Here is a 122,727-nt window from a genome sequence, read left to right on the forward strand (position 1 = left end):
GGGGAAGCCCAGCCAGATGGGCAGGGTATAAATAAATGATGATGATGATGATGATGATGATGATGTGTGGTGCAAACCCACTGGCAGGAACACAAGAAGGGCCTGCTGGATCAGGTCAACCTGGTCCATTGTTCTGGTCATCCAGATGCCTGTGAGGTGCTCTTCTGGCACACAGTTTCCCCCTGCTATACTCATGGTGGAAACAGAAGCAAAGCTGTCCAATGTTGACGTTCATTGCTGGGTTACAGCACGCCCACTGCCACGAATGACATTTATCGTGGTGTGCCCGTATATCAGACAAAAAGCCACAGGTCCATAACACAGCAAAAATAACATGGTAAAAATGCACTATGTGAGGGAAATTGCATGCAGAAATGTCGGGGGAAATTATACAGACAAATGTGTGCCTCAGAAGAAATTCACACCAAAATGCTGGTGAATTTTCATGAAGACTTTTTTTAAAAAAAATTAAATCACAAACTTGATGCAGAAATGTGGAGATCAGAAAAATGAGGATATTCTTGTTATTATTCTTGTTATTGTTATTACAGTGGTACCTCGGGTTACATACGCTTCAGGTAACATACGCTTCAGGTTACGGACTCCGCTAACCCAGAAATAGTACCTCGGGTTAAGAACTTTGCTTCAGGATGAGAACAGAAATCGTGCTCCGGCGGCACAGCAGCAGCAGGAGGCCCCATTAGCTAAAGTGGTGCTTCAGGTTAAGAACAGTTTCAAGTTAAGAACGAATTAAGTACTTAACCCAAGGTACCACTGTATTATATTTGTAAGCCATCCATCTGACTGGGTTGCCCCAGCCACTCTGGGCAGCTCCCAACAGAATATTAAAAACACGTTAAAACATCAAACATTAAAAACTTCCCTAAACAGGGAAGAAGAAACCAAAACTGACAGATTCTGCTGTCTCTATTTCAACCTTAGATTGTTTCGGGTGCAGATATTTCAAGGCTTCCTGTCTTTCCCATGGTATGTACCTATGGTACAGGGGAATAGCTTTGATGAGGATTGACTATGACTGCAGGGGAATAGCTCTGATGAGGATTTAGTCAGCAACCTTTTGGAAAGAACCAAGTAGTTTATGTGTCAATGAACCACATGGCAGAAGAGGTGGCAAATGAGACAGTGACTCAGCAGCTAACAGGTGTGGCAATGGCATGAACCAAACACATGCTTGCCGTGTTTATATATAGCAGGGTTAGGGTTACCTTCTGAATGAAAATTGGTCTGCCTCTCCTGTGTTGTCACAATCCACTACTTCGTGAATCAGAGAATGGGAGAGGATGAGTGGGTTGCAGAAATCAGGCCTGTCATGTGCTTCCTTAACACAGCCCAACTCTCTACATATGTGTGTGTTTAAATGGCAGGTAGTTCATCGTTCTTGGGAGAAAAGCAATGACTAACCTAGACAGCATCTTAAAAAGCAGAGACAACAAAGGTCCATATAGTTAAAGCTATGGTTTTCCCAGTAGTGATGTATGGAAGTGAGAGCTGGACCATAAAGAAGGCTGATCGCCGAAGAATTGATGCTTTCGAATTATGGTGCTGGAGGAGACTCTTGAGAGTCCCACGGACTGCAAGAAGATCAAACCTATCCATTCTTAAGGAAATCAGCCCTGAGTGCTCACTGGAAGGACAGATCATGAAGCTGAGGCTCCAATACTTTGGCCACCTCATGAGAAGAGAAGATTCCCTGGAAAAGACCCTGAAGTTGGGAAAGATGGAGGGCACAAGGAGAAGGGGATGACACAGGACGAGATGGTTGGATAGTGTTCTCAAAGCTACCAACATGAGTTTGACCAAACTGCAGGAGGCAGTGGAAGACAGGAGTGCCTGGCGTGCTCTGGTCCATGGGGTCACGAAGAGTTGGACACGACTAAACAACAACAAAGTTCGTCAAATGACAGCTGTGGTATCTATAATGACATCTCATGATGATGATGATTCCAGAGGACTAGGAAATTTTCAAGTATGCTATAGGCCAGTTCAGAGCTTCTCCCTTGCATAGACTGTCTTTCCTTGAAGGTTTTTAAGCACTGGTTGGATGGCCATCTGTCATGGATGCTTTAGCTGAGATTCCTGCATTGCAGGGGGTTGGAATAGATGACCCTCAGGGTCCCTTCCAACTTTATGGTTTTATGATTCTATGTTTGCTGGAAGCATGAATCCACTTCTAACCTTGCCCCCTGATGCTGACACACCTGTTGGTCCTGTTCCCATTCCAGATGAGCTGCATATTTTTAAAACACCAGCCATTCAGAATTTCCTGATACAGGGCTGCCTTCAGATGCCTGAACACAACACAACAAAAGCAACGATCCCTCTTTCAAACCATCTTCAACTCTCTAAAAAGTCACAATTCTGTTCCCAGTCTATTCCAAAAGGCCTGAAGGACTTAAACAGTCCGTTCTAGTCAACCATTCTCAATCACTTGGCGCTGGTGCCCACGAGGCCATTCCCTTCCCCCACCCCGAGGGAGAGATAAAACTCGAGAGATTTTTGTTTACAACCTTGAGCACTTGGCTTTCCAGACGTTGTTTTGAAAGAGCACATATCACCTTGTACATCAAATGCCAGCTGTTGTTGTAACTCTGCAAGTCAGCAGATCTATCAACCCCCAGGAGAAGAGGTGACAGCGTGACTGGGATTAGGGCAGCGAGACTTCTGTGGGGGTGTTTATCTCTCAAGCACTCTTATATAAGCAAACTCAGGCCACCTTCCCTCCTCTTCCTCCATTAGTAGCAAAGGGAGGGCTTATCTATTTAGACCAGTTGTGTAAAACCAGCATCCTCAGGAGAAACACGGAAGGCAAAGACGACAACGAGAATTGCAGATACCTCACAGCAGGTCCTCTAGAACTGTGGTGTGGGCCCAGCATTGCAACTAAAAATGACGGACATAAATAACAGCAAATCGATGCCTGGGAATCAGCCTTGTTCCGTTCATTTTATACCTTGCTTTTCTTCAGTTAAGCACCCAAGGCAGCTGACAACATGAACATTGTGTGATTCCAAAACACACCCACCCCAGAATATGAGAAAATGAAAGTCCTACGCTTCATGTACGCTGTCTGCTCTTCATTTTTTAATTTTAAAAAGACACATACCTGTTTCTTTGCTGCCTTGCTGTTTTTAAAAGGGTAACCATGCGACTTTTTTTTTTAAAAAAAAGAAGAGCAAAATTGTTCTCGCAATTGAAAGAGGGAGGTTTCATGAAGGATAAAGAGTATCAATGGCCAGTGGTGTAGCATGGGTTGCAAGCAGCCGGGGCTGCACAGAATAAAGGAAACCGACAAGAGTACGTATGCGCATTCAACTGCCTAATGGCATCTGCGTCACCCAGGAGATTGCAACCACAGAAATAAGAAAAGAAGAGTCATTCCATTGTCTGGAGAGGTCACTTCCTGTTTCACATGGAGAAGTCATTTCTCACAGAGCCCAGAAACAGAAGCATGCAGTTATATTGAGGCAGCACCAGGTTTTGAAATTTTACTCCGCTAAGAATTTTGCACCCGGGGCAACCACCCTGTGCCGCTCTCCACACTATGCCACTGTCAATGGCTAGTAGCCACAATGGCTATGTCTTGCCTCTGCTGTTGAAGGCAGAATGCCTCTGTTGCTGGTAATGGCCAGTAGGGCTTCCTATAGGCAGCTGATTGGCCACCATGAGAATAGATAGCTGGGCATGAGGTGTCTGTGGTCTGCTGCAGAAGAGCCTTACATTCCTCTAAGGCCAACCAACACCATGCACAGCCAACTTCAGGCTTACCAGAGAGCCAGTGTGGTGTAGTGGTTAAGAGTGGTAGACTCGTAATCTGGTGAACCAGGTTCGCTTCCCCGCTCCTCCACATGCAGCTGCTGGGAGACCTTGGGCAAGTCACACTTCTCTGAAGTCTCTCAGCCCCACTCACCTCACAGAGTGTTTGTTGTGGGGGAGGAAGGGAAAGGAGATTGTTAGCTGCTTTAAGACTCCTTCGGGTAGTGATAAAACAGGATATCAAATCCAATCTCCTCCTTACCAAACTGCGTTTTGCCTTTTGTTCTTGGGATTCTTTAATTGCATGATTAGGATTTTAATTGCATGATTGGGTTATAAAGGAACTGTTTAATAATAGGTCTCCCCCTCCTCCTCCCATCATCAGGACCTCTGCCTGTGGGAAGCTGTAACCCCTTCCCTCCTCACCTTGGATCCTGTCCCTCACATTGCAGTTTAGCTTAAGGGGGAAAGCTCCCATTGGTTTCTCTTTACTAATAAGCAGGAGGCACATTTCTGCTGGGATCATGGCTGGAGAAGGAAGGGTTAACCATCCTGCCCACCCACCTCCATTTACTATGTCTCTAGTGTTGACTTCTTTTAAAAAGCAGGTGTAGCTGCTAATCACACAATCAAAATTACATTTGCTTAGATTCTGATGCAGGCAATCTTCCCAAACCCACCCACAGGGCTTGTGAATGATGCTAAAGAGCTAACTATACATGCATATTCAGGTTGCAATAACCCAGCACCTGCTTTTTCTAGGGGAAAGGCAGGTTTGGGAGGAGACAAAAGGCAGCTGAAAGCCATGTGGGTGTGTTGTTGTTAAAGGTAAAGGTAAAGTTACCCCTGACCGTTAGGTCCAGTCGTGGACTCTGGGATTGCACGCTCATCTCGCTCTATAGGCCAAGGGAGCCGGCGTTTGTCTGCAGACAGCTTCCAGGTCATGTGGCCAGCATGACTAAGCCGCTTCTGGTGAAACCAGAGTGGTGCATGGAAACGCCATTTACCTTCCCACCAGAGCGGTACCTGTTTATCTACTTGCACTTTGATGTGCTTTTGAACTGCTACGTGGGCAGGAGCAGGGACCGAACAACGAGAGCTCACCTCGTCACGGGGATTCGAACTGCCGACCTTCTGATCGGCAAGCCCTAGGCTCTGTGGTTTAGATCACAGTGCCACCCATGTCCATCGTGTTGTTGTTAGGGGTTGCTTAACCCTTTCCACTAACCAATATTTCTCTGCTCACTTACTCAAGGGAATAGAGCCTTGGTTATCAACCAGGATAATGTGGCACCTTGGGAAGACTTGAGGAACGTTCATGGGAGCCCCAGGGAGCCATGACTTGCGGCCGTGACTTGTGGCCCTACATTATCTGTCTCTCTTTCGCTGCTCATTAAGGAGAGCCTGCGGCTTTAACCTGCAGTCCAATATCTTCCTGCATCTCTCTCTCTCTCTCTCTCTCCCTCCCTCTCCCTCCCTCCCTCTCTCTTTCTCTTTCTCTCTTCCTGGCAGCCTTCCTTCCTTGAGCCCACCCCAAAAAAGGGGCAGGGTGGAATGGGACAGGGGCAGAACAGGGGGGCCACAGAAAGAATGTGCTTGGTCAAGGGAGCAATGGACTCAAAAAGGTTGAAGGTTAAAAACCGCTGGAATAGAGCAACTTCCCTATGAGGCTTTTTGGGGCTTTTTCATTTAGAGTAGGCATAGGCAAATTCGGCCCTCCAGATGCTTTGGGACTACAGCTCCCATCATCCCTGACCACTGGTCCTGGTAGCTAGGGATGATGGGAGTTGTAGTCCCTAACATCTGGAGGGCCGAGTTTGCCTATGCCTGATTTAGAGGATGGGCGAGCAAGAGAAGACACGATAGAATAAAACTATGCATGGGTTGGAGAAAGTGGAAAGAGGGAAGTTTTTCTCCCTCTCTCATAATACTGGGACTTGAGGACATCTGATGAACCTGAATGTTGGAAGATTCAGGACAGCCAGGATAACTAAATTATGGAACAGGCTCCCACAGGAGGCTGTGATGGCCACCAACTTGGATGGCTTGAGAAGACGATTAGACAAATTCATGGAAGGCTACCCATGACTACTAACCCTGTCATGGGCAGCGTGCCTCTGAATCACTGACCAATCACTGAGAATCACAGCTGGAGAAAGTGGTGTCGTGCCCAGTTCCTGCTTGCAAGCTTCCCATGGGCATATTGATTGGTCACAATGAGAGTAGATGGACCTTTCAGAGGAGTGGGTGGCGCTGTGGTCTAAACCACTGAGCCTCTTGGGCTTGCTGAGCGGAAGGTCGGCGGTTCGAATCCATGCGACGGGGTGAGCTCCCTTTGCTCTCTCCCAGCTTCTGCCAACCTAGCAGTTCGAAAGCACACCAGTGCAAGTAGATAAATAGGTACCGCTCTGGTGGAAAGATAAACGGTGTTTCCGTGCGCTGTTGCACTCGTCACAGTGTCCCGTTGCGCCAGAAGCGGTTTAGTCATGCTGGCCACATGACCCAGAAAGCTGTATTTGGACAAACGCCGGCTCCCTCAGCCTGAAAGCGAGATGAGCACTGCAACCCCATAGTTGTTTTTGACTGGACTTAATTGTCCAGGGGTTCTTTACCTTAGATGGACCTTTGGATTGATCTAGCAGGCCTCTTCCTATGTTCTTATGCCCAACCACTTTTCAACCAAGGGATTCGAAATGCCTGATGGGATTTTGTTGCACACATATGCCTATAACGCACAGTTCAACTCTGTGGCAAGTAAAGGTTTGCTCCAGGAATGCTCTGAGCAGACCCTTGAGGACTTTGTAGCTGATTTATGCTTTGCTGCACAGCGTGTACAAAACCAAGCTCTCATTTTGACAGCTAGCTCAAACAAAAACAAGACGCTTGATTGACAGAAATAAATATAAGCGGTTGGTGACTGCTTAGGGGAGAGAACCCAAAAGTGTATGATCTTTGAAAGCTTTTCAGAAATACAGACCGGGTTCCTTCTTGCATACCTAAAGTGTTAAGAAACAGAAAGGACAAAGGGAAATTATAAACATTAGAAGCACTTACATTGTTAGGTATTTCAAAAGTTATGGTGGTGTTATTGTTAGATGTTTTTCAGGGTGCAATGTGACTGATTAACCTTACCTCAGCTAACCTTCTCAGCAGCCCTGTGAAGCGAGTTGGGAGAGGATAAGAAGGTCTGTTGTTACACGATCACTCGCCCTAAGACAGTGATTTGCAGACTTTCTACCTTCAGGAAATTCTTTCCACGTTGGTTGCCTGCCAAAGAATTTGAGCGCCTGCTGCATATTGCCTATGCATAGCAGGGGATCCTGAGGGATGTTCTAGACTCTAGAACGACTGTGTGCTGGAGCGCTGCCTTGCCCCTGCAACAGAGGGTGCCCAGGGCATGCCAACATCACTCATGCATGTCAAGGGGGTGTCCTGTTGTGACATGCAGACACCACATGGCCTGAATGTAGAACTGTTTTTATGTTTGCTTTTTATTTGTAAGTTCCTTTGACCAAGCCCTTTGTGGAAGAGAAGAACATGGGTATACATTTTAATAATTGGGGGGGGGGGTGGGTGTGTGAAGGGTGGCATTCAACTAAGTTTTACTCAGAACAGACCCAGTGAAATGAATGAACGTGACTAAACTAGGCTCAGCAGGTCTACTCTAACTTAGTTTCATACTGTCCTTGGTAAATAATCAATGGAAAGCAAATTAAAGGAGCAGGGGCTAATTTGCCCTTTTAGTTTACGTGGGTAATGTGCAGGTGCTTAAGCGCAAAATTCATGCTCAGAGCATGAAACTCAGGGTTGTGGGTTCTAGACCCATGTTGGGCAAAAGACCCCTGGACAAGATGATCCTCATGGTCCCAAATCTATGAGTCTATGATTGGAACACCTGTATTTCCTAGGCTGGATTTTCTCTCAATAAAGCGAGATGAGCGCCGCAACCCCAGAGTCAGTCATGACGGGACCTAATGGTCAGGGGTACTTTTACCTTTTTACCTATGTTTAGGACAGGCATAGGCAAACTTGGCCCTCTAGAAGTTTTGGGACTACAGCTCCCATCATCCCTAGCTAATAGGACCAGTGGTCAGAGGTGGTGGAAATTGTAGTCCCAAAACATCTGGAGGGCCGAGTTTGCCTATGCCTTACTTAGGAGTAGTTTTCAGGTCCCTCCATCTGTGTCCACTGTGGGGAAATCTCAGTAGCTATTTTCACAGATGTGTGGCTGATAGTTCAGTTGGTAGAGCAGGCATAGGGAAACTCGGCCCTCCAGGTGTTTTGGGACTACAACTCCCATCATCCCTAGTTAACAAGACCAGTGGTCAGGGATCATGGGAGTTGTAGTCCCAAAACATCTGGAGGGCCGAGTTTGCCTATGCGTGCGGTAGAGCATGATACTCTTAATCTCAGGGTTAAGGGTTCGTGCCCCATACTGGGCAGAAGATTCCTGAATTGCAGAGGGTTGGACTAGATGGCCCTCGCGGTCCCTTACAATTCTATGATTCTATGTTCTTGAGTACAGGAAGCTACTGTTGGTGGAGGGAGTCCACAGTTCCATGGAGCATCAGGGATGGGGAACCTCAGGTATTGGAAGCAAAAGGTGTCCCCCCCCCCCCCCGGTCTTTCAATGTTTCCTCAGAAGCCTCAACAGGCTTTTGCCTGTCTGGAGTGTGTTCCTGGCTACTGCTTGCTACAATGGAGGGTAGAGAGGAGTTTATGAGCACATGTAGAAATTATCCTACAAAAGCAAATTTTAAATTTGCTTCTCTGCATGCACTCCCTCCCACACACCCAAATCTCCTTCCAGGGAAGCAAGAGTTGAAGGGCACACTCCAGACAGTCAAAAACACTCCAGACAGGAGAAAAGCAAGGTCAGTAGCAGGTGCGGCCTGGGAAGACTTACAAGGGCCAGACAGAAAGGCTTTGAGGGCCGCATTTGGCTCCCAGGCCTCAGGTTACCCACCCCTTAGTTACAGTTGAGTAACAGCTACACCAACAACTCAGCCTGTGCCAGAGTGTCATACTGGATACCTGGGAGCAGTGGCGTAGCGTGGGTTGTCATCACCCGGGCCAAGGCAAGTAATTTGCGCCCCCTAACCCCCAGATGTTGCGCCCGGTGCGGCCGCCCCCCCCCTGCACCCCCCACGCTACGCCACTGCCTGGGAGCCCTGGGCTCAAATCCCCCCTGAGCCATGAAGCTCACTAGGTGGCCTTGGGCCAGCCTCTCGGCCTACCCTACCTCACAGGGTTGTTGTGGAGGACCAAAAACGAGGTGGAACAGAGCCCCCGCCTTGCCTTCCTTGCAGGAAAAAAGCCGAACACAACAAGCACAATTAATGCATATTCCTACCCTTTACTTCTGCTGGGGGCTTTTGCTGTTGTTCTGTGGGGTGTTTTTCTTACTTGGCTCGGGGACCCTATAAATAAACCGAAGCCGGGCAGCTGAGAGAGGGGACCCCGACGCCAGGGCACAAGTTTCCATTTCCAGGGATTGCGCAACAGGCAAGGAGCAGCCCGAGCAAGAACCGCCGCTCCTCCCGAGGAAAGAGCGCAGCAATAAACAAAGCCACGTGTCTCTCCTCCCTCCCCGGGCGAGAGGCGGAGCTTGCAGGCGCTCTTCCGGCAACAAAGAGCCCCTGCAGCCCGCAGATAAATACGGAGGCGGCCGGAGCGAGGGCAGAGACAAGGATTGGAGTGGCGGAGGAGATCATAGTAGAGGAGGGAGAGAGAGCAAAGAATAACAGCAATAATTTCTGTGTAGCCCTTTGGCTAGGGACATTTCGCTCCTACTATTTTCGCTTGGGAGAAGAAGGCGCAAGGGAGCGCAAGGACAACTTTGGTTCCTGGATTTCTTTAGCTAGCGAGGATGCCTTTTCTGGGCCAGGACTGGCGCTCCCCGGGGCAGAACTGGGTGAAGACGGCGGATGGTTGGACGAGGTTTCTGGCCGAGAGGGAGAACAGCAGCAGCAGCTTCGCCAGCGAGCGGAACAGGTGAGACCGGCGCGGAGAGAGCCGGGTGCCTTGCGCGCTGCGTGCGCCTTTGGAGAGGGTTGCCCCACTTGCAGGTGGGGTGTCGTCCCCCCAACCCCGGACATAGTTGCTAGCAAATGTTGTTGTTGTAGCTGTTGGTGGGGCTGCCGGGTGGTAGCAGGCAGAGAGATACGTGGCTGATCACACACACACACACACACACACACACACACACCGGTTTGCATCTTTGCAAAAAAAATAATAATTGGCAAGGCTTGCTTTTTGCAAAGAACGCGCAGACATGGCGGTTGTTTTCTTAACGAGGCCGTTGTTTCCCCGAGTGCATCTCTGCCCGTGCGAGGCTGCAACGCCTCGGTTTGTGTTGTTCTTGGGGTTGTGGCGTCATTGCGGGAAGGAGGATCATCTGGCGAGCTAAACCCTCTCCAGGAACCCGGAGGCGGAGGCAGGAGCGAGAGCGCAGCGCCCACCTCCTGTGGCGCTACCAGGAACGTGCCGCTTCCAGCTCTCCAGATGTGACTCTCGGCCCGTTAAATGCGTTCGCGCATTTGCTCCAGATTTCTTAAAAGCGAAATGTCCGTCTTGCCCACCCGTCTATTGTATTTGGGGTTGGTTGGATTGGAGAACCACCATTTTATTATCGCGATATGGAGGGAGTGGAGGGCTGTGTCTTAAGGTTGGTCCTACTCGGAGCAGGCCTATTAAAAATAATGAGCATTACTAACTTGGGTCCATTAACTTCATTGGGCTTCTCTGAGTATAGTTGGATGGAACTCTCTCTCTCTCTCTCTCTCTCTCTCTCTCTCTCTGTGTGTGTGTGTGTGTGTGTGTGTGTGTGTGTAATGTCCCCAAGAACAATTTGACATTAAGTGATAAGCCGTAGGACCGGGTGTTTCCAGAAATCCTGAGCCCTAAAAAAAAAGTCTCCAGAAATCTTCAGTTGTCCTAGAAACATATTCTGGCAAAAGCAACAACGGCTCTTTAAAAAGCAGGCATAAACCTTCATCAGTTCTGTTTGGGCGCTCTTCTCTCATCTTCTCCCATTCTTTCCATGAGGTTGCCATCCACCCAGAATTTTTATTGGGCCAGTTTGAATTTGATCATTGGAAATGTGAGACTCAAAGCTGGACAATAAGCCCTTGCCGGACAGTTATTGTTGTTAGCGATCTTAGGTGTCACCTGTTCTGGTCGTATCTTTGGCACCATGTTGCAACCTTTGTGCCTTCCAAAGCAGGTGTGTTGTGGACGTAAGTGCATGCATATGTTTCCTCCTCCTCAGCCTCAGGTTGTCCTTGCAGAACTCAGCAGGGAGGAGGATGGGGACAGAAGAACTAGACTGAACTACATCTGCCGCTCATTGGCTCTGGCGTCACCTAATGTTCGTCTCCCTGCCCTCCACCCTATCAGTCGCAGTGGGTATCAGACACCACCTGCTTGCCCTTGTGCGCTAGGTCAGGCATCCCCAAACTCAGCCCTCCAGATGTTTTGGGACTACAATTCCATCATCCCTGACCACTGGTCCTATTAGCTAGCGATGATGGGAGTTGTAGTCCAAAACATCTGGAGGGCCGAGTTTGAGGTGACCTAGAACAGGCATCCCCAATTTTCTGGTCTCTGGATGTTGCTGGACTACAACTCACTTCATGCCTGACCATTGGCAAGGCTGGCTGGGACTGATGGGAGTTGGTGTCCAAAAATACCTGGAGGTTTCCAGGCTGCTTTGCAACAGGGATCTCATGGGACCACTACCAGCAGGTGGTGCGACACCAGATTCCAAAGCACAGCAGGACAGACTGTTTCTGAACAGGCAAGGAAGCATTACCTTTGGGAAAATAATTCTGTGCATGTTCAGAGACACTCAGCCATAAAGTACCTTCTTAAAATAAGTACCAGTTCTGTCCCACCTTCACCCATTTCCCCACCTCTCATACTCTATCCAACCTTTGTCTTCTCCCCCAGGTTTTGTCCAAGATGCTGCTAAGTATCTCCATGTCCCTGGAGACTGTTTGGTCTGATGCAACACACACACACACACAGTTTGTGCTGCTCTGCCTCAATCCCTACCCAGGTTCCCTCAGTCACAGCGTACAGCTGGGCAAAAGTGCTTGAAAGTCTAATATTCTCAATGTTGTTGCTTTGGTTCAGGGAAGCAAACAATCCTGCAAATTGTTTTCCTCGAAAAGCATCTCCTCCTGGAACTTAATGAGAAACTGAAATAATAAATTGGCACACCAAAGAACAGAGGAGTTGGAACAGCAGCAGATAGTATGTCAGTTACTGAGGAAGCAGGTTATCTGCTAAGCATGAATGCTGGATAGGTCAGCTGGTAAAGCATTAGACTCTCGGGGATCTCAGGTTCCTGGGTTCGAGCCCCACATTGGGCACAAGATTCCTGCAATGTAGGGGGTTGGACTAAATGACCCTCGTGGTCCCTTCCCACTCTAAAATTCTACGATTTGTATGAAGTTTATTCATGAATTAAAAACACCCACCAGCCCCCATAGTGAGGATTCTTTTGATGGAATCATGTGCATGTTTCATTATGCAGTTCATGGTAAGAATTTTGCTTGGCGCACAGGTATTTCCCCCCTGCTTCTGCCTAAAATGTGCAGCAAACCCGGATTTTAGATGGATGGTTTCTGTATGAGAGCCAGAATTTTTGTTATTAGGGTTTTGGAGCTTCTTGGATGGGTTCGCTGAGCAAGCAAGAAAATGAAGAGAAAACATATACAACCCAGTCTGCAGCCTAGTTAGGCCACAATGTTTGAATTTAAACTGACACAAATCCCCTTCTATTTAATGGGGCTGCAATCCTTTGCACGCCAACCTGCCTGTAGATCCCACTGAACACAGTGGAGTTTACTTCTGAGTAAGGTATAGAATTGGACTGCCAAAGCTGATCACTTGGGTAGCTAGGCTTCCTGAATTTATTTTGGAATATCTGCTTTTTGGAAACGGAGTTGCAAAACTAAATGCAAGCACTGAATTTAGTGGGACACTTTAAATTAGCATTACGTTATCTGGGAAGTAAGTATGTCACATCTAACTAGGCAATATAGATTGAGACTCCTGCCTGATAATTTTGGAAGGCTTGTTTCCTGTAACTTCTGTTTATGCTTTCCAGTAAAACATCAGTTTGAGTAATGTATGGGTTAGTTTTGCGAAATCCACGGTGGGTGGTTCTTTAGTTGAAACATAAATTTGTGGCAATGGGAACACTGCGTCCCCATTAGCGGAGTTGTGCTTCAAAACTTCCGCTCAGGCGGGTATCTGTTTAATTACAAGAAATCAATACTGACAGTTCAAGTGGCTTCAGTGCATGCGGTAGTTGAGATGTGGAACTTAACAAAATGGGTTGAGTCTATTTTTAAACTCGGAGCTCTCTTGGTTTACTGTGTTTAGTTAACAAAAGCCTTGGCTATGGCAGGGCATTCTGGTTTATTTTGTTTGGCATCTAACAGAATGTTGGCCACTTAAGCAGAGGCCTGTATTCGTTGCATATTAAAGGCTTCTGCCCGAAAAAATGAAATGTTGTTAAGCAATGAGCCATCGAGTTCCGGTATCCTGTCTTCAGCAGGGACTGATACTGAAATGCCACAGAGCAGGCTGTCTACATCCCTGTCTGTCCCACGAAACTAGTGGCAACTGTGAACAAGTTACATGATAGATTTGGTTGAGCCAGCTATTGGTTTCAGGATCTTTCAGTTTGCTTGTGCAGCATGCAGGAGATTTCACAACCAAATTAAAAACAATTCTACTGTTAGTAAGCTGTAGCCCAAGCTTTTTTGTCTAGGCTGCTCATTTTGCTAAAAGTTCGCATTGCTAAATATTACTGCCTCTACTGAGAAAGTGAACCCAGGTTTTGTTTTTAATTCCTGGCTTTTGAAACTGCAAGGGCAAAACTAAATGCAACCACTTTTGGATTAGACGTGAGTGGCAACAGTATGACATAGCACATGGGAACGGTGCCCTGATCATTTCTTTGTCATTCGCTTGGCATCTCTCACTGCTTAAACATGCCATCTGTCAAAGCATGCCTTGACACACCAGCCTTGGAGCCCTTGTGTGATGCTCCACCGACTCCTTGTGCAACAGTAGCTCATCCATATGAAATAGACTGGAAGGAAAAGCCTTGCCTTGGGGCTGTGCTGATTTTCACAGTTTGAAAAAGAAAACTGGCTAGATGTGGGCTCTTGCACAACAAGAGAAGTTAGGTGCACAGCTGCCAAAGTATTAAATCTCTATATCAAAGTTAGAGTACATTGTGGGGGCATTGCTAGGGATGAGGAAGGAACTATGGCTGGCTGTTTGGAGAGACCACTGCTTGCAGGACAGAAGGTTGCCCTTGGTTTTAACCCTCCTGTAGGAAGAGGCAGCAGAACTGTAGCTAGGTGATCTTGCGCCCCTGGCAGAACCATCCAGATTGCACCCCCTACGGAATGTGGCACAGAAAAAAAATAGGGAAAAACAGGGCCCTTGCATAACATATACTGTAAGGTAAAGGGACCCCTGACCATTAGGTCCAGTCATGGCCGACTCTGGGGTTGTGGCGCTCATTTCGCTTTATTGGCCGAGGGAGCCGGCGTACAGCTTCTGGGTCATGTGGCCAGCATGACTAAGCCGCTTCTGCTGAACCAGAGCAGCGCACGGAAACGCCGTTTGCCTTCCCGCCAGAGAGGTACCTATTTATCTACTTGCACTTTGAGGTGCTTTCGAACTGCTAGGTTGGCAAGAGCAGGGACCGAGCAATGGGAGCTCACCCCATCATGGGGATTTGAACCGCTGACCTTCTGATTGGCAAGTCCTAGTCTCAGTGGTTTAACCCACAGAGCCACCCGCGTCCCAACATACACTGGGAATACCCTCTATTTAAAACCTTTTTCATATGAGGAAATAATTGATATTTTTATTTATAGACATATTGGAAATATTTTCAGCAGATATTGCGCCCCCTCCTTGCCTGTGCCCCTGGAGGGGGGTCTTCCTCGCCCACCCGGCCCTGAGAGGCAGGATTTCCTCTTTGGAAATATAGGGGAAGGAACTGCAGCTTGTGGGGTGGGTAGAGCACATACTGCATGCAGAAAACCAGTTTCAATGCCTGGCAGCTGCAGCTGAAGGAATCGGGTGACATTTATTGGGAAAGAGCTCTCCAGAGTTCCTGCAAACCCAAGTAAGCAACCCTGGGGTAATTGATAGACGCTGCTCAGTCTGCTTCTCGTGATTCACGTTGCTTCCCTGCGCATTAAAATCTCGGTAGAAACCTTCTCAGTAACCTCTGCGGCATAAATTTGCCCCAGGCACCTCAAGATGGGACTGTTAACAAGTTCCAGGTCACATCACATGACATTGGGCAATAAAGCACTGTTGAATCATCTGATCCAGTGACATTTCTATGTCCTAGTAACGCAGCCCAGTAAACAGAGATACAGTTTCTACTGAAGATAAGGAGTGGGTGACGTTTGCTTTGGGGAAAACACAAAGAGATGAGAAGGGGATGGGGGAAGGGTGAGGGTTCCTTGGACAGCGCAGCAGAACTGTAGCTCCTTCAGGTTTCAAATAGCACCTGTTCTCTTCAATTGTTCTCTGTTGCTGCACCATCAAGAGCATGCAGTTTATAAGCCAAGCCGCTGTGGGTTAAACCACAGAGCCTAGGACTTGCTAAGCAGAAGGTCGGCGGTTCGAATCCCCACAACGGGGGGAGCTCCCGTTGCTCGGTCCCTGCTCCTGCCAACCTAGCAGTTTGAAAGCACCTCAAAGTGCAAGCAGATAAATAGGTACCACTCTGGCGGGAAGGTAAACAGCATTTCTGTGCGCTGTTCTGGTTCTCCAGAAGTGGCTTTGTCATGCTGGCCACATGACCCGGAAGCTATACGCCAGCTCCCTCGGCCAATAAAGCAAGATGAGCGCCGCAACCCCAGAGTTGGTCACGACTGGACCTAATGGTCAGGGGCCCCTTTACCTTTACCTTTAAACAGTATATCACTGGACACTTCCAGAAATACCTCTGCTTTCTGGGCATTTTCTGAGGAGCTGTCTGAAAACAGTGCCTTTCTGGATTAGCCAGAATCTATTCCTCACACCTGTGGTGTTAGGAATTTCCCTGTGCATACGTATAGGCCTGGTCAGTTCCCCACACCTGTAGTGTTAGGTATTTTCTGTTCTGTATTTGATCAGATAATTTTATTCCTCCTGTGATTGCCTAAACGAAGGGCTGGAAATAACCCTAAACACTTTATACAGTGGTACCTTGGTTTATGAACTTAATCCGTTCCGGAAGTCCGTTCTTAAACCAAGGCTTTCTTTCCCATAGCAGCAGGGGACTCAATTTACAAATGGAACATACTCAACAGGAAGTGAAACATGTTCTGCTTCCAAGGCAAATTTCACAAACCAAAACACCTACTTCCGGATTTGCAGCATTTTTAATCCAAGTTAATTCATAAACTAAGCTGTTCTTAAACCAAGGTACCACTGTACTGTGATTTGCAGATCAGGCTCTTTCTAGTAAGGAAGCCATCTTAAGTCTGTTACTACAAGAATAACAGAGTCTTGATTTGAAAGACCAATGGGTTTATTGGGACATAAACCTTTGTGGAATTGGAGCCCATGTAAATATATTGGACTCTGGCTCCTAAGAACAGAGGTGCACATCTAGTTGTGTCCAAGGGTCAGGGATCACTGCTATAAATCCACAATTCCACCTTCCAGCAGAACAGTTGAGCTACAACCAAATTATATAAAGTTGTACCTTGGAAGTCGAACGGAATTTGTTCCGGAATTCCGCTCAAATTCCAAAATGTCTGGAAACCAAAGTGTGGCTTCTGATTGGCTGCAGGAAGCTCCTGCAGCCAATTGGAAGCCCCATTGGACATTCAGCTTCCAAAAATAGTTCACAAACCAGAACAGTCACTTCCGGGTTTGCAGCGTTCGGGAGCCAAAACGTTTGAGCCAAAACGTTTTTCCTGACCGCTAGAAATCCAGCTCAGCCCTCCTTCCCAACCGGGAATGTCATCTGAGATTTACATTTCATTCCTTTTTTCTTCTTCAGCCTTAAGGACTAGAAGAAACTGGGCAGGGTGGGGGTGAGGAGCTGGATTTTACAGAGTATACCTGCCTCTGAATTTACACCTTACAGTTACGGAGCTTCAAGGCACCCTGCTGACCACATTGTGTTCCACAGTGTCATTTTAATATGCACATGGCTGCATCAACACAAGTTTGAATCCCATGCTTCACTGGAAGCCAGTACTAAAAGTGCTGATCCCATGCAGTTCAGAGCTTCACTAGCTTAATGCAGAAGTGGACAACCTGTGGCCTTCTCGATATTGTTGGACCCCAACTCCGGTCAGTCCAGGCCAGAATGGCCAGTACTCTGGAATGGTGGGAGTTGAAGTCCACAAAATCTGCACAGCCACAGGTTGCGCACCTCTGCCTTAAAGAGCGTGGGTGAAAATCTAGTTGCGCCATAGATTTGTATTTGTAGCTTTATTTACAGTTCCTTTTTTAAAAAAAAGATATTTATTAAGATTTTATAGACAGAAAAAAGTTACAGAATAAAAAAAGAAAAAAGAAAAAGAAACAGATACAAAAATACAAATGAAAAATACAAAATACATAAAAAATAGATGAAAAATAGAAAACAATTAAAAACAAATCCATCTTTTCATGTCTTATATTTCATTTCCTTATTTTCCTGACCTCCTCACGCCTCCCTTTTTTGTATTCCAGTTCACATGGTTAATTCAGCAAATCCTTACCCTCTTTGTTTTTATCTTAATTTTATATCTTAACATATTGAGCTTCATATTTTCATCTAATTATCAATCCATTTTTACATATTCTTTTAACTTTGTTGCTAAAGCCGTCTCATTTCAATCCTACATCATTTTAACATTCATTAATTTTACAATGTTTCTGCAAATAGTCTTTAAATTTCTTCCAATCTTCTTCCACCAACTCTTCCCCCTGGTCCTTTATTTACAGTTCCCTTCCTATTGATCCCTAGCAGAGCATTCGCCTTTTTCACAGCTGCCACACACTGGGTCAATATATTCACTACTACGACCCCGAGGTCTTGTTCCTGGTGAGTCGCTGTACACTTCAGACCCCATGAGCGCATATGTGAAATTAAGATTATTCAGTTGTTGCACAAACAAGCAAGATCTTCAGTATTAGGTGACTGATCTCTGCTATGCTGTACGTTAGTAAAGGACCAAGTTGTTTTCTTTGGGTATTTGTTTCTATTACTTTGAGGCAGTCAAGAATGAAATTTAATATCAAACTCCAGCTCTGGCCAGGAGATTCTGCAATAGAGGCAGCTGTCTAAAGATGACTCTGAACAGGATCTTGTTACAAATACAAGAAGGAATGTGATATCTTTCTGCAGCAGAGCATTATTTTGTTGTACTGCCCGCCCACCCCCCCTCTCCGTTTAGACAAGTTTTTAAAATAGTTTACGACCCAAGCATTAAGCATGGGGTAATGAAACAGATCGCTATGTAAATAAGTACAACTTGTGCATGAAGCTGTAAAATTGTAGATAGAACTGCAACGTGGTTACCCTGACACAATTTTTCTGTGTGTGTGTGTACATGGGCACACATTTTGCAGGTGGTTAACTGAAATCCTTGGGAACAACACTGCAGTCAAGGCTGTGTTGAAACCTTCAGTTCTGTCACTTTATTGGCTGAACCCAACTTCCATTTCAGAGCAATTCTTCACTGCCTTTGTAGTATAAAGTAATAAAGTGTAATGGAAAAGCAATGCAAACTATGGATGATGGGAGTTGTAGTCCCAAAACATCTGGAGGTCTGAGTTTGCCTATGCCTACCTCCTTGTAATGTTAATCTACGGCAGGCATAGTCAAACACGGCCCTCCAGATGTTTTGGGACTACAACTCCCATCATCCCTAGCTAACAGGACCAGTGGTCAGGGATGATGGGAGTTGTAGTCCCCAAACATCTGGAGGGCTGAGTTTGCCTATGCCTGATCCGAAGGGTGTGGTGGTCTAAGAAAAGGACATTAGATTGAGATCTACTGATCAATAATTCCCCCCCCCCGACAGATGATCAACCACAGATTGGGAAAGATTTCTGACTCCCAATTGTTCAACGTTTAGCAGCAACAAACAAAATCTTCCTGCCCCACAACCGTCTGGGAAACAATTGCTGGAAATCCTTATCTGTAGTCTCCCAGATGTAGATTTGTACTGTGAACCTCCATTTTGCATTTGGCTCACCTGTCTACAACCTTGCTTTTGCTCCTTACTCGAGTTGGCCCGCAGGGTGTGAGCTTGGCAGGATGTTTAAGACAACCATGCTAGGCTAGATTCAGAGAGGCAATTCAACCCCACAACAGACTTGTGAATGGTGAGGACCATTCTTAAATTGCCTTGTGGCCAAGTGAGACAGACCTCTATAGAAAAATGGTTTGGAAACTGCAGCCTTAAAGCCGTTCTACAGGTGCAGTTCAGCTTGTAGTACAGAGATCTCTGTCAGAATCACTTTAGGCTGAAAATGGAAATAGTATGTTTTTAGTGTTTCCCATAGGGAATAAACTCCCTGCGATTAGGAAAAAGTAGCACAGAGGGTAGAAGACTACACCAGAACATTTCTTCCTTGCATCCAAGTTCCGTTTGGGCATTGATCATTTATTATCTTAATATCCTTTGCATTGTATGGAACTCTTCACATTCCCACATTGCTCTCCTTAGCCATCCTTGTCCTGCTGAAGCTCCTCTCCCGACACAGTATTATTTGCAGGCCTTGCAAAATATGTCTGACAATAGACAGATGCCTGTAACCTGAGTGTGTCCCTGCCTGAGGACATCTCATGACACAAGCAGGAAGCGATGACATCAGGTGAGCAGGAGAAGGCTAAAGAAAGGGCACTGATGTTGCACCCAGGTCACGAGGTTTGTTATGCAACTGCCACTTAATTATGGATGTAATTGCCTCCACGTTCCATTTTTCATCAAGACAGCCTATAAAAGTGTCACTGAAGCTTCTCCTGAAAGTGACCGTTCCTGGTACATTTTCTGAACGTGCAAGGGTGTGTACAGGAAAGGAAGTTTGCTCTACGGTTCATCTTGTTTATATAAAAGAGCATTTAAATAAAATTCTTTCAGATGTGTAGGACAAGGTTGATGCCAATATCTAGCAGACTGAAACAGATTTGGAGCAGACTTAATTTCCTATAGAGATCTGTTTGGTCCCTTAGGGTCCAATGTACCAACTTAAAAACTGTGTACATCTTACGTCCGCTTCAGGTTATGTGTTTTCGTGTTGTGTCCCGTGGCAACCCAGAAGCACCTGAATGGGTTACTTCTGGGTTTCGCTGCTCACGCATGCGAGAAGCGATAAATCGTGTTGCATGTGTGCGCAGATGCAGCGCTTCGGCTTGCGTCAGTTCCTTGTTATGGACGGGCCTCCGGAACAGATCCCGTCCGTAACATGAGGTTCTACTGTATATATCGCAGTATCTGCCCAGAAGCCATTTCTCTTCTTCCCATTCTACCCCAATAACGTTTACTTACCAACTAAGCGTCAGGAGCTCGTCCAACACTCGAGTAGGACCCTGGCAGAGCCACATGCCTAACTGGCATGTTCTCTCCCTCCTGGTCATTCGTTCGGGAGCTTCACAAGCTTTCTTCTGCCTGGACATCACAGCGACCAATGCCAACAGACATTGGCACACTTAGGGATCAGCAGAATCTTCGCAGCTTGCATAACAGCAACTCAGCATTTTGGCTAATCTACTTTATTTACATATAAACCCACACAGAGCACTGCAACATGGCTCCCTCTCTCTCTAGCATCAGATAGCAAAGAGCGACAACAAAGGACAATAGTCCCACTTCACGGAACACAGTAACACAAACATCCTGTCTCCGTCACTTCCCACTCTGTGGAGTCAAAACATACACCATCATGTGATAGACAACAATCCCATGACTGCAATCACGGAGCAGGAATTCTAACACTAAGTTTCTGAGACAATATATAGGAGCATCTTTGGGTGTCTTCCTGGATTGGTGAGACTTGCCTAATGGTAGTACAAAATTGAGACTTCTGCCTTGTGGCCCAGTCTTGTGGAAAGCTCTTCCAACAGATTCAGCCAGTATCTTCAGCACTTTACCCAGTACTTTACCCAGACCCTCTTCCCCCCCCCTTTTTTGACCCTCAGTGTGTATATATTAGGACCCACCTTATTTCTATGATTCTAAGTTGTTTTGAACTGCTTTTAGTACTGTATTTTAAAGCATAGGGTGAGGGATGGATAAATGTCAGCAGCAGCAACAACAACTTCTAAACATTTGGTGGGAAGCTTCCTTGAATTGGAGGGTGATCTTCTGAAGTGGGGAGCCTCTTGCACTCAGTGGAGGCCCCATTGGAGTGAACCCTGGAAAGACCTAGTCCTAAATCACATAGAGAGACTGAACCTTTTGTGGGGGAGGTAGCGGAGAGCAGTGCAGAGTGTCCTTCTTGCCCTTCTCCCTATTTGCATGTTGCTTTTACACAGGAGTAGAACTCCTTAAGAGGTTAGTGACCTAAGTTATGGTTAATTCAACCTACTGATTTCAGAAGGACAGAAGTTCAGTTAACTTGGGCAGGGTCCAATCCATTATCTCAGAATAATGGCTCAGGACTGCAATACCTCAAGGACCGCCTCTTTCCATATGAACCTCCCTGGACCCTGAGATCCTCCTCTGAGGCCCTCCTTCGTGTGCCTCCTCCTCGAGAGGTGCGAAGGGTGACAACACGAGAGCGGGCCTTCTGTGCAGTGGCTCCCCGCCTGTGGAATGCTCTCCCTACGGAAGTTCACCTGGCGCCTTCATTACACACCTTTAGGCGCCCTGCAAAAACATTCCTTTTTAACTAGGCCTTTGGTTGATCTAGGGACGCGGGTGGCGCTGTGGGTAAAAGCCTCAGTGCCTAGGGCTTGCCGATCGAAAGGTCAGCGGTTCGAATCCCTGCGGCGGGGTGCGCTCCCGTTGCTCGGTCCCAGCGCCTGCCAACCTAGCAGTTCGAAAGCACCCCCGGGTGCAAGTAGATAAATAGGGACCGCTTACTGGCGGGAAGGTAAACGGCGTTTCCGTATGCTGCGCTGGCTTGCCAGATGCAGCTTTGTCACGCTGGCCACGTGACCCGGAAGTGTCTTCGGACAGCGCTGGCCCCCGGCCTCTTAAGTGAGATGGGCGCACAACCCTAGAGTCTGTCAAGACTGGCCCGTACGGGCAGGGGTACCTTTACCTTTTACCTTGGTTGATCTGTTTGGCATCCTATACCCTTTTAAAATGTGGCTCTTTTCTGGGAGTGGGGTGTTATTGGGTTGTTGTTGTTGTTATTCTGATTATATATGTTGTGATCTTTTCTGAGACCTCCGGGTATAGGGCGCTATATAAACTCAATAATTGTTATTATTATTAATAATAATATCAAACTGGCAGAAGGAAGCATAGGGGAAGGTAGCCTCTCTGGGTGCTCTAGGTGGGGAATTCCCAGAGAGCAGTTGACGTCGGTCATTACAAGGCTGCTGCTGCTGCTCACTGCCTTTGATGATCTCACCCACATAAGTGACTGGACCACAAACCAGAACCTCACATGATATTCTTAAGGTGTGAGAGAAGGAGGAGATGTTTCCTCAAGTATTCAAAACCCAAATTTTAGGGAAGGGATTTGTTCTTCCTGGTGTTGCTGGACTGCAACTCCCACCAGCAATATAGGAGCAGCGGTCCAGAAATTTCTGGACGGCTGCCTGGAGAGATGGTCGAATTTGTCCATTTTGGTTTCTCTGGGTTTCCTCCTTTTTCCCGGTCTTAAATTCAGTTCTTCACATTTCCACATCAACTTGCTTTTTTTTAAAAAAAAACACTGTTTGAAAATTCAGCATTTTAGAGTGACTCTCTCCTTCACATAGGCAGGTTTGTGTGCAATTTTGCCTACTAGACACATTTTGGCAAAAGCCATTTCCCCGAACGTAATACATTTTTGTATGTTAAATTTCACTTATGTGTGCATTTTGACGCACACTTTCCCCCCAGCATATGCATTTTTGCACACGTTTTGTTGTTGTTTAGTCGTGTCCGACTCTTCCCCATGGACCAGAGCACGCCAGGCACTCCTGTCTTCCACAGCCTCCTGCAGTTTGGTCAAACTCATGTTGGTAGCTTCGAGAATACTGTCCAACCATGTCATCCTCTGTCGTCTCCTTCTCCTTGTGCCCTCCATCTTTCCCAACATCAGGGTCTTTTCCAGGGAGTCTTCTCTTCTCATGAGGTGGCCAAAGTATTGGAGCCTCAGCTTCAGGATCTGTCCTTCCAGTGAGCACTCAGGGCTGATTTCCTTAAGAATGGAGAGGTTTGATCTTCTTGCTGTCCATGGGAGTCTCAAGAGTCTCCTCCAGCTCCATAATTGAAAAGCATCAATTCTTCGGTGATCAGCCTTCTATATGGTCCAGCTCTCACTTTCATACATCAGTACTGGGAAAACCATAGCTTTAACTATTCGGACCTTTGTTGGCAAGGTGATGTCTCTGCTTTTTAAGATGCTGTCTAGGTTTGTCATTGCTTTATACACGCTGCAAAATTCAGAGAACTGTGAATCTTAGAAACTGGTTCTGCAGTGCTTCTCGTATTGTTTCGGAAAATGTGAATTAGGTAGTGCCAGCTTTCAATGTGAACTGGATCAAATTTCTCTTCCATCCCTAGCGCAAGTTCCCCAACCCTGCTTTTAGAAACTAGATCTCTTTGAACCGGACCCACAAGTTAATAGGCTGCTGAGGCAATCTTGTATCATATATTGACTTAACTGTTGGTGTTTGTACTCCAGACTCCTCTTAATGGAGCTGGGTAAGAGATTAGTCAGATTGCAGAAGAGATTAAACCTTTTCCCTTCATTTTCTGGTCTCATCCCCAGTTACTGCCGCAAAGAGGACTACAATAAGGAGAATCTTTTGAATAGCATGAACTGTGATGTTGCTGTGAAGAAGAGAAAGAAGGACCAGCTGAACAACAAGACAAAGATTCAGTGTAAGCCTGGGGAGATTTTTTTTATTTTAATAACAATAAACAGCTGTGTTTGGAGAGGGGGTGGGAGAAAACCCAAATTTCTCGCTCAGTGAATTGACCTCTGACCCTGGATTAGGCTTTGCACTTTTGCTTTGACCCTTGGCCGGAGAACTTGGATCCATTGCAATGTAGAATCTTATGCCTGGGATCTTTCCTCTGTGTTTATCACTTGTATTTGGTGTGGCGGGGAGCAATCTGTTTCCAACGTCTTCTCCCCCCAGCCCACTTGGCAGGTACATAACCCCACAGCTTGAACCAGTCCCCTTCCCCACTGTTCTTTAAACATGCACCCCCAACCACAAGATGGTGTCTAAAACCAGATGGGGGAGAGGGAATAAAACCATTCACTTGAACCCTTTCAAAGTGGGGGACTCCCTTTCTAATCAGACTGCCCAGAGCAGCCTTTCTCAACCTGTGGGTCCCCAGATGTTGTTGAACTACAACTCCCATCACCCCTAGCTAGCAAGGCCAGAGCTCAGGGATGATGGGAGTTGTAGTCCAACAACATCTGGGGACCCGCAGGTTGAGAACCGCTGGCCTGGAGTCTTATTTAATGGCTCTTATCCAGTTGCAGTGCTGTGCAAGGATTCCCACTTGCGCAATGGGACTTTGCCCCCACTCTCCTTGCCCCCACATCCTCCCCAAATCTCCCAGGGGTTGGGGGAATTCCAGAAAATACACTGGGGATGTATTTGAGGAGAAGAGAGGAGATGGCCCCTTGTGGAAGCGGGAATCCTTGTGCTGGCGGTATGATTATTTAGTGCTGTGTTGGATATGTGCCAGTGTTTCTGCAATTCCTGAGAGAGCTAAATATCTTCCAGCTTTGAGCTTGGCTTAGGGAGGGTTGACTCACCATAGAGGTCAAAGCTTTTGTGCCTACAGCCCAGAGTGGGTTCCCAATACACCATGCCGAAAGAAAAAGTGCTTCCAAAGACTCATGGTCTGCCTTTGAGGAATCCCAAAGCCCCGCCACCTCTCCTGTTCATTATTATTATTATTTTGTTCTTGTTAAAATGTAAGCACCAATGGGAATTCTGCAGCTAAGGTGTTGCCACAGGTAATGCCCTCTTCTAGGCCACTCCTCCTCTCCAAATTTTGAGGGCAGGGGAACTATCAAGAAGGCCCTCTCTGCCAATCTAAACACCCCAGAGGGTCTGTGTGGAAGGATGTGGTGGTCTTTCAGATACGCTTCCGATTTGATCCATTTATTAAACTCATTCGTCCATGAGACCTGATGTAACCCAGGGTGGTGGTGATCGTTGGCAACCAATGACAGACTGAAGCAAATTGAGGCGAGGGTCATAATTTGCATGGCTTTAAATCAAGAAAATGTGGTTTCATTTCCACAGATTTTCACCAAGAAAAGTGGATTTATGTGCACAAAGGAAGCACAAAAGAGGTGAGTATCCCTTATTACGTGAAACATAGTAGCTTTGCTCAAAATTGTTATTTAAAACTGCCTGAAATAGCCCATTTACCATAACCAAAATGGCTTAGGGCTGAGTCAACAATCATTCTTGGCATGTTCTGGGTCATTTCTCAACCAACCTAAGTATGAGTAAAGGTAGAAGCGAATGTGGCCTGTTGCATCGTATTTCGACTTTTGACTTGGCATATCTAGAGAACTGTCCACTGCAAGGAGATTACAACTTTACCAGTTCAGCCCAGAAACGCATTATTCTCTTGGTGCCTCTGGATTGCCTTTTTATATCCTATTTGCTAAAATTATAGATAATCCTTCATCTGCACTCCTGCTTGACCCGTGCAAGGGGTTTCCTCCTTGTCCTGCTCCTTTCCCAGCGAAAACCCGCTATTGAACTCTATATCGGAGCAATCGTCAGTCCAGAGAAACCGCAAATTGCTGTTTGCTCCAATTGAGCACTAAAGAGTGGTTTTCCCCAGGAAGGGAGCAGAGGAACAAGAGGAAGTGTGGATATGCCTTAAGTTAATGGACACTAGAGGCTGATGCGATGGCACCATAGCTCAGTTGAAGAGCCGCGTGATCTGCTTGCAGAAGGCCATGGGATCAAATCCTGCAGTCTCCAATTACATGAATATGTAGAAGGTTATGCAAAAGATCATTCAGTATCTGAGATCCTGGAGGGCCATTTCCAGTCGGAATGAAAGATACTGGGCTAAGAGGACAAATAATGTCACCCGCTATAAGGTAGCTTCTATTTCTGGTTTGACTCAGAGAGAAGATAAGTTTATATCCAATTCTCCAGATGTGGAGCTTGAAAGAATATCTCTGCCCTAGGAATTCTCGGACCATATTAAGGTGTTGGGAGGCGGGCGCAAGCGCTTGGTCAATCTCTGGTGAGGCCAAGCAAGGAATCCAATTCCTTTAGAATCCAAACTCGGCCTGTAGTGTTAGTTTTAAGAGCATGCCGCTACTGCCTCTGTTCCAGATCCTGAGTACAAATGAATCACTTGTGGTATTCCTCTCTTTCCCCACCCCCCCTCCTCTCAGCGACATGGCTATTGCACTCTTGGAGAAGCGTTCAATAGGCTGGATTTCTCAAGTGCCATCTTGGACTCGAGGAGATTCAACTACGTTGTCCGGGTGAGTGTTCACCAACGCCTTGCACCGCTGAATTGTTAAATCTAATTGTGGCTTTCAGGTAATCCAGGGGCGAAACAGAAAAAAACCTGTGTCTGCATAGCATAGCCTTTTAAATTGTGTTTTTCTTTTTAAGAGTAGTCTCTTTGATTTTTGTGGACACCATCCTCGCTTTAAGATCACCAGTGTGCGCTTCAGACAAACTTCACATGTGTTGAGTCTTAACTGAATTGCCACAGGCTACAATTAAAAAAGGGACGCGGGTAGCGCTGTGGGTTAAACCACAGAGCCTAGGACTTGCCAATCAAAAGGTTGGTGGTTCGAATTCCCGCGACGGGGTGAGCTCCCGTTGCTCGGTCCCTGCTCCTGCCAACCTAGCAGTTCAAAAGCACATCAAAGTGCAAGTAGATAAATAGGTACCGCTCTAGTGGAAAGGTAAACAGCATTTCCATGCGCTGCTCTGGTTCGCCAGAAGTGGCTTAGTCATGCTGGCCACATGACCCGGAAGCTGTACGTCGGCTCCCTCGGCCAATAAAGTGAGATGAGCACCGCAACCCCAGAGTTGTCTGTGACTGGACCTAATGGTCAGGGGTCCCTTTACCTTTACCTTACAATTAAAAAAAAATCCATTGCCACTTAACTCCATCCTTTATAACCCCTCCACTGCTTTTTTACCCATTTGTAGTATGTACCCAGAGTCGTCCGCGACAGGACCTAATGGTCAGGGGTCCCTTTACCTTTACCTTTAGTATGTACCTAGTAGCTGAGGGTCAAACTCCATGCATCTCATGAAGTGGGTTCTAGTTAACAAAAGCTTTTGCCCGTAAGAAACTGTGTTAGTCCTTAAGGTCCACAAGACTCTCTCTTGCCTTTTGCTGCAACAAACTTAACATGGCTACCCCCTGGAATTTTAAAAAAATATCCCTTTCTTTTTGTGTGTTGCGTGAACACAAGAAAGTTGCTTACAGTGGAGAACTGCACAATATATACCAAGCAGGCAATTTGCTCCCCCCCTTGTCTGACTGGAAACTTGCCATGATACATCTTAGTGTCACTCTGACTCCTAACTCTTCAGTTCAACTACTGCCCTTTTTCACTGACATGTGATCTTTTTAAAAATTGAGTTGGCAGAACAACAGGAAGGGCATGGCGTTTTAGGAAACAGCTTGCCCGCCACCTGCTTTTCAGATCAGAATTGAGCAGAGAAGATTGGCTTTGGTGTAATAAGGGAATACACCAGCCTTTCCCAATCTAGTGTCCTCTGGATGTGTTGGACTGCAACTCCTATCAGCCAGCAAAGCAATAATCCTGCCTTACATCTGTCTCTGCTATTATTATTATTATTATTATTATTATTATTATTAATTTATTTTATTTATACCCTGCCCATCTGGCTGAGTTTCCTCAGCCACTCTGGGCGGCTTCCAACCGAATATTAAAAACAATACAGCGTCAGACATTAAAAACTCCTAAACAGGGCTGCCTTCAGTTGTCTTTTAAAAGTAAAATAGTTGTTTATCTCCTTGACATCTATCTGGTGGGGGAGCATTCCACAGGGCAGGCGCCACTACCGAGAAGGCCCTCTGCCTGCTTCCCTGTAACCTCACTTCTCACAGCAAGGGAACCGCTAGAAGGCCCTTGGCGCTGGACTTCAGTGTCCGGGCAGAACGGTGGGGGTGGAGACGCTCCTTCAGGTATACAGGACCGAGGCCGTTTAAAGGTCAGCACCAACTCTCTCTCTCTCTCTCTCTCTCTCTCTCTCTCTCTCTCTCACACACACACACACACACACACACTACTTCCACTGTGGTTTGAAAAGGTACCGTCCAGAAATCCAGTTTCTTAATTCTCCAGAAGATTAATTTCTCTGTACAGTGGCACCTTGGTTCTTGAACTTAATCTGTTCCAGGAGTCCATTCAACTCCCGAAACCATTCGAAAACCAAGGTGCGGCTTCTGATTAGCTGCAGGAGCTTCCTGCACACAAGTGGAAGCCACGTCCGAAGTTTGGCTTCCGAAAAACGTTCGCAAGCTGGAACACTTACTTTCGGGTTTGCGGTGTTCGGGAGCCAAGCCGTTCGAATACCAAGGTGCCACTGTTTTCAAATGTATAGGCTGCCCCAAAGAGCCCTCAAAATGGCTTAGAAGAGCCAGTGTGGTGTAGTGGTTAAGAGCGGTAGTCTCGTAATCCTGGGGAACCAGGTTCGCGTCTCCGCTCCTCCACATGCAGCTGCTGGGTGACCTTGGGCCAGTCACACTTCCTTGAAGTCTCTCAGCCCCACTCACCTCACAAAGTGTCTGTTGTGGGCAGTGGCGTAGCGTGGGTTATCAGCACCCGGGGCAAGGCAAGTAATTTGCGCCCCCTAACCCATGGATTTGCGCCCCCTAACCCGTGGATTTGCGCCCCCTAACCCGTGGATTTCCCTAACCCCCAGATGTTGCGCCCGGTGCGGCCGGCCCCCCCTGCACCCCCCACGCTACGCCACTGGTTGTGGGGGAGGAAGGGAAAAGAGAATGTTAGTCGCTTTGAGACTCCTTAAAGGGAGTGAAAGGCGGGATATCAAATCCAAACTCTTCTTCTTCTTCTTAGAAAACAATTTTTTAAAAAATATTAAAACAGCAGCAGTCATAAGAAACAGAATAATATAGCAACAGATAAAAATTAAACTGCAGGGGAAAGTTCAAACAACATTAAAAAATAAAATTGAGGACAAGATTAGCGGCATGTAACGTGTGGAATGGATCTTCATTTAGGCCATTTCCGAAGTCCTTTATTTTTCTCCGCACTAAGATTAATACATGTAGAAATTGCACCATTTAAGAATTCATAAAAGCGTGTGTTTCTCCAGCCAATCCTCTAACTTCCTGGAGCCTCGGATACTGAGTGGTACCTAGAAGCTGAAAACTCTTTTAATTCAAACTGGCTGTCGGTTTGGCAGGGAGAAAACGAAACCTTCCATCTAAGCACCGCAACTCAAACAAGAACACTGTGTTAAAAATGAATTGATCCTATCAGCCAAGTCCCTGGTGAATAATAGCTCACATCATAAATACCACATTAATGGCTGAGCAGGGTGTGTGTGTGTGTCTGGAAAACCTCTGCTGTGCCTGGAGTCATTCACTTGCAAGGCAGAAGAAGAAGCAAATGACTGCTATTTTGTGACTAGTGACCCTCCTTTGGCTCAAGCCGTGTCTATGGGACTACCGGGCTGTCTTTAGCTGTTGGGCCAGAGGGGGCGGGGTTTGGGGGGGGAGGCATAGTTTTAAAAGGAGCAAAGTTCTGGCACTTTTCCGGTGCTTCTGGTGCAATTTGAATAAGGAGTATGATTTGGAGGAATGCAAATGGTTGCAAATAGTTGATGGTTTTATCTTTTTGCAAAGCACTTTGAAGTTTCTCTCTCTCTTTTTAAACAATCAAGTAATGTATAAATTTTATGAAATAAATACATTCCCCACCCACCCCACAACTAAAAGCTGCTTCTATATATCTGTATCTGTATCTATTTCTATATCTGCATACTTAGAGTTCATGTTTGTTGAGCAGGGCAATAGAGAACCGTCCATGCAAGATTTTACCACTTCAAACATGTGTCCGTCAAGTTGCATGCTTAAAAGCATTCTTACAGAATTTCCCTGTGCATTAATAGCAAACGTATATCTTAAAAGGCCATATTGCAGGTGTTAATATTGTGCAGCTTGAAGCAGCTGGATGCATGAAAACTGACTCCTTTTGGAATAAAACTTTGTCCAGACCCATTAGGTGTTACTCAAAACTTTACTTGCAGAACTTTCTTCAAAAGAGAACAAAAGCAATCAAAGATATTTGCAAATAATTCCATCGGACACATGCCTTCCAAGGCATAGGTTTAGCATCTTCCTAGGAATAAAATAACGTATAATCAGAGCTGAGAAACATAGCTCTCTTTCACACAGGTGTCATTAGCCTGCATTCCAGCCCCAAGGCTGTTGAGCTCCTGGAGTGATTCATTTGCACCTCCTTCTTTCCCCCTCGGAGCCCGGGAACAAAAGACAAAGACCATCTCCCCAAGATGGTGATTTGCAATTCAATACCTCTCATGTGATCTAAGGTTAAACACTCACGTGTTAGCTAGCAGAGAACAACAGTAGTTAATTATCAAACCATCTAGGAGCTCGGATAGCTTAATGGAAAATCCACATGTTGAAGCCTTCAGTAATACACACAGTCATGCTCCATTTCAGTGTGAATTGAACAATCATACTTAATAGGCCCGACTAAAAGATGGAAGCCTGTTTGGCGAGTTAATCACACTTCCATAGGTGCCTCTCCTGTTTTGAGTCCTAGAAATAAAGCCAGTTAGTTAGAATGGAGACCACTTTATTTGAACCTGAGCCCGAGTGTATCCTTTTCTTTCCTTCCTCCCCCTGCCCTGCAAAACTGTCCCGTTTCAGACAGCTTTGCTTGCTGTCTGGGGTGTTATGTACAGGCAGATGACAGTGACAGATTCCTTACTCCAGAAGAATTTGCCGTGTGATGCGCTCTTAAGCAATGTTCTGCAAGCACTCAGTCGCCCGCACTGCAAAAGCAGGAGAAAGAATGTGTGTCTTAATTTACAAGGGGAAATCCAACGGAACTTATTCCAGAGGTGTTGTGTTACGGGGAGAAGGTCCTGGCTCACTTTTTGTTTACACGCAGGCTAACACCATTCGCTGGAGGCTCCAGCCACATACCCCGGGATCCTGTGGGCCAAATTGGCTTCTACAGTTTTAGGACAACAGGGGCAGAGAGCCTTTTCCATAACAAGGCTCACATTCCCATTTGGACAACTTTCTGGGCACCGTGTACCAGTGATGGGTGGGGCCAGAGGCAAAAGAAGACAATGTATGGAGTCTTTATCTAGCAGAACACAATATTTGCTGCAATGATCATACAGGATATAAAAAGGTAAAGGGACCCCTGACCATTAGGTCCAGTCGTAGCCGACTCTGGGGTTGTGGCACTCATCTCGCTTTATTGGCTGAGGGAGCCGGCATACAGCTTCTGGGTCATGTGGCCAGCATGACTAAGCTGCTTCTGGCAAACCAGAGCAGTGCACGGAAACGCTGTTTTCCTTCCCACCGGAGCGGTACCTATTTATCTACTTGCACTTTGACGTGCTTTCGAACTACTAGGTTGGCAGGAGCAGGGACCGAGCAACGGGAGCTCACCCCATCGCGGGGATTCGAACCACCGACCTTCTGATCGGCAAGTCCTAGGCTCTGTGGTTTAACCCACAGCGCCACCCATGTCCCCATACAGGATATAAGATGGGGAAAAAATGTTGTTCTCATAGAATCAAAGAATTATAGTTGGAAGGGACCACGAAGGTCATCTAGTACAACCCCCCCCTGCATTGCAGGAATCATTTGCCCATTGTGGAGCTCGAATTCACAACCCTGTGATTAAGAGACTCATGCTCTACTGGATTTTGTTTAAGGTTACCCCTTTATACTCTCTTGGGATTTGGTGAACTTGGAAGTCTTAGTGTCTTAAGAAAGTATACTTTTTAAAAAAAAAAAACCTATAAAATTTACTAATAAAATATCAGCGAGTAGCAGCAGAAAGTACATGAAAAGGTTTGAGCAAATTTAGAGATCTTTGTGTGATATGCAAAAGTAATTGGGGAGGCTCCCCTTCAAAGGCAGGCTGCCATGGTTAAAAAAGCTCTTTCTTGTTTTCATGCTCACCTAACTTCTGATAGCTGTGTACCTGGAAAAGGACCTCAGGTGGTGATCTTGGGGCTTATCTACACCTAACCTTTTGCACTATTCTTTCTAGGCACAGGTCTGGGCTTTAAATATCCTTGTCTGAGCACCACCGCTTTGCCCCCCCCCTTTTTGCTCCGGAGCTTTCCCCACAAAAACCTGCTCTTTAAAGCTGAATCGGAGCAAACAGCAATTAGGTTTTTCCACGACTTGACATTTCCTCCCGATTCAGCTGTAAAGAGGGGATTTTCACAGGGGAAGCTCTGGAGCAAAAACAAAAAAAAGAGTGGGCACTTGGGACGAGGAGCGTGGACTAGGCCTGGAAAGAGCGGAGAAAATGTAAGTGTGAATAAGCTCTTAAAAACCCAGGCATGTTTGTGTGGGGTCAGGATTTCCTGGTACCAAGCCATATAGGACATTTCCCCACCCCACAATCTTAAGGTCTAAAAGCTTATTTAAAAAACACCACCACAACACCACCATTCTTGGAGCAGCTTCAAATCCCAAGCAGGCCATGTACCACAGTTCCCCAGGACTTTTTGTTGATTTCATAAAACGTATACACTGCCGGATTGTCAAAAATCCTCAGTTTCCAAAAAAAAGGCCAAGCAATAAAATTAACGACTAAGCAAAATTAACAACAGTTTAAAACGTTTGAAAAGTAAAATGGCAATAGACCTAAGAAACAGATCAAGACTCTCATCAGCTTTCTAAACATCCAGGTAGTCTTGTGTATACAGTGGTACCTCGGGTTAAGTACGTAATTCGTTCTGGAGGTCTGTTCTTAACCTGAAACTGTTCTTAACCTGAGGTACCACTTTAACTAATGGGGCTTCCTGCTGCTGCTGTGCCGCCGGATTTCTCTTCTCATCCTGAGGCAAAGTTCTTAACCCGAGGTACTATTTCTGGGTTAGCGGAGTCTGTAACCTGAATTGTCTGTAACCTGAAGCGTCTGTAACCCGAGGTACCACTGTACAAAAATGTTTTTAAGCAGTGCATACAAATGAAGGCACCTGATATCAGTAGGCAGGGAGTTCCAAAGTGTAGCTGGCGCATCAGGTCATTATAGATGCAGAACAGGTGTTGTGTGGCACCTGTAATAGTGCTGATTCCTCTGATCAAGGAATTTGATTGGGCATGCATGGAGTGAGGCAGTCTGGCAGGTAAACAGGCCCGAAGTTGTGAAGGGCTGTACCACATGAAAGTGTGATTTCATGTTTGAAAGCATCTCAATGTCATGTGCTTGTGTATCACTCCGCTTGTCGTGTCTGTGTGTGCGATTAGTTAGCACATCAGGAGCTATTTGAAAAATGCACACCTGTGTGCATATTCATCTTTTGGTTTTTTTTAAACTTCCCCTGAAATGGTGAGTCATAGAAATGAAGGCGATTAGCCGGGGTTAGACGACTTAGCAAATTAGCCAGGGCTCCTTCCCCACCCTGGTCTCCCTTGGTTTTTCTACCAGTCATGTGGCCACACGCAAGGTATTAATAGAACATTCACGTAGGAGAGCCATCTGTTGGCGTTCGAAGTTGGCCGGGGAGATAAACAGACGGGTGGATCAGTCACCCTCGGCCACTTCCCCGCCTTGAGCTGATAGTCACACGGTGGTGACAGCGCTGTGTAAGAAGAGAAAGCAGCTGAAGCGATCTCCTTCTCCTGTTCTTCGCCTCCACGCCCCCCCTTTTCCTCCTTGTCCCATGTGTTCTGGCTTTATAGAAAGGCGTTGATAAGTGCAAACAAATTCTTATCATTCTTCCCACTGGGCAAAGCACTTTTCAACCCATGACTTGATGTGTTTTATCATTATAACATGGTCAGAATTTCCTGGCCGGGTTCATGACAAGTCCAAACCGCCTGGCGTTGTTGTTGTTGTTCCAACGACGGAGAGCAAGGTGACAATTCATGAACAGGACATGGGGTTTTGGGGGGGCGTGAAGGTATATTGCATCTGTACATGCAGGTTCCTTTTAGCTCTTGCAGCAGAGATCTTGCATGTCTGACACTGGCTCAAATCCTGAGATACGTTAACATGGGGGAAGGTTCAAGGAAGGAAACTTACCTGTTCTCTGTTTTCCACTGCAACTACCTGTGCCTGCAATAGCATCTCTAGAGGGTTAGAAGAGAGGGGAAATCCCTTCTCACTAGGGATAAGTGACTCAGTCAAATACATTTTCTCATTTTTCTAATCGTAGGTTCATATCTCCACACTTCCAAACCAGTTTGCAAGTGTGACATTAACATATGAGAGTGCTGGAGGTGAAATAGTTAAACAGGTTACCCAATCAGAACCCAGGGGGGTGGAGTTAGAGGGATTATAAAACAAGCTCTGGGAGGGGTGAAAGAGGAGTTCGTTGGGAGTTTGGTTGCAGTGGGAGTGAATTGGGATAGAGTCTGGGGGTAGGTTGAGTTAGTGTAGTGAAATAAGCTGAGACAGGAACAGTTAGGAGCTAGGAAGACAAGTAAATATCTGAGAGGTGGTTTAGTGAGTGAGAGCAGGTAGCGGATGTTATAGGTCTGGATAGGCACCCCATGATTGTAATTGACCGATACAGTTTATGAAATCACACGCTTGTTAAAATGCAATAAATAAACAGAAGTTTATGTTCCAATTTAACCCTGACTGGACTCAGTATTGTACCAGGTAGGGCCTGGGTGGTGGCAGCGAGAAATAAAGTGGTGGCACAGGGATCAATAGGCGGTGAAACACCCTGGGACCCTGTGTGATTGCCACAGCGAGTTTTGGTTTTTTTCCTTTAAAAGGTCCTTGTGGAAATTCAACAGCATTTTTAGTGTCTCACACAGCTCAGGATCTCAATACCTTAAGGACTGCCTCTCTCTATAGAAACTGACCCAGACCCTGCTCTTCTCATCCGAGGCCCCTACCTGAGGGGTTCAGAGGGTGGCAACATGAGAATGGGCCTTTTCTATGGTGGCTCCACATCAGTGGAATGCTCTCCCCAGAGAGGCCCGCCTGGTGCCATCGTTACATGTATTTAGGTGCCAGGCAAAAACATTTCTCTCTACCTAGGCCTTTAGCCATTGAATAACCTATGGCCAGGTTGAAGGTGTTGGGAGGGGCTGTTATTTTCAAAGTGTTGGTGCTGACCTTTAAAGCCCTAAACAGCCTCGGTCCTGTATATACTTGAAGGAGCATCTCCACCTCCATCGTTCTGCCTGGACACTGAGGTCCAGCTCCGAGGGCCTTCTGGCAGTTCCCTCACTACGAGAAGCCAAGTTACAGGGAACCAGGCAGAGGGCCTTCTCGGTAGTGGCACCCACCCTGTGGAACACTCTCCCATCAGATGTCAAAGAGAAAAATAACTACCAAACTTTTAGAAGACATCTGAAGGCAGGCCTGTTTAGGGAAGCTTTTAATGTTTAACAGACTACTGTATTTTAATACTTTGTTGGAAGCCGCCCAGAGTGGCTGGGGAAACCCAGCCAGATGGGTGGGGTATAAATATATTATTATTATTATTATTATTATTATTATTATTATTATTATTATTATATTTTACTTTATCATATTGCTGTCCATTACTATGCTTTGTTTTATGTTTTTGTTACATTCCATAAAATGTTTTTAATGTTGTACACCACCCTGAGATATTTTATTAAAAGGTGGTGTATAAATGTTGTTGTTGTTAACGTTGTGGATTTCTCCCAATGGGCACACTTTTTAATGCAGTTTGGGCCAATACACACATTATTGCACACTCCCTGTGTCACAAGACAAATGAGAGGACCTATCACCATCTATGTTGTGCAGACCTGAATGGGGACGGCAGACACCAGGAACGTATCTGCATCTGATCCGTGCTGGCAATGTGTGCATGCCCTACTGAATCAGGACCAATATCTTCCATTGCCTTGGAAGCCTGACCCTTGGTCCTCCAACTGAGTTTACATATTATCTCACCGCATTTGCTCATAACAATCCATTGCTACACTTGTCACTCCCTACACATCCTGTTGCATTTCCTACTGTGAAATTCAGATTGCAAGCTCCCAGGGAACAGGGACCCTGGTCTGCATGATGTTATGCTTAGTGCTATAGCAAATATGAAAGGATGTTTCGGAAACGAGTGTGTCCCCCAAGTTTTTTTTTAATGTAGCTGGCCTTGGAGGCTGCAGCTGAACCTCAAAATATAGTTGCTTGCTGTAGCAAAAGCAATTGCCCACATCGCTCTTTGTGGTTAAGATGCTCCCATGTTCAGCAAAGCAGCTTAGATGACCACAATCTATTTTTCTCCTCTGCTGTCAGTTTTAATGACTTGGCTTAGTAATTAAGCCAACGAGAAGAGGCAGAAAGATTGCTATCGCTTAAGCTGCTGCATCTGTCTTTCCTTTCTGGCTCTCTTGTCTATCTATCCATTCCCTCCCTCCCTCCTCCAAAAAGAGAAAGAGAAAGAGAGTGAGTGTGTGTCAAGCAACAAACAAGCATCTGAACTGTTTTACTGTGCATCACATGACCAGGAAGCTAAGATTAGAAAAGTGCCTTTGTGCTCTTTAAGGCTGAATGTCTTTATTTTTATCCACAGCTGTTGGAGCTAATAGCGAAGTCTCAGCTAACGTCACTGAGCGGAATTGCCCAGAAAAACTTTATGAACATCTTGGAAAAAGTAGTGCAGAAAGGTAAAGGCAACAGGCGGGGAGGTGAAAATCTAAGGTTACCAACTTCGCAAGTAGTAGGCTGTGGGTTCCTCCAGATGAGCTGTTTGTTGAACATTTGATTTGTTCAAATAGAGGTCATTCAATGATGAACATTCGTCCTGGTTTGTTCGTGTGATGGCTATGCCTTCCCTTATTCATCCCACACTTCTCAGTGCATTTCCGCAGAGCCAGAGTGTTGGGTGATGACCTGAGAGACCACGGTTCAAATCCCCATTGGCAGTGTTAGAAATTAGCCAGGAGCCAGGCGTGTTTTGCAACTGGCGCGGGTCCAGTTTGCGACCATGTGGAGATCTCGGGATGTCTGGTTGGCAACTGGGGAAAGCAAAATATCAGAAAGGGATCTGAAATATTTTCCTTGAAGCTTGAGTTTGTTTTGTCTGGTTTTGTTTGATGTTTTAATGTGGGTTAAAACCACAGAGCCTAGGACTTGCCGATCTGAAGGTCAGCGGTTCGAATCCCCGTGACAGGGTGAGCTCCCGCTGCTCCATCCCAGCTCCTGCCCACCTAGCACTTCGAAAGCATGTCAAAGTGCAAGTAGATAAATAGGTACCGCTCCGGTGGGAAGGTAAATGGCTGCTGTGGTTCGCCAGAAGTGCCTTTGTCATGCTGGCCATATGACCCGGAAGCTCCCTTGGCCAATATAGTGAGATGAGCGCCGCAACACCAGAGTCATCCGCGACTGGACCTAACAGTCAGGGGTCGCTTTACCTTTTAACAGCTCTCAGTACCATTAAACCACAGTTCCCAGGATTCTCTGGGGGAAGCCATGACGGTTTAAAGTGCTATGCTAGTGCTTTAAATGTATAGTGCAGATTGGGCCCTTACTTAGTGCTGGTACCTGCACTACATTCTCACTTAGGATGTTCAGGGCCAGAAGTGTGGGATGCACAACTTGTGTTTTTCATGGACAAGAGAGTTTAGGAGGAATGGCTTTGGAATAGCTATCCCCTGCTGTCCGAGGTGGAGCCACATCTTGCTGGAGTCAAAAGACAATAAGCCCCAGGGGTCAGCAAGGCTTGCTGGGTATGGGCCGGATCACTCCCGCAGAGATCCTCTGTGGGCCGGACCAGTGCAGCGCGGCGCCAGAAATCACGTCTGTGCATGTCTGGCGCCGAAAATTGCTTTTGCACATGCCCAGACGCCGAAAATCATGCCTGCACAGAAGCGATTTCCAGCACCGCAGATATGTGCAGACGTCATTTCCAGCATCTGGGCATGCACAGAAGCAGTTTCCAGAACCGTGGAAGAGAGTCCCCGTGCCGTGCCGTGCTGTGCTGGTTTAGCGCAGTGCGCGGGGACTCGCCAAGCAAGCGTCTCGGCTCGTGGGCTGGTTAAACGGCCTTCATGGGCCGCTTCCGGCGCTTGGGCCTTAGGTTGCCTACCCCTGCAATAAGCAAACATGGTCTCACTGCTAAGAATAGAATGTGTGCTTCTTTAGCATTTTTCATCGTCTTTGTGTCTCATTTCATTCCTTTTCTTTTCCTATTCAAAAAGTCTTGGAGGACCAGCAGAATATCCGGCTAATCAGGGAATTGCTGCAGACTCTGTATCTGTCTCTGTGCACATTGGTCCAAAGCGTTGGCAAGTCTGTCCTGGTTGGCAACATCAACATGTGGGTCCATAGGATGGAGACGATTCTTCACTGGCAGCAGCAGCTGAACAATATCCAAATCACCAGGGTGAGTGGAGTATCCTGCCTTGTTTGTTTTCTTGTTGAAAACGTTGCTTCTTTGCTCTTCCACGAAGCTCTTTTCACACCTTATTTTTTTGCACTCTGTCTTTTCCCTCCCAGCCTGCCTTTAAGGGCTTGACTTTTACAGACCTGCCCTTGTGTTTGCAACTGAACATCATGCAACGCCTGACAGATGGGAGAGACCTGGTGAGCCTTGGGCAAGTAGCTCCAAGTCTTCAGGTGCTAAGTGAGGACCGGCTGCTGTGGAAAAAGCTTTGTCACTACCATTTCACAGACAGACAGGTAATAATAATAGGCTGCTGTAATCTTGAAACTATGGGGAGAGTGATGATCACAGAAGCAGCAGAAATACTGAAAATAAGACCAGGGTTTTGTTTAGTTTTACTGCCCGGTTGTGAAGCAGGAGAAATTAGGCATTTAAAGGCGAACCTGTGTAACTCAGTTTCTGAAACCATCTTGCAAAAATCACACTGTTCTGAAGTTTGCTGTTCAGCTCTTCAACCAAACAAATGTTCGCAGAAATGAATGTGTTAGTGATGGTAAAACATGCAGAGTTGCATTGCATTAGTAAAAAACTGCTTTGCAAAAAAGTGTCAATGAGTCAAAATTGCAGATAAAAGTGTGTGTGTTAGGCGAAATTAGCACTTACATGCTGATGGATTTTCAGGAGGACTTTAAAACACCCACACACACACACACACACACGAGTAAACTTTAATGTGAATAACTAAATTTAAGACTGGAAATATGAGCAACCTAACTTGACAGATTAGTCCATCCATACTGCCCAGACCAGTCTTGGGTCTTGAAGGTACTTGCCAGCTTTCTGCAAAATTCCTGAGAGCATGCCTGTACCATTCTTAAGTCCTACGGTGGGGATCCAAAGAAACAAGATATTTGCATTTTCTGCCACCAAAGAGACAAGACCCCACTCATTTGAAAAAGCGGCTTGCTGCAGAACTCACCACGAAAAGCTCCTGAATTTTCCCCCTCCTGCGTAGGATCTGCTTCAGATCCTAGTTCATACCCTATGCTGAACAATTCTCACTATTGAGCAGGCAGCAGTCCTAGTTTTATCAATATGAATTTATGTAAATGTTACTACTATTACTGTCTCCTACTTATGCCACACTTGGGTGTTTAATTTGCTTGGATGTGGCATATATTCTCTCGGGGGGGGGGGGTTCTTGGATTTGCCTGATCCTCATTTCACTGTTGTGTGGCTCATAGGAGAAGAGGAAGCTGCCATATACAGAGTCAGGTCATTGGGATCCACCCAGCTGAGTATTGCCTGTGAGGATTGCCAACAGCTCTTCGGGGCTTCATTCAGGGTCTCCCCCTAACCAAATCTGGAGATGCCAAGGATTTGAACCTGGGACTTTCCGCATGCAGAGCAGGGGCTCTGTCACTCTAGCTGCGGCAGCTGCCCTAAACTAGCCAGTCCTTGGACAAATTTCCCAGGCCTGTGATTCCATTGTGGGACTTTCTTACGTTTCAGATTCGTAAACGGCTAATCATGTCGGAGAAGGGGCATTTGGATTGGAAGAAGATGTATTTCAAGCTTGTGAGGTGCTACCCAAGGAAGGAGCAGTACGGCGATTCTTTGCAGCTCTGTAGACACTGCCATATCTTGTCTTGGAAGGTAGGTGGCCAGTCCCAAATCCTCTTGATGGCTGGAGGTTTAAGCTTGGGGCAGAGGATATGTTGCATGGACTGCAATTGCAGCATCTCGCTCGAAGGGTCTTAAAGCTTGATCTCTTGGACTCTGGGTGGAATTCAGTGCTGCACTCTCCCAGCTGTTCTGCTTGCTAGATGACACAATCTCTCCTCTTCTCCTCCTCCACGCATTGTTCTGAAGGTTCTCCTGACTTTCCACCAGAGCCAGTTTCATGGAGGTGCAAGAGCCCCATTGCATGAGCATAAGTCCTTGTACAGGGGCTGGTTAGGTGACTCCTGTCCTCTGGTTTCTTTGCCTAGTCAGTCACTTTCATGAACCACTCCTTGGTGTTACAACGGTGGAAGTGTTTCTGTTGAGTGGAGATCTCAGCCATGCAATAAACTGAAAGCTAGACAGATCAGTGGCAATCCCTGCCATGAAATTCTACTCAATATTGTAGATTCCAATGTATACTTAGCAGAGTAAAAACTTAAAAACATTGCAGGATTCCCAAAAAATAGACAATTATCATCCAGCAGAGCTTTACTGCTACTGAAGGCAAATGAACATCATGGTCACAAATCCAATACATTCAGGATTGCCACTGCCCATAAGAAATCCACTTGCAGCAGACTTAAGTTAAACTTACAATAACTTATAGTAAGTCTAAACCTTAACGCTAAGCATACTATGTACAGAACACCATACCAGAAGGAAAAGAGATAGAGAAAGTGAAACCCAGGCTCCTTCTGGCCTTAGATAGTCAGCATGACCTTGACAGAAAGAGATAAGAGAACTACAGTGGTACCTCATGTTACGGACAGGATCCGTTCCAGAGGCTCGCCCGTAATGTGAAAAGCCCGCAACTCAAAGTGCCACATCTGAGCAGGTGCGCGGCGCAATTTGGCGCTTCTGCGCATGTGGCAAACCCCGAAGTAACCCATTCTGGTACTTCCGGGTTGCCGCAGGATGCAAGACGAAAATACACAACCTGAAGCGGACGTAACTTGAGGAATGACTGTAGATTAAGGCAGCTGTACTGAGCTTCTCTGAAGGAATAACCCAAACATCATGAACCTTCTGCTTGTTTCTCTCACACAGAGAAGCTTCCAGAGCCCTCTTGAATTAAGTAGAATAGGAAAGATCGCTACACATCAAATCAATACTTTCTGCACTAAGAAATGCAAACTGACAGTCCCCACCATACATTTAAGCAGTCTTATACCACTTTAACAGTCATGGCATTCTCCAAAGAATCCTGAGAACTGTAGTTTATTAGGGGTGCTGGGAATTGTAGCTCTGCGAGGGGTTTCCTGACTCCTCTCAGCATCCTTAAACCCATGTTTGTTGCTGTGATGTGAGTGGAATAGTCCACAATGACAGGTTTTGGTGCACTTCCTAAAACTTAGACCATGGTGGGGAAAAGGGAAGCTGTGGTTGGGCTCCATGTCCCATCAGCCCTGGCCAATATGGCCAATGGTCTGGGATGATGATGATGATATAAATAAATTAAAAATTTATTTATATCCCCCCCCCCCCGCCCTGGCCAGGGCAGCTAACACCAAATATAAATTACAATAAAACATAATAGAAAAGAAAAACAAACAAACAGTTAATTAAAATACGGCTTAAAATGCAGCCTCATTTTAGTAGTAGCCCATAAATCGGGAAAATACTGTAAAGGGAAGAAACATCAGATATTCACCCGAGCCAGCTATCCATGCTGGTCCTACATGGGCCAGCAGAAAAGCCAAGGGAAAATTTGTATATCAAATCCCATATAAGGGGTCAGAGTGAGTCTAAGCTGAAGGCCAGGTGGAACAGCTCCGTCTTGCAGGCCCTGCAGAAAGATGTCAAATCCTGCAGGGCCCTAGTCTCTTGTGACAGAGCATTCCACCAAGTCGGGGCCAGTGCTGAAAAGGCCCTGGCCCTAGTTGAAACCAGTCGAACCTCCTTGAGGCTCGGGACCTCCAAAGTGGTGGTGTTTATGAACCTTAAGGTCCTCCGTGGGGCATACCAGGAGAGGTGGTCCCATAGGTACGGGGGTCCTAATTGTAGCCCCGAGGTTCCAAGTTCCCCATATCTGATGCATGTGGGCCAACAGCCACTTGTACTATGTCGACGGCATGAGTGACTTGGCTGAGCTTGCGGCTTGTGCCTCCAGCAGCAGCAGCAGCAAAACTCCTGTTGCTGCAAGTAAGCTGTTTCATTGTCGCTAAGCTACCTTACAGATATGCCATCAACATTGGTACCATCTCTATACAACCAGATTTTCTTCCTTTTCAGGGCACCGATCATCCATGCACGGCTAACAACCCAGAGGACTGCTTGACTTCTCTTTCACCCCAGGACTTCATCAACTTGTTCAGATTTTGAATCCCCAAGTAATTTCACTGTGTAAATATTTTGCTATTCTGATGGGACACTTTATACTGCCGAACAGGCCCGCTCAACCTGTATATTGTGTGTAAATATTACAGCTTTGGAGTTCCTGAGTCAAGAGGACAAGAGGATTTTAGGAGGCGAAGGGAGTCATGATTCAGTGGCATTGAACTCTTTTTGAGAATATGGCCTTCCAACTGAACTGATAAATGTGTAAACACTGTAAATATATGATGCTTTGTAAGAATCTGAGTGCAAGCAACTGGGGAGAATCCTTATTCTGCTTCGGAAATTCAAATTTGTTTTGTTTGTTTTTTTGCATCCGTTTGAAATGTCTCTCTGGTTTCAAAGCCTAGAGAAATTAAAACACCATGATTAGGCTAAAGCTGTTGAACTATTTCCCACTCTGGGTTTTGTTTACAATAGATATTTATACCGAAGACATTTTTAGAATCGGTAGCTTACAAGGGCATAGCCCTTTATCCTTTAAGATAAAATGAAAATCAATGTAAAATGTACACACCACACCATTTTCTACCTCTGAAAAGCTTTGCAGCCAACCCGATATGCAATGTGAAGTGTTTGTACTTTGTAGAGATTTAAAGGGGGGGGGGGAGTTGATGGCAAAAGTAGACTTAACTCCTTTTTTGTTACTGCTTAAGAGTCTGCTTGCTCTTTTGTTCGAAAAGCCTGGTTCTCAGAAATTTGGAAAGGCTCCAGCAGAACAGTGGGCCTGTTGTGATTGCTGGTAAAACAACAAACATGAAGAAGAGCTAATGGTGGAGATTCTGGTTGCTGTGCCACATCACATCGGCCCTGTGTATTTTCTAGAGGCCTGCTGTTGCTGTTCTCAATCTCTCTCCAATACAGTGCCCAAGTTCACATGTCACACTGAGCCCAAACTGGCTTAGTATGAATGCTTGGGTGTGGGAGCGGAGATCGCAGCTGCATTGCTCCTCCGGAGTCGTTCAGCTGCTGTACTGAACTAAACCATAGTTTGGATTAGCATGTCTTCCAAACCTAGTCTTATGGCTAAGCTCTGTCCAGACCAGGCATAGGCAAACTCGGCCCTCAGTTGTTTTGGGACTACAACTCCCATCAACCCTAGCTAACAGGACCAGTGGTCAGGGACGATGGGGATTGTAGTTCCAAAACATCTGGAGGGCCGAGTTTGCCTATGGTTGGTCCAGACTAACCACAAGGGTACACCCTAAGGTCTGCTCTGTGGTTTACAGCTTATGGGTTGTGTGGAAGGGCTATACCACAAGCCCGGGTTCAGGCAACATGCGCAAGCAAGCCATGGCTTAGCTCTCAGTGCGATGGAGCAGCAGAATGACCAGGGAGGAGCAGAGCTGCAATGTCACCTCCAACACTGGTTGACTTTGCGTACGTACAAATACATTGTGCTGTGAAAGTGGTGTAGCCAGCCTTGCTTTTTGCAAAGAGATGTCGCTTGTCTGTTCTTGGGCAAGCTCTGATGTGCAATACATTCTGCTGTGTAGGCTTTAAGCTCTGTGGAGCTTGAATGTGGAAGATCCACTCTTTGGCTGGTGCCTGTGAACCCACCTCCTTGCCACACACCCCTAGAACAAATTTGCAACTTCCACATCACCTGCTCTCAAACTGTAGATCCTGCTGGGATGGGATTAAACCTGAGGCTTTCTGTTTGCAAATTGGATGCCCCTACCACTACCCTTCTCCTCCCTTGCAGAACCGGCCCAGTATTAAATTAATTGCAGGGGAAACACTAACACTCCACCAAAGGTGGAGGACTCGCCTCTGTCCCCCAAATAAGTGTCAATGTTGGATTCTGAGAAGTGTGTGGCCTGGAGAACTGTAGATGATCTATTACCTTTTGCTTGAATAAGACCACAGGCAGGTGTGTGCATTAAGAATGTCTAAACCCCCATGAGGCACATGTATCTGTGCTTAGCCTATGTTGGTATACCACACATGGTTTAATAAAGGGTACAGCTGCACTCAAGCAAGCTACATTATCCAAAGAACCAACATGATGAAAGTTGCCCTGTGTCGTGTGAAAGCGTTTCTCCTTTGGAGCTGCTGCTCCTATATACTGTATCGGGTTTGGTGCTGAAACACAGAAATTCCCCGCACAGGGATGTAAAAGGTTTCAAATAATCACGATCATTTTATTGGTATTATTCAAAGCAGTAAACCAAAACAAAGGTACAGTCTGACAGCAGGGTATGTGCATAAAATACCTTTTTTTTTTTTTTGCTAAGATTTAATATAGAAGCACAGGTTTTTAACGACGCTAAGGGTTGTTTAGGGGCATTGCTGGAGCCAGGAAGTTGCAGAAATGGAAGTGAGGTTGGAACAGGGAACTGAGAGCAGAGGCGTTGGTGGTGGTTGACGCGAGGAGTTGGTATAAGTTGTTATGGAACTGATACGTTTCCGTGTGGTTGGGTCTTTCAGGAAATGAATTTAGCAGCCTATATAGTTTAGAACAGTGTTTCCCAACCTTGTGCCTCCAGATGTTTTTGGCCTACAACTCCCATCATCCCTAGCTAGCAAGACCAGTGGTCAGGGATGATGGGAGTTGTAGGCCAAAAACATCTGGAGGCACAAGGTTGGGAAACACTGGTTTAGAATAGATTATGGGTCTGAGTGTAAGCAGAAAGTGGCTTTTGGTGTTTAGACGATGCGTGAATGAAAGAGGGAGGAGATTCAGTGGTCCCTTAGATTGAATGAGAAGTTGTCCCACCAACATCATGTCTTCCCTCAGCCAATTCCATCTTCTTTCTTACTTGCATCCACTGGCTATTGACTTCCTCCTCCATGGTCTCAGCATTGCCATGAATTTAGTAGCGGGGAGGATGGGGGCAAACCTAGAATGAGTTGGCTGTCCCTGTCATGGGCTCTGGCGCCACCTACTGTTGGCCTCCCTGCCTTCTACCCTACCAGTACCAATGGGCGCCAACGACCACTAAAGGGATTGCTTACATGTATGTGCCGATTCATTTTTATTATGAAGCCCATTAAAATAAAAATAAAAATGGTAGGGTAACATTTCTGGACCTATCAAGCATTACCTACATCCAAACTAGCCTCTGGCAAACAAATTCCCCTGGTTTATATTAGGATAGGACTTTTTTTATTTTTACGAAATGTGTGAGTTTTATACTAGAGAAGCACTTATTCCACCCATTGTTTGGGGGAGTTTTGTATGCACCTTGTATATATTATTGTTTAGCTATTGGATGAATCAGAATCTCTTTCATGTGTCGAAAAACATGCATGCAGGTGACCAAAACCCCTCAATGGCGCCATTTTGGGAGCAGTTTGGTTGGCAAGTATGGACTCTTTGTATGACATAAAATCAGATGCTGGGCACCTGTAGGTGGATACCTGTGGGTATGTAGTACTGTACAACTTTAGACACCAAACTCCTCCTTGAGTGCATCCCAACAGTAAACTAACTTTGCCTCCTTGCCAGATTTATCTGACCCTGGATGGCTTAAGCTGAAACAAACCAGGTTCCTTCCAAGTGCAGTTAAGTCTCTCGTAAAACTGACGAGATGTTCCTGGGCTTGAAACCATCCACTTGTTGTACGGGCGGGCGAAGGGGGAGATGTTGGCACAGATTTCCGTGCAACCTGTCGCAAGACTCATTTTAACGACCCTTCTTGCATCTTGCCATAAACCCATCTATTTAATTGAAACCACTCCTCTCGCTAGCTGACTCGTTGGCGAAAACAATGAGTTGCTGTCAATGTGAAGCCTTTATGACTTAAAGTCACGCTTCCTTTTTTTTTTTTTTTTTTTTTTTGCAGATGAGGTTAGCTCTTTCCCCCTCCACCCCTATTTTAGAAAAATTGTTAAGCATTCTGGAGTTCTGCCTGTGACATACATGAGGCAAAATACTGACAAGGTTGTTTTTTGAACCCTTTTTTTAAAAATGTAACTGCAGTCATTAAGACGTTTTCCAACTGGAAGTGACAAAGAGCTCCTTTAGCTTTCAGATGCTGATGTGTCTGGAAAATGCACCTTTCTCATTCCATCAGAACTGAGTCTTATGTCTTTTGTACAGGTTTTATGTCCAACGAACATACAATTGCTGGATTTTCACCCATTGAACAATCTCTATCTGTAGCGTCTTAACTCTGGGAATGTAGAGGAGTACTGCTGCAAAATGTGATGTAGTGTAGGGAAAACCTCTTGAAGGCAATGGGCTTGATCATGATGAACTTAAGGCCCATTGATTTCAGGGTTAACGAACTTGGGTGCACAATCCTATGGTTCCTCAGAGTGTCCCAAGGGCCATACAATATGTCCGATCTCGTATTCTGTGGGCAGAGAGGGAAATCTGCTCTCAATAGAGGGGCTTCCTCCCAGCAGCCGTGGAAAGAACTGGTGCTATAGCAGGCATAGGCAGACTTGGCCCTCCAGATGTTTTGGGACTACAACTCCCATCATCCCTAGCTAACGGGACCAGTGGTCAGGGACGATGGGAGTTGTAGTCTCAGAACATCTGGAGGGCCCAGTTTGCCTATGCCTGTGCTGTTGCTTCCCCTTTCCCCAAATTGGAGCTCTGATGGTGAAGAGGACGAAAAGGCAGAGGCGAATTAGAGGAGGGGTGCCATGGGTCATTCTCCTGACATGACCTTGGGACGGTGATGAATGTTCAGTGGCTTTTCTTCTTATTGGAATGAATGGGTAGGGTTTGTTCTCTTTGAGAGGATAAAACCATAGGTTTCCCTTCTGTAGAACATCCAGCAAATAGAATGACAATCTCAGTACACTTCCACAAAGCTCTCCCAAAAGAATTCTCTCCCTGTTCCAGACATATTTTCCATGCATTCCCCCCCCCCCTTAACCGCAGCCAGGAATTGGGGAGCAATTCGATCCAGTTAGCATTTAAAGGCAAATTTGCCCCATTAGCAAATATATTGAAGCAATACGTGAACTGGAACAAAGCCATCTTTAGAAATTTGCACCTTTCCAAAAAATTTCAGCAAGATTCTCCAGCCAAGTGATGTGTGCAAAAATACATTCTCTAAGAGGAAATTGATTTTCGGGGGGGGCGGTGTATGCATCTATTAGGAGAAATTAGCATGGAAATGCTGATGAGTTTTCATGAGGTGTTTTTTAAAAAAAAGAATTGCAAAATGTTGTGGAAGGGCGGAGAACTGAATTTGAGGGTTTTTTGTTTTTTTAAAGAAAACTTGGGAGAACCAAAATGGATAGATTTCTCCATCCCTCACGGGATGGAGAACAGCAACCTGAAGATACAGCCGTAAGACCCTAGTAGCATTCCTACATCCAGGGGCCTCCATCCTCATGTTCAATGGATCTCTGAGTTTGTGTGTTTGGGATTAGTAGTATGTGCCACATTGGGGAAAGCCCTCAGAACCCTTTACTCCAGAATGACCTTGTTGGTTACCATCAGATCTTCTCCAGAGTACTTTGGCTGGGATTTGTGGCTGTAGACCAGAGATGAGGAATCTGTTGTCTTTCAGCATGTGAAGGATGATCCAAAATCTTCTGAAGGACCACAAAGATGCCACGACAATGCATGTTGACATCAGCGGAGTTCAGTTGCAGCCTCTGTAAAGCAGGGCTGGGTAAAAGCTCTCCATCATTGCCTTACAGAAATGAGAATCGTTCCATTCATTCAGAATCGTGCATTGTTTGGAATCTGGGGGAAAGGGAGAGACATCCGTTTGGCCCTCCGGCTCCTTCTGCCCTTTTCCCTCTCACGTACTGTCTTGACAGAAAAAAGTTATATTTCACTCTACATCATGCCAATAGGCCAGCTCAAGAATGAATTATTTTCTTTTAAAAAAAGAAAATCATGGTTTTTTAAAAAAGAACTCCATTGCCATTAATAATATATAGCTGCCTATATTTGTCTAAAAGTGGAAACTTTACTTGTTTAAAGGAGGTTTACTTTGATGTAGCTCAGTAGGGAGATTCAGAGGTTGAAAAGCATACCTTGCTGTGTAATTGAAACCCTTTTTGTGCTAAGTATAATGGGGTGCTTGAAAATCTTTTCATATAAATGTCGCACACTCTTTTCTTGCATGTTCAGCCGTTTTTGATTTTTACAACTGTTTGGAACAAGCAGCGATGTAAAAAGATTTTTTGTAAACTTTTTTGACACTGAATTATAAATAAAATGTTCAGAAATTATGAATGTTGTGTTTTTCCCCCTGTCTTTGTTTGACTCAAACTGGCCCTGGCTTGATCCACATCCCAAGGTTTGCTTCACTCTCTTTTATCTCTCTCCCCCCTGCCATGCTCACCTAGCTATGGGGACAGCTTAAATGTATTGTGTCTCTCCATTCTTCCGAATTTTATTTTAAGTCATTCCTCCCCAATCACAATAGCCATGGGAATCTGGTTGGCCACTGTGAGAACAGGATGCTGAACTAGATGGGCCTTTGACATGATCCGCCAAGGGTCTTCTCATGTTCTTTCATATCAGTCCAAACATTTTACAGTTTTAGATAAGCTGAAAATCTCTTAATGTTGCTCTTCTGCATTTTTTTTCAAACAAAACCCTTTTTGCTGTTGAATAAATAAGCTGCTTGCTTTCAGGCTTATAAAGAAATGTTTGAAGAGCTAGATCTGTCCCCAAATCTGTGAAACACTAAATACACGCATTATTATTATTATTATTATTATTATTATTATTATTATTATTATTATTATATTATATTGGTTACAGTGGTACCTCGGGTTACAGACGCTTCAGGTTACAAACACTTCAGGTTACAGACTCCGCTAACCCAGAAATAGTACCTTGGGTTAAGAACTTTGCTTCAGGATGAGAACAGAAATCGAGTGGCGATGGTGCGGCGGCAGCGGGAGGCCCCATTAGCTATAGTGGTACCTCAGGTTAAGAACAGTTTCAGGTTAAGAACGGACTTCCAGAACGAATTAAGTTCTTAACCCGAGGTACCACTGTATTTTTAAACATCTAACAATTCTCTCTGGGATTTCCTCCCTAAAATAACTTGTTTTAAATACAAGTTTTACAGGCTCTTTTATTCAGGCAAGAGGGGAGGGATTTCTGTCCATTTCCCCATCCATCAGCAGTCCGCAACTCCTATGAATTTGTGGGAGCTACAGAGTGAAAAGCAGAGATTGGAAGCCCTAATTCCTGTCCTGTTCACAGAAGAGAAATTAGGATAGAAGCTCCGTAGCTTCAAAGGTAACGTATCAGCATTTGCCAACTGCATTTCACATTCTGCAACCCTTAAGTCAGACTGTGTTATATGTGATATTTCCGCACTTGTACAAAATGCATATGCATTGTGTCAGATGTGAAGTGCACTCTTGGGAGTTGGAGTGTCTGTGTGTGTGTTTGGATTGTTGTCCAAACCAATGCCTAAGATGCATTACCCCACCCTGAAAAGTATCAACTGAATCAAGACTTTTGGTGCAGATCCAGAGTAATCCAGGGACGCGGATGGCGCTGTGGGTTAAACTACAGAGCCTAGGGCTTGCCGATCAGAAGGTCGGCGGTTCAAATCCCCACGACGGGGTGAGCTCCCATTGCTCGGTCACTGCTCCTGCCAGCTAGCAGTTCCAAAGCACATCAAAGTGCAAGTAGATAAATAGGTACTGCTCCGGCGGGAAGGTAAATGGTGTTTCTGTGCGCTGCTCTGGTTCACCAGAAGCGGGTTAGTCATGGTGGCCACATGACCGGGAAGCTGTATGCCGGATCCCTCGGCCAATAAAGCGAGATGAGCGCCGCAACCCCAGAGTTGGCCACGACTGGACCTAATGGTCAGGGGTCCCTTTACCTTTAACTATATTGGACCATAAAGAAGGCTGATTGCCAAAGAATTGGTGCTTTTGAATTATGGTGCTGGAGGAGACTCTTGAAAGTCCCATGGACTGCAAGAAGATCAAACCTCTCCATTCTTAAGGAAATCAGCCCGGAGTGCTCACTGGGACAGATCATGAAGCTGAGGCTGCAATACTTTGGCCGCCTCATGAGAAGAGAAGACTCCCTGGGAAAGACCCTGGTGTTGGGAAAGATGGAGGGCACAAGGAGAAGGGGACGACAGGACGAGATGGTTGGATAGTGTTCTTGAAGCTACCAGCATGAGTTTGACCAAACTGCAGGAGGCAGTGGAAGACAGGAGTGCCTGGCGTGCTCTGGTCCATGGGGTCACAAAGAGTCGGACACGACTAAACAACTTTATTTCACAATCCTAATCGGTCTCCTGCTGAAATCTCATTTTGCAGCCTCAGTGTCAACGAGACCTGCTTTGCTGCACTCATTTCAGAATTTCCTCAAGTCCTTTTTTTTTGCAAATTAAATGTTTCTTTCCTCAAAATAGCTGGCTTGTGGGGTACTGAAGTGCAACCTACCATTTTCCCGTCACCGCAAGCTTCATGCTTATACATCCGCTATTTTTAACACGAAGACGGGACTCAGGGTTAATGGTAGTTTGGAGATGCGTCTAGACAGTTGTGATGAAGTGGGGGAGATCTAGAGAAGTACAGGAAATACCCAGCATTGTAGAATGAGTGGAGATATAAACCTTCTCTTTCTGCTGAGTCCACAGCCTACTTGAGCAGCGTTTTGTTTTTGAGTAGTATTTGGAAGTTGCAGGAAATATCAAACACACACACACACAAGGAATGCAGTCTGCAACATGTTTACTTAAGAAAGGGCTCACTTAAGGGAAGAGTAAGTGGGTTGCTGCTGCCAAAATAATGACATTTCTGCAATGCACAGAGGGATTTCACATACGAACACACATTTCTGTTTTCTACGGATGCTCCCACATGCTAATTCCTGAACTCTAGTCCCCGTGGGAAAGCTCCACTTCACTTAATTTTATTCAGTTTTTGGTAACCGAAATGTCCAAACGCATTACAGTGGTACCTCAGGTTACATATGCTTCAGGTTACAGACTCCGCTAACCCAGAAATAGTGCTTCAGGTTAAGAACTTTGCTTCAGGATGAGAACAGAAATCATGCTCCGGCAGCGCGGCAGCAGCAGGAAGCCCTATTAGCTAAAGTGGTGCTTCAGGTTAAGAACAGTTTCAGGTTAAGTACGGACCTCTGGAACGAATTAAGTACTTAACCTGAGGTACCACTGTAAATGGTGTTGTCACGTGGGAGTTCCAGGTACCCACTAAGCAGATTCCAGTAAAACAAGAAAAAAGGGAAGATGATGGTTCATTGCTGGTATTACTTATTATTAATAAACAAATGGAATATTCTGTTTAATTTGCATACACTTTTCTTTGTAGATTGAACATACACCACTCATTTATTTTTCTGCATGTAATAATTCATGGGTTTTATCCACTGCCATGACAGTGCTCAAATCATGTACATGAGGAATGGACAGCTTTATGCTTAGAGTCCCAGTGGTGTCCAAACTTTTTTCAAAGAGGGCCAGATTTGATGAAGTGAAGGGCCGTGGGGGCCGACCAAAGTTGTTGAGGTTTTTTTTTTTAGGATTGAAGTTGTTGAGGTTTTTTTAGGATTTCCCCGCAGGAAATAAACTGCCACAGGGGCCGGATTAAGCCCCCAAAACGGACTTTGGACATGCCTGGTTTAGACCTTTGTTCATTCAATAGGAGACAAATTGCAAACAGTGACACCTAGTGAGAGAACACAGTATTAGTCTTCCCATCGAAAAGCTACAGGAGACCTTCAAAAACAGCCACTTCTCAGAATTATCTATAGCAGGAAGTCTGTTCTGTTTTTTGTTTTTTTGCTTGAAGGTTGCATTCACCCTAAACCAACCCTCTGGGGCCATATCCCAATCAATTGCCCCTGGAAGCCTTTAAGCAGGAGGAGCATTGGATATTATTATTTTATTTTATTATTTGTACCCCGCCCATCTGGCTGGGTTTCCCCAGCCACTCTGGGCGGCTTCCAACAAAGATTAAAAATACATTTAAATGTCACACATGTTAATGAACAGGGCTGCCTTCAGATGTCTTCTAAATGTCAGGTGGTTGTTTATTTCTTTGACATCTGGTGGGAGGGCATTCCACAGGGCGGGCGCCACTACAGAGAAGGCCCTCTGCCTGGTTCCCTGTAGCTTTGCTTCTCGCAGTGAGGGAACCGCCAGAAGGCCCTCGGCACTGGACCTCAGCGTCCAGGCAGAACGATGGGGGTAGACGCTCCTTCAGGTATACTGGGCTGAGGCTGTTTGGATAGCTCAGTTGGTTAGCACCTAGTGCAGATAATGCCAAGGTTGCAGGTTTGATCCCTGTATGGGACAGATACATATTCCTGTCCCTAAAATTCTATGAATCCAACACCTCTAGTACAGTGGTACCTCAGGTTACATATGCTTCAGGTTACAGACTCTGCTAACCCAGAAATAGTGCTTTAGGTTAAGAACTTTGCTTCAGGATGAGAACAGAAATCATGCTCCAGCGGCGCGGCAGTAGCAGGAGGCCCCATTAGCTAAAGTGGTCTTCAGGTTAAGAACAGTTTCAGGTTAGGTACGGACCTCTGGAACGAATTAAGTACTTAACCTGAGGTACCACTGTATTCAGAGGTGTACTGCAACTCCACTTAACCAGGGGTGTCCAAACTTTTTTAAAAGAGGGCCAGATTTGATGAAGTGAACATGCTTTTTTAAAAAAAAATTACCCCAAAGTTGTTGAGCTTCTTTTAGGATTTTATCCCAGGAGATATATTGCCATGGTATTAAATCGACTGGCGGGCCAGATTAGGTCCCCTGAAACGGGCTTTGGACATGCCTGGTTTAAGCCATCACGGCTACTAGCTACTGATCAACATAACATGCCTTCAAAAATGCACCTATTCCTTTTTACAGCTCTCTGAGCTACTGATCATCTTGTGGCAATTCAGTTAATTGAATGAATGAGTTTTGTGATGTGTGGATAAGTACTTATTTTTGTCTGCCCTTTTCCCATTTCAAAGCTGGTCGAAGGGAGGATGAGAGAGGCTTCTTTGCCTGCGGTGTACATAATTTCTTTCCCCTGCCATCCCTTCAAGTCACATAAACTTTACTAGCTTTTGAAACACTTCAAAAATCCGCAAGCCGGAAGCATCCAAGCCTCTGAAAATCTTATAATCTGCGCTGCCCTTTGTCCAATGCTAAAAGCACACTCTGCTGGCTAAAGATAGATCTGCACGCAGAGAAAATTCCAAGCTGCATTCAAAACGTTAATTGCCTTCAATAATAAAACAATTATTACCTCTACAGATATCCAATTCATGGTGCAGCTCAAAATGCAACACATTTTTCGTATGAATGAAAATAAACAGCCTCTTTTCCAGCCTTGGGGTGTAAATGGTAATAAAAGTGCTTCCGAGTTCTGGTTGAGAACATTCAGATCTAAATGAGAATATCATTTGGCTATTGTCAATTTGTCCTGGCTTGTTGTTGTTTAGTCGTGGACCATGGACCAGAGCACGCCAGGCACTTCTGTCTTCCACTGCCTCCCGCAGTTTGGTCAAATTCATGCTGGTAGCTTCGAGAACATTGTCCAACCATTTCGTCCTCTGTTTTCCCCTTCTCCTTGTGCCCTCCATCTTTCCTAACATCAGGGTCTTTTCCAGGGAGTCTTCTCTTCTCATGAGGTGGCCAAAGTATTGGAGCCTGAGCTTCAATCTGTCCTTCCACTGAGCACTCAGGGCTGATTTCCTTCAGAATGGATAGGTTTGATCTTCTTGCAGTCCATGGGACTCTCAAGAGTCTCCTCCAGCACCATAATTCAAAAGCATCAATTCTTCGGCAATCAGCCTTCTTTATGGTCCAAATCTCACTTCCATACATCACTACTGGGAAAACCATAGCTTTTACTATACGGACCTTTGTTGGCAAGGTGATGTCTCTACTTTTTAAGATGCTGTCTAGGTTTGTCATTGCTTTTCTCCCAAGAAGCAGGCGTCTTTTAATTTTGTGGCTGCTGTCACCATCTGCAGTGATCATGGAGCCCAAGAAAGTAAAATATCTCACTGCCTCCATTTCTTCCCCTTCTATTTGCCAGGAGGTGATGGGACCAGTGGCCATGATCTTCGTTTTTTTGATGTTGAGCTTCAGACCATATTTTGCGCTCTCCTCTTTCACCCTCAATAAAAGGTTCTTTAATTCCTCCTCACTTTCTGCCATCAAGGTTGTGTCATCTGCCTATCTGAGGTCATTGATATTTCTTCCGGCAATCTTAATTCCAGCTAGGGATTCATCCAGCCCAGCCTTTCGCATGATGCTGGCTTAGGTGAGATCATTTATCCCACTAAACAAGGTAGCAGGTGGGTGCACAGTTTGGTACAATCAGCTGGGAATTACCGGCATAGTTTTTCTACCGATATCTTGACCCATTTATTTTTTTTACAATTTGCTAAATTCTTTGCCACAGCATTTGCCTTCATAGAAAGGAGCTTCGTAGCTCAGCTTTCCACATACAGTGGTACCTCGGGTTACAGACTCCGCTAGCCCAGAAATAGTACCTCGGGTTAAGAACTTTGCTTCAGGATGAGAACAGAAATCTCACAGCAGCGGTGCAGCGGCAGCGGGAGGCCCCATTAGCTAAAGTGGTGCTTCAGGTTAAGAACATTTTCAGGTTAAGAACGGACCTCCAGAATGAATTAAGTTATTAACTGCCTCCATTTCTTCCCCTTCTATTTGCCAGGAGGTGATGGGACCAGTGGCCATGATCTTCTTTTTTTGATGCGCTCCGTTACTTCCGGGTTGCTGTGGAGCACAACTCGAACGCGCTCAACTTGAAGCAAATTTAACCCGAGGTATGACTGTACTTGCTTTGGAGATATTGCGACTGAGCCTCCCAGTTTTAGGCAGAATCTGCTGGTCTGGATGTTCTAAGCAGGTCTTTTATATTTCCCCCTTCTCACACGCCTCTCAAAGCATCCTTACCCATCTACCTATTGCCCACACCTGAGCGGCTTCACTTGTGTCCTACAGGGGACTCCTCTGCCGATAGAAGATAGAACAATCTAGAACATGAAGGATTTCACAAGAAAAACGGCTTAATGTATGCAGAGGTTCCCGGAGTCAAACACTGGCATGTCTGAGAGCTCCTAGTCTGAAACCCTGGAGAGTTGTTGCCAGTCAGGGTAGACAATACTGAGCTAAATGGACCAACGATCTAGTCTTCCTATGTTATTTTGGCTCCTCTCAATATATATAAATATATTTAATTTAATTTTTTTAAAAAAGGTTTTATTCCATTCAGTACATTTTCTTTTATTTCCCCCCACCCAAATGCAACCAGTACGATTAGTCCAACTTTAAACACCTGAATGCAATAAATAGGTATGGCGCTCGTCAAAAGGATTTCTTCGCCGTGAGTCAAAAATCAGTTCTGGCTGCCGAACCCTTGCACAAATTCAGGGAGAGACAGCACAGATCCCCATCCAACATCTGGATTCATACTGATGAAGTCATCTAGGTTCATCTTGAAGTCTGTTTTTCAAAAAAGAGAGAGAGGGAAGAGATATTTATTTGTTTATTTATTTATTGTACCCCGCCCATCTGGCTGGGTTTCCCCAGCCACTCTGGGCTGCTTCCAACAAAGATTAAAAATACATTAAGATGTCACACATTAAAAACTTCCATGAACAGGGCTGCCTTCAGATGTCTTCTAAATGTCAGGTAGTTGTTATCTTTGACATCTGGTGGGAGGGCGTTCCACAGGGCGCACGACACTACCGAGAAGGCCTTCTGCCTGGTTCCCTGTAGCTTTGCTTCTCGCAGTGAGGGAACCGCCAGAAGGCCCTCGGCGCTGGACCTCAGTGTCCGGGCAGAACGATGGGGGTGGAGACGCTCCTTCAGGTATACTGGGCCGAGGCCGTTTAGGGCTTTAAAGGTCAACACCAATGATGTCAAGAGTACATTTGAGATGATACATAATGAATAAAAAAATAAAAATGTTGAAAATAACTTTTCTTAAGAAACCAGAAGCTTTTTTATTAGTAATTACAGGTATCAATCTACCAAAGGAGCAGAAAAGACTTTTTAATGTATGGAACAACAGCCGCCTGGGTGTTATTAGCCCGGAGTTGGAAAGAAGATAAAGTCCCTACCAGAGAAGAATGGCAAACCAAGCTGATGGACTGTGCCGAGATGGCAAAGCTGACAGGAAAACTCAGGAACCAAGAGGGTAAAAACTTAATAAACGAATGGGAAAAAATTATAAGCTATTTAGGAGACCACTGTAAGCAGATGGAAACAAGAGCAGGATTTTGACTCACTTGTAGTATAAAAAAATACAATGGACAATATGGTTTGATGGAGTTATGTAGATTCTTAAAATGAGACCCCATGGGGGGAATGCAGGGGGAGTCCCAAGATTCAGAATCTCTTTATACAGATTATCTTTACTAGGTAAAGGTAAAGGGACCCCTGACCATTATGTCCCATCGTGACCGACTCTGGGGTTGCAGCGCTCATCTCATTTTATTGGCCGAGGGAGCCGGTGTACAGCTTTCGGGTCACGTGGCCAGCATGACTAAGCCACTTCTGGCGAACCAGAGCAGCGCACAGAAACACCATTTACCTTCCTGCCGGAGCGGTACCTATTTATCTACTTGCACTTTGATGTGCTTTCCAACTGCTAGGTGGGCAGGAGCTGGGATCGAGCAATGGGAGCTCACCCCGTCGCGGGGATTCGAACCGCGACCTTCTGATCGGCAAGCCCTAGGCTCTGTGATTTAACCCACAGCGTCACCCACGTCCCAGATTATCTTTACTAGTTTGTGTTTATTTGTACTTTGTATTTGTAAAACCAATAAAAATGATTTTTTTAAAAAAAAAGTAGTATATTTGAGTGGTGGAGGTTCCTAAACAGACCCCTAAAATACCTCTAGGCAATTTGGCTGCTGGTAGGAAGGTTTTGACATCTGACAAGAACATCTGTCCCACGCTCAAGACCCTTGTCTGCAAACCTGGAGAGACACTGCCATTCATTGTAGAAAAGGCAAAAGGAGGACTGAGAGCGTCCTAACAGCTCTCAGACTACGGTTCTCATGATACTTTGGTGGGAGCCAGGACTGTTTAAACCGGTGTGATACTGCTTTGGACGTGTAATGCAGATGCGTCCATCCTGTCAAATATATAAAATGCTTTGAGCCTGCGAAGGGAATGTTAAGACTGCAGGTGTAGCGGCAGTGGCGTAGCGTGGGGGGTGCAAGGGGGGCTGGCCACACCGGGCGCAACATCTGGGGGGGGGCGTGCTCGCACTCGCAGCTCTCTGCCCCTACCTGGCTCACTCACTCTCTCTCACTGCAGTGCTGGCTGTGCGAATCCGATCCGAGCTGCCGGGGCGCCGCCCACTGTGGAGGGGGTGGGTGCCAGGCGTGCAGTGCGGAGAAAGAGCGAGGGACTATCTGGGGGAGGGACAGTGCAGCGGCCGCCCAGCGCAGCACTGAGCGTGGGGGAGAACCACACCAGACCAGCCCAGGCAGCAGCAAGAAGAAGCTGGCAGCGGCGGCAGGTTAGGGGTTAGGGGGCGCAAATTACTTGCCTTGCCCCGGGTGCTGACAACCCACGCTACGCCACTGTGTAGCGGGAGTCTAAAACAACTTACCTGCGGTTTCAATGCATGGGTATAACGGAGGCGGCTTTTGCCAGTTCCCGCTGGCATCTTTCATGTGGGATCGGTCAGAAGCAAACGTCTTCAGGTACACGTCGGCTCGAACCAACCGGACTTTTCTAAACAAGCCAAACACTTATGTGACGGGGATTGCATAGTCTGCAATGGAAACATCAGGGCTGACTCTGCTCCTAGTATTTGCAGCTACTGCTGGACCAAACACGGATCGTTAGGCATCAAACTCCTCAAATGTAGTTAACCGTGAACTGTTTTAAAAGGAAATCCACTTTAAACACACACGTTTTGCAAATTACATTTTTGAAGTCTGGTTTAAATCGCAATGCAATGGGGCTTAACTTTCAGGTTAAGGGAGTGCACCCTAGGGCTACAGAGACCTATATGAGAATATAGCCCCACTGATCACAGTGGGGCTTACGTCCAAGTAGAAATCATAGAATTGACCTGGAAGCAAAAGCAACCATGTGACTCTCTCTCTGTGGCACTTTAAAAGACTAACAAGTGCACTGCTGCAAATATTTTTGTAGGCAAAACCTGCTTTATCATTGTGTAGTTCTTGAAGGAGCATCTCCACCCACATTGTTCAGCCTGGACACTGAGGTCCAGCTCCAAGGGCCTTCTGGAGGTTCCCCCCCTGTGAGAAGTGAGGTTACAGGGAACCAGGCAGAGGGCCTTCTCAGTAGTGGCGCCCACCCTGTGGAACGCCTTCCCATCAGATGCCAAGGAGATAAGGAACTATCTGACTTTTAGAAGACATCTGAAGGCAGCCCTGTTGAGGGATGTTTTTAATGTTTGATGTTTTCTCGTGCTTTTAATATCCTGTTCGAAGCTGCCCACAGTGGGTGGGGTATAAATAATATATTACTACTACTACTATTATTATTATTATTATTATTATTATTATTATTTATTATTATTATTTTACTGACCTGACAAAACAGGAGCATCTAAATCTGTTGGTGCCATAGAATGCTTTATGGCAGGCATAGGCAAGCTCCGGCCCTCCAGATGTTTGGGACTACAATTCCCAGCATCCCTAGCTAACAGGACCAGTGGTCAGGGATGATGGGAATTGTAGTCCCAAACATCTGGAGGGATGGAGTTTTCCTATGCCTGCTTTATGATTATGGAAGGTATCCCATCCTCGCTTTGGCCCCAAATCGTTTACATCCACGATCTACAAAAATGATGATGAGCAGAATTGAAATATAAAAAGAGGAAAAACAAAAGCACTTTATGACAAATCCACTTACCTGTATAGCATTTATGCAAACAGTAGTTTGCTAAGGGTGCTGAGAGTTGTTAAGAGACCCGCTGTTCTCTTCACAGAGCTATAATTCCCAGAGTTCCCTGAGAAGAGGGAGTGGCTGTTAAAAACCTGGGAACTGTAGGATCGGGAGGAGAATAGGGGGTGCCTAACAACCATGGGCACCTAAACAGACTATTTCCCAGGGTTCTTTGGGGGGAAGCCATGATGATTTAGAGTGGTATGATACTGCCTGAAATGCAAAGTGCAGAAGTTCAGCAGAGGTCAACTAAACCTGAAATGCGCCATGCCAGTTTTGAGTAGGCCCAAATCTTGGTTGTTGTTATAGCTGCACAGGCAATGTCTGCCCTCACCTTTGAAATTGTGGATGAATAGCGCTGTCTGATTTAAAAGCCTTTTCAATATAGGTGTCGATGGGGCAAGGGAAAGGCAGCAAAGTATCGAGGTCGTAAATGAAATTCTGGTCTCCGCTGGCCACATGAAGCAAAACAACATGGTAGTCCTGTAAGTAGACAGTATTACAACTTCTTAACTGTAAGAATCTGTGACAAATGGCTGAGAGAAGTCTCCATCTAGGAATAAAACAATTCAAAAACATATACAATCAAATTTTTAAAAATATTTTTTAAAAAAACAATATTGAATTTTTTTCTCCTCCAAGAAATCAAGTTGGTGTAGTACACACTTTGAGCCCTGTGGTCTAAACCACCAAAGCTCTTGGGCTTGGGCTTACCAACCTAGCAGTTTGAAAGCATACCAGCACAAGTAGATAAATAAGTACCACTGCGACGGGAAGGCAAACGGCATTTCCGTGCACTCTGGCCCTCGTCATGGTCAGCAGTTTTTAGTCATGCTGGCCACATGACCCAGAAAACAGGCTGCGGACAAACGCAGGCCTCCCTCAGCCTGAAAAGCGAGATGAGCGCCGCAACCCCATAGTCACCTTTGACTGGACTTAACCATCCAGGAGTCCTTTACTTTCTCCCCCTCTTCATTTTTTCCTCACAACAACCCTGACAGGTAGGTTAGGATGAAAGGCAGTAGTCAGAAGGGACTCCAAAGGTCATCCATTCCAACCCCCTGAAATGCAAGAATCTCAGCTAGTGGTGTCAGAATATACATTTACCTGGAAATATCACCGGATGCAGTTGAACTCCAGCTCCCATCAGTCCCAGCTATGGCCAGGCATGATGGGAGTTGTAGTCTTAGCAACATCTGAAGGTCCACAAGCTTCCCACCTCTGGCTCAAGGAGCATAAATTAGGATTCATATCATACTGCATTGGCTAGTGTGCTGGACATGGACACACAAGACATATATTTAAATTCCTGGCAAGGCCATATTTCATTGACTGGCCTAGAGCATGTCACATATCTGAATGAGGCGCAGCCATCTTTAGACTGGGCGAATTGCATTAGAATTAAGTGCTTTAGAACAGGCCTCTAGCCTAATATTGGGTAAAATCTAGACATATCTACAGCTTTTTAACTGTGGGTTATGCAGGGAGGTTGAAATGGGGTCACAGAATTCTCTTTCTCTAGAAATTCTCTAGAATTTGTGAACGCAATAGGTGCATTTAAAAAGAAAATAAAAGTAGCAGTAACAGTTGTTAGCAGAGCGACTAAGACAAAGCAGACGGAGTCCAGAGAGAGACAGAGAAGAAACAGTTAATACTTTACCGAGGTAAACGGTACAAAAACAGCATATGAGAAGAAAAGAACAGAGACATTTGTCCTTCTTAGGTCAGGCCTACACAGGGGGGAAACTCCTTCAAAACTCCATTTCCAGCAACAGTGGAAGGGGCAATTGTAATATTAAACATAGAAAGGAAGCTCTGAATTTCCTCACCCAAATCACAGGTTGACCAACCATGCCTGCTTGCTGCTCCCAAAGAGGCACCTGTGGATTACAGAGAACAGGTGACTGCATTTCAGTACGGTAAACCAACATAAAAGAGTTCTGATTACCATTGAGTTAGCCTTTAAAAAAATATTATCCGATGCAGCTAAGATTTTTTTCATTGGAATACAGGATGAGACCCAAATATCCCCATGCCGAGTGCCTGAAAAGCTCTTGAAGACCTGTCAGGGAACTGCGATCGGAGCCAGAGGGAGAGGCAAGGATCCAGAGCGATGCTGGAGAGGGGCCCGGCAGGGAGAGAGGAAGCTCATCCGCTGGGGAAGGAAATCAGCGCAACACCAGGGGTGAAGGGGGGCAGGTGGGGGAATCGGAGAGAAGGCTCCAGGACTCTTCCCCGGAGACCAGTGGGGGAGAGCACGGGTCCTCCGCTGCCCACACCCTCCCTGCACAGAAGACTTCCGCGCAGGGAGAGTAGGAGGAGACTTGGCATCAAAGAACTTCTTTGCTGGAAGAAGTTCAAGAAACGCCCACTGACAGATTCTGCCAGCGACTGAAACAGCCACGAGGTGAAGGGCTGTCCAGACAGAAAGGGTTCAACCAGGTAACCTAGCCAAGAGTGGTGGCAACTTACGCACGAGCAACCCCCTAGAACCATTACAAGACCCATGGAAGATTTGCTCCTAACATGAACGTAGTTTAGCCATTTCAAGTTTAGCATTTCGCGGCGAACCTCAGACTCATGCCCTCCCCTCTCCACCTTCCAGGGTGGCTGTGATGAGATGATCGAAAGCTTCTGCTCCCACTTAGACTGAGCTCATCTTAGCATGTTGTCCAAACCCGAAACTGCGGTTTGTACGTTCAAGCAAGCTGGTTTCATCATCCCTGCTCTGAAACTGGCTGACCTGAACAAATCATAGTCAATATCAACTAAAACACTGACTTGGTTTGAACAGAACACACACAGGGCGCACTCCCACAAGATGGGAGTGACTGACAACAACTTGGGTGGCTTTAAAAAGAGAACTGGACAAATTCATGAACGATAAGGCTATCCATGAGGGTGGCGCTGTGGGTTAAACCACAGAGCCTAGGGCTTGCCGATCAGAAGGTCGGCGGTTCAAATCTCCGCGACGGGGTGAGCTCCCGTTGCTCTGTCCCTGCTCCTGCCAACCTAGCAGTTCAAAAGCATGGCAAAGTGCAAGTAGATAAATAGGCACCGCTCCAGCGGGAAGGTAAACGGCGTTTCCATGTGCTGCTCTGGTTTGCCAGAAGCGGCTTAGTCATGCTGGCCACATGACCCGGAAGCTGTATGCTGGCTCTCTCGGCCAATAAAGCGAGATGAGCGCCGCAACCCCAGAGTCAGCCACGACTGGACCTAATGGTCAGGGGTCCCTTTACCTTAAGGCTATCCATGACTACTAATCCTGACGGATATATTCTGTTTCCATGGCTGGAGGCATAAATGCTCCTGAATACCAGTTGCTGGGAAACCTACAAATCTAGAGAATGAGATTACGCTCAGATCCAGTTTGCATCTGTCATAGGTGCTTTAGCTGAGATACATGAATTGCAGGGGGTTGGACTAGATGATGATGATGATAATAATAAATTTTATTTATACCCCGCCCTCCTCGGCCAGTGCAGCTAGCACCAATAAAATTTCAGTAAAAACATAATAAGAGAGAAAAAACCCAATTTAAAATACAGGTTAAAATGCAATTTAAAATGCAGCCTCATTTTAAAAGTCAAAACCATAAGGGGAGGGAAACATAAGGGTCAGACTGAGTCCAAACCAAAGGCCAGGCGAAACAGCTCTGTCTTACAGGCCCTGCGAAAAGATGTCAAGTCCCTCAGGGCCCTAGTCTCTTGTGACAGAGCATTCCACCAAGTTGGGGCCAGTCCTGAAAAGGCCCTGGCCCTAATTGAGACCAACCTAACCAACTTGGGACTTGGGACCTCCAAAATGTTGTCATTTGTGGACCTTAAGGTCCTTCGCGGGGCATACTAGGAGAGGCGGTCCCGTAGGTACCTGGGTCCTAGGCCGCATAGAGCTTGGGATCCCATCCAAGTCTACAATTCTATGATTCTATCCGGTTGGCCACTAAGAAAACAGGAGGCAGGAGTAATGGTCATGGGCCTGATCTTCATTGTCTTTCAAACCCTATTTCCATTTGGCCTGTCTACTCAGAAGAAAGTCCCCTTGATTTCAGGTAGGCTTACCCCCAAGAGAAGTGGGTATAGGATTGCAACCTAAAATAACCACCGGGATCCTGTTCTGCATGCAATAGCAAATAAGCCACTTAAGCTATCACGTATATTCCATAGAAGCCAGCTTCCGATGCTGCCGTGGCAAATGTCATTTCGCATTTCAGAATCGGTTCCAAATGCCGCAACTCACCATCCTCCTGTCATTGGAAATGAAAACCGCATAAAATTCTTCTAAAGGGTATAGATTCTGGTTTCGGATGTATTCACAAAGCTTCCACACATTTTCCTCACTGTAACAGAGAAAACAGATAAACACAACCTACTACATTTCCATTCCACGCTCTCCCCAGTAATAAAATTTCAACATTGAATCTATTCAGTGATATTGATTATTAGGACTTTATGTTGTTTTTTAAATAGGGAATCTTTCCCAGCCTGTGAGACCCACACTCGCTTCCGGACAAGATTCTGAGGTCCACCTGCTAGTGGGGTGTTTGGGTTCAGAGACAAAAGTGGTCTAAGCAATGAATATAAGATTTTATTTTATACAGTAGGCTAGTTTCCACATAGGGAAGTGGGTGGCGCTGTGGTCTAAACCGATCAGAAGGTCGGCGGTTTGAATCCCCGAGACGGGGGGGGGGGTGAGCTTCCGTTGCTCGGTCCCTGCTCCTGCCAACCTAGCAGTTCGAAAGCACATCAAAGTGCAAGTAGATAAATAGGTACCACTCCGGCGGGAAGGTAAATGGCGTTTCCGTGTGCTGCTCTGGTTCACCAGAAGCGGCTTAGTCATGCTGGCCACATGACCTGGAATCTGTACGCCGGCTCCCTTGGCCAATAAAGTGAGATGAGCGCCGCAACCCCAGAGTCGGTCACGACTGGACCAAATGGTCAGGGGGCCCTTTACCTTTACCTAGTGTCCACATACAAACCCCCACCTCTATCCTCCATTCAGGCAAGCAAGATGAACTATCAGGGTTCAAAGAAACATTCCGACCAGGCCAAAACATTTGGGATGAGAAGCATGGGCAGTGAGGGAGAATTTCAAGGATCAGACTGAGGACAGCAATTGTCCCCTCAGGGCAATCGAGAGCCACAATTGCCCCAGGGTTCTTGAGGTTCCCCAACCCATTCTTTACAGGGTTTATTCCTCATTCCACTTTCATGTCCCACTCTGAAAAGCTTGATCCAATCACTTTTAAAAGTACTTGTTTAATGTAATCAGGAGCCCTTTTTCTGGAGCCCTTCTTATTTCTACCAGAATCTATGCCCACTCCAAACACACACCTTTGATTCCAGGTATGCTGATGGACACCTGCTTCTTGGGAGAAAAACAATGACAAACCTAGGCAGCATCTTAAAAAGCAGAGACATCACCTTGCCAACAAAGGTCCGTATGGTAAAAGCTATGGTTTTCCCAGTAGTGATGTATGGAAGTGAGAGCACACCATAAAGAAGGCTGATCGCTGAAGAACTGATGCTTTTGAATTATAGTGCTGGAGGAGACTATTGAGAGTCCCATGGACTGCAAGAAGATCAAACCTATCCATTCTTAAGGAAATCAGCCCTGAGTGCTCACTGGAAGGACAGATCGTGAAGCTGAGGCTCTAATACTTTGGCCACCTCATGAGAAGAGAAGACTCCCTGGAAAAGACCCTGATGTTGGGAAAGATGGAGGGCACAAGGAGAAGGGGATGACAGAGGACAAGATGGTTGGACAGTGTTCTCGAAGCTACCAGCATGAGTTTGACCAAACTGTGGGAGGCAGTGGAAGACAGAAGTGCCTGGTGTGCTCTGGTCCATGGGGTCACGAAGAGTCAGACACGACTAAACAACAACAACAATGCTGATGGAAGTTCATAACTTCCATATGAAGTGTGGGGGTGTGTGCAGTGATCAGGTAACCTCAAGGAGAGTGAACATATGTCAGCAAGGCAGGTCTTGTTATCTGGCGAGGTCATTTCGGTGCTATTAATGCAGCAGTTTGACTTCACCCCCAGAGGCCCGCTCCATTGTCTCTCAAGACAGACAGATGCCAGCATCAATCAACTACAATTTCCACAACCTCCGGCCACTAGCTGTCTCAACTTCCTGCAGTGGCGTTAAGGGGAAGATTTCTGCGGAAGCTATTCTCCAGGAATCAACTTCGGAGGGGCTTCTAATATTTTGGAGAGCTCCCGATATTCTGGAAAAGGTTGCAGCTGCGATCCTCTCCAGTGCTGCGATGCTCTAGAATTAAAGTGGTCCTTATGTCCTATTCTATTAGGAGCATTGCAGCAATCGCCTCCTCTCCCCCCGTGCTGCACGATTTCTTACCAGTAGCAGCCAGTGTAGACGCAACCGGGCCGAGGAGGCACCGCAGGCTCATAGCCAGCCGGCGCTGCAGCTGCCGCATCTGCAAGACCCGGCTCTGCCTGATCCATTCGGACCCTCACTCAGCTAGAAAGGGGAAAGGTTGTGCGGGGCTCATTTCCCGAAGAAAGGCTTGGTGCATTTCGCCGCCGCTGCAGCTGCTTAGACAGACCCGGGAAGCACCGCGCGGCTGGGTGTGTTGCAAGCAAGTCCTTCCCCGGGAAACGCGGCAGCGTTGCAAAGATTGGAAATCCCAGGGAAGCGAAGCTGTGCACGAAAGGGGGAAACCTCAGCAAAAGCTCGTGGAAGGTTTCAGCAAAACCACCTTGACCTTGCTAACCCCGAGCCTTGATTTGCATGCATGCTGTTGCTCGGGGGCCCGCCCCAAATAAATTCGTCACCAAAACTACCGTAATCTGTAGGAAACTGCCTCTCGAAGAGACAGTACTGCGCCCCAGGCTGCTGCCTAGCGCCAGTCTAGTGAGAACACGGGCCCTGGATGCAGGGATGCAGTCCTGCACAATTGCACACAGCGGGTCTCGCTTCGGATGCATTTTTTTTTTAAAAAAAACTATTTATTTATTTCTTTATACCCCACCCTCCCCTGCTCAAGGCGGCTAACACCAATAAAAGTACAGTAAAAACATAAGGGGGGGGGGGACAACACGATTTAAAATACAGGTTAAAATGCAATTTAAAATGCAGTCTCATTTTAAAAGTCAAAACCACAAGGGGATGGAAGCATAAGGGTCAGACTGAGTCCAAAGCAAAGGCCAGGCGGAATAGCTCTGTCTTGCAGGCCCTGCGGAAAGATGTCAAGTCCCACAGGGCTATAGTCTTTTGTGACAGAGCGTTCCACCAAGTCGGAGCAAGTACTGAAAAGGCCCTGGCCCTAGTTGAGACCAACCTAACCACCTTGTGACTTGGGACCTCCAAAATGTTGTCATTTGTGGACCTTAAGGTCCTCCGCGGACCTGTTGAGAAGCACAACGACGCACCATGGGAACTCAAGGCTGTGTGCCGGTCAGCGGCTGCAGAAACAACAGAAAAGCTTTATGTGGCCCTTGCCTCTACATTGCAGGGGTTTGGACCCATGGGATTCCTTCCACCTCTACAATACTGTGATTCTGAATGGACTGTAGTCCGATCCCGGAAACGCAATTCCGTTGTGAATTTGCCAGCTTTTAAGATTCAACTGGGCTGTTCTCATTTCTGCCATTTTCAGATGTGCGCCCAATGTTTATTCGCAACGCGTGATCCTTCGTTTAAGTAAAGGTAAAGGTAAAGGTACCCCTGCCCGTACGGGCCAGTCTTGCCAGACTCTGGGGTTGTGCGCCCATCTCACTTAAGAGGCCAGGGGCCAGCGCTGTCCGAAGACACTTCCGGGTCACGTGGCCAGTGTGACATCGCTGCTCTGGCGAGCCAGAGCCGCACACGGAAACGCCGTTTACCTTCCCGCTGGTAAGCGGTCCCTATTTATCTACTTGCACCTGGGGGTGCTTTCGAACTGCTAGGTTGGCAGGCGCTGGGACCGAGCAACGGGAGCGCACCCCGCTGCGGGGATTCGAACCGCCGACCTTTCGATCGGCAAGCCCTAGGCGCTGAGGCTTTTACCCACAGCGCCACCCGCGTCCCTGCGCCACCCGCGTTTAAGTACGCCTGGCTAAAAGGACGTTCAGTACGCTTGCATTTCCACCTTCTCATTTTATTAATCGCTGAGTTTTATTGGTGCTTTTGCTGCTAATTTATTTTAGAGGGGTGGAGTTGTACATCTTCAACTGTGGATGTGATTTCCTATTGCTGTTTTGTACGCTGCCTTATGAGAAAACTTGTGCTGCAAGGCAGGATATCAACATTTTGATAAATAACAACACATACATTTGTATTGTGGTGGCAGGTTTCATGGGGGGGGGGGTGTAAAGACCCACTTTATCAAATAGGCACGAGACTATTAATGGAGAGCAAACTTTCTATCATGAGTAAAGGGAGGTGTGTTTTGTGCTAGTATTTTTAGGAAGCGGGGCCAAAACTGCAGGAATGAACAGCACAAATTAATCCAGTTAAATTCATAAGATCCAATCAGTGTGGATGTGGTCCATTCTGGAAGGGAAGAATATGCAGAGCACCTTTAAGTGCTTTAATAGATAAGAGGTCAAATTCTTAGTCGATAAAAAGGTGAGGAAAACCCCGCCCTCTTCCTTAAGGGAGCGAAAATCTTGCAGGTCTTGTCTGGGAACGTGACCTGAGACCTGACTCGGGGCTGGAGAGAAGAGGCTGGTTTTCCATTCAGGAGAGGCGAGCCTCTCCATTTGGGATCTGCTCCGAAAGTTACCTGGGATCTTACCGGTGAGAAAAGTTTCCCGTCTTTTAATACGCTTTTTGGGGGGACAGGGCGTCCTTCGTGTTAAAAGTCTAGGGCAACAGGGATGAAGGAAATGCAAGATTCCTGGGAAAGAGCCACGTTTGGAAAAGCCTGCAGGATCAGGCCGATGGCCCATCAACTAGGCCAGCATCCTGATCCCACAGTGGCCAATCCGATGCCCATGAGAAACCCAAAACAGGGTCTGAGCCCATGAGCCTCTCCTGAGGTTTCCAGCCACTGGTAATGAGGAGCGTTAGGGCAACTTGTTCCCCAATAATTTCTCAGCTTTTAAAAGCCACCCAAGTTGGTGCCCCTCTTATAGGCTTGCATGTTTTATGACGGCGAGCATGCTTTTTTCCTATGTGCATGTTGTTGGCTTGGAAGCAAGTCCCGCTTTGCTCAAAGGAGCTTACTCGCGGGTAAGCGGAATGGGGGGGGGAGTGCGCTGGTTGTGCTGCTAGGCAGGGTTTTCTCTGCAAAAAAGCAACCGCCTCTTGCATCTTATTTACAGAAAAGCGTTTGTTTTCTTGCACTCGCTCGTTTGCCAGCAGCTTTCGTAGTAGTCGGCGGCGGATCGCTGCCACCCGGACAGGATCTTTTTAAAAAGCAGCTTTCCGGCTTCAATTCGCGGTGCTGTAAAAACACAGCACCGCGAATTGCTCGTCTTTGCTCTGCTCCGTCTCTCCAAGGTGCGGTTCCTGTCCACCGTGGTGACCGCTTTAAAGCTTTACTTCGCAACGCACTTAATTAGGATATGCAATACTTTGGGCCGGTGTTTGTGTTGCTGCAGGATAGATACCCTTCCAGCAAAAACTGTTTATTGGCGAGTACAGATATAACATGCAATATAAAAAATAAATTTAAAAACCGGGCAACGCGTTGCATTTGCAACAAGGGCTGCGCGCGCTCCTAGTTATTGCGCAATTATTTATTTTGTTTATTTTGTTAATATTTTTTAAGTTCGACCCCTCCCAACCCACACTCTGAGCGCGGTTTAGTTTTTCGCAGCAAACTGGCCTCGGGAAGGCGCGGGATTTGAAGGTGGGGGTGGGGGTGGGAGGAGCCTGTGAGGCAGAGCCGCGCGCGCCGGGCCCCGCCAACCAATCGTGGCGCAGAAGCAGGAGGAGGACGAGCGGGCTCTCAAAACAACTTCGCGCGCGCCAAAACTCCGGGGGAGAAACACAGCGAAGAGAGCGCCGTGTCCCTCCGCCGGTTTGGGACTACTTGTCCAGCGGCGAACTCACTAGCCTTTAGGATTTTTCTTTAAAATGTGTTCTGTACTAGAAATAGGGAAGGAAAGGGGAAGTAGTTCAGAGGTTTGGCAGGGGTCTTGTATTTTCCTTTCCCGCCGTGAGGTTGAGAAGCAATCTCTGAGGTGCGGAGGGTTTCGAATGGCGGTTGGGTGAAGCGGCTCCTCCCGGTTTGTGGCGCCAGAATTCGTCGGCGGCGAAGGAGCCTCGACTGTGGCGCCCAAGGCCTCGTCCAGCTGTCTGGGCGACGCGACGGGAGGGCCATGGTGATGCTCCGAAGCGGCTCGGGCGGCCCTAGCCGTCCAGGCCCGGGTGGCGCTCCCGCCGGCGGCAGCAACTCAGGCGGCGGCCGGCGGGGCGCAACGCCGGCGTCGCCTTACGACGCGATGGAGACGAGCTCCGAGTTTCTCTCATTGGAGCTCCCATCGGCTTCCTCGGCAGCGGCCGGCGGAGACAAGGCCCGGAGAGCCGTCGCGGTGAGGAGAAAACCGGCGGGGGGAAGGGAGGCTCACCTTTTACTTTTATTAAGTCCCTTATGGAGATTCAGGTTCCTACCTCAGGAGGGACCACCCTCAGGCGGCAAAGGCTGTTTTATGTGTAATGAATTCATTATTATTACTATTTCTTAAAGTTGCTGGCTGCTGCTCCTTGCCATTAGAGGCTTTGGTAGCAGCTGCCCAGAAAAACCGGAGCGCGCGATAAAACCAACTCCAAAACAACGCAGCTGGGCAGCAAAAGTTTCATAACAAGCGGCGAAACGCTGCGTGAAAATCTTGAAAGTTTAGGTCAAAAAACAAAACAACCATTTTGTATGTGGGGGTTTTTTGGGGGGGTGACCCAGAAGCTGGGAAGTCGTTGTTTTGTAAATACTATTTATTGCTTTTTCCACACACCAGAAGCTACGAAGTCTTAAGAGTAGGGAGAACGGCTCTGGATTAGAAACTGAAGTTGCCCATCTAGTTCGTCATCCTTGCCCCCGCTTAGTCTGATGTTGATAAGCACAGGGAACCCAAAGCGCACAGCCATTAGTTAGACGGAGTTTGGGGGGGGGCAAGCTTAATAATTCCCCCTTTGCCCGCCTCAATCGCCCATATTGAATGGTAGCGAGTGCCACGAGTTTTGAACTATGTGTCCCGAAACTCGCCCCCCCCCAGCTTGTCTTGAAAGCGGTTTTTTTAACAGCAGGCTGTGGGCTTGACTTGCCCCGAGGGTGTATCATTGCCCTGTTCGTTTCCTTTGTCATGCAGACTGCCTTTCTAAACATCTCTCCAAGTTGGGCAGTGACCCTGTCCCTCCCTTTCCCTGATTCTAGCTATCTTTCATTGCCTTTACTCACCTTGGCACTCAATTGCTCCTTTAGAGTCTTTCAAACATGCAAACACACACCCACCCAATCCAGCATGGTTGCTCACATTGATCAAACTACCAGTGGGGTAGATGACAATAGCTTTTTTCTTGGTGATGCTAATGTGGCTGTTGGTTGGGAGTGTAGCCAAGTCAGTTCCAATGTGAGCAGACCTACCTGAAATCAATGAATGTAAGTTGGTAATGCCTATTACTTTTAGTGGGTCTATTGTGAGTTAAGGTTACCAGATGTCCCCGTTTCCCGGATTTACTAATCAGTCCCCTGACAAAATCCTATCATTCCTACTGAAGTTGAAAAGTGTCCCCGGATTCATTGAAAAAAAAATTGGTAACCTTATTCTGAGTAGAACATAATACAGCCCATGGCCTAGCATTCAGGCAGGAGTGGTCTTGAGTACTTACCTACCAACAACCTGCCTTGTCTGAATTGAATCTGTTTATTTGACTTCATCCTACCTGGTGGTTTTGCATTTCCTGGGTATCTTGGCTCAGATGTAATGGAGAAATAGTTCTTGACTTTAAACCTCCAAACTATCACACACTTGTATTTTAATGTAGATATCATAAGGGACAGAATAGAACTGTGTGGGTCATGCCATGACTATAGTGGAGAACAGACCCAATTTTTCATTGGAACTTCGGGATGTATGTGTGTATCTAACTAACTATATATCTATCTACTTGTAAATATGGCTTTTTACTATTTGTGTACAGTTGAAAAGCATTTGTTGAATGCTTTCATCTCTTACTTTTCAGTTGATGTTTCATGCTCTTGTTAGTTGCCTTAATAATCCTTCCGATTTTACATACACCATGGGTGATCCAAAAGTATCCTTCCAATTCAGTTTTTCTATCGTAAACTAGTTAGTTTAATTTAGGCAGTACATTTAAAACATAATGTGTGATCTTTGGAGTGCCAGTCACATCCTTTTCAGTTAATGTAAATGAGGAGCTGATATGCAACTACTAATCACAAAATATGGAGAGGTTTTTGTCAGTTGTTAATTTATATACCACTTAAATGTCAAATTGGCTTTTAAGTGGCTTACAACTATTCAAACATCCATAATTATTTAAAATACACAATAATATTAAAGGATCCTTAATTAAAATATACAATAACACAAAAAATTAAAAGCAAATAGTACAATGTACATGTTCCTAATTGGTTTTTACTTCTTCAGGAGTTTTCTTCAGATAAAGAATGTGAACATTTACATTCCTTAAGATCTATGAGGAAAAATAATCAACATTATTCAGACTCTAGTTTTGACAAAAGCGTGACAATGCTGAGTGAGAATGGTATTAACAGGAAACATTTTACAAGGTAATAACTTTTTCTACTTCTTGCAGATATGTTTGTAAGATCATTTTATGTTCTACCTGTATTACTTGTAGCCTAGTTTATTAAGTCCTACACTCTTAAGTACCAGAGTTTTTTTATACACGTGCTGTGCTCCCCGCAGAGTAAATTAGTGCTTAAAATCTAACTGCATGTAGAGCACCTCACATTGCCAAAACTTAAGTGGGCCCAGTTATGCTGATTGCTATTTGTATTCCATGCCTTGGAAATTGTCTTCTTGAGTGAATTTGTCCTTTGGTCATTGTTAGAGAAAATTGTGGTGTAGAAACTACAGCTTTTCTGAGGTGGATTTCAACTAAAGTTCTTGGTTGAATTGCTTGAGGATGATGGCACAGGTTTATATACTTTAAGATTTAAATACCGTATTTTTCGCCCTATAGGACGCACTTTTCCCCCTCCAAAAATGAAGGGGAAATGTGTGTGCGTCCTATGGGGCGAGTGCGGGGTTTCGCTGAAGCCTGGAGAGCGAGGGGGGTCAGTGCGCACCGACCCCTCTCACTCTCCAGGCTTCAGGAAGGTATCCGCAAGTCGCGCAACTCTCCTACAGCTAGCAGAGAGCTTGCCTGCACCCAGAAGCTTGGGGCGTGCTGAGCTCAGCACGCCCCAGGCTACCAGCTTCATGCAGCTCTCCGCTAGCCGTGGGAGAGCTGCGTGAGGTCGCACAGCTCTTGCGGATAGAAGCCTGTTCTGGGGCCGGGGGAAGCTCGGGCTTCCCCAGCCCCGCACCTGGGGGGGAAAATTTTTTTTTCTTTATTCCCCCCCCCCAAAAAAAACCTAGGTGCGTCCTATGGGGCGAAAAATACAGTATTCACATCTTGGACTTCTTGAATGATCGTACGTTTCTACTACCATCATGTGAAAAGATTATCTCTTTTAGGGTTTCCTGTTAACTAAGTATTGTGTATATGACATATATTGTGTATATGGACAGGCAGCCACTCCATTGACATATGGTGGGCCTTGGCTTATGATGCACCAGTGAATTCTGCCCCATTTTGCTCCTCCCAGCTAGCACTGAAAAGTAACCACAATCCATGGTGAAGTTAGGATTGTAGTTTGTTTCAATGCAACAAACCACATTAAGTAAGCCCAAGAACAAATCTTTGCTACAGAATGTGTTCAAACATAATTCTAAGCCAGAGATGGTGGTTTGTTTCGTAAAGCCAGGAGAAGCGATTGACTTGATTCATTCATGCGGTAAGCAATGGTTTATGACTATCACATGAGAATTTGGCCAATGCCAAGCAAATTGACTGTAAGCAATATGAACTAGAACATGTATTTATTTAAAATATTTCACTTTTCAGTGGCCAATCAATATTTTACAAGTAGTTTACTAAATAGTAAAAAGTGCAAATGTGAAAGAAATAAAACATAAGAGCACATGATAAAAACTTGCAGCATCTTAGAAGAAATAAAAAATTAGGTTTAAAAGCCTGAAGGAAGGGGAGGTTGTTGTCTGGTACTAAATTTACAGCAAAGTAGGAGCTAGGCAAGCTTCAGGTTATCTCCTGTTTGCCACTCACCTTGCTTCCAGTGGTGAGGGTATCTGGAGAAAGGTATCAGGTCTAATTCTTGACACACAGGCAGATGGATCCAGGAATAGACTTCTTAGTAGATACTGGTTTGTTAGTTGGGTAGAGCTTTTAAATAAGTACCTTGCATTTTGAACTGAAGTTTTATGTAATAGGGAGCAAATTCAAACTGTGTGATTATTATCCTACCTCCTGGTTCCTTTTAGCAGTCTTTAACAGCTGTGTCCTCCACTAACTGGAACTTTCAGATGTCTTCAAAGGCCCCATAAAAGAGCATGTTGCAGTAAATCATATCTGGAATTTACTGGAGAATTAATAATTGAGGCCAAGATGTATCTACTCTGGAGAGTCTGTAACTGGTGCTGTCCAAAATACTGTACTTTACATGCGACTGGAGTACTGGATGGCAATAATGGATTTATAATCATCCTCAAACTACACACCTGATTCTTGTGGAATAGGGCAACCCACTCTAGAACTGAATGAACACAGTCTCTCTGAACATATGAACCAGCCACCAATAGTTCCTACACCTTGGCAGAATAGAACTTCATTGAAAAGAAATTGCAGTGTAGCTATTATATCAGTGAAAACTATTAAAATGTTTTACATTTAAAATGCATTATTTATAATAATAATAATAATTTTTTATTTATACCCCGCCCTCCCCAGCCAAGGCCGGGCTCAGAGCGGCTTACAAGCAATAATAAAAACAAGATGAATGATTACAACTTAAAAACAGAAATAAAATACAACATTAAAATAATGGAACATTAAAATATTAAAATGTACCCTCATCGCAGGAGGAAAAGGAAAAGAAAGGGGGGAAAAAGAGAGGGAGGGAATCAAATTGGCTCCAAGCCAAAGGCCAGGCGGAACAACTCTGTCTTACAGGCCCTGCGGAAAGAAATCAGATCCTGCAGGGCCCTGGTCTCATGAGGCAGAGCGTTCCACCAGGCCGGAGCCAGAGTTGAAAAGGCCCTGGCTCTGGTTGAAGCCAATCTAACTTCCTTAGGGCCTGGGACCACTAGGGTGTTGTTATTTATGGACCTTGAGGCTCTCCGTGGGGCATACCAGGAGAGGCGGTCCCGTAGGTACGAGGGTCCTAGGCCGTGAAGGGCTTTAAAGGTCAAAATCAGCACCTTAAATCTGACCCTGTACTCCACCGGGAGCCAGTGCAGCTTGAAAAGCACTGGGTGAATATGCTCCCATGGCAGAGACCCCGTGAGGAGCCTCGCTGCAGCATTCTGTACCCGCTGGAGTTTCTGGGACAGCTTCAAGGGCAGCCCCGCATAGAGCGAATTACAGTAGTCAGGCCTGGAGATGACCGTCGCATGGATCACTGTGGCCAGGTCGGGGCGGGAAAGTTAAGGGACCAACTGCTTGATGCGGCGAAGGTGGGAAAATGTCGCCTTGGCTGTTGCTGTAACTTGCGCCTCCATGGAAAGGGAGGCGTCTAGGATTACACCCAAACTCTTAACGGAAGGCAATGGCACTAATTGGGCCCCCGCAAGAGAAGGGAGTTGGTCCCTCATCCCCATGCCATCCCGACCTAGCCATAGGACCTCTGTCTTCGAAGGATTTAGTTTCAATCGGCTCCCACGAAACCATCCAGCCACAGCTTCCAAACATCTGGTCAGTGTGTTCGGGGCCGAGTCAGTGTGGCCATCCATCAGCAGATAGAGCTGAGTGTCATCAGCATATTGGTGACAGCCCAGCCCAAAGCTCCGGATAATCTGGGCAAGGGGGCGCATAAAGATATTAAAAAGCATTGGGGAGAGAAATTGCGCCCTGCGGCACTCCACACACCAAGGAGTGGCGCGATGACATTTCCCTCCCTAGTGCCACCCTCTGTCCCCGACCAGAGATAAAAGAGCACAACCAGTTACGGGCTATGCCCTGTATCCCCACGTCTGTGAGGCGGTCGTCCAGAAGATCATGATCGACCATGTCAAAGGCTGCTGACAAATCTAAAAGGATCAGCAGTCCTGACCCGCCTCGATCCAGTTGTCTACGGAGATCATCTGTTAGGGCAACCAGAGCCGTCTCCGTCCCAAAACCAGGACGGAAACCGGACTGAAATGGATCTAATGCCGATGTTTCCTCCAGAAACCTACCAAGCTGTTCAGCAACCGCTCTCTCAATTACCTTACCCAGGTATGGAAGATTTGAAACTGGGCGGCAATTGGATAGGTCTAAGGGATCTATGAGGGGACGCAGGTGGCGCTGTGGGTTAAAGCCTCAGCGCCTAGGACTTGCCGATCGAAAGGTCGGCGGTTCGAATCCCTGCGGCGGAGTGCGCTCCCGCTGCTCGGTCCCAGCGCCTGCCAACCTAGCAGTTCGAAAGCACCTCCAGGTGCAAGTAGATAAATAGGGACCGCTTACCAGCGGGAAGGTAAACGGCGTTTCCGTGTGCGGCTCTGGCTCGCCAGAGCAGCGATGTCACGCTGGCCACGTGACCCGGAAGTGTCTCCGGACAGCGCTGGCCCCTGGCCTCTTAAGTGAGATGGGCGCACAACCCCAGAGTCTGTCAAGACTGGCCCGTACGGGCAGGGGTACCTTTACCTTTACCTTTAAGGGATCTAATGAAGTTTTTTTTATCACATGAGTATTTATGTACTAAATACCCCAGAATTATACTGCAGCTTGTGGAGGGCAATCTCCACAGTTAACACAGCAATGTAGTAAGACTGGAAAAATACAAGTAATTTTGGTACTAGCGTGCAAAGCCCCAAACATCTTAGGACCAGGGTATCTTAAAGAGCACCTCACTCCCTATAGGCTGCCTAGGTCATAGAGCTTCAGGGCTGACCTTTTGGTGGTGGATCCCACTCTAGATATCATATTTATTTTTACTCAGAAGATAGCATTTAGCATAGTAGCCCATGCATTATGCTACCCTTCTAGCAGAGGCAACACCCATTGGTGGAGGTGAGAAGATTCTGATACTGGGTTTTGGCATACCATTAAAAAAAAAAATTATTTTAATCATTTCTGGGGTGTTGATTTTATCTGATTAATTTTAATATTCCGTGTTTTTAATGTTTGCTTTTCTACTAATCATGTAGAGATCTATGGTTATAAGCAATTTTAAAAACTCACTTTTTTTTTTAAAAAAAGAAAGGCTTAGTGTCCAAGCAACATTACATTTTAAAATGATTTTGGCACTACCTTTTGTTAACTTGAGCTTTTAGAATTGATCTTTTTATAACTGAAAATTGAACAAATAAAAAGGATTTCATAAACTAAGCAAATTCAAATTCTCAAGAGTGCCAGTCCTTATGAAGCTAAAACATTCCCTCAAGCTTTGCATAAGTACAAATTTTCCTTTTGGGTGGTGGGAGAGAACAAAAATATCCTAGTGAGAACTGAGCTGGTGGATGGGTGAAAATGGGAGTATTCTGGAAAAAGAACATATTTGGAACCCTAAAGAGTTGCAGGTCCCAGAGTTCAACTCAGTTCCAGTACTGAGCCAAATGAAAATTGGTGAAGTCTTAACTTTGAATCTATTTGTTTCTGTGCAGGCAGCTGGCTAGACAACAAGCAGATAAAAAGAATGAAGATTGTGAATATGGTAAATCTAGTAAAATACAAATCTTGTGAATTATAGAAACGTAGAGTTGTAAAATGATCCAGTGCACCACTGATACCATTCAACCTCCTAGCCTGGGGAAGGTTGACATTTGTGTACCTTTGTAGTGGAAGGACATTCCATAGTTTTCATAGGCACTGTGTTCTGCTGTAGCAAGAATGATCTGACCTAAAACTTTGCCACTTATCAATACCTATTGCTCCTTTTGTATTTTTAGAGATAGGGTAAATGAATGTGCCCCTTCAGGCACCATTTCAGAGGACCCCTCTACCATTGGTAGAGGGTGGCTTGCAGAGGTGACAGGGCAGCTGTAACAAGGTGAATGGGTCAGGATAACACTTTTGAACAAGGGGAGTTTCAGATATGTTAGAGTTGATGCTAAATTTTAATGTTTTATTTTGGTAATGAGAGCCAATTGCTCCTGGATTTTATTTTACTTTGCTCCCAGAAATACTGCATCTAAACATCAGTTTTGAAAAACCTCACAGAAATACATGATTGACATCATAAGAAGTACCTAGGACTACTGCATAAATACTAAACTTATTTGTGAAACAATTCTCAATGCCAAAGAATAATGCGTAAAAATCTGTTCTTTATGTAAGCCAACAGACTAATGAAAAGAATGTTTGTTTGTTTGAAAACATAGGAACTGTAGTTCGTGTCACTAGGTCTTTGAAAACAGGAATAAATTCGAAGTCTGGTGAACATGTTGCAGAAGAAAATGGGGATGTTGAAGTCCGCCGCAGTTGCAGAATTAGGCGAAGCCGCTTTAGTACTATGAACCAGTCCGTTTTGTTTGACAAGCTTATTACAAAGTAAGGACTTTTTATAGTGTCAAAATGCCTTGAGAAAGCATTTTCTTGAACAACTGTGGTGGAAATGAAAATTTTGTGAAACATGGTATTTCCCCACTTTTAATTTCTGATTGCAGCTTCTTGTATTATACTGGATAGCTCTATAACTACAGGAGTAACTTCAGGGATTAAAATATTCTGTAGTGGAAAGATGGGACTTAATAGTTATGTTGAGTGTACATGTGGCTATGCATAGTAGCTTGTTTATGTTGTTTACTGGAGTGTTTATATTGTTACTATAGTCATAAAACTTGTTGCTAAAATTCAGTTTAAAAGATCCTGCCCTCTGTCAACCAACCAGGTTTATATTGTAAGTTCAATATTACTATTGTTATCATTAAGCTTACAATATAAACATGGCAGACGAAACTGGGTGGGAATTTTTATTGAATTTTACTATTTTGTTGTTGTCATGTTCCATTATTACCATACAGTGGTGCCTCGCAAGACGAAATTAATTTGTTCCGCAAGCCTTTTCGTCTTGCGATTTTTTCGTCTTGCGAAGCACGGTTTCCCATAGGAATGCATTGAAAATCAATCAATGCGTTCCTATGGAAACCGCCTTCAGACCAGGTCCGGGGACAGTCTGTCCCCCGACCTCTTCTGAAGGCCGGGGGGGGGGACGAAAGTCTTTGCTCCCCCCCCCCCGCCCGCCTTCCCGGGACAGCGGAGACTTCTCCGCTGTCCCGGGGCGATCTTAAAATGCTGGCCCCCGGGACAGCGGAGACTTTAAAAATGCGATTTTAAAATGCTGGCGGGCGGCAGCGAACCCTTCGCTGCCGCCCGCCAGCATTTTAAAAACCCCGGGACAGCGGAGGACTTCTCCGCTGTCCCGAGGCGATTTAAAAGCCCCCGGGAAGGCAGGCAGGGGGGACAAAGACTTTTGCCCCCCGCCCGCCTTCAGAAGAGGTCCAGAGGGCTCTCCAAGCTGCGGATAGCAGCCTGCTGCCCCGCGGAAGGGGCGCTCTGCTTAAGAGCGCCCCTCGCGCGGGGCAGACATTCGCAGCTTGGGGAGCCCTGCAGGAATGTCTGCCCCGCGCGAGGGGCGCTCTGCTTAAGAGCGCCCCTTGCGCGGGGCAGCAGGCTGCTATCCGCAGCATAGGCGGGAACTCTTCTGAAGGCTGGCGGGGGAGAAGGGCTTTTCTTCCCACCGCCAGCCTTCAGAACAGCCTTCTGAATGTTGGCGGTGGGGAGGAAAACCTTCCTCCCACCGCAAGTCTTCAAGACAGGTCCGGGAACAGAGGAGAAGCGCTGCGCACCTTCCCCTCTGTTCCCGGACCTGTCCTGAAGGCTTGCGGTGGGAGGAGGGCTTTCCTCCCCACCGCCAACATTCAGAATGCTGTTCTGAATGTTGGCGGTGGGGAGGAAAAACCCTCCTCCCACCGCAAGCCCCGGGAAGAGAGGAGAAGCCCTTCGCGCCTTGTCCTCTGTTCCCGGACCTCCCACCGCAAGCCTTAGGACAGGTCCGGGAAAGAGGAGAAGGCGCGCTGCGCTTCCCCGCTGTCCCCGGAGATTTCCCTATGGGCTTTCGTCTTGCGAAGCAAGCCCATAGGGAAATTCGTCTTGCAAAGCCGCTAAAAATCGGAAAACCCTTTCGTCTTGCGGGTTTTTCGTTTAGCGAGGCATTCGTCTTGCGGGGCACCACTGTATATTTTTATTGTTGTGAAATGTCCTGATGCCAAATATGATGAAGAATAGTATAGAGGCACTCAAAATATGAGTAAAACTTTTAGTTCAACCTTAATGCTAAATAAAAATAAACATTCATTAACGCCTATGGATTCATGCTCTGATTTCCCACTCAACCAGCAACTGCTTCAATGGTTTCTTAGTTTTGTTGTAAGATAGGGTGTTATCTTTGTGATTTGTGCTTGAATAATAGAAAGTTCTGCTATTTCACTTTCAGGTGGGACTGTAGTGAAATTCTTTTATCTTGCTACCATTCATTTCAAACCTTGCACATATATATATATAGAGAGAGAGAGAGCTAGTTTCATATTCCCATAACCTGTTAGCACAGCACTGCAGCTTGCTCTGTTTAACTGATTTGTGTTTTAAAATAATTTTCATGTTGTGTTTGATTACATCTTGCACTTTGTCAAGCACTGCAGAAGCCGTACTACAAAAAATGGATGATATGAAGAAAATGCGTCGGCGACGAATGCTGGATTTGGAGGATCTTGGAGTGTTTAATGATGGAGAAGAGGTACATGTATATACAGATTGTGTAAAAGAATAATTTTTTGCTATTATTCTTTCTTTGTTAAATATGTATTTTGCAATTTTAACTTCAGCTTTGCTTACACCCTGAGCAAGAGGGATGGAGATAGAAAGCTTAAACATTTATTCCATAGTGTTTTGCTACTTTTATTGAGCTGGCCTTAAAGTTGATAGATTCATTGCATATATGATACGTGTCATGGGATGACTTGAATTACATGTTTTCACTTGTTATTATTAGGAAAACCTTAATGTGTACTCAAGAGGAAAACCAAAAAGAGCAATCCAAAGGATTGATGAAGAAACCACTGATAACCAAGATGGAAGTGCAGGTTATTGTGCTACTTTTAACTTTTTAGAGCTATATTCTGTTTTATTATTTTAATACAATGCAGTACAATTTCAGCATACTTTTAGGTTTTGAGTGGGTGAAATAGTATACTTCAATAGGATAAAAATTATGCTTCATTTTGGAACCTTCCCCCCCCCCCAAATGTTTTTATTGTTTTTCAGTAAAACAAAATACAAATTAGACCAACGTAACTTGTATACACAATGGGGAACCTTTTTTGTTTATAGAAACATCCTTCACCTTAGACATTTAGAAAATGACATGTGGAGATGGTAGTTAATTACTCCAAAAATCCATTAGTTTGTAGTCCTAAACTCACAAAATTTATTGGGATTTCTGAGGAGATGCTATTACAGCAGGCATCCTCACCCTTCGGCCCTCCAGATCTTTTAGACTACAATTCCCATCATCCCTGACCACTGGCCCTGTTAGCAAGGGATCATGGGAATTGTAGGCCAAAACCTCTGGAGAGCCAAAGGTCGGGGATGCCTGTATTACAATCTCTTAAAATAACAAATTGTAATAGCTTTTACTGTAGTGAAGCTGTTATTCCTAGTCCAAGACTGGCAGTGTCTAACTGCACTTACAGCCCCAGAATCTGTTGTAAGTCAAGTAAGTTTCTTTCTTTAAGCTAAAGAGAATTCTGTTATTTAGAATCTTCAGAAGAAGGTGAAGACCATGAAGATGGAGAAGATAATCAAAAGCGTTACGACCTTAGACAGCGGAAAACAGTTGTGCATTATCAGGCCTCACCAGAAAGTAGGTGTCCACTATACCATCTTTCCCTGGAGTTTATTTACCCTTGCATATTATATTTGGAAAGCCTCGTTATTTTGGTATATCAACCTCTGTTTTGTTTTTGCTTTGTTTTGGCTGTCTTTACGTTTTGCCACACAATTATACATGTTTTCACTAGGTGACTACCAGAAAATCTTGCAGTTTGAATGATTGAGAAATCTTGTCCCAAAAATGAAAACACAAACTTAGTTCATGTTAGAACTAAACTTAACATATAAGTCCGTGATATTCCCAAATTCTGACATTTTATATTCTCATCAATTTATATGTAAGGGAAAACATGTAACTGTTCTTACTTTGGTGTTTGTTAATAGAACCAAGGCACCAGAGGAAGCCCAAATTGTTTTATCCAGATGCTGCTTCTCCAGTGAGACGAAGATTTTCCTTCAGTCCTGTGGGATCAAGGAGTCCTTATTGTAAGAAGATTAACAGGTTTGTTGATTTGTTGTGTATTAGTGCTCCAGTATTATCAGTGCATGAATGTTTTCTCTCCTCCTGACTTACTCAACAGCTTGGCTATATGGTTTCAAATCAGCTGCACTTTCCTTCAGTTGTACTTGCTGTTATGACTTCTTCATCTATAGCAAATTGTGTAGAGCAAGGGTGGCCAACTTCCAAGAGAGTGCGTTCTACTCACAGAGTTAAAAACTGGCAGTGATCTACCCCCTTTTGGGGGGTTCAGGTCAGAGTTTTTTAGCTTCTTTCGGGGGGGAGCCTGTGATCTACTACCAAACACATCTGCATGCAGCTTACCCACTTTGCTGATACATGGAATAATTTGGATGCCTTAACTGGCCGTGTAAATTAATTGTGCAATTTTTCACAGTGACTACTTAACAGGTTTTGTCTTCCAATTAAAACAGACGAAAACATGCAATTCACAATAGTGATTCTACATCTTCATCTTCTTCTGATGACGAGCAACGCTTTGAAAGGCGTAGGAAACGAAGTCGGAGCAAAGCATTAAGCAGGTATCCTGCAACTTTTGGACTCAGAATAACAATGTACATATTATACGTTATTATCTAGCTCAGTGGTTCCCAAACATTTTCTCAGTAGACCACCTAAAAATTGCTGAGGGTCTTGGCAGACTACTTTTTCTGCCTATTGTGGCAGTTGTAATGTGTTGTGCTAGATCAGGGTTTCCCAAACTTTGACCTTCAGCTGTTTTTTTGTACTACAACTCCCATCGTTCCTAGCTAGCAGGACCAATGGGCAGGGATGATAGGAATTGTAATAATAATAATTTTTAATTTATACCCCACCCTCCCCAGCCAAGTCCGGGCTGAGGGCGGCTAACAAGCAATAATAAAAACAAGTTGAATGAATACAACTTAAAAACAAGATTAAAATACAACATTAAAATATTGAAACATTAAAATATTAAAATGCAGCCTCATCACAGGAAGAAAAAGGAAAAAGAAAGAGGGGGCGGGGAGGGAATCAAATTGGCTCCAAGCCAAAGGCCAGGTGGAACAACTCTGTCTTACAGGCCCTGCGGAACGAAATCAGATCCTGCAGGGCCCTGGTCTCATGAGGCAGAGCGTTCCACCAGGCTGGAGCCAGTGTTGAAAAGGCCCTGGCTCTGGTTGAAGCTAATCTAACTTCCTTTGGGCCCGGGACCACTAGGGTGTTGCTATTTATGGACCTTGATGCTCTCTGTGGGGCATACCGGAGGTGCAAATTTGGGAACCCGTGTACTAGATGCTGCATGATTTTTAATGTTACGTTTACAGGCACACCACAAACCACCTGAATTTAACTTAAAATCACAGTTTGGGAGTCCCTGATCTGGATACTAGATGATTAAAACATTGTTAATGAGAAACCTAGAGAATTCTGGTTCCTCAGATTAAATAATTTGTTCAGAGGAGACACAGGACTGGATTTGACTTAATAATTGCACTAGCATGAGGCAGGACAATGAGTCATGCTAGTTCAACTGGGCTTCCCCCTCCCCTGCACCCTTTGAAATCAGTGTTTGGGGGGGGCAGAATAAAGTGTGGGGGAAGGAGAAGAGAGATTGTTCCGTCTGGCAAGCAGAAATGCTTTCACGGACAGAATGATTGTACAGCATTGAATTTCACTCACAATATTCATAACAACTGTTTTATGTTTAGCTAATGTAGGTTCTACAGTATTTTACAGATAGTATGGAGTAGATTTCTAATTTTAAATTACATCTCGTGGTACTTTTGCTAATTTAAAGGCAACCCCATTTCCATGTTTCAATATGAACTTCTTCCTTTTCTATTACTTAAAACAACTCTTCATTCTCAAATTAGGTGCCTTCCACTAAACTTTAGGAAAGATGAGTTGAAGGGAATCCACAAGGATCGAATGAAAATTGGAGCAAGCCTGGCTGATGTTGATCCAATGCAAATAGATTCTTCAGTGAGTGTTTAATTTCCTAGCACATTTTGTTATTGACCACTCTCTTAAAATAAGCACATCTTTTCAAGTTTTGCTGATTAACCTGAATGAGAGCTGTGTAGCTGTTTTGTTCATTTAAGTACCCATTATTTTTTTAAAAAGATTTAAGTAAGAAGGTTTAATTATTCACTTCTGTGTTTTGTTGACCTTCATTTGTTAATTCTGCTTCTCCTTCTTAGATCCAGTTTGATAGTGTGGGTGGACTATCTAGCCATATTTCAGCTTTAAAGGAGATGGTGGTTTTCCCACTACTTTATCCAGAAGTGTTTGAGAGATTCAAAATTCAGCCTCCAAGGTAGGAAGTAAACATTTTGTTTGCAGGATGTCAGTGAACTTACCCCAATTGTAAACTTTCATCTTCTCTTCATGATTGCTAATGGTTTTTTTAGCCTGCCCTCCACACAAGATTACTTTTTGCATAGTTAATGCCTTTTGCATAGATGTAGCATGTTCATACATTTTTTTCAACACAATGCCAGCAGAATGCAAGTTGCTTTTTTAAATGGGGAGAGAGGAATATTGAAATGAATTGTTGGTGGGACCCAGAAGAGGGGGAGGGGATGAAATCTCTCTTAGGCAGACAGAAACTCATAAGCATATTTAATGAGGTTAGCTTAAATTATATTATGATTAGGTAAAGTATGATATACTTTTGAAAATTATGAAACATTCTACTAACCAAAATACTGCAATTTCATACTTTTAATAGGGGCTGCCTCTTCTATGGTCCGCCGGGTACTGGAAAAACGCTTGTTGCCAGGGCACTTGCTAATGAGTGTAGTAAAGGTGATAGAAGAGTAGCATTTTTCATGAGAAAAGGTGCTGACTGCCTCAGTAAATGGGTGGGAGAATCTGAACGACAGCTTCGTTTATTATTTGATCAGGTAATTATACTTTTATCTTACTCTATAGTGTATTCTCTATAGCGCCTTCAGAATTTCTACATTTGAGCTTTTGTTTTAGGCCTTTCAGATGCGTCCTTCAATTATATTCTTCGATGAAATAGATGGTCTTGCTCCTGTACGATCCAGTAGGCAAGATCAAATTCACAGGTACAACTTTGTTTGTTTTCTATGTTTGTCTTCAAATCTCCTGAATCTTTTCCCTGAATACATTACTTCTTGTACAGATACTCTTATGACAAGTCACTGTTTCCATTGTAGATTTGTAAGCTTTAAATTTGTGGTGTGCTTAAAGCACCTTTGTATTTAACCAATTGCCTAAAGTTAGTAACAGTTCTTCCTGGCAAATGATACATAAGCATCCAGGTATGCAGGCAAACTTTTGCGTGTGTACTGCAACATTGGTTTAGTACACACATACACACTCTGTGAGTTGTGTTAGAGCACAAATTTGAGGTTCAGCAACACTATCCTGTTTCTCATACCAGTTCTCAGAATTGGTTTATGTGTTACCTATGTGGTATCACGACAGGAATATAAGATCTGCTAATGTGGAACATTTTGACAGTGTTGCCAGGTCTTGAGGAAGTGGCATGATTTTGTTGTGTTTGAAATATTTGTCCCATGTAACTAATTGACTCTCACATAAGATACTTTATCTTTGATGAGTCAAAAATTCATTTGAAATTTCAGTGAGTGTTTATAAGTTGGGAACAGCTTTCTATTACAAAGTAAAGTTATGTTTCCTTTTAATTGGATCTCTTCAGTGGGTAGAAAATGATACAGGCTTGGACCCAAAGTTACTGCTGCACAAGCCGAAATGCCTTCCACTTGCAGATAAAATATGAGGGTTGCTTATTTCTCACAAACACTCAGTCCTCATCTGTATGCTGCCCTATAGACATGAAAAAGTTGAGTGTCCCCTGGCCCAAGAGTCAGTTTTCTAGAGCAACAGGGATTGCAGGTGGGGCTAAGGACCATGGTTTCTTCCTTCTGGTTGTGCCAGCAGAATCTTGCCCAAGCCACAGTGGATAAAATATATTTGTTTTGTTTTGTTTTTGAAAGTTCAATCGTGTCTACATTGCTTGCACTGATGGATGGCTTAGACAACAGAGGTGAGATTGTGGTGATTGGAGCTACCAATAGATTGGATTCTATAGATCCTGCTTTGCGAAGGCCCGGACGTTTCGATAGAGAGTTCCTTTTCACCTTGCCAGATAAAGATGTAAGACTCAATCTTTTTCATGCATATTTGGCTTTAACCTACCCAGAGTCTGTGGCAGGGGGTGGAAGTTGATTTCTACTGAAAATTGTTCTGGTAGGCTAACATGAGAGGAGTGGAGCATAGACAGCTGGTGTCACTTCACAAATCCCAAATGCATCCAGATGATATAGGTTCTGCTGTAGCAAATCTTATGATAGTAAAAATGAATCCAACAACATTTGGAGGGCCACAGGTTCGCTATCTCTGCTCCATCCACTATTTACACCATGCATGGTTTTATAAACCTCTGTCAGGTACTTCCCCTTAATAACTTTCTCAAACCTGAAAAGCTTGAACACTAACCTTTTTTTTCTGGAATTATATTTGGGAGCATGCAGTAAATAGTGGGATAACATCCCACTGCTTAGGACAGGCTGGTTGGGGTCAGAAGATGCAAAATGATTGCATCAGCCAGCTCTTCAGTCTGCCTCTAGTTCCCTCCTTGCTTTGTCTTGTGACTGAGCATTTCTAAATCCTCCTTACTCCTTCATAGTTGTTCATTTTTTCCTTGCCATCTCCAAATTCCTTATTACTTTTAATTTTGTTTTGTTTTTTTGCTTGTTTTCTGCGTTTTCCTTTTTAAACCAAATTTAAAAACTCCCCACCCCAGAACATTTGTAAATAGTGTAATATTGAAAATGTTGGTTACTGTAACTAGAAAGGAAGATACAGTATTGAAAGGGAAATATATGGGTAGTCTTTTGAAACTATATGTATCTGAAATATGTGTTTGTGTTTCTAGGCAAGGAGAGAGATCCTTAAGATTCACACCCGAGAATGGTCGCCTAAGCCATCGGAGATGTTCCTTGAAGAGTTAGCTGAAAAAAGTGTTGGTAAGATGATGATGATAAAACTTTTGACAGTTTGAAAACAGACTTCTGCCATCTCTGTAGAACCCTGTTAACAATATTTTTTATTTACATGCTTATTAGCCAAAACACTGGTTTGAGCATTTTTATTAAAAAAACAACCTTGAAATTTGCAATTTATGCCATTGTTCCCTCTATTTCTGATGAAGTATAACAGCGTTTTACTCCCCACTGCACAACATAGGTCTCAATAGAGTACAGTCACTCTTTAGGACACACACACACACACACACACACACACACACACACCCCGCCCGAACAAAATCAACCTGGAAACAGTCCAGTGAGGACTGAGCGTGCTTGGTGGCCATGGAATACGTTGTGTGCAGAATGCTGTTGAATACTATTTAATCAAAGAATACAACTGCTACATATAACAATGTCTGCCATGCAAAGTAACACATCCATTCTTTGGGGATTGCTTTTATATTGTAGCACACCTACTAGGCTAATGTTACAAATGCATGGTAGGCATCAGCTTTACATCAGCACTATATGAAACTTCTATAAGATATAGCTAATAATAATAATAATAAAAAGAAAAATAAATTTTTATTTATACCCTGCCCTCCCCGGCCAGGGCCGGGCTCAGGGCAGCTAACACTGAATATAAATTACAATAGAACGTAATAGGAAAAAAGGGAAAAAAAGTTAATTAAAATACGGCTTAAAATAGCCAACTTATGATCTGTGTTTCTTATATTGCATGGAATTGGCCTAAATAACCTAGTTTTGAGGCAGGAAGAATTATTTAATCTTTTGTATAAATCATTATTAGATCTTTGTGTGGCTTATAAGACTGTTTGCAGGCCCTATAATTTCATACAGATGTGCTTTTCCTTTTGTAGGGTACTGTGGAGCTGACATTAAGTCCATATGTGCTGAAGCAGCTTTGTGTGCCTTGCGCCGACGTTATCCTCAGATTTACACCAGCAGTGTCAAGTTGCAGTTGGATATCTCTTCTATTAACATAACAGCTAAGGATTTTGTGGTGGCTATGCAAAAGACTATACCTGCTTCTCAGAGGGCAGTGACCTCACCTGGCCAAGCACTCTCCAACATTTCCAAACCACTCCTTGAAAATACACTTCAAAGAATCCTGGAAGTCTTACAGAATGTCTTTCCACATGCAGAACTGGCACAGAAAGGGAAGTCAGGTATGTGCACATTTATTTACATTGATGGGGGGGCGGAAATGAGTTAATATTATATCTAATTAATCTGATGTGGTATACAGTACAGAACTGAAACTTGAAATTATCCTCTCCTTTAAGAATTACTCTATTTTCAAAGCCAAAAATAGAAAACTATTAAAACTTGTGAGGAATTCAGATTGTGAAGCTTCAGATTGATTATTTAGCAAATAAATTCACCCATACATAAATTTGTTTTCTGTGCCAAATACATTTTCTCTAATATGCTACCTTTCGAGAAAATGATCTCTTAGAAAGGGAACTGCAGTCTAGAAAGAGTAGTAAGTTCTCAAAACATAAGACTCCTGCTTATGTAAGCTATCCTAATAATATCCATATAAGCGCCAACTGATAACAAGGGAAGATTCATGATAACTGGCCCAAATGCGGAGACTGGAAGAAATATGCCCAGGTTAGAGGCCCAAAACTCCTACCCTGCAAGACATTTTCTGATTTGGGCCAGAAGAGCAAGAACAGCAGTTGTATACCTCAGAACACATAGAGGTGGCTTTGGAAGGTACAGAACAATTTCTGCCACTCCCCAGAAGACAAAATGTATTATCTCTTTCCAGATAGGGGCACAGCTGGGCCAACAACCAAAGCTGGTGGAAGCCACTCTGTGCCAGCAGGGCTATTGAACCTCAAGCAACAGTAAAGAATCCCGGAGTACCATCTGCGCCTTCAGAGGCAGTGTAACTGCATCAAGAGCAGGCAGTCTCCCATCCATCCAGTCTAGGGAACCGCCCTCAGTCTTCTCTGGATTGAGCTTCATTATGTCATGAATCATAGCATACTTTAGTTAAAACATTTCTTCATCAATAAAGGGTTCAATAGTACAGTGGTACCTCGGGTTAAGTTCTTAATTTGTTCCAGAGGTCCGTTCTTAACCTGAAACTGTTCTTAACCTGAAGCACCACTTTAGCTAATGGAGCCTCCCGCTGCTGCTGCGCTGCCGGAGCACGATTTCTGTTCTCATCCTGAAGCAAAGTTCTTAACCTGAAGCACTATTTCTGGGTTAGCGGAGTCTGTAACCTGAAGCGTATGTAACCTGAGGTACCACTGTATGAAAAAAATTGTTCATACAATATACAACTGCAAGATAAGACTAAACAATTTAGTGCAACAATATACAACAAAATAAAAATAGATAAAAACCCATAAACTTAAAAAGCACAGTAAACCAAAATTCCAACTGAAATATAATCCATAATTCCTGGGCAAATGGGAAGGTGCTGAAATAGTTGTTGTATTGGTGTTGTGCTTCCTCGTTGGGGAGGGCATTTCAGAATCTGGGCACTGCCAGCATTTCATAGAATCAGAGTTGTAATGCAGGATTATTATTATTATTATTATTATTATTATTATTATTATTATTATTATTTTGCACAACATGAGGCTCGAACCCTAGACCCTAAGATTGAGAGTCTAATTGTTTACTGACTGAGCTATCAGGGAGTATTTGCTCTTCATTCACACAGTTATTCTGTTTGTTTAATTTCACTTACTTAGCTTCTTGACATTATTAGTAAAGTTTCCTTAAGTATTTTACGTTACTGCATTTATGCAGAGTTGAATCACTTGGATTCAGTGCACATAAAATGTTATCAAGGACAGGAATGTTTAAATTAGTACCAGGCCTTAGAAATCAGACACAACATTCCAAAGGAAATAATGTAGAGTTTTGTTTTATTTTTAAGATTTTGCTGGTCAGGTATTTGACAGTGACTTGCTGTATAGTGATGAAGAGGAACTACCAGTTTCTGAAACTGGACCTTCTCAGAAAATATATGATAAACGAAAAGAAATGTTCCTGATTTTTAGCAGGTAAGTGATAAAAGGTTGCAGTTGTTGGTTGGTTGATCTTTAAAGGAAGCTTCATTATTTTCATATTGAGGTGGTTGATGTCTTATGCTTGCTCCCTCATTCTCCCTGATGAGCATTACTGAAGCTTGAAAGGTGGGCCGTCATTCAGTAATGACCTCCCTTCAGTGCCTACCTTAAAGTGGAGTGGCAGGTTGGGCTCTTTCTCCTTGTCTCCCCTTCTGCCTGCCACTGGTGGGGGGGGGGGCTTGGCAGGTGCCAAGGGGAATGTTGAATGCCCTCATGAAAGTTCTGGAGAAAATGGAAGTTTCTTCTTATGAATTTCTGTTACACATGTCATTCCATGTGCCATTTCTGGGATCAGCTCTGGTGATTCTGTTTTGCCATAGCTTTGCAGCTTCTGCCAATGGCATACGTGTGGGGGAGATAGCTCCCTAAATCCCTGCCTATTTCCTCCCATGCTGTATATCACTTGATTTATTTTACTTGTGCTAATTTATATTAAGCTGTGGCTTAGTGTGTTTTTGTATTGTAGTTGGGGGTTGTTGGTTCAGGGGATTTAGAGCAGCTCCTCCCCCTCCCCCCCCCAAAAAAATCTAGAGAAATAAAAATGTGTTGGCTCTGCTTGTGGGTTCCAATAGGCTGTGTCCTCCTGAGGAAGTGAGGTGCCTTCCAGGAAACCCAAAGGAAGAAAATCTCATGATAGGAAAATTCAATTTTCTCACTTCTTATAGAAATGCTTATCACCAGCCAACCTCTTGCCGACCAAGACTTTTAATAGCAGGAGAACCAGGATTTGGACAAGCCTCTCATTTGGCTCCGGCAGTGATACATGCTTTGGAAAAGTTCACTGTGTATACACTAGACCTTTCCATTCTCTTTGGAATCAGTGCCAAAACGCCTGAAGAAACATGTGCGCAGGTATTTCAGCTTTGTAGTATTGCTACTTAAGTGAGTCTAACAGAACAGGATTTTTCAGCAAATGCTGAAAACATTTACACTTTCTGGTGGAAGACAATTCTAGAGAACTGGAATGCCAGATCATCTTCCTCATGTGGGTGGGAGGCTTCTTTGCCCCAGAGGGTTTTTATTTTTATTTTTTGGAAGTTTGGCCAAGGTTTGAGAATTATAATTATGGTTAACAATATGAATGCTGCTTTTCTTCAGTCATGCTTCGTTGGGGTTTTTTTTTTAGCTCATTCATATCATGCTTCTATCATGATGGAATTCAAGGCAGTATTTCCATCCCAGCAGACCCAGCCATTTTTGGGACTTAGTGCAGGTAGGCAGGCAGTAACTACACAAACTAAAAGTACCTTTTTGATTTTGGGAATCTGAGAAAATCTGGTGGGGGCTGGTCCCAAAATTAACAAATTTGGGGAATGGGAGCGGTTAATGGTTTTGATTTTGGTGTCTTTCAGGCAAAAAAGTCATGATTAAAGGACAAATGTGCTAATGACCTGTCAGCTGATCATTCTTCTTGTGTTTTACTAGTTAATATGTGAAGCCAAGCGAACAGCTCCAAGTATAATATACATTCCAAATATTCATTTGTGGTGGGAGACAATTGGGCAAACGCTGCAAGCTACATTTATTGCGCTGCTACAGAACATTCCATCTTTTGCTCCAATTTTGCTCCTTGCAACATCAGATGTACATCATGCATCTTTGCCAGATGAGGTACTTTATGTCATTGAATTCATAGGGTATCTCTTTGATCCAGAGTTTTCTTTTTCTGACTTAAGCATTTGATTTCTTTTATAATTAATAAATAAAGATGAATGAGTATTTAATGTTTGCCAAATATTTCTAAACATGAAAGCAATTAGGGAATACTTAGGCTATCAAGAAAATTGCAGTGCTCCATTACTGCTTATAGAGCAGAAGCATTCCAACACAACTAGTAAATTTCCAGGTAAAATAAATCAAAATTAGATTTATTTATATCTGCCAAGTTTTGAGCTAAAGTTTTTTTGTTCAGATCCTCAGTATTCAGTATTAGTAGTTTAATAGCCCTGGAACTCAGATCTTTTCTGTCACTTTCGACACTCTTATTTCCTTCTCACAAGAACTTGTACATTTCAATATTATTCATTTATTTAAGGTACAAGAATTGTTTGACAAAGCTTATGGAGAAGTTTTTGATGTCTGCTTGCCTAGTGCTGACGAGAGAAGAAAGTTTTTTGAAAATTTACTTCTTCACCAAGCAGCTAAACAACCTGCATCAAAAAAGAAAGCAGGTTAGTATGTGCAGCAGATAAAACTAGAAAGCCCTGTAAAGGTGATGGGATGTTGAAAATAACTGCAGCCAGAATATCTGCGCTTTAACTCATCAAAATGTTTTATTTCGCCCTGTCCCCCCACAGTTTTGCAGGCTCTAGAAGTGCTACCAGTAGCAGCAGCACCTGAACCACGACAGCTAACAGAAGAGGAGGTCAAACAACTTGAGGGGCAAGAAGAAGATACTTTACGTGAACTCAGAATTTTCTTAAGAAACGTTACTCACAGGCTTGCTGTTGACAAACGTTTCAGAGCTTTTACAAAACCAGTTGACTTACATGAGGTAATGCTTAGGATTTTATCTCTGCTCATCAAATAAATAAACAATGACGTGGCCCAAAGTAATTATCTGTGTATGTTCCTGCCACTTCAGTTGGAACATGTATGTTTTTCGTTGCAATAATTAACATGTTCTGTGATGTAGTAAGGTAGTTATCATTTTGTCTAATGTGGATCTAACAGGCTGTACAAGTGCAATCAAAAACTGACACAAAATGGCATCCTAAATGCCATCCAAAGCTGATACTGCCTTTTCTAGGAATTACCGTATTTTTCGCTCTATAACACGCCCCAGACCATAACACGCACATAGTTTTTAGAGGAGGAAAACAAGAAAAAAAATATTCTAAATGAAATCAGTGGATGTATGATTTTTGTGGTTCATGCTGTGGCCACAGACCGGTCATCTGACAGTGGGTTTGGAGTAGCCCAATGCAAAAATCCTGAGGATCCATGTGGATCCATGCTTTGTAACCACGTTTTTGCACCACTGTGACCCTAGGCAACAGTGGGTGCGTGATTTTTTTGGTGCAAGATGTAGCCATGGACATGCTATGTGATCTGATGGTGAATTTGGGGTGACCCAATGCAAAAATCCTGAGGATCCATGTGGATCTGTGCTTTGTAACCACGTTTTTGCACCACTGTGACCCTAGGCAACAGTGGGTGCGTGATTTTTTTGGTGCAAGATGTAGCCATGAACATGCTATGTGATCTGATGGTGAATTTGGGGTGACCCAATGCAAAAATCCTGAGGATCCATGTGGATCCGTGCTTTGTAACCACGTTTTTGCACCACTGTGACCCTAGGCAACAGTGGGTGCGTGATTTTTTTGGTGCAAGATGTAGCCATGGACATGTAATGTGATCTGATGGTGAATTTGGGGTGACCCAATGCAAAAATCCTGAGGATCCATGTGGATCCGTGCTTTGTCACCACGTTTTAAATGGGGAGGGAAGGAAAAACAGAAGGGACAAGAAGCACAAGAGGGGTGTGCGGAGAAGCAGCTGGCTAAGAATGCAGGGAAGGAGTTTAACGGGGTGGGGGGGAGGAAAGGAAGGCAAAAGTCCCCCCCCCCAAGCCAGCCCCCTCTCTCTCTCTCCCACCTGCATGTGTTTCGGCTGCCTGCGAGTCCCTAGAGCATGGAGAGGAGGAGGTGGTGGGCTGGAGCCTGCACGCAGTGTGACTAGGAAAGAATTAGAAGGAAGGACTCGATCCTTTCCTTAACCCTCTGCTTGCCAGGAGGGCAGGGGATTCCTTGCTCTTTGTTGAGTTTGAGCAAACGCAGCAACAGAAGCGGGTGGGCAGTAAGACCCTGAGGCAGAATGCAGGAAAGAAGCAGCTTCTGCCTTCCCTCCGCCCAACCGCGCGATCTGATTTTAGCCTGATTTTTGCCTATTTTTGCCCCTGCGCTCCGACGAGTCAGCTCCAGGGACCACACATTCGCTCAATAACACGCACAGACATTTCCCCTTACTTTTTAGGAGAAAAAATCTGCGTGTTATAGAGCGAAATTTACGGTAAATAAAATTGCAATGGAAGGCAAAGCCTGTTTGAAAAACTTCAAATTTAGAAATCTCTTATGTTAAGTGACAGTAAGGTGCCATAAATAACTTACAAATGCTGTCCAAGCTCTTATTTACATGCATTGTGAATTTCCTTTGTACCATTCCTTCATTGTCCTATCTAGCTCCTTCATTTACCCTCCTCTCTGTCGCTGGCCCCTGAGGACTTGGTTTAACACTTCCAGTGTAAAAATAACATTTAGCCCATGGTTCACTCCTATTGCGTTTAAAGTGCCTCTTGACTTCTAAAGTGTATGTGTGAGTGAAAAGGAGTTGTTTGTATGCACAGCTTATAATACTGGGTGGGTGGGTGTGTCCAAAATATAAAGAGTATTTTCAATGCTCAAAAGGGAAAGGAGCACAGGGAAAGCATTTTCCTTGAGTGGCATGTAGGAGGCACCCAAGTTCCTATAGTGGCAATAACAGGAACTAAACCTCATCTGATCTTATTGAGAGAATTTTAACATGTCATAGGGAGTCTGACAATTTTAACATGTCACAGGCAGTCCAGTTGATTGACAAATTATTTGCTGCTGCTTCCTGCCAGTATCCTGATAACTTAAGTTACAGTTTTAAAGCAAATTTAGTAACATTAAGAACAACATAATGAGATGTCAAACATTTTTAAAAACATCAAGATTTCTGTTTTCTAGCTTAAGTGAGACTTTTCTAAGTTTTTTATGTTACATTTGTAGGTACCAGACTATGTTACTGTTATCAAACAACCAATGGATCTTTCAACAGTTATTTCAAAAATTGACCTTCACCAATATCTCTCTGCCAAAGACTATCTAAAAGATATTGATTTGATCTGTAGCAATGCATTAGAGTATAATCCAGACAGAGACCCTGGAGGTGAGTACAAAAATACTACTGTATTTTTTACAGGAAAAAAATGTTATAAACTTACTGTGATATCTAAATCAGAAATGTTACATGACAGTTAATGTTTTAGAAGCTGTAATTTCTTTTTACAGAACTCTTTCGTTGTAACATACTTTTATTTTGATAAATCACAGTAGTTCAGCAAGGAGTATAAATGTTACAGTATAATGGAAATTACTGATGAAGCTGCTACAAAGTATTTTTCTTGTGTGTGCATTGTTAGATCGCCTTATCAGACACAGAGCCTGTTCTCTCAGAGATACAGCATATGCAATAATTAAGGACGAAATGGATGAAGACTTTGAACAACTTTGTGAAGAAATTCAAGAATCTCGCAAAAAAAGAGGTGTGTTATAATATTTACTCAAAAAGCAACTACATTATAGTTTATCTAAGAAGAATATGCCAAATTTCCATTTCCTGCTACAGCCCCTTAGACTGTTTCAAATTCCCCTTTCCAGGATCCCATATTCTTTAGGAGCCAGTGCTGTGTGTGCAATGTGCACACAAAGGGCTGGGGGAGATCTAAAAAGTCTAAATGCAGCCCTTTGGATTCCACATTCTCCCTCTCCCCTGTGATGGCTTGTGTATGCTCTTCACAATAAGCACCTCTGCTCACTCAGAGATATTTACAGTTCTTTATTTTACATATGTACAGGCAGCACATTACAATCATGCTGTCTGAATCTTCCGGTTCAGATTCTGGGAGTGGCCTTCGCTGGCTTCTCCTCCAACAGAAAAGGCGGGGAAGTTTAATGGGATGCCTCTCCCCCTCCTCTTTAACTCTCTCCTCTCCTTGGCAGATGGAACAGGCACCGCCTCACCATCGGTGCCGGAACTTCCTGTGCGGTGCTGGGGCTCTGCTTCAGCATCGGAGAGCCTTTGCGCCTCCTGGCTCTCCCCCCCCCTCCCCATCCGTCACTTCCTGTCCACCTCCCTCCGACTGTTCCTGCTCCTCCCCGGCATTCTCTGGAAGTCCCATGACAGCCCCTCATCTTCGAACATAAAATATCATTATAGTTCAGCAACGTTTAATAAAAGATGCCTACAAAAAATTATTTCTTTTTAAAGGTTGCAGCTCCTCAAAATATGCTCCTTCTTACTATTATGTAATGCCAAAGCAGAATACCTCCTTGGAATACAAGAAACTAGATTCTGAATTTGGCGAGAAACTGAAAATCCAACCAGTGCCTCTGGATTCTAGCTCTCCTTGCCCTTCTAATGGTTAGTGTTACTTACATTATTTCTTACTTAATGAACAATTTGTGAACTGATTTCAACTTGTCAGTCTTGTCTTTAAACGAGAGATAGTGGGGTGTATCCAGTGTGAATCAGAGTAGACCCATTGGGATTAATAGACATGACTTAGATCCATAAATTTTAGTGGATTTACTCTGAGTAAAATTTAACTGGATAGTAGCCCAATGCAAGGACAACACATATAATCTGGAATTTTAATTGTGTAAAGCAATGCTGATCTCAGAATATCTTTACTTTATGCCACTGTATCAAGTGCCATCTCCTATTATTATTATTCCACCCATCTGACTGGGTTGCTCCAGCCACTCTGAGCAGCTCTCAACAAAGTATTAAATGCACAATAAAACAAAAACCATTAAAAACTTCCCTGAACAAGGCTGCTTTCAGATGTCTTCTAAAAGTCAAATAATTGTTTATCTGTCTGACATCTGACGGGAGGGCATTCCACAGGGCGGATGTCACTGCTGAGAAGGCCCTCTGCCTGGTTCCCTGTAGCTTCATGTCTTACAATGAGGGAACTGCCAGAAGGCTCTTGAAGCTGGACCTCAGTGTCCAGGCTGGTCCGTGGAGATGCTCCTTCAGATATACAAGGCCGAGGCTGTTTGTGGCTTTAGAGGTCAACACCAACACTTTGAATTGTGCTCAGAAACATACTGGGAGCCAGATCCTTTAGGACTGGTGTTATGTAGTCTCAGCATCTGCTGCCATTCATGAGTCTAGCTGCTGCATTCTAGATTATTAAGTTTCCAAGTTATCTTCAATGGTATCCCCATGTAGAACATATTGCAGTAGTCCAAGCAGAAGATAACCAGAGCATGTACCACTATGGCGAGACACTGCGCAGGCAGGTCTCAGCCAGCATACCAGATAGAGCTGGTAGACAGCCACCCTGGACACAGAATTAATCTGTGCCTCCATGGACAGCTGTGAGCCCCAAATGACTCCCAGGCTGCGCAACTGGTCCTTAAGGGGCGCAGTTACCCCATTCAGGACACAGGGTATCCCCCATACTTGTCCACCTCCTGTCCCTCTCTCCCACTTCTCAACGGGAAGACTTTGGTCCTTATAAACAGCATTGTTGTGTTTATTTAGGAAACATGAAACTATTTTTAATATCTTGAATCTGTTTTTAAATTTTGATTTATACCTTTGCTGTAGCCTTATCAAAGAGAAAACTCAGAAGAAAGAGCCGATGGTGCCAGGGTAACCTAGCAAAGCGGAAGAAGACTTCTCATTTCAATAAAGAGAACAAAGCTCCGGGAGAAGAGCAAGATGAAGTAGAGAGTGAAGGAGAAGAATGCATTGGAAATAATGACTCTAGCATGGAACAAACTGAAGTGGAAGAATCTGAAGCTGTGCTTCCAGACCAGCACACAAATAGCTCTGAAAACAAATCTGATGCAGAGAATGGGAGTGACCAATCTGCCAGTAATGGTGCTAAGTGTAGGTCTGAGGAGAACAAGGATACTAACTGTTCAGAGCAAAACAGAGGATGTAATGGAGATCTAACAGAGAATTCTTTAAATAAGGATATTAATGGTAAGTGGAGATTCATCTGTTGGCATTATCTGAATACATAATTTCCTTTAGTTACTTAATTATTCTCCCATCCCCACATACATGCAATTCTGTGAGATGACCACACCAACAACTCTGGAAATATTTTCAAAACAGTTACGCAAGGTGAAAACTTCAGTGAAATTTTTGATCATGCCCGGCTAATTGGAGCAGACATTTCAAATGTATCAAATTTGACTTTTGTTCAAAACCTTATGTTTGAATTCTTGTGTTTTTTAGTTACCTTTCTTGCGACTTTGCAGATACAGACTCCCTAGCCTTAGATTTGCATGACACATTTTCTCATTTAGCTGAGAGTAAATCCTATTGTACTCAGCGGGAATTGCATTCAAGTAAATGGGCACAGGGTTGACCCTGTTATAGAACTAATGGGTTTCATAAATACCTGGCAAAATCTTAGCTATTGTGACCTAATAGACAACTTAGAGCAAGGCCAACATATTATATAGATAAATCAAATTACAAAATGAAACAGTTGTATTTAAAAAATCTTCTGGTTTGAATCTGTTTCTGCTACTCCGTGGAAATGATATTCTTTAGGGAGAAAGAACTTGGGCTTGGTTTTGAGTGTCTCGAAAGCCGAACATTTCAGTTTTTGAACGCCAAAAACCTGGAAGTAATTGCTTCCGTTGTCGAACAGCTTCTGCTGCATGTTTTTCATTTTTCTTCAATTATTTGGTTGTTCTTATTCTAGCTTCATTTTTGTTATTCTAGATGTATGTATGCTTCGCATGACTCGTGCAAGGCGTTCTCAAGTGGAACAGCAACATCTCATTAGTGTTGAGAAAGCTATGGAAATTCTTTCAGAGCAGACACCACCACTCATTGTTGACCATGGAAAACTTAATGTATGTACACATTCTCTTCCTACTGAATACTGAATAAGAGATTAAATGCATCTAAAAATTAGGTTAATGTGTGGCTTCAGATGTCATGGGTGCATGCTTTGGGGCAGGTGATATGGCAAAAACTGGCAGAATTCCTTTCTATGAGTTGAGCAATTAACTTATTTTAAATTATCTTCAAGTAGTATTTTGTTGTTAATGAGCTCCAATTCCCACCTGGAAAATAATTTCTGTAACTCATTTGTTAAGACATTGTTGTTAGTCTAGTGAACTGAAATTCATGCATGCTTAGTATTTCTTGGATCCAAATTGGAATTTAAATTTTAAAGAGCTTGTAGCCGTGTGGATGGGAATATAGAAATGCAGATACATCATGCTTATACGCACCAGCCACTTAGACTTCTGCATTCTACCTCATGTCTCAATGTGTTCTTTACAACACTGTACAATCAGTGGCTAAGAGAATAAAAAAAAAGGATTGTTGTTGTTTTAAACTCATCTTTTCCAGGAATTGCTGAAAACTGTTACTGAGAAAAGTAGGAACTACACTATACTTCAGCTGGAAAAACTTTATGCCTTGCTCAGCCAATGTATTTATCGACATCGCAAGGACTATGACAAAACCAATTTGTTGCAGGTATGATATGTTACGGGTGTTTTCTTGTGATCCAATTGCATTGCTTAAAGATACCAAGACACTTCAATTTGTTGTGTTTTACATTAAGTTTGCTACTGTTCTATTAGTCTGTTTTAATGTCCTTTTTGTATGCAGACTGAGATTAAGTCAAACTTCACAAATATACTGAAGCATTTGACTCCATGCTGCAATTTTCAATTGAGGTCATAGTCATTCATGCCAGTTTTTTCTTAAGATGTTTGTGTTACTTACAATCTATGTATGTCAAGAGGGGCACGGGTGGCACTGTGGGTTAAACCACAGAGCCTAGGGCTTGCCGATCAGAAGGTCGGCGGTTCGAATCCCTGCGACGGGGTGAGCTCCTGTTGCTCAGTCCCTGCTCCTGCCAACCTAGCAGTTCGAAAGCATGTCAAAGTGCAAGTAGATAAATAGGTACCGCTCTGGCCGGAAGGTAAACTGTGTTTCCGTGCTCTGCTCTGGTTTGCCAGAAGCAGCTTAGTCATGCTGGCAACATGACCCGGCTCCCTCGGCCAGTAAAGCGAGATGAGCGCCGCAACCCCAGAATCGGTCACGACTGGACCTAATGGTCAGGGGTCCCTTTACCTTTATGTATGTCAAACTGTTGGCTTCTATAGTACCTTTCAGAGTAGCATATATTGTGTCCTTATATGATGGGTTATTCCATGGCAGTTGGGTTTTCCCTGTGGATGCTTTTCCATTACCACAGATTCTCCTCAGTTTTAAAGCATCACTGGGAACTGGAGATACGACTGCTTTTTAAGTAAGCATTTTGGATTTCATATGCACAGAAACACCATTCTGCCCCTGTTAAATATCTTCTAGACAATATGGGCCAAAGATTTTGAAAGCGGGGGTGTAAAATTGGCATTGGCATTCATCTGTGTCTTGTGACAGTGGAGGAGTGTGCCTTTGGGGGTGAGGTCAAGCTGTTGGAAGGTTGAAGCACCTGCTGTGGCTGTAGAGACCAATGTGAGAGAGACATCTTTTGTCCAGGTGAAGGCGTCCAGTTGTGCTGCTACAGATGCACCATGGCGTTTCTTCTGTTGGTGAAATGTGTTAGGCCTTAATGTATTATAAAAGAGCAATTAGTTCAAACATAATGTAAAGCACAACATAACTACTAAAGTCCAGTGATGTAGCCTGCTTTGCTCCTGCCTGCTAGCTTGTGTGATAAATGAAACAGGGTTCCTGGTATTTGTTGCTCCTAGCATGTGTGGGGAAAGTGACTCAAATCTGTGCATTCACAGTAAGCTATTAACAATGTTTTATTTTGATATGTGAATGAAGCCTAAAATACCTAAAATAAGAACTCTCACAACTATTATTGTTCCTCACCTTAAATTGAAATACAATAGATGAGACTGCTCTTTCCACTGAAAGCTTACAATGTAAATCTGCAAACATCACTTCGGGAGAATATAATTAGGTTACAAATTCATTTTGTAGAAAAGTACCTAATCAAATGCTGTTCGGTTTTGTCACTGATGCTATTATTCATTTTCAGGAAATGACAAGAGAAATTGCAGCCTTTACTTAAATCTGCTAATGAAATCTCCCAGTTTGAAATGTTATCCCCTATTAATTTGGGATCAAATACCTGCATATAACAAGCCTAAATGTTCTTGATTCAACTCAATATGGATGTAAAAGCCAAAGACATTGAACAGGCTGGATGAAAGAACTAAAGAATGCAAGTGATCTGTCCACCCTAACAGTCTTCATACAGTATGCTTGGGGGTTTTTTCTTCTCTTTAAAAGTAAGTTTGTAACTTTGTGGTGCTAATGTGTGTTCTTTAAAGAAAGAAGTTTGTTGGAAGTTTTCATTAAAGTTTTGAAAATATCTACACACATTACACCACTTTTCTCTGTAAAATGAATACATGCTAATTTATGTCAAAATGTTTTTCAATTAAATCATGTATATATGTTGAACCTCTATTAAAAAAATATATATAGTTGGTGTTCTAAAATCTCACATGGGTTTTAAACGAGTGATGGGACATTCTAGTATTCTTATTTCCTCAAGTTTTTAACACAATCTATATTTCTATCACTGCACTAATTCTCGTGTTAATACAATCTGTAATCTCCTTGTTGTATAATATATGAATATGTTAAATCTTAATGGACAAAATAAATTTCTGTACTCTTTAAAAGTTGGCTGGCATACCTTTTTAAAGTTACTATTGCAGCTTAAGACCTGGATTAATCCTTTCTTTGTTTTCTCCTGTTTGTAGTTTCTCTTTTTTCATAAATCCCAGCTCTTATCAGCTTCCCCTCTTCCCTCGCCCACCTTGCTTTTACTGTTGTGAATGGTCTTAGTCAGGATTGATTAAGTCTTTTTCTTCTGGGAAAGACCTCAAGTCCCATGTACTTTAAAGCTCCTTCTAGGCAAGCTAGTTGCCTCAGTGACAGGCAGCACCCTGTCAGTTGCTCTTCTCTCCATGGCTATGTTACAACAGAAGTGTCTTTGAATTTGGGTGGGGGACATAGTCCCAAATCATCCCAACAACATCTGCTTGGCAGACTAGATAGACAATTCTCTCCAGAGCACCTGTTTGAGGGAGCTTTGGGTTTTGGCAGGGACAGCTCAAGCAGCAGTAATAGCCACAAAATTGTTCAACCCCTGCTAGACAGATGCTTGTCATCTCCCCTCCCCCCAGCTTTCCCCATGAATCCGGTGGAAGCTGGAGTTGCTGTTTTTGAATGAAGAAGACTTTGAGCGGGGGGTGGCATGAAATTTCAACTCATCCCACTTGCGTATGTGTCCTTGCCAGATTAGTTTATGGTAACACATTAGCCAAAGGAAGAAATGGCAGTTTTGGGCCACTCATATATAATACGCTCTCTGTATATGCTGTACTTGTGCTGTGTCTGAGCACCACATGAAAAATCAGTCCTAGTTTGAGAAAATGCGTAGAAAGCATAGGAAGACAGGCGTATCTTAAGGCATTGTTTCCTGTCTTACAAGTTCAGATCTTACACTTCCTTGAAAAAGAAATCAGATGTAGGCCTAACAGTTAAGCTTTAAACTTTAGATGTGATGCCTATGAGCTGATGGAAAACAATCCTATCAGTGGAATGGGGAGAGGTGATTTTTAGCAACCCATTCTGTGGGGGCCCTATACCTTCTTGAGATTGGGGGGACTCTCCACAGATTTAGAAGGGGTGTGGTGTGGGGCACAGCAGGGAGGGATCTCCAATTATTGCCTCCCCTGTTCTGCAGCCAAATTCCTTGGTGTCAGCTGATAATTGCTAATGGATACTACTCTTAGTATTTCTGCCTGGGTTTTTATTTACATAGGGAATGCAATAGAAAAAAGCAGCTGGAGAAAGGCTACACTGGGGACTTTTTAGTAGAGAAAAAAGGAGCCATGAAAGGTATATAACATGCATGGTGTGGGGAAAGCCAGTAGTGTTTTCCTCTTGAGTAACAATACTAGAACCTGGAACAAAAGGAAATTGCTTCACACAATGTGCAGTTAAACCATTGGATAGCGGGAGAACACCGGCAAGGAACTGAACTAATTAACCTTAGATCCGACCCAGCATGGCTGTTATGTCCACCCTTTCGCAACCCGACCTGATTTTTGCGGCGGTTGACAACAGAGTCCTCCATTGCAAGGGGCTGGACTAAAGGACTCAAGTTATCCCTTCCAACTGCAATTCTATGGAATATAGAAAAAGCAGGGCGCTCATCGCCAGCCAGCGGGAGCAGAGCGCTCTCCTACCACCAGTTTGTTGTTTTTTAACCACCCTAGACAGCAGCTCCGGAATTCCCAGAAAAGCCTGAACCGCTGCACTCCTCCTTTTCAGAAACTTAAAAGGCAGATCCTCGTGCATGTGCGTAAGAGGGTGGCGCAAATAACGCAGGTGCGTTAAGTAAAAAATAAAATGTCATGCGCTGTTCCGCTTTTCACCCTCCCCTGCCATTGGGGCGCGATTCCCTATGGCCAGCGCCAAGTCTCTCCGGGGCCAATCAGAGGGTTGCTTTCTGTTAGGTCCGCTGCTTGCAACTTGGGGCTGTGACCCCACCCACTCCCTCGTTTCCCACAGTCCGGGGGGGAGGAGTTGAAGGCGTGGGGGGGAGAGAAACCGTCTTGCAGGGTTTCCATTTGCTCCGCCCTTTCTCCGCCGTTCTTTCCGGCTCCATTCTCTGGGTTGCCTATGGGCGAATGTGAGACTTTTTGCACACATTCGCAATTTGCTGCGGCGCTTCCCTTCCCCCCTCCACTTTTATTCTTTTTTTTTAAATAGGAAATATTCATTGATGTCATCGGGTGTAGAGGGAGGGAAAGGAACGAATCTAATTTTCATGCTGCATGGGGAGAAAGTGAGCGAGGGCGGTGGGCTTCTTTTCTCTTGTTTTTATTTTATTTTTAAAGTCTTATTCTTTAAAGTTCTGGCTTCCAGTTCAAAGTTCACAAAGCATCGCTTACCCCTCCTCCCCCTAAAAAGTGCAGTAGGTTTTTCTCTTTTTTAAAAAATGCAAGATGGCGGACTTGCACTGAAGAAGCAGAAATGCAGAGGTCTCTAAAAGCTGCTTGCAAAATATTGCAAGGTAGGGATTTGTTCGTTCTTTACTAATCTTCCGGGTGAGTGTTGCGGGATGGCGAGAGGGGTGGGTGTGGGGGGCTGTCCCTACAGGCGTGAAATGGCCAGCAGACTTTAAAAAGAAATAAATGATGGGCTAAGTTACAAAAGCGTTTTCTTCTTCCATGCAGCAGTTCCACAGTCATCGCCTTCGGAGCTAGCATTTAGGAGATGCAAGCTGGCCTCTCCTGTCCCTCAGATCTTTAAAAAACACTCTTTTGGAGTCGTGGGGCGAGGAAATGAGAAACCCTGTTTTCTGCTTGGCGTCCCCCTATTTTATTTTTTTGTGGGGCACTGTGTGAGAAAACGGGGGTTGCTCTAATTAGGAGGATAAATCATTTGGGGAAATGTAACTAGAAATAATAATAAAAGAAAACCACATTGAAGTGATGGCCCTCATCGCAAATGGAAAATAAATATTATTGTTGGTGGCAATCTTTCAATATTTGTTGTGGCTTTCTGGTCAATACTCCTGGCCTCTATTGTTTGTGGGGTGCATGTGGTGTTTGGGCTGTATGGTGCTTCTGAAGGGGTTAGGAAACTGGGTAGCGAAGAGGTGAAGGTGGTAGTCAAAATTTGGGCCCTGTGGTGAAAAAGAGAGAGCTTCTTAACTTAAAAAAACAAAACAAAACCCCCAAATCCTGTAATGATCTTTGACAGTTCCATTTCTCTCTGCATTTGCCCTGAAAAAACACAGGGTGCAATTATTTTATCTAGCACAGATTGTACAGATAACAGTGTGCATGTGTATATTTTAGGTTGGGAGTAAGGGAGCTTTTTGTGTTTTTTACTTGCCCCTTACAACATACATTGAGGAGGGAGTGGCTCACAGGGGGGGGGGGGAGCATAGCTATATGTGTGTGTTCACCAACAGGCTACGGGGGAATTAAACGAGCCAAATTAAATGTGTCACATTTGTGCTGCACCATTCCTCCCGGGTGGAATCTGGGGCAATCTTGCAACAACTCTCTTGAGGGTGAGGTAAGCCTGGCTTGCTCAAGCGTATTCAGCCTTATGGGTAAGCAAGGAATTGAACCTCTAAATCTGACCTCCTAGCTTCTAGCCACTGTACGAAAGCGTACAGGAATCGTAGGATTTAGAGGCCCAATTTGCGTGAACAAGTTACTCCCTTCGGTTAACTACTTGGAATTGTGTGCAAGCCTGCAGAGTTCTCTTTCCTTTTGACTTGAATTAAATCTGCGCTACAGCACCATTTGTACGGCAAGCACATGAAAATTTTTATTTTTCAGGCTGCCTAATATCTCTGCCCTTGTCGTTGTGCTGGATGATGCTCCTCCTCCTGCCCCCAAGAACAGATGGATGTAGCGCTGGAGTCTCTAAGGAGACTTAAAATAAGTTTATAATTGCAGACAATCCCCTAGGCTTCCGAAAGAACACCTGAACTCAGCAATAAGCGCTTTGCTGCTAGGGCTGGTTTAGCTTTGGGGGTTCCTTAGCCGCCTACCCAGCCAGCTAAAACCTTTTATCATCTCTCGCCTTGATTTTTTTTTCTCTTCCCCTGTTGTGAATAGAATCATAGAATCATAGAGTTGGAAGAGACCACAAGGGCCATCGAGTCCAACCCCCTGCCAAGCAGGAAACACCACCAGAGCACTCCTGACATATGGTTGTCAAGCCTCTGCTTAAAGACCTCCAAAGAAGGAGACTCCACCACACTCCTTGGCAGCAAATTCCACTGTCGAACAGCTCTTACTGTCAGGAAGTTCTTCCTAATGTTTAGGTGGAATCTTCTTTCTTGTAGTTTGGATCCATTGCTCTGTGTCCGCTTCTCTGGAGCAGCAGAAAACAACCTTTCTCCCTCCTCTATGTGACATCCTTTTATATATTTGAACATGGCTATCATATCACCCCTTAACCTCCTCTTCTCCAGGCTAAACATGCCCAGCTCCCTTAGCCGTTCCTCATAAGGCATCGTTTCCAGGCCTTTGACCATTTTGGTTGCCCTCCTCTGGACATGTTCCAGTTTGTCAGTGTCCTTCTTGAACTGTGGTGCCCAGAACTGGACACAGTACTCCAGGTGAGGTCTGACCAGAGCAGAATACAGTGGCACTATTACTTCCCTTGATCTAGATGCTATACTCCTATTGATGCAGCCCAGAATTGCATTGGCTTGTTTAGCTGCCGCATCACACTATTGGCTCATGTCAAGTTTGTGGTCAACAAAGACTCCTGGATCCTTTTCACATGTACTGCTCTCAAGCCAGGTGTCACCCATCTGCCACTTCTTCCCAGAACTCTGCTGTCAGATTCACTTGCCTAACCCTCTCCTGACACCCCATTCTGCCTTCCTGTCCCCTTCTTCAAGCAACACGGGAACCCCCTTAAAAAAACATAACAACATAGGAGTCAGACCCATTGGTCCATCTGACTATTGTTTACTCGAAGGCTACATTGATGCCGTACAATTCAAAGCACTATGGTATCATTTTAAATAGTCATGGCTTCCCCCCAAGAATTCTGGGAGCTGTAGTTTGTTATGAGTGCTGAGAATTGTTAGGAGACTCCTGTTCCCACCACCACCACAAAACTATAGGTCCCAGAGTGTAAGAGTCTCCACAGGGAATCTTAGGAATTGTGGATGCTTCTAAAGGGAGGTGTTAAAAATGAGCGCATTCATTGTACCCAATAGCCTCAAATCACTGGGCATCCTTAATCACTGTTTGAATGAAATGCTCTACTTTGCTTTAATATAAGTGGGTAGGCTCTAGATCAGGGCTGCAGATGTTGGCCCTGCAGATGTTGGTGGACTCCCTCTCCCAGCATCCCTGACCATTGGCCATGCTGGCTGGAACAGCTGGGTGTTGTAGTTCAATGACATCTGAAGGACCACAGCTTTCCCCTGTATAGAGGAGGGAACACAGATTGAATATTGGGCTTTGCTTGACTTCAGGGGCTACGCTGGACATTTGCCACGGAACTTGCTGGCAAAAACACCCAACCACCCCACCTCCCATTGAGGCCCACCTACATTTCCAACTGGGTCTCTCACATTTCAACCAACCATTGTGTTGTCAGGTGCATCCAGTGAAATAAAACTGAGTCAGGTAGGTAGCTGACGCAGTCGAAATATATAAAAAAAATTAAAAATTGTCCAGTAGCACCTTGGAGACCCAACTAAGTTTGTTCTTGGTATAAGATTTCGTGTGCATGTACCATAACACTCACTTTTTTCCTCCTAGAAAGTAAGGGGAAATGTCTGTGCGTGTTATGGAGGAAATGCCTACGGGTGGCATGCCTACAGATTTTCCTCCTCTAAAAACTACGTGCGTGTTATGGTCGGGTGCGTGTTATAGAGCGAAAAATACGGTATATATCTGAAGAAGTGTGCATGCATACGAAAGCTTATACCAAGAACAAACTTAGTTGGGTCTCTAAGGTGCTACTGGACGATTATTTTATTATTTTTTAATATATAAAACAAGAGTGTGAGCTTTGTAGTTTGGTATCTAAAGTGGTACAGTGAAATTATCTAACCTGCAGGTCCTGATTAGATGACAATGTCCTGATTAGATGACAACTTATGACAATGTTTCCCAATTGATGGTGCAGACCCTAAGGATTTTTTATTTATTTTTTGAGATTTTAGTCTTTAAAATATAAAGTGGTATAGAAATGAAGTTTATAAAAATAATAAGAAACACTTCAGTGGGCGGGAATGGCATCTAGTCATAACACTGTGTGTTGCAACCCCAACCTAGGTTTTTCAGCTGCCATTTGGTGGTGAGCCTATATATCTGAATTTCTAACATGGCGTGTAACCAGCTCAGGGGATCCCCATGGCACATACCTGTCAACTGGGACATCCTCTTTTGGGGGACAAGCACAGCACCTCCAAATGTGCCAAATCGCAGCCAGGCATGCATCTTGTACGAGATCGCGGTGCCCAAAAACCACATGTTTTATGTGACTAATGCAGGCATGCGGTCTGGAAAACGCACAGCCCAGTATTGCACTGGGACAGTTTGGCAGGGATGGTGGCACCCTTCACATAACAAAAACTACAAACATTTTCAAAAGCAGGGGGGATCCGTGGCTCCGCTTTTAGAAAACAGGGTTCACAGTACGAAACTCATTGGAAACCACTGTTCTGTGACATCTGTCTGCTGCCCCATAACAGAAATCTAATGAGAATGCCTTACTCATCTGTTTGTGGAATTATCCTGAACCACTTCTTTTTGCAGAAGGTTGGATGAGAGTTATGGATGGTGGGTTCAGAGCCATCACCAGTTGCCCAAATTCATGACCTTCCTCCTGTTAGGGAAGGAACAATAACTTGGCGTTAGAGCACTCATTTTGCATCTGTTTGTCGGCCACTTGTGACCAAGTAAAGATGCCTGGGTGTCAGAATGGGCCTGACATCTCCACCATCTGGAGGTGATCCTTGGATCTTTACTGTTTTTACACACCAGTACCCATCCTGTGGCAGGGACACGGGTGGTGCTGTGGGTTAAACCACAGAGCCTAGGACTTGCCAATAAGAAGGTTGGCGGTTCGAATCCCCACGATGCGTTGAGCTCCCGTTGCTTGGTCCCTGCTCCTGCCAACCTAGTAGTTCGAAAGCTCTGGTGGGAAGGTAAAGGGTGTTTCCGTGCGCTGTTCTGGTTTGCCAGAAGCGGCTTAGTCATGCTGGCCACATGACCTGGAAGCTGTACGCCGGCTCCCTCAGCCAGTAAAGTGGGATGAGCGCCGCAACCCCAGAGTCGGCCATGATCAGGGGTCCCTTTACCTTTATCTTACCTCATTCTGTAGAAGTTATGTTTTATCTGCACAGTCAGAACGAATTTCGGGAACCAATAAGCTTTTCCTTTGCAGCCTAAGCAGGAGCAGTGAACAACGTTATAGTTAATTGTTGTTTCTTATCTTCACTTACCCCATCCTACTGCCCTGCTCACAGTTGTGAAGAATATTCTTAGGTTATGAATGATCTGTGTCACCATTAAGAAAAAGAGGTCGGAATAGGCCAATATCTATGAGGGCTGTCTCTGGATCAAGTGACTTTTCTTCCTTAAGTTCTCAAAGTTCTTAACTTAGCTCAAGGTTGTCGTCTGAACTAGCCAAGTTTGAGAAACATGGCCCTAAATTATTTATTTAGTCCAAGGACAACGTTACTCTCTAGGCAAACGTACCAGCGGGGGCTTGGGCCAGAGCAAAAGTGGGGGGAAGTAATTAATGTAAGATTTATCCTTGTGCACAAGGCTGGTTTCTACACCCACTCGCACACTTATCTGCTGTCCTGGCAACCCAACAGGTTTTATCATTGTGTCAAGGACAGATTCCAGCCAGACAAAGTATTCAAGGAGGATGCAGAGCATAACAGAGCCGTCGCTTAATGGTAGAACACATCATTTGCACTGGGTTCAATCTGCAGCATCTCCATGTAGGGCCGGGAAGGACTATGTGTCTGAAATTTTGGAGAGCTGCTTCCAGTCAGTGCAGACAATACTGGCCTAAATGGCTCATTGATCTGACTCTGCATAAGGCAGCTTTCTGTGCTGCTAATATTAATAAAACAGTAGCTAAAGAGTTGGATCTGGACTTGCGAGTACTGAAAAATTATGCTAAACAAATGGTCAAAAGGGGTGGGGTGGTATCTGAAGCATAATCTATGCCTGGATTTTTATTTCAATGAGTTCGCATTCTATGTCCTTTTAAATGTGTTTGTGTGAGGAGGGGTTATTGGTTTGGTTGGTTTTTGTTTTGTATTTTTATACTGCAAACCGCCCTGAGATCTTCGGACTAAGTTCGGTATGCAGTTGTACCTTGGATCTCGAATGCCTCAGCTCCCGAATGATCAAAACCCAGAAGTGAGTGTTCTGGTTTCCAAACGTTTTTCTGGAAGCTGAACATCTGACAGGGCTTCCAATTGGCTGCAGGAGCTTCAAATCAGAAGCCGCACTTTGGTTTCCAAACATTTTGGAAGTTGAATGGGCTTCCGGAATGGATTCCGTTGGACTTCTGAGGTACGACTGTAAAACTGTAATAAATAAATAAAAATGCATTAGTCATACTTGGAGGAAGGTCCCTTGAAATCAAGGGTTAGTCTATGGTTACCAGTTTTTTTTTCAATGAATCCGGGAACACTTTTCAACTTCAATAGATTTTGCATGGGGACTGATTTGTAAATCCAGGGACTGTCCCTGGGAAACGGGGACGTCTGGTAACCTTACGTTAGTCCCGTTGAGTCATCCCTGAAGCCCCATTCATTTCAGTGGGTCTGCTCTAAGTATGGCCACGTTGGGCTCCAATGCCAAATCCATAAAACAAATACAACAAATTGTAATGGTAGGACTGAACCGAAATGGATTGAAAGGGTCAGCAGGAAGATATAATTCAAGAGGTACAAGGGCATTTGGTTTCACACAACCGAAGCAATGCATTTAAAATTCTTTCTTTCTTTCTTTCTTTCTTTCTAAATGCAGGTGGTAGACGCCGAAGTTAAGAAGCTGCTGCTTGTCCTTTTCTCCTTTGCTGCAAGTCGCCGTCTTGCCTTGTTGCACTACAGAGATGCTGCTAACGGGCTGAATAATGCTGAGAACCTGCCATGCGATGACGGAGAACCAAAAGCCATTATCATAACACAATCCTACAGGAGGCTTGACTCGGAGCGGGAGCCGCGTCAACTCAAACCTGCCAAGTCTCTTCGCCACAGCAGAATGGCAAGTAAACGGAAATCCACCACGCCCTGCATGGTCTTAGCGAGTGAGCCAGACCCAGACTTGGAGGTGGTCTCTGACGTGGAGGAAGGACCAGCTGTGATCACGCCAGCGCGGAGCATCTCAAGTGACGAAGACTCTCAAGAATATGCGGACTCGGACAATCAGCAAAAAAAAAAAGTCGAAGGGGGTTATGAATGCAAGTACTGTACGTTCCAGACTCCAGATCTCAATATGTTTACTTTCCACGTGGATTCGGAGCACCCGACCATCGTACTGAGCTCCTCCTACGTCTGCCTTGAGTGCAAATTCGTCACCAAGAGGTATGACGCCCTTTCGGAACACAATATGAAATACCACCCCGGAGAGGAGAACTTTAAGCTCACCATGGTGAAGCGTAACAACCAGACCATCTTTGAGCAGACAGTGAACGACCTCACTTTTGATGGGAGTTTCGTCCAGGAGGAGAAAGCGGAGGAGTCGGAAGCTTCCGAAGGCCATTTGTCGGGCATCTCGATCAGCAAAACCCCAATTATGAAAAGGATGAAGAATAAGAACGAATCGAAGCGGATCGCCGTGTTCCACAATGCGGCGGAGGATGGTGCCGCGGAGGAGAAAGACGCCGATTCGGACCCGGAGTGTGAGGAAATCGTAGAGAAACCGGCTCCTGCCGCTTTGGACCCCAACCCAAGTAATTCACTGGCGGCAGAAACCATTAGCACGGTTGTGAACCCCACCACAGTGATCCAGCCTGCGCAAGTGGTTACTACCATCATGTCTCCGCAGAACTCAAACTTGATTTCTAAAGTCTTGATCCCTATCAATAGCATTCCGACCTATAACACAGCTTTGGATAACAACCCCCTCTTGCTCAACACCTACAACAAGTTCCCGTACCCGACAGTGTCTGAAATCGCACTTCTAGCCACGCAAGCGAAATACACCGAGGAGCAGATCAAAATCTGGTTCTCTGCCCAGCGCCTGAAGCACGGCGTCAGCTGGACGCCGGAGGAGGTGGAGGAAGCAAGGAGGAAGCAGTTCAATGGCACCGTGCACACTGTCCCTCAGACCATTACGGTCATCCCGGCACACATTTCGGCAGCCGGCAACGGCCTGCCTTCCATTCTGCAGACCTGCCAAATAGTTGGCCAGCCGGGCCTGGTGCTTACGCAAGTCACGGGTGCCGGTACGCTTCCGGTAACTGCCCCGATCGCGTTGACGGTGGCTGGAGTCCCGAACCCGGCTCAGTTGCAGAAAGCACAGGTGCAAGCGACTCAGCCCGTTACCGAAACCAAGCAGGTGGCTGCCGTCCCGGCCCCTCAGCTTACCAAATCGGAGGTGGTGGCGGCGGCAAACGTGGATGTGGTAGGGGGCCGTACAAAGAAGACCAAGGAGCAGCTGATGGCGCTGAAGATCAGCTACCTGAAAAGCCACTTCCCTCTCGATTCTGAGATCATTCGGCTCATGAAAGCGACAGGCCTGACCAAAGGGGAGATCAAGAAGTGGTTCAGTGACACCCGCTACAACCAGAGGAACTCGAAGCACAACCACTATAACCATCTCAACAACGACTCCTGCACCATTGTGATTGACTCGAGCGACGAGACGAACGAGCCCTCAGCGCTGGTGCAGCCGCAGCAGAAACAGTCATGGAATGCCTCTGACCTCAGCCCCCAGAAATTTAAGGAGAAGACTGCTGAGCAGTTGCAGGTCCTCCAAGACAGTTTCCACAACAACCCTGCTCTTACAGACGATGAACTGAACAGGATACGGTCAGAGACCAAGCTGACCAGGCGGGAGATCGACACTTGGTTTTTGGAACAGAAGAAACCAAACGTTCCGCAGGACGAAAGCGAGGAATTGGCCGAAAGTAATTCAGGAAGCTTGAAGGAAGCATCTGCTGGGGCATGTGGTGGGGAAGGAGCTGGAGCCCAGAAGTCGGGGAAGCTGTCTAAGAAGTCGCCAGAACAACTACATATGCTCAAAATGTCCTTCGTCCGGACGCAGTGGCCGTCCGCGGAAGAATACGACAAGTTGGCAGAAGAGACCAAGCTCCCCCGGTCGGAAATCGTTAGCTGGTTTGGAGACACGCGTTACGCCTGGAAAAATGGCGGCTTGAAATGGTACTACTACTACCAAGGGGCCAACGCAAGCAGTATGAATGGCCAAGGCTATTTGAGGCGGAGGGGGAGAGGACGGCCGAAAGGCCGAGGGAGGGGAAGGCCCCGTGGGCGGCCGAGGGCCAACAAACGGATCAGGCCTTGGGACAGGACGCCGATCATCAAATTTAAAACTGGAAAAGCCATCCTGAAAGATTATTACCTGAAACACAAATTCCTTAACGAGCAGGACCTTGACGAGCTGGTGGCCAAATCGCACATGGGATACGAGCAGGTCAGGGAATGGTTTGCGGAAAAGCAGAGGAGAGCCGACTTAGGCCTTGAGTTGTTTGAGGAGGAAGACGACGAGGAGGAGACATTGGAAGAGCAGGACGACGAAGACGAAGGTGAGGCTGAGGAGGACGAAGAAACAGACGACAGCGACAACTGGGAGCCTCCTCGACACGTTCGACGTAAGCTCTCGAAATCAGACTGAGGTTCCAGTTCTTTGGTCGTGGGACGTGGCTGTGCGGTGCCAAACGATTGACGCTGTCCCTCCAATCCTGGTGGCCCCTATAGATTCCCTCCACTTTTGGAAGGGGGGAAATGAGTCATTGACTCCTGTAGCAATCACATATTTGCTCCTTGGTTGGCCGAAGTGAACAAGCAGTTCCAGGATTTGGAATTTACAAATTTGGCTCTCCTCCACATCTTTGCTGGCGAGGCTGCATCACATAAGGGACTGTTGGTTTAATGGCCTTATGTTTGATTCCAAAAATCCTTTAAGGGTGCAGATGATTTTTAAAAATAATAAAATAAAGAATCCTCTTAACCACAGTAGGAAAATTAACTGCAAAACGATGTTTGAAAAACGTGCTTCGTGTTGCAAAACCGCATGTCTATTTTCCTTCCTCTGAGCAGAAGGACAATTTTATTTTATTTTTCCAGAGAAGAACAAGATGGGTTGGGGGTAAAGGATACCAAAGGGCAAATAGCAGCAAAAGTGTGTGAGGATGGCTTGCGGTTTTTGTGTGTTTTCTTAGGACAATAGAGCAAAAGGAGTACCTTTGTTACATCCGAAGCCTGTGTGCTAGGTTTACAGAAGTCCTATTGAATGTGTCTCTCTAGCTGTGTTCAGGGAGCTTGGGTTGGAAGTATGCTTTTATATTAAAACTAATCGGTGTATATTTAAATACTAGATACGATTAATGCAGCCAATACCAAAACTTGTCTTTGACCATGCAGTTCTTTTGAAATCGCTAACAATAATGGCTTGCCTCCGTACAGAAAGGTTTCCCCAAAATATGTATAGCAGGCTTCTTTAAGGAGAAAAGCAGAGCTTAAAAAAAACAATAACACAACAGCCGTCTTGGTTTTTAAAGAGCAATGGCCAAATACTTTAGCCTGGGGGAGCCTGGCAGTTCCCAACCTAGACATCATCTCCTCCACTTCTCTTCTCCATTGTGACTCTTCCCACCCATCACACCATCAAACAATTGGGTAGAATCTGCCTGCACAACCTGTAGAACACATACTGTTGGGACTCCAACTCCCATCAGCCCCAGGGGATGATGGGAGTTGTAGTTCAGCAACATCTGGAAAGCCGCAGCTGGCATCCCGTCTATCCGCCAAAAAGCATCCTGTGAGTCACGGTAGATCAGTGGTTAGAACATGGTGATGATAATGCCAAGTTTGCAGGTCTGATCCTTGTAAGGAATGCCTGCATATTCCTGCATCGCAGGGGGTTCAGCCTTTCGCAACCTGCGGGTCCCCAGATGTTGTTGGACTACAACTCCCATCATCCCTGAGCTCTGGCTTTGCTAGCTAGGGTTGATGGGAGTTGTAGTTCAACAACATCTGGGGACCCACAGGTTGAGAATGGCTGAACTAGATGGTCCTCCAGGTTTCTTCAATAACTCAAGATATGCCACCATTTTCAGGTTAACCTCTCTGGCGGAAGGACGGTTGCCAGCATAGAAGGGGCGCCATTTGCTTTCTACTAGGCACAAAACGGGTGTAAGGAGTTGTATGGGAATAATGACAAGAGTTGGATGGGAACTGCCAGTTCTTGGCTGAGAAGAACAGTGGTTCCCAAATTCCCTCTATCAAGGAACTCGTGGATTTGAAGTCCCCTGCCCAGTATAATATAACACCAAGCAAAGCAGCTCAGCTAGCGGAACACTTGCTCTGGAATCCTGCAACTGGGCAAACTGAGCAGATAAGGTCAGGCGGAACCCAAGGTGTCTTGGCTTGTGTGCTGTGCTTTAAGCGGCATAGAGCAAAAAGAACATAACAAAGGAACCGGCGGCCTGTCTCCTTGACCCTTCTTGTGGTCCAGCAATATTGCCCTGCAAATTCTGTGGCTCCCCGCAAGCCGCGTACAGATTGGGAGTCAGTTGCAGACCATGCAGGCTGTCGGAAATGGAGATGAGTTGACAGGGGAGCTTGCAGTGTCCCTCCCGGCAGATGTCCAACCCCTCCAATTTAGGGACTTTGAAACAGGTTTGCAAGCTGGAGAGAGAGCGCAGCCTGAGATCCATCCAAGGACACTTCATGTTTATTTTTACAGCTCTCTTGCTTTGCCAGTGTTTGAATTCATACACGGTTTAAAATTGTGACATTTCCTGCCTTTCCAGCACTGGGGGTGTGGCTAAATCTCCTGTGTGGTTCCGCGTTGCCTCATTTGTCTTCCTTTGCAGTTGTAGCTCGAGCTGATAGATTTGCACAGCTAGTTGAACCAGACTTCATGGTAACTAATTCAGGCAGCCAATTACTTCTGCAGCTTTGCAGCGCAGCCAAGCATTCTTCTTTCCAGTTCAGTTCTTTACCTTATTTATTTCCTTTAACTTGCCGGGGGGAAATCCATTGTGGCGTTCAGTATTAGCCTCCAGAAAGCTGCCTTTTCACAAACCTTTGACAGGCCAACTTAAAAACCATGCACTGGAATTATTTGTCAAAATTAGCCAGCTTTCAAATGGGCATGGTCCAATGCAGAGGCAGTGCTAACGTCCTGCAAACCATGGTTTACAACTTCAAAACCAGCCTTGAATATATGTGTTCCTCCTCGCACCTTCCATGTGCACCGACCATAATTAAACACAGTTAACCAGGTTTCGGGTGGCGCTGTGGGTTAAACCACAGAGCATAGGACTTAAGGATCAGAAGGTCGGCGGTTCGAATCCCCGCGGCGGGGTGAGCTCTCATTGTTCGGTCCCAGCTCCTGCCAACCTAGCAGTTCAAAAGCACACCAAAGTGCAAGTAGATAAATAGGTACCGCTCCGGCGGGAAGGTAAATGGCATTTCCATGTGCTGCTCTGGTTCGCCAGAAGCGGCTTAGTCATGCTGGCCACATGACCCGGAAGCTGTATGTCGGCTCCCTCGGCCAATAAAGCGAGATGAGTGCCACAACCCCAGAGTCCGCCACGACTAGACCTAATGGCCAGGGGTCCCTTTACCTTTACCTTTAACCAGGTTTTCTTAGGACAGACTCATTCCAAACTATCATTTCAAACTGGTTTACGAGAGGACTGTTGTTTTGTATCTGCACATACAAAATGCTAAGTCATGGTTAAAGCCAGTCAGGGAAGGGAGATGGAGAGTTGCTTCAGAAAGACTGCTGATGTGTAAACCATGGTTTACAGGGAGCCAGTTTTTCATTTTCACTTGTTTCCAACATCCAATCCCTTCTCTCAGGATGATGACTTAGGCAGGTTTTGTGGAGAGGGCACAAGAGGTCATGATTCCTGTGTTTTGTGCTTTTAATGTGAGAAAGTAATCACAAAACTATTTTCCCCTCAGTCTTTCATGTGACAAACATTTCCCCTCCTCACAGCAGAAGCAGGTGGTTTGATCTTAGGCCTATCCCCACCCAGCATGGTTAAAAAACACCCTGCTGTCTCCAGTTAGGACACATCTGCAAAAAAGAGCATTGGGAAAATGATGCAGTTAAAACCAAACCGTCACGAGGATTTTGCCATCTTTTAAGGGGGTGGGACTTAAAGATGAGACTTTGGGTCCCTTCCAACTCTATGATTCCAGTTCAGTGGAAGCGAACATCGATACTGGCACTTGTTTTTGAAGCTATTTTGGTTCTGGCAGCATGCCATGGGAGTGTGGCTTTTCCTTATGAGCGGCAATATTTGTTTGTTAAATTGTAGGCTGTTTCACACTGCGCCATCTCGAGAGAGAGAAAGAAGAGAGGGAAGGAAGGAGGGACATGTGTTGAGCTGTTGGGAATAGGCCTATGTATTTAAAATGAGTCAAGTCGGTTCAGAAAGCAGGTTGAGTCAAAATATCTCTCTTGGTTGGCAAGACAGACTACAGGCCACCTATTAAGACATTTTGGGTGCTTTTGAAAATTAGGAGACAATGTATGTCCGTCCCCCAAGCATCACCACCAATTTAAAAGCAAGTTTAACAGAGGGGCACGTGGATTTAAAAAATGCCACATTGAGAGGTCCATGTCATCGCTTCTTTCATCAACCAAAACTGAAGAGGGTTTGGAGGTCAACGGGGAACTCGCAAAGAACTGTCCACTCTGCACTAGAGAGATCAACTCCAAATTTGAGATCTGTTGCCTGGGGCTGCTCATACTAGATCTCTTTTGTTTGCTATTTTTGTTCAAGTGTGTTGTGGGACACTTTCCAGCAGCAAAAGCAATTTAGCACTGATTAAATAAGCCCTCCAATGTAGTGGTGCCGTTTCTGTTTGCGTTCCTGTTTTTGAAATGGGGATGGCATTTTGTTTTGTTTTGTTTTGCAAAGCTTCTTTGGCCTGACGATACCCATAGGATGTTGTTTCAGCTTGCATATGTTTACAGCCCAGCTTTCCCCAACTCCGCTTAAAAAGGAAAATATTGAAAAATGATAGCGTTGCAAGCACAAGGTTGCGAGGTGACGACGACCAGCACTGTGACAAGATGAAGCGTGGGGCTGCCTGTTATGTTGCTCTTTTTCAAAATGGCTTCCTTCCTAATTTCTGGGAAAAAAACTGCTCAGCAATTTGCTGTTTTTCCTAGGAAATGTTTTGGGGTGTAATACAGGGTGAGAGAATTGCACTGAGCGCCTCAAGGGTCCCCAGATTTTCCTTCCATGAAACTGCTGCCGCTTTTCCTGTACGTACACTAAGCATATTATTTATCCTGATTTGCAGTTTGCAATTACTGTGTTGCGATTTATTCGGGATACGAGAATGGTGCTTTGGTAATTGCCAGTAAAGATTTGAGCAAGTTGCTAAATCTGTTTTTCCTGGTTTATCGTAATAGCAGGTGACCCACTGCTGTTACAAAAGTTTTGGGATTTTTACTTGACTGGTGCACAGTTTTCACCCTTCCTTGCTTCCCAAAGTGATGAAGGGGGAAACAAGGTTTTTTCTGGGGGGGGGTGGGAGGGGGAGAGGCAGGCTTGCTCATCTATGGTTTACTGTGAATGATGGTGGTCCTTTTATGAAAGCAAGAAAAGAACTGGACAGACCTAACCCCAGGACTGGAAGACGCCACAAGGATTGGGTCGTCCACGATGTGCCAAAGTTTTTTTAAAAATAAACACTTCTTCAGATGGCAAAAGTTCTGCACTATAATATGACTGGTTCAATGACAACTTGTACAAAGGACGGTGGGGAAAATCTGGTTTTAATACAGACCGTTTTTATTCTGCTACGCGGAAGGGAAGTTTAATGTTTTGAAGACATTTAATTGAGAGGAGAGTTGGTGACCCATTTTTCATCTGGCTTGTACCGATAACTATGTTCTTGGTATATAAAGATGGGCTTTAACTGCCTGTGTTCTTTGATAATGTGATTTAAGCTTATAGCTTTGAGTGACCAAACATTTTACAGAGTAAAAGTTCTTAGAAACAAGTAAACTTAACGGCTATTTTCTGTGTCTTATTTATCAGGATTTGCACAGAGGTACATACATACAGTTTTTTATTTAAAACGGTGGAAGTTGCAGTGGACTTCCATACACAAGCATGTGCAGTACGATGAGTTATGTAGGTGCGGTTTGTCTTCTGGAGCGGATGTCAGTCGCTTTAAGAGATTTGAATTATTTCGGAAAGACCCGGACCCTCTATTAATCCACACAGCTGAAGAAAACGCAACAGGGCTAGCAGCTCGGAACACAGGGAGAAGTGCTCAAAGGCCGCTGCAGGAATAATAAAAAGTCTGCGCCAAATATGTCAACAAAGAAATAATATCTGCTTGCTGGTGGTGTGTCCCCCTCCAAGATGGAAGCAGGACGGAGCCAGAAAGCATGTTCATACAAACAGATAGCCTTACGTCCCTCCCAGCATGTTCTTGGGATGTACAAACTCGTACATGCCTGGAAGCCCCAACTGATTTTTAACTGGATGTATGTGCTTCTTAATGGAGCCATTGCCTAAGGGCTGGTGAAACTGAATGCCCATTAAATGGTCTTCCTAGCAAGGCGCACTGAATACCTTCTATCTTTGTAACATTAACCAGAGTTTTCTCAAAATTCTGCCCCTAAATCAGGGGGAAAGACCTGTAGCTGCCCAGATGTTGTTAGACTTCAACTGCCCATCAGCCTCAGCCAGTATTGCCACAAGTCTTTTTGTGAGTTAAGCTGTCCAGTTAAGCTGCACCCCCTAAACTGTTCATATGTTTAGTGCTGGCCCCATTGTTCCGACAATGGGAATATGTTTCAGCAACATGTTTTAAGGATCAGGCTACCTACTGAATTGTTATTCGATGGTTGAGTTGAGTTTTTGTGTATGTTTACAATAGGGCGGCAGGTACGTTCTATTGAATACTTGTAATTAAAAACTCCACCATGAGCTATGATGGTTCCTCTTATAATCTTAATGTGTTTGGATTTTCTTTTTTCTTTTGTCCAATTGTGATCTTCGATCAGTCTGCAATTCTCAACATTTTCAGTGCTTCAAAAGTTTGTTTGACATGTTTTCATATACTGCAAAATGAGGCCCTTTAACACATTTATATATTATTACCCTTTTCCACTGCTGTAATAACCACCTGCCATTGTAAAGAGTTTTGCATCTGCATTTCTTTTTACAGGGTGCTGATCTGACGTTTGCTAGCTATGAGATAATTGGGGAGGGGAATCAGCCCCTATTTGATTTGCGTCTTTTCATAATAAAGGTGAGCACCCTGTAGCAATTCTCTCCCATTGATTTTACACCTAAGTCTAAGTGAAAAATCAAACATAATTGCAGCAACGAATGCCTTCATAGACCAGCAAAATCACATTGCCTATCCAGAAGGGAACACATTGTATTAAAGACTTCAGGCAGCAGTTCTGTGGGTTGCTTGATGCAAAACGTTGTAGGCATCTGTCTGTCTCGAGAGACAATGGAGTGCACCTCCTGGGGTGAAGTCAAAACTCTGTTAGCACCAAAGTGACCTCCCTAGGGTGCAAGCCTGGGTAGTGTGTATGGAGGTCCTGGGATGCCCACCTGAGAAGACTCCCTTTCAGCCTTGCTAATGTTGTCCAAAGGAAAGCAGAGCAATACGTTTGGCACCAGCTTGGCTGTAGGAGTTGCCAGAAGGAGGTTGGTACAAGGCAACCATCTAAGCGACTCAACTCTGGGTATGTGTAGGGTTCACTCCTTCGCCTTTTCTTTTCCCGAAGTTATCCCTCAAGGCTGTGGAGGTTTAGTGAAATATACTCGGAGACAAGAGTGGATTTCATTCTCTTTATTCAGCTCATAGTGTTCAGGAGGAATGGAAGTCGTCCCCCCCCCCCCGAACGTCTGCTTTATATACATTATTTACACAATGGGCTGCACATGATTGGCTAATTCCGGGATTCTCCTGTAGGCCAATCAGGTTGCGGATTCACTTCCACCTGGAGCTGGATTGGGTGGCTCCTGTGGACCAATCAGACTGCTGCATTCTGAATCCTATTGTTCTAGGCATAGCTGTCAACTTTCGGATTTGAAAATAAGGGATCAGCAGCCTCACCTGTCCCGGAGACAGTCTACAGGATATCTAACAATCCAGGATAGCAGCGGGAAACGGCTCTGAAATAAGGGAATTTCCTGCAAAAAAAGGGAAGGTTGACAGCTATGGTTCTAGGGGCAATCAGACTGCTGCATTCGGAATCCTATTCAACTCAGTACATAACATTTAGGATCAGAATTTACCTTCTCCTAGATGGGCTACTTTCTCAGGTGGATGAGACCCATCTGCTGCTCACTTCCCATGCAAATAAAATCTAAAGTGGCCAGTCCTGAGGAGATAACATCACTACCATCCAAATCTGTTGCCTTGGACATTCCTTAGCTATGGATCCCTGCTGGCATTTTCACTATCAGGAATTGCCTTTACACTTTTGACGCACATCACAGTATGGAGTCAGTACCTGTGATGTTCCTGCAACAGCTATATGGGTGATAGGTTGGTATTGTTATTTTTCTGAAGGCCAGGCTTCTCGCTTGTGTGTCTCACTGTATAAGATAAGGTTCTTCAACCTCGGTCCTCCAGATGTTTCGAGACTACAATTCCCATCATCCCTGACCACTGGTCCTGCTAGTTAGGGACCATGGGAGTTGTAGGCCAAAAACATCTGGAGGGCTGAGGTTGAGGAAGCCTGGTATAAGAGAACTCACAGTAGGCACTTAGCTTTTGTTACCTGGTGTAGTGGTTAAGAGTGGTAGACTCATAATCTGGGGAACCGGGTTCGCGTCTCCACTCCTCCACATGCAGCTGCTGGGTGACCTTCGGCTAGTCACACTTCTTTGAAGTCTCTCAGCCCCACTCACCTCACAGAGTATTTGTTGTGGGGCAGGAAGGGAAAGGAGAATGTTACCCGCTTCGAGACTCCTTCGGGTAGTGATAAAGCGGGATATCAAATCCAAACTCCTCTTCTTCCCCCACTTCCTCACTTCTACAATCATCATTCTGACTTTCGCTACAATGGTACCTCAGGTTACATATGCTTCAGGTTACATACGCTTCAGGTTACAGACTCCACTAACCCAGAAATAGTACCTCGGGTTAAGAACTTTGCTTCAGTATGAGAACAGAAATCATGTGGCGGCAGCAGGAGGCCCCATTAGCTAAAGTGGTGCTTCAGGTTAAGAACAGTTTCAGGTTAAGAACGGACCTCCGGAACGAATTAAGTACTCAGCCCGAGGTACCACTGTACTCTGCTGGGAGAGGAACAGGGAGAGAAGATAATGGGGGGAGGGTCACATGGAAACTGAATTGGCAAACTGGTTCACAGGAAGTCCTTAGTAGCTGATAACTGCTATGCTTGGTACCCAACAATCTGATGAGCCACAGCTGCGATGCACAGAACCACCACCAAGAAGATAAGAACAGCCCTGCTGGATGAGGCCAATGCCCCATCTAGTCCAGCATCCTGTTATCACAGTGGCCAACCAGCTGTGGGAAAGCAGCAAGCAGGATTCAAGCAAAAGAGCACTCCCCTTGCTGTGGTTTTCTTGTTGTTGTTGTTTAGTCATTTAGTCATGTCCGACTCTTCGTGACCCCATGGACCAGAGCACGCCAGGCACGCCTGTCTTCCACTGCCTCCCGCAGTTTGGCCAAACTCATGCTGGTAGCTTCGAGAACACTATCCAACCATCTCGCCCTCTGTCGTCCCCTTCTCCTTGTGCCTTCAATCTTTCCCAACATCAGGGTCTTTTCCAGGGAGTCTTCTCTTCTCATGAGGTGGCCAAAGTATTGGAGTCTCAGCGTCAGGATCTGTCCTTCCAGTGAGCATAGAATCATAGAATCATAGAGTTGGAAGAGACCACAAGGGCCATCGAGTCCAACCCCCTGCCAAGCAGGAAACACCATCAGAGCACTCCTGACATATGGTTGTTAAGCCTCTGCTTAAAGACCTCCAAAGAAGGAGCCTCCACCACACTCCTTGGCAGCAAATTCCACTGTCGAACAGCTCTTACTGTCAGGAAGTTCTTCCTAATGTTTAGGTGGAATCTTCTTTCTTGTAGTTTGGAACCATTGCTCCGTGTCCGCTTCTCTAGAGTAGCAGAAAACAACCTTTCTCCCTCCTCTATGTGACATCCTTTTATATATTTGAACATGGCTATCATATCACCCCTTAACCTCCTCTTCTCCAGGCTAAACATGC

General features: G+C 45.0%; 4 protein-coding genes and 1 long non-coding RNA gene across 10 annotated transcripts; 4 read left to right on the plus strand and 1 right to left on the minus strand.

Annotated features, from left to right (window-relative positions):
• Positions 1–9,312: 9,312 nt before the first annotated feature.
• Positions 9,313–47,695, plus strand: FBXO32 (F-box protein 32). Of its 4 annotated transcripts, none has more exons than XM_083749338.1 (11): positions 9,313–9,768; positions 23,683–23,795; positions 25,184–25,233; positions 26,305–26,397; positions 36,662–36,755; positions 38,289–38,473; positions 38,587–38,769; positions 39,986–40,129; positions 42,431–44,996; positions 45,137–46,912; positions 47,032–47,695. In XM_083749338.1, exons 1-9 carry the CDS (start codon positions 9,644–9,646, stop codon positions 42,518–42,520), a joined length of 1,077 nt encoding a protein of 358 aa, XP_083605464.1. In that variant the 5' UTR covers positions 9,313–9,643; the 3' UTR covers positions 42,521–44,996; positions 45,137–46,912; positions 47,032–47,695. The 4 variants fall into 4 exon arrangements, with proteins under 4 accessions (XP_083605464.1, XP_083605465.1, XP_083605466.1 ...); XM_083749339.1 differs by having other exon boundaries at positions 45,137–46,900; XM_083749340.1 differs by having other exon boundaries at positions 45,137–46,887.
• Positions 47,696–50,540: 2,845 nt separating this feature from the next.
• LOC310849503 lies at positions 50,541–51,733 on the plus strand. The gene is made up of 2 exons (XR_014566937.1): positions 50,541–51,413; positions 51,450–51,733. It is a non-coding gene; the product is annotated as an uncharacterized lncRNA (long non-coding RNA).
• A 3,928-nt stretch (positions 51,734–55,661) lies between these two features.
• NTAQ1 (N-terminal glutamine amidase 1) lies at positions 55,662–66,169 on the minus strand. 2 transcript variants are annotated; one of them, XM_083749458.1, is made up of 6 exons: positions 65,721–66,162; positions 63,598–63,697; positions 61,188–61,238; positions 59,693–59,841; positions 58,049–58,173; positions 55,662–55,926 (listed from the first exon to the last, which is right to left on the minus strand). In XM_083749458.1, the coding sequence occupies exons 1-6, from the start codon at positions 65,825–65,827 to the stop codon at positions 55,820–55,822; spliced, it is 639 nt and encodes a 212-aa protein (XP_083605584.1). In that variant the 5' UTR covers positions 65,828–66,162; the 3' UTR covers positions 55,662–55,819. The 2 variants fall into 2 exon arrangements, with proteins under 2 accessions (XP_083605584.1, XP_083605585.1); XM_083749459.1 differs by lacking the exon at positions 61,188–61,238 and having other exon boundaries at positions 65,721–66,169.
• Positions 66,170–67,956: 1,787 nt separating this feature from the next.
• On the plus strand, positions 67,957–101,439 carry ATAD2 (ATPase family AAA domain containing 2). Of its 2 annotated transcripts, none has more exons than XM_083748989.1 (28): positions 67,957–68,102; positions 71,918–72,060; positions 77,156–77,205; positions 77,873–78,041; positions 80,184–80,286; positions 80,542–80,632; positions 81,307–81,411; positions 81,765–81,882; positions 82,314–82,421; positions 83,736–83,844; positions 84,063–84,178; positions 84,593–84,767; positions 84,847–84,935; positions 85,851–86,010; positions 86,792–86,882; positions 87,767–88,075; positions 89,809–89,935; positions 90,667–90,853; positions 91,427–91,612; positions 92,037–92,172; positions 92,299–92,495; positions 94,753–94,912; positions 95,166–95,288; positions 96,014–96,166; positions 97,361–97,741; positions 98,495–98,628; positions 99,134–99,262; positions 100,788–101,439. In XM_083748989.1, exons 2-28 carry the CDS (start codon positions 71,966–71,968, stop codon positions 100,818–100,820), a joined length of 3,834 nt encoding a protein of 1,277 aa, XP_083605115.1. In that variant the 5' UTR covers positions 67,957–68,102; positions 71,918–71,965; the 3' UTR covers positions 100,821–101,439. The 2 variants fall into 2 exon arrangements, with proteins under 2 accessions (XP_083605115.1, XP_083605114.1); XM_083748988.1 differs by having other exon boundaries at positions 68,006–69,844.
• A 1,898-nt stretch (positions 101,440–103,337) lies between these two features.
• Positions 103,338–118,510, plus strand: ZHX1 (zinc fingers and homeoboxes 1). The gene is made up of 3 exons (XM_083749092.1): positions 103,338–103,844; positions 110,317–115,759; positions 116,121–118,510. Exon 2 carries the CDS (start codon positions 110,551–110,553, stop codon positions 113,143–113,145), a length of 2,595 nt encoding a protein of 864 aa, XP_083605218.1. The 5' UTR covers positions 103,338–103,844; positions 110,317–110,550; the 3' UTR covers positions 113,146–115,759; positions 116,121–118,510.
• Positions 118,511–122,727: the final 4,217 nt, after the last annotated feature.

The sequence above is a fragment of the Podarcis gaigeae genome (assembly GCF_964106915.1).
Source record: "Podarcis gaigeae genome assembly, chromosome: 7".
NCBI lineage: Eukaryota > Metazoa > Chordata > Lepidosauria > Squamata > Lacertidae > Podarcis > Podarcis gaigeae.

What these genes read in the sequence shown, in the direction of transcription:
- NTAQ1 (XM_083749458.1), bottom strand. Translation starts at nt 65,827, where the DNA reads ATGGATCAGGCAGAGCCGGGTCTTGCAGATGCGGCAGCTGCAGCGCCG. An exon ending in TTGGTCAACCTGTGATTTGG is followed by an intron (nt 59,842 to 61,187) that starts GTGAGGAAATTC and finishes GTCTACTTACAG; the next exon opens with GACTACCATGTTGTTTTGCT. An exon ending in ATTCATCCACAATTTCAAAG is followed by an intron (nt 58,174 to 59,692) that starts GTGAGGGCAGAC and finishes TGGCTTGTTTAG; the next exon opens with AAAAGTCCGGTTGGTTCGAG.
- ZHX1 (XM_083749092.1), top strand. Translation starts at nt 110,551, where the DNA reads ATGGCAAGTAAACGGAAATCCACCACGCCCTGCATGGTCTTAGCGAGT.
- ATAD2 (XM_083748988.1), top strand. Translation starts at nt 69,632, where the DNA reads ATGGTGATGCTCCGAAGCGGCTCGGGCGGCCCTAGCCGTCCAGGCCCG. An exon ending in TAACCAAGATGGAAGTGCAG is followed by an intron (nt 80,633 to 81,306) that starts GTTATTGTGCTA and finishes TCTGTTATTTAG; the next exon opens with AATCTTCAGAAGAAGGTGAA. An exon ending in TTCAAAATTCAGCCTCCAAG is followed by an intron (nt 84,179 to 84,592) that starts GTAGGAAGTAAA and finishes TACTTTTAATAG; the next exon opens with GGGCTGCCTCTTCTATGGTC.
- FBXO32 (XM_083749337.1), top strand. Translation starts at nt 9,644, where the DNA reads ATGCCTTTTCTGGGCCAGGACTGGCGCTCCCCGGGGCAGAACTGGGTG. An exon ending in TTCGCCAGCGAGCGGAACAG is followed by an intron (nt 9,769 to 23,682) that starts GTGAGACCGGCG and finishes TCTCATCCCCAG; the next exon opens with TTACTGCCGCAAAGAGGACT. An exon ending in GGAAAAAGTAGTGCAGAAAG is followed by an intron (nt 36,756 to 38,288) that starts GTAAAGGCAACA and finishes CTATTCAAAAAG; the next exon opens with TCTTGGAGGACCAGCAGAAT.